A 142,947-nucleotide genomic window follows, 5' to 3' on the forward strand; every position below is an offset into this window, starting at 1 on the left:
TCGGCCCAACGTTGGCTCGACCTCGGCCCGACGTCGGCTGGACGGCGGATATGCCCGCATGTTCCGACGTCCAGCCGAGGTCCCGCCGACGTCGGGCCGACGCCGGACCGAGATCGTTTGTCGTTGGACCGACACGGGGACGAAGTCGGCATGTTTATTGGGACAACGCGCCAAAAATATCAACCGGCGGCGGGATTCGAGCCCCCCAGTCGCCGACGTCGGCATGTTTACTGAGACACCGCGCCAAAAGCATCAGCCGGCGATGGGACTCGAACCCCGTGTCATTTGAACGCGAAGTTAGTACGCTAACCACTACACCACGCAGCCAGATGGCGAATTTAGTTTGTTTTGTTGGGTTATGCCCTTCCGGTTCATAAAGAGTCCCATTGCTGTTACGTGACACTTATTGGAAAGGGCGACCCCACAAATGGACTCATATAGCCACCCTTAAGGCCGCCGTCCACTGTGCGGAACGCGTGCGGTCCGTACGGAATTTAACCCGCGCGGGGCTGGGGTCTCCAGCCGAACGCGCGGGGCTGGGGGGGGGGGTAAATTTTACCCCCCCCCCCCTGTTATCTCCCGAACTAATGGTCCGATTTGGAAAATTCAAACGCCAATCGAAAGCTCTCATCACGAACTACTAAAAACATGTACTTAATTTAAAGTTTGAGGTCAAGGTCAAGGTCAGGTCAAGGGTACAAATTGCAAGTTTCTACAGTATCGGCCTTGCACCGTAGTTGCCGAAGAATGGAGTCATGGACTGAGACTGATCGCCCAAAACGTGTTCTTAGGCTACCAAGACAATATTCGTTGCATACAATATCATTCAGAGGTCAAGGTCAAGGTCAGGTCAGGTCAAGTCAGGTCACCAAAAAACAAAATATAGAAAAGGGCATGTGCGACACATGTTTTATGGGTCATTTTACTCATAGAATTCAATAGGCACACTCAATAAGTGATATGGACCACCTCTGGATGAATTTCAGGTCGAGGTCAGGTCAAGGTCAGGTCAAGTGAGGTCAAATTTTGAAGTTGGTTGTTAAGGCCTAAAAAGGTATCTATCTGATGCAGTTTTTCACGGCGAATCGAATGGTGCTACTTTTGTTTCCGTACGAGGTCTAGAACTTCCAAAAAAGTCATTTTTCAAAAAAATTGTGTGTCGTGACGTCATAACATTTTGAATAACTCCCACATTTTTGAACCGATTCTTCTAACATTTGGTATGTAGGTGCACATAGACCACTTCTCTGACATATATTCCGGTTTTTTTCGATAGACTAAAAATTTTGGATTTTATAATGATTTTCCCAAAAAAGTCAGTTTTTTGAAAAAAAAAATTAGGCCAAAATCCAAAATTTTCAAAAAACCGAGATAGCCATTTGATAGACAAGGTAAAATTACGTAAAACCTTTTTGTTACGTCTTGATTCCTTTAAAAATGAAGATGTTAGCGGCGTTTGAACTTTTGCCGTTTTTGAGGCGAAAATGGCGAACATGACGTCACTAAAACGTCAATTTCTCAAAAATTTTCCGACGGATTTCGCTCAAATTTTCAGGGAACGTGTCAAATTGATGTAAGAAAAGGTACTGAAAGTTTGGCGGCGCTGCGCGCCGCCGTTTTTGAGATATCGCAAAAATTCGCGAGGGGGGTAAAATTTACCCCCCTCCCAGCCCCGCGCGGGTTAACACAGAACCCTATGGGCGCATCCGGTCCGTACGGAAATCGTGTGCGCTCCGTCCGGACCGCATCCGAACGGCAATCAGCTGTTGATTTTCCGTCAGCTCTCCGCATGCGTTTCGGATGCGGTTGCTACGGAGACGGAAGAGTGATGTCCGACGCGTTGAACTTTTCTGCGGAAAACGCATCCGGAACGTCCGGAACAGACATGGTTTGGGGCCGTATCGGAGGCAAACATTGTGAATTGTACGAAGAATTGGAACTCGATCATCATGAAGTAAGTAAAAATTATTTCCTTAGAATGGCAAGAGTATTCGCTGCTGGTTACTTGCAATATTTTATTTGGTAATAAGTGATAGGAAACATTTATTAGCTCTCCGCATCAGGACCGCATCCGGACCGCATCCGGACCGGATGCGGCCAGCGTGCGGCGACATTCCGGACGGACTCCGGACGGAATTCCGTCGCAGTGGACGGCGGCCTTACACACCTGCACCAACGTTTCCCAAAGAGTCCCTTTGATAAGTGGCACTTTGGCAAAGTGACACTTGCCGACTGGCCTTTCTATATGAACTGGGCCCGGCCCTGGTGAGTTGCCGGGGCTGAGCCTAACCAAAGGATAGGCCGAGCAGCCCCCAAGCACTCACCGCACCCGGCTACGGGCGAGCTCGGGGCGGTGTTTCACGGGACGCTGCTACCACGCTGCTATCAAATTGCGCGAGCTGACGTCACACTTGCGGTAGTGTTGGAGCAATGGGCCTGTTGATGTTTCCATGGAAACCCAATTTGACACGTGTAAAAGCAGCGTGCTGCTATCACCGGTGAAACAGGGCCCGGCTTACGGGCAATCCCAAATGGGATAAAGTTTCCCGTCCAGTCCGGATCAGGGGGTTGCGGCGTGGAGGAAGATTTAAGTTTCCTGAGGATATTTTGGATACAGAAGCTCTTTATGAAACATGAAACATGCATTTTATATTATTTTAACGGTCAAAACAGCGGCCGATGTCGGTCCGACGTCGGCTGGACCTCGGCTGGGCGTCGGTACATGCGGGCATACCCGACATCCAGCCGACGTCGTGCCGAGGTTGGACCGACGTCGGGCCGACGTCGGCATGCCGATGCCGAGATGCCGACGTCATCCCGACGTCGGCCGACGTCGGGCCGACGTCGGCATGTTTACTGGGAAGTTAACCAAATTGCATCATATTGCATATCATTCGATTCGGCTGATCACCAGGAACACAATGACACCATTTTTTAAGCTCCAGCGTCATTATGTGCCAAGTTATTGGCAAAAACGTCATTTGACCTCAGTTGACCTCATTTGACCTAACCCATGGATAAGTACACCAAACAAAGAAGCACCAATGGCCTACCGTTAAGTAGGGGAAAGTGGGGTAAGACGGGCACCTTAACTTTGGAGCCATTTTTCGGCCGGTTAGAAACATCATAGAAACGGGAAAGTGAGTGAAAACCTTGAACTGGTCGAAAGTCATGAGATCACCATTCACCAGAGACAACGGAAAATCAAATTTCGCCGATTTTAACATTTTTCGACAAAGCGGCGCATAAGTCAGGATTCAGAAAGAGATTGATCTACAGCGCCGCAGCAAAGCGCATTCGATACTCGATAGTTCTTTTTATGCTCTTTCTTATTAATCATCTCAGATTTGACCTAAGGTAAATGTTTTAGCCTCAAAATACACGTTTTCGGGGAGGACGTTTGTCTTTAACCCGCGCCCCAGTGCACAGTGGGCGATCCGGCCGGTGTAGCCTCGCGAAACCTATCGGCATTCATAACATCCATGTTTTTGAAGCTAGAACCACAATGTTTAGGAGCAACCTTCTTGAATATCCAATAAGCACATGTTTTAAATAAGGACTATCTCTTTTAGGATTTGCATGCTCTGTGACGAGCTTCCAATTTGCCTAATTGCCGCTCGAATAACGCATGAATACTTTTGAGGGTAGGTCGAAATTTATGACGATATGAGCTGGGTAGGACAATGAAATGTGTGTACCTAAACTTCTGTTTTTTTTTTTTTTTTTTTAGCAGAATTGGACGTGTATTGCAATCCTGAAAGATCTATAGCTTCAACATTTTTGAAGCTATTAGGTAATTTCAAACAAAGTGGAACGTATACATAAGGAATTAAACTAGCAAAATTTGGCAGTTTTTACATATCTTGAAAGTTTTGAATTTATTTTATTTTGCATTAATTTCTTGAAATATAATTTGTGAAAAATGGGTACCCTTCGATTTTCCTCAAATTTAGATATTGTCTTCCACTACACGTAAGGCACACGTGCTGAGAAAATTAGAGTGGGCAAACGATAACTTTGGATGATATAGCAACAAGAAGTGCAACGTACACGCGCAGTGGAAGGGGGCGGATTTCGCCAACCCCATCTGTTTTTCGCCAATAACTCACGCCGTATTTATTATATTGATGTCAAATTTTCAATACCTACCTATCCAGAATCGAATTGCAAATTTTATCGTGCAAGCAATAGGTAAATCGGTCCACAACTTTTCTAGTAATAGAGGTGCAAAATCAAACATCCTGCCGGGGCGGCGTGACGACCGGCGCCAGCCGATACTCGCCACCCACTGGCGGTCCCAGGGGGGGGCCACGGGGGCCATGGCCCCCCCTTTGGTGCTGAAAGGTGGGGCCATACTATCTTTTGGCCCCACCTTTCAAATCGAACAAAAGTCCTAGAAAAGCTTTTTGTATGTTTCATTTTCTTTCTTGAGCCATCAAAGGACGTGAATTTCAGTCATGAGTGGGTTCAGTTTCGCATTCTGTCAATTTGGCGGTCAGCATCGCTGGCACCGGTTCACGAGTATGGCCGGATCTTATATGGAATATCAGCGTGGGTTTACTTGAGGCTCTCGTAGGCCCAGCAATGGCTGGCATGAGACCCTCTTCGGTAGTGGCGGGTGGGCCCTGCCAAATGAGCGTGGCTCTACGACACTAAAGTAAGACCTCATGGGTGGTGCTATGCATCTCAGAAGCCCGGTGGTGACGCCGTATGCCGGCTTGGTTTCTTAAGGATTAGCGTGGGACCTCCGGGGCCTGCATAGAGTTTGCATGAGCTAGTATGTAATCTCAGAGGCCTGTGTGTAATGTGTACACAGTGGCGGTCGCGGGGGGGGGGGCATCAGGGCCATGCCCCCCCCCCAATTAGGCACATAAAGGGGACCATCATATCATTTGCCCCCTCCCACTCAAGCAACCGATGGGCCCCCATAGGTATATGGGGCCCTGGCCCCGATTCGATCGTCATGAGGCTAAAAAATCCCACGCCCAGCTATTAATATAGCTCCCACACCGGTCTTTGAGAGTCCGAAACTGACCTCTGAGGAAACTTCAGTGGCGGTCAAGCGCCCACGTTGACCACTAAGAGCCCACATCGACCTCTTAGGTCCCACATCTGGCCTATGAGGGCCCCTAACAGGCCTCAGGGGTCCCAAACGGCGTCGAGGGTCTCACACCGGTCTCTGGTGGCCTTATTTCTGTCTCTGGTGTCCCAAGACGAAGATTTAGGTGCCAATGAGGGCCTCGCACTGGCTGCTGAAGACCCGATGCCGGCCTCTAAGGGCCTGCATTGGCCTCTGAGGAGGGCCCATCTTGGCCTTTGAGGGCTCTCTGCTGGCCTCTGGGGTCCAACGACGGCTCATGCCGGTCTTTTAAGGGCCCCACGCTGACCTCTGAGGGCCCCATGTTGGCCTGTACTGAGTAAGGACCCATATTAGCCTCTGAGAGCCCAACTCGGTCTCTGATGGTCTCAAACCACTGGCCTTTGCAGTTTGCAGGCCCTGTACTGGTCTCTGAGGGCCCTAAACTGGCCTCTAAGTGAAAACATACATGGGTGGGCTTCTGAAGATCACAGGGCTCACGCAGACTCCTGCACAGCCTTACGTTGGTCCTGATCGAGGTTACTTTACGTCCGGATGGTCCCGCGCAGATTCCCTCCTATTTCGACGTCGGGGCCCCATGAGCCGGTATGGGTCCTGGGGCTGGCAGTGACTGATGAAGTCCTTAGGGCTCAGGGCCAGTCTTTTTAGCAGTAGGACTAGGCAGGTTGAGTGAGCCCCAATAGAGCCGTTGCGAAGCCCCGCAGAAGGCGCGCGGCCCTCAGATGCCAATAATTTTGAAAACCAGGAACCTGTGGGGGTCTCCAGAGGTCGGTCTACCAACTTTCTCCCGCCGCCACACAACTATACCTATTGGTAAATGTCATAGTCTGAAAATGCTCTCTGGGTTTCACATGCTTGTTCAAAGCAAGAGGTATCTGTACTTTTCCGAATTGTTTTACGAGTATAGTGGTAAGGTCATGCATCCGCGTGCCCGACCTTCCAGCATATGCTACACCGATCCGTCGTCATGGTGCACCGTGCAGTGGCCTGACCGGTGGAAACACCGTGGGACGAGAAATGGAACTGGGCCCGTATTCACGTCGGAATTTTTCGTAAGATTTATCTTACGATCGCTCTTTGTCGTACGATGATTTGGTATTCACGTTGGCATCGCAAACAGTTAAGATTTATCTTACGATCAAAATTTTGGTCGTAGACATTTGTCGTACGATCGATCGTAAGTGCGATTCACGTCGGGACATCTTAAGTCGAATCTTAAGATGATCGTAAGACCTTAATGATGAAGGTATTGTGAAGATACGACTACTCACTGAGCTGTCGTAAGACGTCACCTATGCTTATGAATTGTATATTTAGGTATTGAAATTGCTGTTTATGATTTTTTTTCTTGCGAGCGAGCGCGGAAAAGAGTTTTCAATGTAACGGGAAAATATCAGTATGAGCGGTACAGCTCGGACCGGCCCGCCCTATAACGCTTTTGAGAAGCTTTTATCTCGGCCACCGCTGGGCCGATTGAACCGCGGTCTTTTTTGTTTGGTAGCCCCATCCCTCCTACCTCGTAATTGACTACTCTTGATGCACCTGGGTGATCGCCGTGTCATGTGGCTCTTGCGAAGCCAAGGGTGTCAACTCAGAACCCAAAGTCGTTCTGCTGAATGTACGTTTTTGAGAGGATTATGTCTGTGTAAGCACAGGATCGATTTACTAGGAAATATGTTTGTAGGGTATTTTCATCCATTTTGCCGAGGACACGACTTTTCTCGATGCATGTGGGTGACCAACCATGGCTGCACGTGCCACGTGCATAATAAAGAGATGTCATGTTTGTGTCAATTACAATAACTATGCAATTATCGTGCTCATAGCGCTGAAACTTGGCATGTGGGTAGGCACTCATCGGGCAATGCATTTTCATGTGTCACGTTAGGGGTACTACTGCACGTGCGCACGTGCAGTGGTCACTGGTCGCTCCTAGATCTCGGGAACGGCTGGACCAATTGCGCTCAAAATTGGCACACCGGTAGGGACCGCTTAGTAGCGTGCCGGGCAAAAGTCGTTTGGGACCCCGTTTGCACGTGCGCACGTGCAGGAGGCCGCTTCCATATATAGAAAACGGCGAGGCCGATTGCGCCCAAATTTGGTACACCTTTAGGAACCGCTTAAGAGGGTGCCGAGCAAATGTCATTTGTGACTCCGGTTGCACGTGCGCGCGTGCAGCAGGCCGCTTCCGGGTCTCGAGGACGGCTAGGCCGATTGCGCTTAAAGTTGGTACGCCTTTAGGAATCGCTCAGGAGGTTGTCGAGCAAAAGTCAATTGTGACCCTGTTCGCACTTCGCACTTGCGCACGCGCAAGAGGCCGCTTCCGGATCTCGAGAACGGCTGGGCCGATTGCGCTTAAATTTGGTACACCTTTAGGAATCGCTTAGGAGGGTGCCGAGCAAAAGTCAATTGTGACGCAATTGGCACGTGCGCACGCGCAAAATTGCACATGCGCTCAAATTTGGTGCACCATTAGGGACCGACTAGTAGGATGGTTCGTGCTTAAAAGGACCCTCCCACCTTCAAAAAAGTTAATGAACTGGCATAGAAGTAGTGTTGCATGGTACCTGGAGATTGAGCAAAAATGAATATCTACCACATTTCATTGAACAATATTAAAGGAAATAGCTCACTTTTAACATGGGGTTTTGAACTGGAATAGCAGTTTCGAATATCAGGTCAAAGTAAAAATTATCGACATTTTTGCTAGTTCACAAGTTAGGCTCTGACCGCCGGACCGCCAGTCCGATCAGGCTCATTTTTGGTTTACGCACTCCTTGACGGATGCCTTAGATACCCTGAGGGTACCGAACTTTTACTTCGAATTTTTAAGGTCAAGGCCAGGTCATCCTAGGTCACGAAAATTGTATATCATGTATCGGTCACGTGACGCATGTTTTATGGTCCATTTTACTCGTAGATTTCGAAAATAGTGTCGTCTGTGTCATTTGAGGTCATTGGCAGCTGAATTTACCGGAGGTCAGGTCACTTTCAGGTCAGAAAAGGTCAAATTTTTAAGAATGAAATTTTTCAACAAAAAGGTGCCTATCAGATGCAGTTTGAGCTCAAGAACACGATGGTGCCATTTATATTGCTGTAAGACGTCAAAAACGTACTGAAAAATGGATTTGAAAAAAACATAACATTGTAAAATTTTGACAATAATGCGAATAATTTGGCTATTTTTGAAGACATTGGGCTAAAACTTGCAAATGTAGTTCATCAGTGTGTGTTCTACCACATATATTCCGGTTTTTGCGAAAAGTCAAAAACTTTTTGAAAAATCTGTAATTGTAAATACATATTTTTCAAAATTTTCAAAATTTCGAAAATTCGAGATAGCAGTTCGATAGCTACGTGTATTTGTAGTTCACTCATGCAAAGAAAATGGATCTAGCTCTAAAACTGAGCTCTTGAGAGCGTTTGCCGTAATTCAGTATTTTGCATGAAAATCGGCCGACATGACGTCACTCTGACGTCATTTCCGGCCAAACTGTAGTAGCTAGAAAGTTGAAATTTTACCACAAGGTGTCAAATTGATGCCTCTGAAGGTACCGCAAGTTTCGTGTTGATCCGTCAAACGGTTTAGAAAATATTGCTGAAAAACGGGAGGGGGGCTCTGTAGAGCCCCCCCCCCCAGTCATGCGCGGGTTAAGCATTTAGACCAGGTCGGGTCAGGTCAGGTCAGGTCAACCGGTAGGGGTCGTGACGGGTATTAGTAGTACCTGTCATCCGCCTCTGACAGCTTCGTAACATATTACGAAGGCACCAAAACTACTTCGTTAATGTTCAGATGGTTGCTAAATTCGAATTCAGCTCCAAAAACTAGCCTAGGAACATGTAAAACTCGAACAAGTGAACCGAGGTCACCAACGGTCAATGACCTGACCTTCAGGTGATCTTGACACCCACCCTAATGCATGGGAGCAACATCAAATCACATGTTTGAACGTTTGAAACCACGAAAAGATTGCAAACGCGCGGCTAATGCGAGCCGACATACGCCGAATCGCGATTCCGGCCAAACATGGTCTCGGAAAAAAAGTCACAGGTCAAAGGTCATTTGGGTCAGGGTCATGAAATTTTCACGGTAGGTGTAAAATTGATCAATGCGAGGGCACTGAAAGTTTCGTCGCGATCGGCCGCTTTTTACGCGAGTTATTCCCGATAAACCTTATGGGGGTTGCATCAACCCTGTGCCGGCGAGGGTTAAAATGCATGTTTTATCGATTTATTCTTCATATGATCATTTGTAATATAATAATATAGTTTCCATAATACCTAATGGTAAAATAATTTCCATATTAACTTTAAAGCATACTAAATCTGTGGTACTTTTATAATGTTAAGAATAGCTCACTAATAAATGTTTGAATATATTTCGTTTGCTGTATCATTTGACGGAGGATCCATTTTCTATGTCGTCCCGGAATATGCTGCTAAAATCAAATCTTCGGAACTGCTACGACATCTTAAGTTGGATCGTAGGATGAATCCTAGGACTTTTGACATGAATACCAAATTATCTTAAGATTGTCAACGTGAATTAGAAGTATCCTAAACATCCAGACTGATCGTACGATAAAAAGTTAAGATGGTCAACATGAATACCAAATCGATCGTACGATGAAAACTGATCGTAAGATGTCGACGTGAATGTCGACGTGAATATGTAATGCATGTTGTTCGACGTAAGATGTCGACGTGAATACGGGTATCTGTACTTTTCCGAATTGTTTTACGAGTATAGTGGTAAGGTCATGCATCCGCGTGCCCGACCTTCCAGCATATGCTACACCGATCCGTCGTCATGGTGCACCGTGCAGTGGCCTGACCGGTGGAAACACCGTGGGACGAGAAATGGAACTGGTGATTTTGCCTTACATTGAGCTTAAAGATATCACGCAAGGATGAGATGGATGAAGCATAAGTAATGCCAACCACGCGGCGCCTCGTGGACGTAAAAAATTAGCCGATCACTCCCCCCCCCCCCCCCCCCTCCGGTGACGGATAAATGTTATGTCCCGCGAGTGTGACTTTGGCCCCCCCTTTTGCTAGCGGCTGCGACCGCCAGTGTCGCCACCTGAATGGTTGACAGCACTTATCGAACGAGTCCTGATCTTACCATGCTTTCATCGGAATCGACCTGAGTATTCTTATTCTGTATGTGAGAATGTCATGTGAATGCTTTTGCGTGAATGTTTTTATCTTGGTTTTTCAATGTGTTCTGACTCGTGCTTAAGAATAGCCCTATGGCCTAGGCCATGATTTCAGGGATGAGCACACGATGTAAATAAATAAATAAATAAATAAAATACTGTGCAATGAGATTTTTCCGTAATATAGGCATGGATAAGATAATAATGAATATACTGAAAGACTCTTAGCCGCTCGCTCGTAATAAAGCAGCGAATACTTCTGATATATACGTCACGTGCTCAGCGCATACCGACGTAATTCTGTCACGCGCCTACGATTTTACAGCTCGTCTGAGTAGTGGTGGTGACGTCTATATACAGCAATAAAGTTTTACATATTTCCTTTCAAGTGCATCATTATCATTTAATTTAGGTTATTCAAACGAAAATTATAGCTATGTAACATTAGAATATTTCAAGAAACTCGTCGTCCCAAAAACGTGAGTACTCAAAAATTTTGAAAGTCATCCTTTCGTTGATTCTTTAATATTATTCAACCAAGGCTTATTCAATATTCATATAAAACGAAGTGAAGGCCATGTGGTATACCTACTTGCAACTTATCCCAAGTTATTTTATTAACCCGCGCCGGGCCGGTGCTCTGAGATTCCGCGCCGGGCCGGGGGTGTCTGAACACCCCCCCCCCCCTTCTAACTCGGCTCCTGGGCCACGTAGCGACACGCTGTAAGCGGCAATCGAAAGAACGTCCAAACTAAGGACGAAAACACTTCGGTCATTTTTATGGGTCAGGTCAAAGGTCAGGTCACCAGAGGTCACCAAAGGTTTTCAACATTTTGGAAACTGCCAACGGCTATCTCGGGAACCGATAGAGCTACAGCGCCACGGAAAAGCGCATTCGATAGCCATTTTACAGACCTTTCTGGCTAATAATCTCATATTTGACCTCAGGTCAACGGTTTAGCCTCTAGAGGGCAAAAACTCCAAAAATAGCCGTTTTTACGAAAAGTGGTTTTTCGCCAATAACTTTTGACTCAAAAGAGTCATGACATTACTTTTGCCAGCATCGTGTTCCTCTCGTCGAGGCGCGTCGAATGAACTATAATTTGACCTTAAAAGATCAACTTGAAAATTTGACCTCAGGTCAAGGTCATGACCTGACCGGAAAAGGTCATGTTGCATATCAGTCGATCTGCAACGTCGAGCCGAACACATATAAGGCGTATTCAGCGCTCTAGCACGCCTCTATCAGAAGTTATTAGCGAAAAACTGTTAGATTCTGTTCGTGACCTGAGATGACCTCGGGGACATAACGAGGGGTCACAGTTGCTATTTTCCGGTTCAGTGTGTCAATTTTACCTACATCTCGATGTTTGAGTGTCTAGAATAGCGTTCGTGCAAAACAGACGCTTTTCAATTTTCTCCCATTGACTTATAATGGAGAGGCCGCAAAATTGACCTGACCTTAGGTCACCGATATCAAAATTCCGAGATATAAATTTTATAGATAATGCTGTTCTAATCAATCGCTGAAAGTTTCAAGGCAATCGATCAATCGGTGTAGCTAGGGCGAGCATTCTTATTTTTTTCTGAGGTGAGGTCACTTGGCGTGACTTGGTGACCTGACCTAAGGCGACCTGGGTCTGAAATTTTCACAACATGTGCGGAAAAGATGCATAAAGTAGGTACAAAGTAGGTAAAGTAGGCAGACATTATCAAATCGGTAGCACTAGCATGGGTGGTAAAATGAAGCTCTTAACCCGCGCCGGGCCGGGGGTGTGTGTTTGAACACCCCCCCCCCCCCCTGTGGTTTTTCGCAGATATCTCAAAAACGGCGGCGCGGAGCGCCGCCATTTTTTGGCACAGCTGTTTGTTCATCTAATCCGCACATGTTGTGAAAATTTCAGACCCAGGTCACCTTAGGTCAGGTCACCAGGTCACGCCAAGTGACCTCACCTCAGAAAAAATAAGAATGCTCGTCATAGCTACACCGATTGATCGATTGCCTTGAAACTTTCAGCGATTGATTAGAGCAACATCATCTCGGAATGTATATCTCGGAATTTTGATATCGGTGACCTAAGGTCAGGTCAATTTTGCGACCTCTCCATTATAAGTCAATGGGAGAAAATTGAAAAGAGTCTGTTTTGCACGAACGCTATTCTAGACACTCTCAAACATCGAGATGTAGGTAAAATGGACACACTGAACCGGAAAATGGCAACTGTGACCCCTCGTTATGTCCCCGAGGTCATCTCAGGTCACGAACAGAATCCAACAGTTTTTCGCTAATAACTTCTGATAGAGACGTGCTAGAGCGCTGAAAACGCCTTAGATGTGTTCGGCTCGACGTTGCGGATCGACTGATATGCAACATGACCTTTTCCGGTCAGGTCATGACCTTGACCTGAGGTCAAATTTTCAAGTTGACCTTTCAAGGTCAAATTACAGTTCATTCGACGCGTCTCGACGAGAGGAACACGATGCTGGCAAAAGTAATGTCATGGCTCTTTTGAGTCAAAAGTTATTTACCGAAAAAACGTTTTTCGTAAAAACGGCTATTTTTGGAGTTTTTGCCCTCTGGAGGCTAAACCGTTGACCTGAGGTCAAATCGAAGAACATCACTCAGCAAGGTCTGTAAAAGGGCTATCGAATGCGCTTTTCCGCGGCGCTGTAGCTCTATCGGTTCCCGAGATAGCCGTTGGCAGTTTCCAAAATGTTGAAATAGTGAACATTTGACCTTTGGTGACCTCTGGTGACCTGACCTTTGACCTGACCCAAAAATGATCGAAGTGTTTCCGTCATTATTTTTTACGCTCTTTCGAATGCCGCTTACCGCGTGTCACTACGTGGCCCAGGAGCCGAATTAGACGGGGGGGGTGTTCAGACACCCCCCCCCCCCGTTCCCCGGCCCGGCGCGGAAGTCGTGGAGCACCGAAATACCTATGTATAGCAGATATCGCCACTCGCCACCAAACTTTCAGGCCCTCCCTGGGCACCAATTTTACACCTAATGTGACCAAAAATTTCCAGAGCCTTCGGTAGTTTGGCTACAAATGATACTGCTTCAATTGATAATGGTACACTGTTATGCAGACATGCGTTTCTGTTTCCAGATGATGCGCTGTACTGTTCAGTTGGAGTGCTGTGCACGACAGCGCTAATACCTACGAACCGACTCGCATCGGACTGGCTATCTGGCAATCAGGCCCAGCACCACTGCTGCAACATGGCGGTGAGTCTGAGTCGGACTGGCACTGCAGGCACCTTCCACGTGCCCACATGCCCTTCTACTGCAGCGCATAGCGCCCCTCGGTTATGGGGGAGAGAGGGACACATTCGTGCAAAAAAAAGATAAATCCATTGATCTCTTCTTTGGTTGGTGCAATGACAAAATTGTTGATTGTAGTATGGAAAAGACCTATTGCAAATATTTTCCTCTTAAAAGTTATCCTATGAAATTATCGCTTCCAGTAGAAAAAAATGACTTTTAATAACTCTGAACGTTTGCACGAACCTGCCCCAGGTATGGGGCACATTCGTGCAAGGGGTGGGGCACTTTCGTGCGCCCTGCAAAGTTCGAACAATTACCGGGCATTACCAGAAATTTACCAACAAAAATTGACAGGGGGTCATTTCACTTGATTCCTTTCGACAAGAATGCATTGCACAACAAATGTAGAAAGAATGGGCTGGCCAACAAGAATGTGCCAACTGCCGACCATCGGCCCACGCGACCTTACCAAGGTCGCGTGAATTATGTACTTGTCACGACGTCGCAAGCAGTCGAGACTGAGTCAAGCGAGCGTCATAAGTGAAACCTACTACAGATAAAGTCATAAATCGCGAAAACGAAAAAAATATGCACAAATGTGCCCCTAGGCAATGCGTGCACGATCCTTCCCCACCACGTTATTTGTAAAATATAATAAAAAGAAATGTGTTGAAAAATGAAACTTTTTCAATAAACAAGTTTGAAGCAGTTCCGTGAATAGAGTGAGCTTCTTCGCCCCCAATTTTGAAAAGCTGAGCCACATTTCCGAGTCAGGATCACGAAAATGGATGTTATGAGAAAAGTTTGGAAAGCGCACGAACATTACAACTTTGCGTGTTTATCAAACATGACAGCAGGTACAGTGTTGTCTTCTACAGTACACGAGGGGCGGCAATGATAGGCATATTTTCATAATTTACCTTGGTCTCGTGCAGTCACTCGTTTTCAGATAAACTGCTGAAAACGAAATGTCCCATGCTCGAAAGTGCCCCACTCTCCCCTACACCTTTCCATTGAGCCTTGTCGAACCGGAAGCTGAGTCGGTTGGACCGTGGACGTACTAAACTATCCACCCATACATACCGGGTGGCCCAGAAAAAAACGTTCCCAACTTTAAATCAATATTTCTCAGAAAGTGATAAAGATACAACATTGAAACTTCGAATAGTCAATGCGGCACACATTTTCAGTAAATGGTGTGATTTTCATGGTGTTCGGTAAATTACTGTTTAAACGGTTTGTGTTTCAAGCATGTCATGTAAAAATTACTTTTTTGCTCCGATGTTTACTAAAAAATGTGAGTGAACGGGTCACTTTCACCCCGCGGCACCGCGACCTAGAGCCATGACTTCTGCAGCTAGTCTCATTGATGGTTCGGGTCTCAAGATGACACATTCCCTCAGGCAACCATGATGGCTCTGTGCCAGTGGCATCGGAAGAAGTTTCCAGTTTTCTAGCCATCTTGTGGCTCAAATGCTTTCCTGGCTGACATTCCCGGGAAAAGGTAGCTTTCAACCAGTTTTTTTTTGTTGTCATCTGCTGGCAATGTTGTTTTTTCATAAGCTATTCTGTGGTCTTCTGGCACAGGAACCAGTCTGCTTTAGTTTGTTTTCCTTATCCGGTCGGTTTACTGTTTGATCTACTGGAAGGAGGGTAATCAGCAGTAATCCATGCACCGTGCCACTCCTGCTCGAAACATGATTTGGTTTTGAAACGAATGGCATCCATGAGCATCATTTTGGCTCAGTATTTGAATATTTGGCACATAACTAAGTGAGACAACAAAATTAAAATAAGAACCAGTTTCTGTTGGTTTCATTCACGTGCTCTATTTTTTGTTCTTTTTTATAACATGGGACGTCCAACCCAATCATCACTATCGTTTGACATCGGCAAAAAAAGCAAAAACGTCTTGCTTAATTCAACTCAAGATTGCCAGCTTGAAAATGATGGTATAGTGTTATAATTTGGCATACCAATGCACAAAGAAATGACGCAAACCTGATGAAAATTTTGGCTCGTTATTTGTACTCAAACTTGATATATAGGCCTCCAAAGTTCGGAACGTTTTTTCTGGGCCACCCGGTATACCTGCAGCCTGCTCAAGAAAGTCTACAGGGTGTCTGGAGATTAGTTGCCCCTCCATCAGCTCGCCGCCATAATTAATAAACAAAGAGCCCCCGGGTCATGGTTTCTTTAGCGATTTATCCCCTGCCCTGTCCTACCCATTCCCTCATTCGCTTTGGCATCCCATATATCAAGATGTCTAGCGTGTGTTAAGCCACACCTTTCACAGGTTCCTCTAAAGTCCGTTTTCTGTGGGAGCTGGTTCAATCTTGCTGAGCTCCTCCTTCACGATTCCCCATAGGTTTTCGATTGGGATTAGGACAGAGGATTCGATTTGACTCCCTACATCATTCCAGTCTTCACCATGACTTAAACGCGATGACGCTTTGTCAAAGAGTTTCTATCATAGTAGACAACACGTTCAGGTGCGAGTTACGCCTGCCAAACATTGCCCCTGGCGCCTTCGCAAGTGTCACGGTCAGGTGAGCGGGTTAGGTCATGTGACTTACGGACGGCTCTGGATAGCCTGAGGCACGGTCTTTGCAAATTTTTAACAGTTCTTAACAAATATACGACACTCCATAGTCGCAGCCTGGATTCATCCCAGATTCGGGACATCTCCGATCAAGCTACAACTCGCACACAATGTAGGTCCTGACATGCCCAATCCACAGTCCGAGTCATTTGGTGGCACTCCCAGCCGTTTGACCTACAGAGGTCAACAAAGGTCGCGTGGCCCAAATATGCACAGCAGATTGTGGCCCACCCAGTACAGCTAGAGCGCTAAAAATGGCACCAATCGACTCGCCAGCATCTAATCTTACTTTCCCAATACCCATTTGACCTCTCAAGGTCATGCGATGACCTAAGGTCATTTGTGGGCTATGTCGAAAATACACTTGCACAGCAGTTCGCGAGTAGAGCGATTGACCGAATCCCAAATCAAAGCACATCATCGGGTATCATACCGGGTAGCCCAGAAAAAAACGTTCCGAACTTTGGAGGCCTATGTATATCTCAAATTTGAGTGCAACTAACGAGCCAAAATTTTCATCACGTTTGCGTCACTTCTTTGCGCATTGGTATGCCAAATTATAACACTGTACCATCATTTTCAAGCCAACAATCTTATAGGAAGTATCATTAGAATATATGACCTTCTCCTCGGAAAATGACCAAATGAATGAAAATGATTATTTATTGATGAATTGATGATATTTCGGTCACAGACCTTCGTCTTTTAGACGAAGGTCTGTGACCGAAATATCATCAATTCATCAATAAATAATCATTTTCATTCATTTGGTCATTTTCCGAGAAGGTCATATATTCTTGTAGAGGAACACAGCTGTTCAGTTTGCCACTCTATTTCAGAATGCCGCGCGGGCCGGCTGACCCGCGCAGACGATGACACAGCGGTACAGTCTAACAGACAGGCGCACGCACACCGCGCCCTGCGCACGCGCAGCCGCCGCGCGGCCCCGCGCACGCGCAGTCGTCGCATGGACCACGCCCAATTACCGTACATTACTTTCCCACGTAAAAGTTTGGTTTGTTCCGCACACGAACCGGATAGCGACGCGCGAGCTCACTGCGGTTGCCCGTAGAAACAGACGCGTCATCGGGCCGCGACAATGGCGCCGGCGCCGTCCGCTGAGATTGCGACAGCGGCACTCGGCCAGATAGCGGCGATGACGGAACGGCAGCGCCCGAGACCTCGCGCTGAGTCGGCTCAGCAGACGACCCAGCAGCAACACCAGCCAGCTCGCCAAACGACCCAGCAGGCGGCTCGGCAGACGACCCAACGGCAGCACCAGGTGCCGGCGGCCGAACGAGCGCCGCGGCGGGCGGCCGTTGAACAGCGTCGGCGGCAGCCGGTAGCCAGCCAGAGTGAGCTCCCTCAGCGCCGCCGCCAGATGTCACCTCTCCGCTCCGGCTCAGGTCAGGTAGCTGACGATATCCTGTGGACAGGGGTCGGCGTCTCAGTTCATCGACCTGGAGATCGATCTCTTTTGGCTCTCGTCCTCTTTCACGAAGTTGATCGATGTGACGTCTCCAGCATCTCCCGTCTTCTAATCGTACCACATACGACACCGGTCCATCGATCGCACAGATAAAGCCGGGTACCCAAGGACGACCCACTGAGAAATTTCTTGCATAAACCTGGTCATCTATGTCAAAAGTGCGAAGCGTACGCTTACCGTCATGGTTTTGTTTTTGGCTCACTTGACCTTTGACCACCGTCGCCCGGATGCTCGGCCGTAGAAGGTCCAGCTTACTCCGCAGCCTCCTGCCAAGCATCAGCTCTGCGGGCGGAACACCAGTTGTTGACTGAGGGACAATGTGTTGATGAAGGAGCCAATTTGCGAGACACAGATCCCATTGTCCCCCGCCAGAGCGCTGCAGCGCCAGCTTCACTTCTCTCACCATCCTCTCTGCCAAACCGTTCCCCTGACTGTGTCCTGGTTCTATCGTTTTGTGCTCTACGCCGTTCCCACGCAAAAACTCTTGGAACTCCTCAGAAGTAAATGCTGTCGCATTGTCTGACACGAGAACATCAGGAAGGCCCCAGCGTGAAAACATTTTTCTCAATTGAACAATGGTGGTCCTCGAGCCAATACTGTGACACAGTTCAGCCTCTACCCATTTTGAGTGAGCGTCCACCACAACCAATACGTATCGTCCTCTTACCGGCTCAGCGTAATCAATGTGAATCCTGGACCACGGGCGGTCCGGCCAGGGCCACATACTCAGCGGTGCGCGGTCCGGTGCTGGGCGGCTCTCCTGGCATGGCTGGCAGCTCCGCACGACTTCCTCGATGGCGGCATCGATGCCCGGCCACCAGACGTAGCCTCGTGCCAGCGCCTTCATGCGCCTCATCCCGGGGTGGGCAGCATGTAGCTCGGCCAGTACCTCGCCTTGTGCCCTCTCTGGAATGATGACACGGTGTCCCCACATGAGGACGCCTGCGGTGACTGACAGCTCCAGTTTCCTGTCGGTAAATGATTTTGGCACATCGTCACCTTCACACCAATCACCATACTGCACACTCTGCAGCACTCTGCTCAACGTCCGATCCGTAGCTGTGAGTCGGGCTATCTTTTTTGCGTCGATTACGCGACTGTCCACCATCAAGACCAGCTCTTCCGGTTCACCTGATTTGCCTAAAGGTAACGGAAGACGGGACAGAGCGTCGGCATTTCCCATGCGATCAGTCGGTCTGTGCTCAACGCTGTAACTGTATGTCGACAGCTTCAGCGCCCACCGTCTGATCCTAGCAGAGGTCATGGTCGGTAAGTCCTGATGTTCTCCGAACAGTCGTAACAGCGGCTTGTGATCTGTTACCAGCTTAAAACGGTTCCCGAGCAGATAGTTGTGAAATTTGCACACGCCGAACACAATGGCTAGAGCTTCTCTGTCAATCTGTGCATATCTGCGCTCAGACTCTGTCAGAGTACGCGATACATACCCCAAAGGCCTCTCTGATCCGTCAGCCTCTCGATGCGCCAGCACCGCGCCGATGCCGACGGGAGAGGCGTCACAGACCAAGACGAGCTGCTGGCCACTCCTGTAGTGCGCCAGAAATGAGTCCGACGTCAGGGCGTTCCGCGCCCACTGGAAGCTCTTCTCCTGCTCGGTACCCCAGCGCCATCTGGAATCTTTCCGGAGGAGCTCGTACAACGGGGCCAACTTGTCAGCACGGGAGGGCAGATACTTTGCGTAGTAGGTCACCATTCCGAGAAAACTTAGCAGCTCCTTGACACTTTTAGGAACTGGAGCATCCCTGATAGCTCTCACTTTGGCTGGCGTCGGTCTGATGCCATTCCTGTCGATCAGATGCCCCAAATACTCCACGTTTTGCATCATGAACTGACACTTGGATGCACGTACCTTCAGTCCAGCTTCTTGCAAGCGGCGGAGGACCTCGTCCAGCGTCTTCAGGTGCTCTTCAGTGGACCTACTGCTCACCAAAATGTCATCGAGGTACACGGCAACAGATGGCATGCCGCTCAACACCTTTTCAATCTCTCGTTGGAATATCCCTGGCCCAGCTGATATTCCAAATGGTAAGCGAGTGTAGGACATGGGCCCTTTAGCCGTACTTATCGTCAAAACATCCATCGAATCTTTATGAATGGGAATCTGGTTGTAAGCTTGTGCCAGATCAATCTTCGAGAAAATCACTCCTCCCGCTAACTGAGCAAAAAGATCCTCAACGAGCGGCAAGGGATACTGATCCAGTTTGACGGCACGGTTGGCAGTGAGTTTGAAGTTGGCACATACCCTGATCTCACCAGACTTTTTCAGCACTGGAACCAGTGGTGCAGCCCACTGGCTGTGCTGCACCGGCACCAGGATGCCCGCCTTGACGTCCTTGTCGATCTGCTCTTCCACCTTTTCCCTGTAGACGTACGGCAGGGATCTGGGTCTGAAAAATCTGGGGGGCACAGAACGGTCCACCTCTAGCTTCACCTCGACCCCTTTTAACTCCCAGAGACCCGGCTCGAACACTTGACGGTACTTTCCCTTCAGCTGATCGATGGCCGAGTTGAAGACCGCCTTGACCTCGCACCAGTTGATTCGGATAGCCTCCAACCAGTCTCTGCCCAAGAGACTGGATCTGCTGCCTTTCACCACGATCACCTTCATACCAGGGTATGTCATACCATTGTGCTCGACAGACGTACAAAATTCCCCGAGCACAGGAATGGGCTGATGTGTATATGCTCGTAGCTGAACCCTACACTCTTTCAGCCTAGGCTTGCAGTTCAACATGCTGAAGGTATTCTCTCCAATGAGAGTGTACCTAGAGCCTGTGTCGATCTCCATTGTCACATCAGTCTGTTGCAGTTTAACATCACACGTGAACGGAAGTGAGCCACCCACCTGTCTGACGTCAGCAGTGCCGGTGTCAGTGGATCGACGGATCTGGCCGACTGCTTCTTCGGCTTCCACCCAGCTCTCCCAGTCCTCTTCATCGCCGGAGCCGGTGACATTGTTGGCCGACTGACGGCGCCTCCCAGAAGTGGCCGACTTCCGTGGGCGGCGCCTGCACGCTCTCTGAATGTGGCCGAACTGGCCACAGTTTCGGCACTTGAAGTTACGGAATCTGCATATATCTGGACTGTGATTCGCACGATTGCAACGCCAGCAAGGCTCTGTGTTCGCCTGCGCTGCAGCAGCATGGACAGTGGCGTGGCCCGTGCCCCCGGACTGACCTGCGATGACCTGAGCGTCCTTACTCGACATCTCGAGCGACAGGCTGACTTGCTGAGCTCTGGAGAAGTCCAGCTGGGGCTCAGCCAAGAGGTGCCTCTGGATGCGCTCGTCAGCGATGCCGCACACCAGCTGCTCCATCAGCCGATCCTCCAGTGTGCCTCCAAACTCGCAGTGCTCTGCTGCCTTGCGGAGCTCGGCGATAAAGTCTGCAACAGGTTGAGACGGATCACGATGGCACTGGCTAAATCGAAATCTGCTCAATATTTTCGATGGCTTGGGGTCTTTGTGAGCTCTCATCACTTCTAACAGCTCTTCAAACGATTTATCATGCAGTGCAGCCGGTGATACTAAGCTGCGAAACAATGTATACGCCTTCTTCCCACAAGCAGTCAATAAACGAGCTCTCTTGACGGTACCATCAGTGATTTCCTTACTTTCCAAGAGGAACACAAAACGTTCCTCCCACTCACACCATGAATCCGTATCGGGATTAAATGGTTCGATCTCACCCATTTTGCTGCAGCAGAAGTCTCGGTGCCCAACGGGTTCAATACCAGAGCCGTCCGCGGCGACCGGGACCACGCCTTGTCCAGCACCCGTCCTTTGGCTGTCCGTTTTCCTCGTCGCCAGTTGTAGAGGAACACAGCTGTTCAGTTTGCCACTCTATTTCAGAATGCCGCGCGGGCCGGCTGACCCGCGCAGACGATGACACAGCGGTACAGTCTAACAGACAGGCGCACGCACACCGCGCCCTGCGCACGCGCAGCCGCCGCGCGGCCCCGCGCACGCGCAGTCGTCGCATGGACCACGCCCAATTACCGTACATTTAACCGGACCACGCCCAATTACCGTACGCGCAGTCGTCGCATGGACCACGCCCAATTACCGTACAATTCTAATGATACTTCCTACATTTATCATGCTCCTCGCAGCAGCTCTCAACGATATACGAAACCAACAATCTTATGTTGAATTAAGTAAGACGTTTTTGCTTTTTTTGCCGATGTTGAACGGTAGTGATGATTGGCTTAGACCTACCATGTCAGAAAAAGAAAAGAAAAATAGAACATGTTAATTAATGAAACCAGCACGTGTGTTATCATTTTAAATATTTTTGTCCCACTTATGTACCAAATATTCAAATACTGAGCCAAAATGTTGTTAATGGATGCCATTCGTTTTAACACTAAGTCCTGTTTCGAGCAGAAAGAGTGGCACGGTGCATGGGTTACTGCTGATCGCCTTCTCTTCAAGAAGATCAAAGAGTAAATCGACCGAATAAGGAAAAAAAGCTAGAGGGAATGTGTCACCCTGAAGCCTGAACCATCAATGAGACTAGTTGCCAGTAGCAGTCATGGCTGCAGGCCGTGGTGCCGAGATGGAAGTGGCCCGTTCACTCACATTTTTTAGTAAACATCTGAGCAAAAAAGTAATTTTTACATAGCATGCTAGAAACACAAACCGTTCAAAAAGTAATTGACCGAATAACATAAAAATCATCCCATTTACTGAGCATATATGCCGCATTGACTATTGCAAGTTTCAATGTTGTGTCTTTATCGCTTTCTGAGAAATATTGATTTAAAGTTGGGAACGTTTTTTCTGGGCCACCCGGTATAGGCCGTAGTAATTTTCCTTAGAAACCGCTTCTCGATATGTGACCCGTTTGACCTCAGCAGGGCAAAATGTACAAATAAACGACGCTCAATACGTCGCAGCCCGGATTCAACCCAGATTCGGGACACCTCCGATCAAGCTGAAACTCGCACACAGTATAGTTCCTGACATGCCTAATACACAGTCCGAGTCATTCGGTGGCGCTCCCAGCCGTTTGACCTACAGAGGTCAGCAAAGGTCACGTGGCCCAAATTTGCACAGCAGATTGTGGCCCACCCAGTAGAGCTAGAGCGCTAAAAATGGCACCAATCGACTCGCCAGCATCTAATCTTACTTTCCCAATACCCATTTGACCTCTCAAGGTCATGCGGTGACCTAAGGTCATTTGTGGGCTATGTCGAAAATACAGGGTGTCTCATAAGTTCGTTCTCACATTATATTTGCATGTGAAACAGAGTACATTGCGTCTTGATATATTTGTGATCCCTCAATGTGCTCCCCATTTAATAGGCAAACACATGAACACATGCTGTGGCATGCCAACCGGCATGTTTGGCTGCATAGCAGGCTTAAAGTTAATCCAGACTGACTTGACATGCGTCGTGAGCTCCTCGAGGCTGGAGGGGCATTCCACGTCAAGTGAGACAAAAAATGGCCATTTTGAACCTCACCTCCTCCGATTTTTGCAAAACTTTGGGAAACTACTCATCTATATGTGAAAAGAAAGGAGACATGTTTTTGTCAAGATATGACGTCACGTTTCCGAGATACACGTCATTAAACATTGACTTAGGCAAGGCACATTATCATCTTTAAAGCGTCATAACCATTGAAGTTTTAGACATATCACCATGAGACAAAGTGTGAAATGGAGGGAATAGATCAGGCTTTAATTTGAGGATAACAATATTGACGTAATTACCTAATTAATGAACTAAATTAAAATTCAAAAAATAAATTTTGATTTTTCTGAAAAATGGGTACCCTTCGATTTTGCTTATTTTTACATATTTTATTCTCCCATACATTAGTTACAACATATAAAAAAAAAATACAGAATGGGCCGACGTCTACGTAACTGTTTTTTGGACTTCGTAATGTCTGGCACTCGCGTGTTTCGTTTTAGCAACCAAGGAGATGCGCTACCCGGAGATACTTCTTTCTACCCAAAACCAAATTAAACCTAGCCTGACCTGACGTGACCTGACCTAATCTAACACGCGTAAATATGTACACCCCTCACGGCAGTTGCCGACTGGCCAAATGCTACTTAGATACGAACATAAGCCCTCACGACATTTGCCGGCTGGCCAGATGCTACTTAAAAAACGAATGCGTGTTAAAACACTTGAGGCTGACTGGCCACGAGCCAGCCACCTTTAGATTACGAGGTGGCTACACTCGGCACACTAACTACTAAGCCACGAAGATAGCTGGTCATCGCGGAGATGTAAGCCATTTTTTTAATGATGCAATTGGGCATTCTCCGGGCAGCGCCTCTCTTTGGTTGCAAAAAGGAAATACGCCTGACTCCCAGCGCTAGGGGAGAAAGGCCCGGTTTAGCCAAAAAAGGTATAAAAAACGGAATTGAATTGTAGTTGGGGCGGTGGGGAACTTAATCGTGTGCCAATTTCATGGCCCTAGATCAATATCTTCAAGATCAAATAAGGTTAGGGGAAGTTGGGGCAATGCCGGAGTTGGGGCAAAGCCGAAATTCGAGATATTTCTAAAACCGTACGACATGGATGCCACGTCTCAGTGATGCTCTGAAGCTTAAGTGACTACAATTATCGCATATTTGTTACGAGTTGTCATTTGGAATACTTCGGCTGTGAGGGCGCCAAAAGCGTTTTCAAGGTACGTTTCCATTGTACTACATGCGCCTTTGAAGCTGCATTTCTTACTCATTATGCTACCGTTTGTCTGGCCAATTCGGTCAAGTAATCTTCAGCATGTCTTTGCATAAGTGTGCTGCCTATTTGAAATTTATACAGCACGTTTAAAAGTTATGGGCCTGCAAATGAAAGTATGGCTGGCTGGGGTAATGCCGAAAACGTGCAATTACGCACGTTAAAGCACGCTACGTGGACTTTACTGCTGTAGAATAGCAACGCGTATTTTTAGTCAAACAAATTACACTTTCAGCCGGCACAACGGCCTAGCATTTTTTACTATATCACACAATTATAACTTCCAGTGTGCACCAAGCGTCCTCAAGCTCTTAAAACGCGTGTCAGCTTTCGGATAAAGTTTGAGATAAATTGGCAAAACATCAATGTCAGCATTCCTCGTAGATCATTTATCCCATTTTCGGCTTTCCCGGCAGTCCGGGGCAACGCCGAAAAAGTCACTTCTTTGATATTTTTAGTTTGTGCGCTTAACGGTATGCGAATTCATCAAATGCGCCTGGTATGTTTGAAAGACAAAAGACTGGCCTCTCGAATGACGCCAACAAGAATAGCTTATGTTGTCTACCTTGCGTGCTACGGGCGTCAGAAAAAAAGTATTCGGCGTTCCCCCAACTTCCCCTAATCGTGATGAAATTTGCTATAGTGACTATTTTGCGTTTATACGCCCATAGTTCTAAGAGTTACTGGCCGATTTTCCTATTTCTTCATTTATACGACATTTGTAGTGTTATGAGAATCTCTAGTTAATCTAACCATAAATTTGGCACTTAGTGCCTGCTGAGAGTAAGATGTCGCCGGCAAAGGCGGGGATCGGCCGACGTGGGAAACGTTTCAGTCACAGATTGTGTTTGCAGTTTGCACCCTGTCCCTAATAATTCAATTCTTACCAGTTGATTTCGTATTTATTTTACCATTAGATTGCCTGTACATTTTTAAGCCTTCACACAAAATTTGACACGAATCGATCATAATCAGCGGTAAGAAGCGCAGTGCAAAGATGGAACCGTCCCGCGCCGGCACAGTCTACCATTCAGGCGGCAACGGCCGGCGCCGGCCGCCGCGCCGCTCCGGCAAGATGTTTGACTTTACACCGCTATTACTAGAAAAGTTGTGGAGCGATTTACCTGTTGCTTGCACGGGAGGATTTGCAATTCAATTCTGGACAGATGCTGAGAGTTTGACGTCAATATAATAATTATGGCGTGAGTTATTGGCGAAAAATAGGTGGGGTTGGCGAAATCCGCCCCTTCCATCGCCGTGCTACGTTGCACTACTTGTTGCTATATCATCCAAAGTTATCGTTGGCCCACTCTAATTTTCTCAGCACGTATGCCTTTCGTGTAGTGGATGACAATATCTAAATTTGAGCAAAATCGAAGGCTACCCATTTTTCACAAATTAGATTTTAAGAAAATAATTCAAAATAAAATAAATTCAAAATCACCAACAAATGTTAAAATTGCCAAATTTAACTAGCATAACTCCTTATGTACACGTTTCAGTATGTTTGAAATTAATAGCTTCGAAAATGTTCAAGCTATAGATCTTTCAAGATTGCAATACACGTCCAATCCTGCTAAAAAAGCAGAAGTTTAGCGGCTTGTATCTCTGTAGCCCGAGGGCATATGACAAAATCCTTTGACCCTCAGAGGTTTCACTCAATAGCCAACAAGTATGGCTGGGGGGATCCATGTGATCGCAAGGCACCTCGCAGTTGCGATCAAACGTAAGTTGAATCGGAACAGATATTGGAGGGATCCATCACATCGTAGTCTAAGTAGATACGCAAGTTGTATCGCAAATGGTGAAGATACGAACTAACTTTACGAATCTTCTCGGTCGATCGGAAGGCCGATCGTAGCGAAGCTTTACCTCTTTCTCAAGAGAAAAATATAAGAAATTTTCAAAATTTTCACAAAACCGAAATATATGTTAAACCATAGACCACTATATAGACCACTATATATAGATATATAGTGGTCTATGGTTAAACAAATATGGTTGATGAACACGTGTGCAAAATTTGAAGTCGATTTCTTCAAAAATGGCTGCGCTAGAGCGTTTTAAATTTACACGTTGAAAACGGTCACTTTCATATCATTTTTGTAATTATTATTTTTTTTTCAATTTTGAAATTTAAAAAGTGTTTTGGGCAATTTTCCGCGTTAATTGCGAAAATCTGACCAAAACATGTATCGCACCATCAATGATCCGATACGCCATCAGAGGCCGCGCCGCGGACAGGTGGGCGCGGCGATACCTAGGCCGCGTGGGGGTTACACTGGTGTTCGGGAAGGGCTATGTCAACGCGAGGCAGGCCGCGGGGGAGCCGGTTGCGGCGCCGGTCCGTATTTGTCGGCGCCTAGCAGTGCAGCGGTGCGTTTATGGCGGAGGGAGGGGAAGCGGTGTAGTGTCGGCAAGGCCGCACACAGGAGAGGCACACGGGCCTCCCCCCCCCCCCCATTCGAGTTGGGGCCCCTAATCTTTAGACCGCCGAAGACCATGTAAAATCAACTGAAATAATGATTAAAAAGACCGGGAGGGCCCATCTCGTTCCCCAGCAGGCCCATACGAGTCCATAAATGCCCAGTAGCGCAGCCAGGGGTATTGTGGTGAAATTTCAATGGCCCTCAAAAGACCTCAAAGGGCCTACAGATGGGGTCACCGGGTCCTCAGATGGTCTCGAAGGGCCCTCGGTTAGCGTCAAATGGCCCTCATCTGGTGTCAAAGGGCCCTCAGATGGCCAAATGAAGGGCCACAAGATGGCCTCAAAGGGCCCTCAGATGGGTTCAAAGGGCTCTCAGCCAACGTTAAACCTACCTCAGAAGACCTTAAAGGGCGTCAAAGGGCCCTAAACCTGCGTCCGAGGGCCCTGAGCTCGCGTCAAACGACCCTCCGAAGGCCTTAAAGAGTCCTTAGCTTGTGTCAGAGGGCCCCCAGCTGGTGTCAGTGAGCCCTCCTCAGCTGGCGCCAAAAGTCCATCTGAAGGCCTCAAACGGTCGTCAGCTGGAGTACAACGGTCCTCAGATGCCGTCACGCGGCCCTCAAAAGCCCCAAGGAGCCCTTATAAGGTCTCAAAGGGCCCTCATTTGGCCTCAAAAGGCCCTCCGCTAGCGTTAACCGGACTTCAGAAGGCCTTAAAGGGCCCTTATCTGGTGTCAGAGGGCCCCCAGCTAGTGTCAGAGGGCCCCCGACCCTCAGTTGGCGCAAAATGGCCATCAGAAGGCCTCAAACGGTCCGTAACTGGAGTCCAACCGCAACGGTCCTCAGGTGGCGTCAAGCGGCCCTCAAAAAGCCTCAAAGGCCGCTTAGAAGGCAGCAAAGGGTCCTCATATGACCCCAAAGGTTCCTCTGCTGGCGTCAAACGGACCTCAGAAGGTCTCAAAGGGCGTCAAAGGGCCCTGAGCTCGTGTCAAATATAAAAGCGCCCTTAGCTGGTGTCAGGAGGCCCCCATTTGGTGTCAGCGTGCCCTCAGCTGGTGTCAGAGAGCCCTCAGTTGGCATCTACTGGCCATCAGAAGGCCCCAAACGGTCCTCAGATGGCGTCCTACGGTCCTCAGCTGACGTTAAGAGGCCCTCAAAAAGGCCTCAAAGACACCTCGGCTGCTGAATAGGCCCTTAGCCTCAAAGGAAACTCAAGAGACGTTAAACGGCCCTAAAAAGGCTTGAAAGGGCCCTCTGCTGGTGGCAAAGGGCTCGCATATGACATCAATAACAGCTTTGTCAAAAACGGACCTGAGAGACCTTGCCGGTCCCTGGTTATAAGGGACTCCTGTCTCATGCAGTAACCTGAGTGGCCCACGTTTACTGAGTGGCCCCTGGTTATTGAAGGAGTCCCTGGTTACTGGAAGGACCCCTGGTTATCAGAGGGTTCCCTGGTCACCTGGTGGGTCCATAGAGATCTTATAATATAGAGATGCCCAGGTACTAAAAAACCTAACGTTTCTTGGGCGTTTTCTAAGCAAGAAATTACGCTCTTTGAATATCGTGAATTGTGTCTGTACCCTCTTCTAAAAAGAAAATGAATGATTATTATACGTATTTCTTCATTCTATGAAGTGTAGAAATAAAGGATCACATTAGTCCACTTTAAACGTTTTTTTTTTGTTGCAATAATTTCTTATGTTCTCGGACACGTTGGAAACATCCCATGGGATATATATTGGAATGGAAGTTGACGTTGGGATAGCATTGAAGTATCGCTGTATTTTCCAAAGTTAGTTATTTGATTTATAAATTCGGCTCCCGGTACTGGGGTGTATTAAGAGATATCATTGGTTGTGCGGTGAGGTCATCATGAATATTTTAATGTCGATTTTTTGTCAACTTTTTTACACCGTATTATTAGTTCTTCAGTGATGGGTTAATAAGTGTTGTGTTGAAGGATGCGTTGAACAGTCGCCGAACAGCTTCCACAAATTTCTAAGTCTTGAGCAGGCAATGGACGGAAGTGCTCGGAAAACCTGCAGTGGCTTCCAACGGATTGTGACAGGGCCGTGATAAGAACGTATGGTCCCAGCGTTCGATTATTGAAATGTGCAGTGCCAAGAAAAACGGCGTACTTCATTGACCATGCAAGGATGCAAGATGACCAAACATTCTTGGAAGATGACCACACTTATGCCCTACCAGACTATACAGTACTGAAAAGAAGAAATGACGTTTTAGTCGATGCAATTTTTTTAGTCGATTTTTAGTCGATTTTTTTAGTCGATGCGTTTTAGTCGACAATACAGAGCCAAATTTGCAGAGATGTTTGCCATTGTCGCTCTGTAGCTGAATGCATTGATTGTATCGAGACAAACATATGTTTTTTTTTCTGCAAAACTCCGTCACAAAGATTGCTAATATTTTTACTTTATTGAAGCTGCTTTCAAGACGGGAATCTGGCACATATTTGGTGTAGATTTGGCAAATTAGGTTCATTGTAGCCGTTTTCACGACGGAATAGCGGGTACCTAATATACACCTGTTTGGTCCTTTGATACCTGAGGAACAGGAATTTTAGTAGTTCTTTATAGTAGGTTTTCCACCTTTCGAATGAGTGGCCCGATACTTTGCTGTTTTTCTACTAAATATTACAATAATTAATTTTATTTAAGGACTTACCACTCACGTACACCTATGAAGCGTAAGCGCGTTCATGAAATTCTCAAATCTATATAGTGCTAGTACAATGATTACCTACAGTGAGTCGCAGTGGTCGGCAGGTCCTCCGGGGTCGTGCCCCCTTTTCGGGCGCCAGGCAGGGCCATTACCCCCACCTACCAGACCGCATTGCATACACAACCAAGTTTACTGAAATGTCATACCTTTCCGTGACACTAGTGGCAGCGGAACACCTTTAATGAAGGGAGGCTGCACTGCCGACTTTTGGTCGCATCTTTCCATGCAGCGCCAATAGGGAATTGCAAGTTGCAACGCCAATGTCAAATACCAAAATCAAAGGGGGCACGGTGCCCCGGTGCCCCCCCCCCCGTTCCGCCACCTATGCGTGACACTTTGGGTATTTAGGGTATTATTATGTAAAAAGCGTCGGACCACGACAAAATTGTACCCTCGTGCCGATCATGTTTTTATCTGCCATAACACACTCCATATATTGCACACAAATAACCGTTGGCTTGTTAGTTGTTTCTTGAGTTCATGGTAGGTCATACAATCTCAATTCTAGAAACTACAGCGGGTCCCTATCTTCTCCACAACTGTCATTGACCTATTGAAAGTCTTAACACGCGCACCGACGGGGGGCGGATATCCGCCCCCCCCCCTGAGGTTTTTCGCGGATAGCGGAAAAACCGCGGCGCGTAGCGCCGCGAAATTTGGTACGACTATTCTCTCATCAATTTTACACATGGTGTGCAAGTTTGAACCTCCTAACTTTAAGGTCAGGTCACCAGGTCACTTTGAATGACCCAACATCAAGCCACTTTTTTGCAACTTTGTCACCGTGCCAGAGCTACAGTAGATGTCGGAGGCCTTTGAAAATCGCAAGATGTTATTAGGTCATTAGTAGCTACAATTTGTTTATCTCGGAATTTGGATATCGATGACCTAAGGTCAGGTCAATTTCTCGACCTCCCCATTATAAGTCAATGGGGGAGAAATCAACTCCCTGTTTTTACCACTAAAACGGGTCGGAATGGCCCCATATACCATACATGACTTCATATACGATCAACCTTCACTACCTTGAGGTCAGTTTTGCTGTTGGGCAGCTGTAAGGTCATGTGACGTCATCAAAGTTCACCAAAGTTTTTTTTTGCCAATAACTCCGTACAGGAACAAGATACAGCCGCGCGGATGGTCTCATTGTGTTCAGCTCGTCAAGACGCATCGAATGATATACACGATGACCTCGAGGTCACGTGACCTGAGGTCAACCTTTGACCTTGACCTTTCGAGGTCAAGGTCAAGGTCTGTGTGTAGGTCAAGGTCTGTGCAAGGTTTCGAGGTCAAGGTCTGTGTGTAGGTATACTGATGTGTGCACCGAGTGTTTATGTGTCCATATTACATGAAATCATGATTTGAGAAGCTGTTACCAAAAATGCAGTCAAAAAACTTCACGAAAAGTAAATTTAGCTTGCCTAAAACGCAATTATTTTAGATGACCTAGGTTGACCTTGACCCTGACCTTGACATCTGTACATCGTCGAACAACATGAGCATGATAGATTGGAGGTAAGAATGGCAAAAAAAGGCCGAAATCAAGGTGTGAAAAGCTCACAAGGCCCATAGCCAACGCAAGATGCTGAGAATTGGCCATTTGGGCCATGACATGACCTGAAAAACAAGGTCATATCTCCGAAACAAAAAACCACAGAAACTTGAAATTTTCAGTTGACATCAAGAAAGGATGGAGGAGCAGCTATACGAAAAATCAGCCTTCAAGCTCTAAAAATGTTGAGTGCAGAGCAGAAAAACTACTTGGGGGGGGGGGGGTGGCAACCACCCCCCATGTGCGGGCGAGGGTTAACCCTCGCCCGTATTGGTGTTTTTTCCAGCCGCGAACGTATAAGGGGGTCCGTTGGACCCCCCCTTGCCGTTTCGCCCCTGATCGAGCTAGAGCTTCGCGGAAAAAAAACGAGCGTGTTGCCCGTGACGAGAGGAAGCCGATGATACCTAATTTTAAGGTCCTAGGTCATTGGTTGACCTTGCAGGTCAGGTCAATCACGAAAACGGCTATTTACACCATATTACTTTTGAAAACATTTTCTTGCGACACTTCGGTCATCTATGCCTAGTGCCTTAATAACCAAGATGTCATCCGTAAGAGAGCAAATAGTAAATGAATATATTAAAAAAGACAATTATATAACAGCTGTCCGTTATTGTCTATAACGACTTCTTCAGCGGTTAAAAAACGCTGTAGAAGTTTTTTAGACGAAACCGGTCCTGTTTTATATATAATTGTCTCTTTTAATATATTTATTTACATACTATACTTGCTCTCTACTATAGGCAGTACAGGTACACTCGTCCAATATATCTGCATGATGTCATCAATCTATGTTTTTGCTTTCTTCCCGAAGCAGTCTGTGTTTAAGAGCCTCACGAGCTACCTGCGCTCAAAAAAGTTACTTAAAAAACGCCCAAGAAACGACACGAAATTGAGTGTTTTAACATTGTATGGGCATCTCTATATTATAAGATCTCTATGGGTGGGTCCCTGATCAATTGAAACCTCCCGATCATCTGAGCGCCCTCTGATTGCCTTGGTCTTGGCGTTGGCGTACAGTTTAAAGTCGTCGGCACACTGCGGCCTCCTCTTTCTCAACAAGTCCCTCTATTTCTTCTGCAGCGTAATTTAACCGCAATTTTGTAGTCAACTCAGGCACTCGATTTTGTCATTTTAGTCCGCACCGTTTCATCCGTATGATATGTGACATTCCCCGATTCCGACGCAAGCCTACCGTTTCCAAGGCTCGAATGCTGCGTGACGTTAACGTTGCCGATTACCATCTTGACCTTATGTCTTGCGACTGGAGCCACGTCTACTCGTCTGTTTGTGTAATTGACAAGTGGAATGGCCTTGCCAATACCGTACGATGTGCCCTTGATCGTCATGCTCCCGTCCGTGAGATCAAAATCAGAAACCCCTCCGCGCCGCCCCTGTCAGCAGCCACCCGTGACCTGATGGCCCGGCGGGCTGCGACGCTCGCCGCCCGTGGGCGCAGCTCGGATGAATACCGGGCCGCCAACCGAGCGGTACGGGCGGCTGTGCGGGCCGATGTGAGATGCGATATCGAGGGGAGGATCGCTGCGGACGGGCCGGCGTCAGTGTGGCGAAACTTACGCCAAGTAATGAAGGGTAAGCGCGATACGCAGACGGTCTGTCCCCGCGTTAGTCCTGACGCGCTGAACCAATACTTCGTCAATGTCGGTTCAAATGTTGCTGCAGAGCTACAATCTGATGTGAACGACACTCCTGTACACTTACCTGTACGACTGCCGCGTGTCGGAGCATGTGGTTTTGCTGTCCACCCTATAAGTCTCGGATTCTTACGACGTGTTGTTTTTGGTATGCGAAATTCTTCCGCGTGTGGTTCTGACGGACTTTGTATTAGAGTTTTTAAGATGTCCTTTAGCGACATAGGACCTGTTCTTTTGCATGTCGTCAACACCTGTCTTAGCCTTAGCGATATCCCGTCCACCTGGAAACATGCCCGGATCCATCCAATCCTGAAATCCGGTGATCCTGACAATCCCTCCAACTACCGTCCTATTTCCATCCTCCCCGTCATTGCCAAGGTGGTTGAGAAGGTGGTCCAGCGCCAACTTCAACATTACCTCTCCACCAACTGCCTTCTATCTCCCACGCAGCACGGCTTCCGACCTTACCACTCAACTGAGTCAGCCCTTATCCAGATATCCGACAGAGCACTTGCTGGCATTGATCAGGGCCACATATCACTTCTTTGTTTGGTTGACCTTAGCAAAGCCTTTGATGTCATTCCTCATTCAAAATTGCTCGAAAAGTTGGAGCTGTACGGCATTGAAACAGTATGGTTTCGAAATTACCTTTCCGGCCACACTCAAAGCGTCTCTATCTCAGCATCACTGAGCTCTTCTACTTTAGATATCAATCAGGGAGTTTTTCAAGGTTCGTCTCTCGGGCCTTTATTGTTCAGCATTTTCGTCAACGACCTTAGCTTGTACGCAGCGGACGCTTTTATCATTCAATATGCCGATGACACCCAACTTTTAATTTCAGGACCAAAATCCTCACTATCTGATTTGACTTCCAAGCTTGAGACTTCACTGCAGTCACTTGACGCTTATTTCCACGCAAACGGCCTCAAAGTAAACGAAAAGAAGTTTGAACTTCTCTGCATCGGATCACGACAAAATTTACGCGACATTCCTCAGTTCACGGTATCGTTTCGCCAAACTCTCATAGAACCATGTTTAGAGGCCAAAAACCTGGGAGTCACCTTCGACCGTTTTCTTACCTGGGACGCGCATGTCTCAAAACTGTCGCAAAAGTGTTTTGGTATCCTAACCGGTCTCTCCCACATCCGCCACTACCTGCCTACCGCCATCCTCCCAATCCTGGTATCAGCCCTTGTCCTGTCCCATGTCCGTTACTGCCTTTCTGTCTACGGGAACGGGTCTGCAAAGAACCTCACAGTCCTCAACAAAATTCTTAACTTTGCAGCCCGTGTGATCTCCGGCAAAAAGAAATTCGACCACATCTCATCTGTCCGCGCATCCCTTGGCTTGCTCGATCCCTCTGTCATGGTCCAAGCCCATACACTAACCCTTTTACACAAAATGCGACGAACTGGTGAGCCTCTGTCTCTTGCTGCCCAGTTTGTCACCAATGCCGAACGTGTCGACCACAGCCGCAGTACGCGGCAGGATCACCTACTCAGCCTTCCCAACATTCGTGGTTCGGCCACCGGGAAGAGGCAGTTTGCATACCGCGCAGCCGCCGGGTACAACGCTTTACCTAGAGAGTTTTTGGACATGTCTGCTGCGCAGTTTAGCCGCAAACTCTTACAACATTTATTAGAGGTGACATAGTGTGCTGTCCGAGCAGGAGGGTCGTATCCGGCAATGATGTCTTTTTTTATTGGTGTGCGTGACGTTTGCTTGTGTTTTATTTCTCATCATTGCATGTCCAATATGTTTTGACTCTGACTCGAGAATAGCCCTTGGACCTCGGTCTGGTAAAGGGATGAGTTAACGCCGTAAATACATACATACATACATACAGCGAGGGCGATTTCGTCAAAATACTCCTCCATCGCGAAGCCTCGTGCGCAGACGCAGTCTTCGGGGCGCTCGCTGCGCCAACTCTTGACGCCAACTGACGGGCTCCAAATGGAACAGATGGACTCCGAAACGAACGTGGGAATGCCGACACATGATCCCTCCAAATTTACAGAGGAGGAGATGTCCCTGACAGCCCATTTGCAATAGGGGTCACTTTTACACTATAGACGTATGGGGAATTCGACCTTATCGACATGGTACTACGAGGTCAGCTGATCTGCTTGGCATTTAAATCGTAGTAAAACTGGCATTTAAACGCTGCGAAACAACTTACGTACAACGTAGCTCCGATTTGCCGCTCTTTCTTTTTCATCCCTCCGATTTTCTTCCGATCAAGAGAAGTTTCGTACCGAGAGAAGTTTCGCAGCCACGTCCGATATAACTTACGATAGCACGGATCCCCCCAGCCCAAGTTTGAACAAAATCGCAGAGGTGGCCGATTTTGGCTGTCCCGGTTGACATGGAATGCCCCTGGAACAGCGCTACGCTTCGACGAGCCTAATTTTCAGCATAACCAACAAATTTTTATGAAATTTTGATCCGATGAGGTGCCTGGCATGTGGTCTTGCCACAAACGCCTGTCACAGTCTCCTTGCACCGCTTTTAAGCTTTGCTTGACCTGTGCACTGATGCACTGTCTTGCCTGAAGATGGGCCTACGACCTCTCGGATGCCATTTTCTCCTCTATAAATGTGTTCATACTCGCGTTTTGAGTTCAGCTTGAGGGTTGAAACTCCTCCCAGATGTTCTTAGAAAAGCATTATGCTTCCCAAAGCTGTTTCTGGGACACCAATCGCAACCTGGTCAGCGTCTGGACGCCTATAACCCCACAATACCGTGACCTTGGCCTTTCGCATAGGAACATAACGGGACGAAACGGAGGCCTCCTCCTTCGCCCTTATGGGGTTGTTTTCGGGTTTGGACGGGTGTTTCATCTCGAACGTGGACTAGTTAGTCCAGATGACCTGGTTGATGTCCTCAGCCCTTTAGTTTTTTTAGCCTCAGGCATAACGAAACTCATGTTTGGCCATTTTACGAGTAAGACGTTTTTGACTGTTTTGAGCCCTCCGGTAAGCAAAGCTGAAGTCACCTTGAGTTATGTACCCCGAAAGAACACTCTTAGACAGCTGGTAATCCATCCTGAAAAGTCTGCTTACCAACTTTCTTACCCTTTGACCTTTTTGATGGCCACTTTGGCGCCACACAGTTTTGGCCACATGGCTCACTCCTGAGGGCTGACTGGAAAGAGGATAAACTTGCAGTGATTGACTCCCGACAAATCATCGGTGTCACTTGTTGACTGTGCGTCCAGTTAGCGATGGACATTGGCTGCAGACTGGTAGGCCTCAATCACCTTCAATCGTCGCGAATGGTCACGTGCTGACTAAATACCGAGACGTACCCGTATTGGAGACCTCTATGTTGCGGCGTTAACCGTCTGTGTAGGAAACGGGCTCTCTAGCAAAAATTATTTTGTCTTCAGAAATTAGTTACTGTGGAGCATATTTCTACCAGCCATGGCAACCACGTAAGCCCAGTAACGAACCAATTTCAGCGTGCCTTTAAGCAAGAGAGCCTAAAAACGTAAAATTTAGGTGAGAACGAACTTATGGGACACCCTGTACACTTGCACAACAGTTTTCGAGTAGATGGATTGACCGAATTCCAAATCAAAACACATCATCGAGTAGAACATAGGCTGTAGTAACTTTCCTTAGAAACCGCTTCTCGATATGTGACCCCTTTTGACCTCGGCAGGGCAAAAAGTACAAAAAACGACACTCCATAGTCTATACGTCGCAGCACGGATTCAACCCAGATTCGGGACACCTCCGATCAAGCTGAAACTCGCACACCATGTAGGTCCTGACTCCTGACATGCCCAATCCACAGTCCGAGTCATTCGGTGGCACTCCCAGCCGTTTGACCTACAGAGGTCAGCAAAGGTCACGTGGCCCAAACTTGCACAGCAGATTGTGGCCCACCCAGTAGAGCTAGAGAGCTAAAAATGGCACAAATACCCCATTTGATGGGTATTGGGAAAGTAAGATTAGATGCTGACGAGTCGATTGGTGCCATTTTTAGCGCTCTAGCTGTACTGGGTGGGCCACAATCTGCTGTGCAAATTTGGGCCACGTGACCTTTGCTGACCTGTGTAGGTCAAACGGCTGGGAGTGCCATCGAATGACTCGGACTGTTGATGGGGCATGTCAGACTCAGGACCTACATTGTGTGCGAGTTTCAGCTTGATCGAAGGTGTCCCGAATCCGGGCTGCGACGTATGTAGCCTCGTTTATTTGTACATTTTGCCCTGCCGAGGTCAAACGGGGTCACATATCGAGAAGCGGTTCCTAAGGAAAGTTACTACGGTCTATGGGCTACCCGATGATGTGCTTTGATTTGGAATTCGGTCAATCGCTCTACTTGAGAACTGCTGTGCAAGTGTATTTTCGACATAGCCCACAAATGACCTTAGGTCATCGCATGACCTTGAGAGGTCAAATGGGTATTGGGAAAGTAAGATTAGATGCTGGTGAGTCGATTGGTGCCATTTTTAGCACAAGGGCAATTAAGCGCCATGCACCGCGTGACGAGTACCGGCCAACACGTTACCTCGGAAGCGGATCTAACCGTGGCGTGTTGTGTGTGTGTGTGGGAGGGGGGACACTGCCATAATTTGCAAAGCCGGATCCACGGACAGGGGTTCTGACGATGGGTGATGACCGGCAGCTAACGTTTATAAACGGGAATGGCGGTCGATGGTCGTCACTTAATGACGGAGGTTGTTGATCTGGCAGGTCGGCCGGAAACAATGCCTAAGTCTGCATGTTTTGGTGGTGGTGGTGCTGGGGGGAGGGGGATATCATGCTTTAAAGTTTTAGCAAGCACGTGTCTTAACCCTCGCATGTGTGCGGCGTTTTCCAGCTTCTAATGTGTGTGTGTGGGGGGGGGGGGGGTCGGTTGGCCCCCCCCCTTGCCGTTTGGCCCCTGATCAAGCTAGAGCTTCGCGGAAAAAACGAGCGTGTTGCCCGTGACGAGAGGAAGCCGATGATACCCAATTTTAAGGTCCTAGGTCATTGGTTGACCTTCCAGGTCAGGTCAATGACCCAAAGTCGGGAAAATCGGGACCTATTAGAAAGTCGTTAAGTGTGGCTGCTAAGGGGTTTTTCGGGGTGCTGATCACGAAAATCGTGTTAGTTTTGATCACAGATGATGTCTTTAAGCATTTAGACCACGTCGAGTCAGGTCAGGTCAGGTCAATCAGTAGGCGTCGTGACGGGTATTCGTAGTACGTGTCAACCGCCTCTGACAGCTTCGTAACATGTTACGAAGGCACAAAACTACTTCGTAAATGTTCAAATGGTTGCTAAATTCGAATTCAGCTCCAAAAACCAGCCTAGAAACATGTAAAACTCGAAAAAGTGAACCGAGGTCACCCGAGGTCACCAAAGGTCAATGACCTGACCTGACCTTCAGGTGACCTTGACACCCACCCTAATGCATGGGAGCAACATCAAATCACATGTTTGAACGTTTGAAACCACGAAAAGCTTGCAAATGCGCGGCTAATGCGAGCCGACGTACGCCGAATCGCGATTCCGGCCAAACATGGTCTCGGAAAAGAGGTCACAGGTCAAAGGTCATTTGGGTCAGGGTCATGAAATTTTCAGGGTAGGTGTCAAATTGATCAATGCGAGGGTACTGAAAGTTTCGTCGCGATCGGCCGCTTTTTACGCGAGTTATTCGCGAAAAACCATGGGGGGTCCATCCGACCCCCCTACACATGCGAGGGTTAACCTTAGGACTCCTTTCGGATCCGCCAACACATTGCCTCAACATTCCAGGTGTCAAAGCTCAACATGTCTCTATGTGGTGTTTGCTTCCTACTTACAGATGCACGCATTTAGAAGCATGTCGATTCTGGACATTTTATCACCAAAAATGGTCCAAATATTCAGCAAAAACCCCCTCGGGTGGTTCATAGAATGGTCCTTTGGGTACCAAATCGGTCAGCGAAGGCATTTATATCACGAGAATGGAGCAGAAATCGGGTTGAATGTGGAGACTTCAACGCCAGAAACTGATTTTGATGGAAACTTGTCCATTCAACGACTCACAAGTAAAAGAAAATGCAGGATACTATACGGACGATAAGGAAAATGCTCAACCAGACATAAAATACAAGCCCAAGGCAAAGTTCCCAGACAAAGTCATGGTATGGGCCGCAATCTCAGAACAGGGCACCAGTCGCCCCTATATCGCATATAACAGTGCCATGAATGCTGCACCTTACCAGGAAGAGTGCATTCCACGACTTGACAAGTTTATCGAAGAAAATCACAACAAAGAAGACGTGGTATTTTGGCCAGATCTTGCATCCGCTCACTAAGCAAAAGACGTGCAAGAAGAGCTCAAGAAGCGGAACATCTCCACAGTTCCACGTGCATCCATTCCACCTGCGGCGCCCCAAATCAGACCAGTTGAGACGTTCTGGGCCCTGCTCAAGAAGGAGGCATATAAAGACGGGTGGTACGCGACGTCTGCAGTTGGTATGAAGAGACGCATCCAGGCAAAGATCCGGACCTTCGACAAAAACACCGTCCAACGCCTAATGGGAGGATTTCCGGATTTTTAGATGTGGACCTTTAGGTATGCTTTAAGGACGTCATCGCCATAGGAAATTCCACGCCAGCGTGACCAGTAAGAATTCATAAAGTAGGGTGTCCACGTCAATCTCAGTATCCTTGCTCTTATTTCAGTTTTCACTACAAGATTATCAGGGCTAAAGCTGGGAAAGCGGCGGGGGCACTGACTATTACCCCCAGGGCACCCCCTCTTTCTTCAAGTGGGGGCAATAATACCTAGTGACCCTCCTTCGTGGCCCCTCGGACCCCTATTTCTACATCTTTGAGCAAACTTCTAACTATTATTGTACAAATTTTATGGGGGCACTTCGCTAGTAGTGCCCCCTTTCAAAAAACAAGGGGAACCCGGTGCCCCGGTGCCCCCCCCCCCCGTTCCGCCGCCTATGTCTCGGCAGGCTCTCCCTGATGCCACTTAAACACCGTGGTTTTCACATGCCTACACTTTGCACGATCTCCTAGTGACTCTGTGGTACATGCATCATTTCATATACCGGGTGGCCCAAAAAAAACGTTCCGAACTTTGGAGGCCTATATCTCAAATTCGAGTGCAAATAACGAGCCAAAATTTTCACCAAGTTTGCATCACTTCTTTGCGCATTGGCATGCCAAATTGTAACAATGTACCATCATTTTCAAGCCAGCAATCTTATGTTGAATTAAGTAAGACGTTTTTGCTTTTTTTGCCGATGTTGAACGGAAGTGATGATTGGCTCAGACGTACTATGTTTGAAAAAAAATAGAAAAATAGAACACGTGAATGAAACCAGCACGTATGTTGTTATTTTAAATATTTTTTATCCCACTTAAGTGCCAAATATTCAAATAGGTAATGAGCCAAAATGGTGTTAATGGATGTCATTCGTTTCAACGCTAAGTCCTGTTTCGAGCGGAAGGAGTGGCACGGTGCATGGGTTACTGCTCATCGCCCTCCCTTCAAGATCAAACAGTAAATCGACCGAATAAAGAAAAAAAGCTAGACGGAATGTGTCACCCTGAGGCCTGAACCATCAGTGAGACTAGTTGCCAGTAGCAGTCATGGCTGCAGGCCGTGGTGCCAAGATGGAAGTGGCCCGTTCACTCACATTGTTTAGTAAACATCTGGGCAAAAAAGTATTTTTTACATGGCATGCTAGAAACACGAACCGTTTAAAAAGTAATTGACCGAATAGCATAAAAATCATACCATTCACTGAAAATATATGCCGCATTGACTATTGGAAGTTTCAGTGTTGCATCTTTATCACTTTCTGAGAAATATTGATTCAAAGTTGGGAACGTTTTTTCTGGGCCACCCGGTATAGCTGGCTGTCAGTGGTGCTGTGGACGGTGACGGTCGGACTCGCTGCCCGCGGCAGGACTCGCTGCCCCTGCAGCCGCAGCGGCCCGAGTCGCCGCAGTCGGAGCACAGCCTCGGATCGGCACCCACCGTGTCCGGCGGCGGCTACAGCTACGCCGCCAGCACCGGCTCCGAGCCGGCCTCGGCCGCCACCGGCGGCTCCATCCGCGGCATGAAGGAGGCGCTCCAGCAGAAAAAGGAGGCGCTGGTGGCGCGCAAACGCCAACTGGACGGCGCCGCGCCGCTGCGCGACTCGCACAGTGACGAGGTGAGCAGCGCGCGCGCGGTCAGCCAGGGGTCTGCAGCAGCAGAGCCGCCCAATAGACCGCCCGCTTCCGCGTCTACACCTGGAGCAGCCCGGGTGGCGGGCTCCGGGTTTCACTTTAGCTTCATTTTATCGCTAGCGCGGAACAAAACTGGCACTTCATGAAGGTGAATTCATAGGAGCATTGTTTAAATCCCATTTCAGCTCCTCTTCAGCTAGCATCTGAAGGTTCCGGCAGATGCTGACCAATGATCAGTGACCATGTCACAAACGGAGCTAGTCTTATACGCTGACCTGTGCACTAACCGGCTCTGTTTGGCGCCGCGGGCGCGCTCGGCGTCCGTTGGCAGGCGACCGACGACCCTGCGCGGCTGCATCAGAAGCTGGATGTGCTGCGCGCTCGGCTGGAGGTGCTCAGTCCGATAATCGCCCAGCTGGACGCTGACTACACGGCCACCGCCAAAGAGCTCAGCGACGGGAAGGTGCATAACCGACTCAATATAGGCCGACAACGGCATGAAGACGAAAATGGTTGACTGGCTAATCAAGCTAAAACGCATTCTCAATATTTCATTTTAGCATGTTCCTTCCTCTCCAATACTAAAATGAATTAATATTTCATAATTTAATCAGCCCTCTCTCTCTCTCTCTCTCTCTCCTCTCTCTCTCTCTCTCTCTCTCTCTCTCTCTCTCTCTCTCTCTCTCTCTCTCTCTCTCTCTCTCTCTCTCTCTCTCTCTCTCTCTCTCTCTCTCTCTCTCTCTCTCTCTCTCTCTCTCTCTCTCTCTCTCTCTCTCTCTCTCTCTCTCTCTCTCTCTCTCTCTCTCTCTCTCTCTCTCTCTCTCTCTCTCTCTCTCTCTCTCTCTCTCTCTCTCTCTCTCTCTCTCTCTCTCTCTCTCCCCCTCTCCGGCGCTGCGCCGTGACAGATGACCGCCTCGGAGACCAACATGAAGCTGATGGGGGACATTGCCGATCAGCGCAGCGCCATCGATAGCCTGGAGGCCGAGCGGCACGGCCTGGAGCAGCAGATCGCTCAGCTCGACGCCAGGCGCGACCAGCTGCTGCGCGACGGCTCACACGAGGTCAGTGGGCTCACAGCCGGGGCCGGCCTCAGACGGTCAGCTGGCTCCCAGACCACCTCTGGCCACAAGCTCAAAAGTATGGGCGCAAAAATGACCTTGTAGTGGGCGCCCCAAAGCACCGATAAACAAACAAATAATCGTGGAAGCTCAAACGATGCGATATTCTCCTTATTGGAGGGGAGGACATAGAGAGCTTCAATGAATTTATAATTTAGAGAATTTAGAGCTTGAATGGTATGTCGTTTAATTAATAAGAGCCCACCGTACCTCAGGCCCTCGGTGCTTTGCTGTGCCCTCAATAAGGACCACGGCGATGTGCCGCTGACGACCTGCTCCGCTGACGTGTGCCGCAGAGTGGCGCCCAGGCCCAGGCCCTGAAGGACCAGCGGCGCCCGCTGCAGGCCCGGCTGGCCAGCACGCTGGCAGAACTCGAGCTAAAAAAACTGGACACGTGTGCCATGATGCACGAGGCGGTGGCCGTCATCGAGCACGCCCGCCGGCGCGGCGAGACGATGGTACGGAGGGAGGGCTCATGGGCCGGCGCCGGTGGCGGGTCAGTAGGTACGGCTCGCGCGAGATTAAGCGGTAGGTTTTGATCTTTTACATTTCCGGCTATATCTCAGAAACTGATCGATCTACGATAAAGCCATTTTACACGATCATGGCCGGCTTGTGAACCAACAAGTCGATCGCATCTTCAACACTTAAAAGCATAAGACGACGAAGATATAGCCTGAAGTACACTAAATTTTCTAGGTGCAAAACCTACCGCTAAAACCCGCGAGACCTGTACCTATCACCTGGAAACAGCGGCCACTGAAGGGCCAACTCGTTCTGCAATGTCAAGGCCAATAGACATGACAATGAGATGCGTGCATGCAGTGTTGTACGACACTATAAAAGTTTAGCACCATACACTGTAAAAAAAGTTTAGCATTTGGGGTACTAACGGCTGCTATTCGTAGCACCTTTTAGCGTCAAAAGAACCCTACGACGTATTTACAAAGAAGCATGGTGCTAATACTGTGCTAATGATAGCTAACATTCCCATCAAATATTATAAGTTTAGATCACCTATTCTTCTACTGAGCTTAACGTCTACTTCTGCTAGTACCCAGTCCATCAGTGAGTGCTCTTTCAAGCTGGATTTCTAATTAGAACCATTTTAAGTGTTTTAGAAGTTGGTAATGCTGAATATGGTGCTTACGTTAGTATCACAATAGAACCGGACATGCTTACAGAGGAAACAAATTTGAAATTGGCGCCAAAGAAAGTAGCTAAGCCCTGCTTTACAAATCTCTGGGAGTCTTATCACCAGCCCTTTAGCACGTTTTGACGGCGCAGAGCGATATGCGCATGCGCGTGCCAGCTGTTTCCGGCCACGTGTTGCGCCATTTTAGTGGAGTCCGTTGGTCGTGGTGGGAGTGTGTGCACGTGCTCCGGTATTAGGTATATGAAGTGAAATGAAGTGAAGTGAAGTGCTCCGGGCACATGCCACCGAGTGATAGCTCTGGAATGATAGCTTAAATCAGCATTATCGGTGGAATCCGTCGTGCGTGGCATGGGAGTGCGTGCCCCTGCTCCGGGAGGCAGTGAGGTGGAGGGAAGTGCAGTGCAGCAGTGCAGTGAAGTGAAGTGAAGTGCTCCGGGGCCGGGTGGTACATGAGCATTTGCCACCGACACATGCCACCGACACCGACGTTGATCGACTTTGGTGAGTCTGACACGTTGTATCTTTTGACATTATCTTATATTGTTTAAGTGCTTCATATTCCGACTTTGCCAAATCGCGCTTCTTGGTCTGAAGGAAAGTTGTGTTGTTTGCGAAAATAGCTCCCAACAGAAAAAAAAAATCTTGGAACTGATCCAGTTTTTTTTTTTGCTCCAGGCATGGGGCCTGGTCAGTTCTTCCGTCGACCACCACTTACAATGGAGGACAACTACGACAACAACACGGGGTCTCCGGTTCCGTCTATCACTAAACGCCGTCTGGTCGTGGATGAGGTCGAACTTATGGCCATGAACGGAACGTCGGTTCAACGACCCCCCCCCCCCCCCACCGCCTCCCCCAATCGATCTCGCGTTAATCGTCGGTCACTGTGAGTGTGCAGGTATATGAGCGACCTTTCGTTATTTCCCGTGCGTTTGTTTGTGTATATATTTACATTTGTTTTTCATGCAGATGATATGAAGTGCTAATAAATGTTCCATTATTATTTTTTAATTTTATAATGTGTTGGATGCTTGAAAGATGCACTTACACGGGAATATTGCAGAATGCAAAGCACAATCATTGAGACTTGTAGTTATCACTTATCTAGGATATAACCTTTTTTGCACGTCTTTTCGGCCTTACACAATTTCCTTTTTGGTAATTGTTCAGTCCTTTTTGCAGTAACTAGTGAAAGTATGTGCTGCTAAAGAAAGCAGTTTTTGCGAACTTTTCATGCACACTGTAAAAAAAGTTTAGCATTTGGGGTACTAACGGCTGCTATTCGTAGCACCTTTTAGCGTCAAAAGAACCCTACGACGTATTTACAAAGAAGCATGGTGCTAATACTGTGCTAATGATAGCTAACATTCCCATCAAATATTATAAGTTTAGATCACCTATTCTTCTACTGAGCTTAATGTCTACTTCTGCTAGTACCCAGTCCATCAGTGAGTGCTCTTTCAAGCTGGATTTCTAATTAGAACCATTTTAAGTGTTTTAGAAGTTGGTAATGCTGAATATGGTGCTTACGTTAGTATCACAATAGAACCGGACATGCTTACAGAGGAAACAAATTTGAAATTGGCGCCAAAGAAAGTAGCTAAGCCCTTCTTTACAAATCCCTGGGAGTCTTATCACCAGCCCTTTAGCACGTTTTGACGGCGCAGAGCGATATGCGCATGCGCGTGCCAGCTGTTTCCGGCCACGTGTTGCGCCATTTTAGTGGAGTCCGTTGGTCGTGGTGGGAGTGTGTGCACGTGCTCCGGTAAATGAAGTGAAATGAAGTGAAGTGAAGTGCTCCGGGCACATGCCACCGAGTGATAGCTCTGGAATGATGGCTTAAATCAGCTATTATCGGTGGAATCCGTCGTGCGTGGCATGGGAGTGCGTGCCCCTGCTCCGGGAGGCAGTGAGGTGGAGAGACGTGCAGTGCAGCAGTGCAGTGAAGTGAAGTGAAGTGCTCCGGGGCCGGGTGGTACTTGAGCATTTGCCACCGACACATGCCACCGACACCGACGTTGATCGACTTTGGTGAGTCTGACACGTTGTATCTTTTGACATTATCTTATATTGTTTAAGTGCTTCATATTCCGACTTTGGCAAATCGCGCTTCTTGGTCTGAAGGAAAGTTGTGTTGTTTGCGAAAATAGCTCCCAACAGAAAAAAAAAATCTTGGAACTGATCCAGTTTTTTTTTTTGCTCCAGGCATGGGGCCTGGTCAGTTCTTCCGTCGACTATCACTTACAATGGAGGACAACTACGACAACAACACGAGGTCTCCGGTTCCGTCTATCACTAAACGCCGTCTGGTCGTGGATGAGGTCGAACTTATGGCCATGAACGGAACGTCGGTTCAACGACCCCCCCCCCCCCCCCCCCCGCCTCCCCCAGTCGATCTCGCGTTAATCGTCGGTCACTGCGAGTGTGCAGGTATATGAGCGACCTTTCGTTATTTCCCGTGCGTTTGTTTGTGTATATATTTACATTTGTTTTTCATGCAGATGATATGAAGTGCTAATAAATGTTCCATTATTATTTTTTAATTTTATAATGTGTTGGATGCTTGAAAGATGCACTTACACGGGGAATATTGCAGAATGCAAAACACAATCATTGAGACTTGTAGTTATCACTTATCTAGGATATAACCTTTTTTGCACGTCTTTTCGGCCTTACACAATTTCCTTTTTGGTAATTGATTAGTCCTTTTTGCAGTAACTAGTGAAAGTATGTGCTGCTAAAGAAAGCAGTTTTTGCGAACTTTTCATGCAGCAGCTTTAACTAGTATAGATATTCTACTTTCAGCCCCAATGCTTTCGTTAGCATTATTCTACTTGTCGTGGGGTAACAATAGCGCTAAAACGGTTCATATGTGAGTACGGAAGGTACTAACTGCATGCTATTCTTAGCACCTTTTAAAGTTTAGCACCGCTAGGGTACTGAAAATTGGTCTAGCAGGTGTAGGGTACTACATTTAGTACACGGGTGCTAAACAAATATGGGTACTTATATTAGCACCTTGATACTAAACTAGATCTCAGTTAAGTACGAATAAAATGCTTAGCTTAGCACCGCTAGGGTACTGAAAATTAGTCAATTGAAAAGTACCTCTATGGTGCTAAACTTTTTTTACAGTGCAGCAGCTTTAACTAGTATAGATATTCTACTTTCAGCCCCAATGCTTTCGTTAGCATTATTCTACTTGTCGTGGGGTAACAATAGCGCTAAAACGGTTCATATGTGAGTACGGAAGGTACTAACTGCATGCTATTCTTAGCACCTTTTAAAGTTTAGCACCGCTAGGGTACTGAAAATTGGTCTAGCAGGTGTAGGGTACTACATTTAGTACACGGGTGCTAAACAAATATGGGTACTTATATTAGCACCTTGATACTAAACTAGATCTCAGTTAAGTACGAATAAAATGCTTAGCTTAGCACCGCTAGGGTACTGAAAATTAGTCAATTGAAAAGTACCTCTATGGTGCTAAACTTTTTTTACAGTGTAGAGGTACTTTTCAATTGACTAATTTTCAGTACCCTAGCGGTGCTAAACTAAGCATTTTATGCGTACTTAACTGAGATCTAGTTTAGTATCAAGGTGCTAATATAAGTACCCATATTTGTTTAGCACCCGTGTACTAAATGTAGTACCCTACACCTGCTAGACCAATTTTCAGTACCCTAGCGGTGCTAAACTTTAAAAGGTGCTAATAATAGCATGCAGTTAGTACCTTCCGTACTCACATATGAACCGTTTTAGCGCTGTTGTTACCTCACGACAAGTAGAATAATGCTAACGAAAGCATTGGGGCTGAAAGTAGAATATCTATACTAGTTAAAGCTGCTGCATGAAAAGTTCGCAAAAACTGCTTTCTTTAGCAGCACATAGGTACTTTCACTAGTTACTGCAAAAAGGACTAATCAATTACCAAAAAGGAAATTGTGTAAGACCGAAAAAACGTGCAAAAAAGGTTATATCCTAGATAAGTGATAACTGCATACAAGTCTCAATGATTGTGTTTTGCATTCTGCAATATTCCCGTGTAAGTGCATCTTTCAAGCATCCAACACATTATAAAATTAAAAAATAATAATGGAACATTTATTAACACTTCATATCATCTGCATGAAAAACAAATGTAAATATATACACAAACAAACGCACGGGAAATAACGAAAGGTCGCTCATATACCTGCACACTCGCAGTGACCGACGATTAACGCGAGATCGACTGGGGGAGGCGGGGGGGGGGTCGTTGAACCGACGTTCCGTTCATGGCCATAAGTTCGACCTCATCCACGACCAGACGGCGTTTAGTGATAGACGGAACCGGAGACCCCGTGTTGTTGTCGTAGTTGTCCTCCATTGTAAGTGGTAGTCGACGGAAGAACTGACCAGGCCCCATGCCTGGAGCAAAAAAAAAAAAAACTGGATCAGTTCCAAGATTTTTTTTCTGTTGGGAGCTATTTTCGCAAACACAACTTTCCTTCAGACCAAGAAGCGCGATTTGCCAAATTAGTTGGAATATGAAGCACTTAAACAATATAAGATAATGTCAAAAGATGCAACGTGTCAGACTCACCAAAGTCGATCAACGTCGGTGTCGGTGGCATGTGTCGGTGGCAAATGCTCATGTACCACCCGGCCCCGGAGCACTTCACTTCACTTCACTGCCCTCCACCTCACTGCCTCCCGGAGCAGGGGCACGCACTCCCATGCCACGCACGACGGATTCCACCAATAATAGCTGATTTAAGCTATCATTCCAGAGCTATCACTCGGTGGCATGTGCCCGGAGCACTTCACTTCACTTCATTTCACTTCATATACCGGAGCACGTGCACACACTCCCACCACGACCAACGGACTCCACTAAATTGGCGCAACACGTGGCCGGAAACAGCTGGCACGCGCATGCGCATATCGCTCTGCGCCGTCAAAACGTGCTAAAGGGCTGGTGATAAGACTCCCAGAGATTTGTAAAGCAGGGCTTAGCTACTTTCTTTGGCGCCAATTTCAAATTTGTTTCCTCTGTAAGCATGTCCGGTTCTATTGTGATGCTAACGTAAGCACCATATTCAGCATTACCAACTTCTAAAACACTTAAAATGGTTCTAATTAGAAATCCAGCTTGAAAGAGCACTCACTGATGGACTGGGTACTAGCAGAAGTAGACGTTAAGCTCAGTAGAAGAATAGGTGATTACGAGTGAGCGAGCGCAGCGAGCGAAGCGAAGTCTTTTCAATACCAGTAAAACGCCTTTTGGGCGAAGAACGAGCGAGCGAGATAGTGAGCCCTGCACGTGCGGAAGGGCGAGAGGGTGCTTCCAACGGGCTTGCGCAAAGCACCCTTCTAACCGGTCGCTAGCGGTGTGCCAAATTTGAACGCAATCGGCCCAGCCGTTCCTGAGATCTGGAAGCAGCATTCTGCACGTGCGCACGTGCAAACGGGGTCCAAAATGACTTTTGCACGGCACCCTACTAACTGGTCCCCAACCGTGTACCAAATTTGAGCGCAATCGGCCCAGCCGTTCTCGAGATCTGGAAACGCCCCCTGCACGTGCGCACGTGCAGTAGCACCCTAACCCCAACACATGGGAATGCATTGCCTGGTGGGTGCCTACCTGTATGCCAAGTTTCAGCGAAATCGCCCCAGTAATTACCGAGCTACTGAAATGGGAACAAATTTGGCACCTCTTATTGTTGTATTTTGCACGTGCACTGGGGGTGACCCACATGCATCGAGAGTATCCTATTTTGGGTAGAAGTGATGCTGCTACCCTACAAAAATTACCGCAAGTCAATCGCCCAAGCGGCTGCTGAGATATGAGCCTCTCAAAATCACTACTTTTGCAAAACAGCTTGAACACCCTTGACTTTTCACGTGGCACGTGCCACGACGGTCACTGAGATGTATCAAAAGTAGTCAATTACGGGGTAGAAGGGATGGGGCTACCCAACAAAAAAGACCGCAGGCCAATCGGTCCAGCGGTTGCTGAGATATAAGCCTCTCAAAAGCGTTACAGGCCGGGCCGGGCCGGGCCGGGCCGGGCCGGGCCGGGCCGCTCATACTGAGATTTTTCCGTTATATTGAAAAGACTCACTTCGCTCGCTGCGCTCGCTCGCTCGTAATAACGGAAAAATCTCAGTATGAGCGGCCCGGCCCGGCCCGGCCCGGCCCGGCCTGTAACGCTTTTGAGAGGCTTATATCTCAGCAACCGCTGGACCGATTGGCATGCGGTCTTTTTTGCTGGGTAGCCCCATCCCTTCTACCCCGTAATTGACTACTTTTGATACATCTCAGTGACCGTCGTGGCACGTGCCACGTGAAAAGTCAAGGGTGTTCAAGCAGTTTTGCAAAAGTAGTTATTTTCAGAGGCCCATATCTCAGCAGCGGCTAGAGCGATTGTCTTGCGGTCATTTTTATAGGGTAGCTGCATCCTTTCTACCAAAGGTCGGATACTCTTCATCTATGTGAGTGACCCCCACTGCACGTGCAAAATACAACAATAAGAGGTGCCAAATTTGTTCCCATTTCAGTAACTCGGTAATTACTGGGGCGATTTCGGTGAAACTTGGCATACAGGTAGGCACCCACCAGGCAATGCATTCCCATGTGTTGCGGTTAGGGTGCTACTGCACGTGCGCACGTGCAGGGGGCGTTTCCAGATCTCGAGAACGGCTGGGCCGATTGCGCTCAAATTTGGTACACGGTTGGGGACCGGTTAGTAGGGTGCCGTGCAAAAGTCATTTTGGACCCCGTTTGCACGTGCGCACGTGCAGAATGCCGCTTCCAGATCTCAGGAACGGCTGGTCTAAACTTATTACGAGCGAGCGAGCGCAGCGAGCGAAGTGAGTCTTTTCAATATAACGGAAAAATCTCAGTATGAGCGGCCCGGCCCGGCCTGTAACGCTTTTGAGAGGCTTATATCTCAGCAACCGCTGGACCGATTGGCCTCCGGTCTTCTTTGTTGGGTAGCCCCATCCCTTCTACCCCGTAATTGACTACTTTTGATACATCTCAGTGACCGTCGTGGCACGTGCCACGTGAAAAGTCAAGGGTGTTCAAGCTGTTTTGCAAAAGTAGTGATTTTGAGAGGCTCATATCTCAGCAGCCGCTTGGGCGATTGACTTGCGGTAATTTTTGTAGGGTAGCAGCATCCCTTCTACCCAAAATAGTATACTCTCGATGCATGTGGGTCACCCCCAGTGCACGTGCAAAATACAACAATAAGAGGTGCCAAATTTGTTCCCATTTCAGTAACTCGGTAATTACTGGGGCGATTTCGCTGAAACTTGGCATACAGGTATGGCACCTACCAGGCAATGCATTCCCATGTGTTGCGGTTAGGGTGCTACTGCACGTGCGCACGTGCAGGGGGTGTTTCCAGATCTCGAGAACGGCTGGGCCGATTGCGCTCAAATTTGGTACACGGTTGGGGACCAGTTGGTAGGGTGCCGTGCAAAAGTCATTTTGGACCCCGTTTGCACGTGCGCACGTGCAGAATGCCGCTGATCTCAGGAACGGCTGGGCCGATTGCGTTCAAATTTAGCACACCGCTAGCGACCGGTTAGAAGGGTGCTTTGCGCAAGCCCGTTGGAAGCACCCTCTCGCCCTTCTGCACGTGCAGGGCTCACTATCTCGCTCGCTCGTTCTTCGCCCAAAAGGCGTTTTACTGGTAATATTTGATGGGAATGTTAGCTATCATTAGCACAGTATTAGCACCATGCTTCTTTGTAAATACGTCGTAGGGTTCTTTTGACGCTAAAAGGTGCTACGAATAGCAGCCGTTAGTACCCCAAATGCTAAACTTTTTTTACAGTGTAGTGTGGCAATAGACGCAATCCTTGCCGCCGTGAGCCATGCCAGGTCGGCGCGGTGCGCTAACGGTGTCTGTGTCTGCGCCATGCCGTGCGCCTGCAGCTGGACGCGGCGCCCGGCTACGTCTCCGACCAGGGCACGTCGTCCGGCTACGCCTCCGAGGTGCCCGCCCGGCCGCCGTTCGCCTGCGAGAGCCACGACCCCATGGCGCCGTGGTCGAGCGGCGGCGGCGGCGGAGTCGGCGGCGGCGGCGGCGGAGTCGGCGGCGGCGGCGGAGTGGGCGAGGTCGGCGGCGGCGGAGTGGGCGGCGGCGGCGGCGGCGGCGGCGGCGGCGGAGTGGGCGAGGTCGGCGGCGGCGGCGGCGGCGGCTTCCCTGCCCGGGGAGCTGGTGGCGCCCCCGCCGGCAGCGACACCAGCGACGGAGCCTACGCACGGCCTCTGTCGGCTACCTCGTCTCCGTCCGACCACGACGTCATTCTGCCATGGAACATGCGGGCAAGTACCTGCATCCAGCCCATGGGAGATGGAGATGGCACAGGGAACCCGCTGGAATAGTCAGCATAAACATGTCTTTAGTCTGGACCAGTGTAGAAAATTATGCTGGGGCCCGTCAGATTACAGACTTACATAATTTTGCTTTTCAATATTCTTTTTTAACATTGTTTCGCTATGTGTCGTATTTTAAGTACATTTTATCAGTGGTTTGAACTGACAAGGTAGGACAGTCAACCAGGAAATCATTCCAAACGTAGGTAAATGGCCAAACTGAGCCGCTTGGTGGCGCTGCCGGTTGTAACAAATCTCGCACTGGTGAACAGACGACCGACCCATAGAATACCTATATTACTATCGGGTGACTGGAGCGGCGTCCGGTGTGGTCCGAGTGCTGGGACGATGAGTGACCCCTGCCCCGCTGCCCCCGACAGCCGGCGGCCAACTATTACTTCCTGCCACCGGGCGGCGGCGGCGGAGGGGCCACACCGCCCACCCCCGGTCCGGGCGGTGGCGGCGCAGGCGCAGGCGTCGTGCCACCCGCCGTCGGCCCGGCCGGCGCGCCGGGCTCCTCTCCAGGCGGCGGCGGCGGCGGCGGCGGCGGGCAGAACATGCACGCCTTTGACGACGCGCCCTATGACGGCCCTACGCCCTACACGAGCACCAGTCTGCGACGGGTCTTCGAGGCCGGCACACCGCACCCAGTAAGCGGCGACAACCGCAATGAGCTGTGACTGCCGACTTGCAGGCGCGCCGCCGGCACCGAGAGGGCCGCACGACAATGTTACTTGCCGACTTAGGTGTCTTATTTACGCATTTGTATACAGAACTGAAGCAAAAAGTACCTGAGCTTATTATGAGGTAAATATCGCCGCCAATTCGGAACTACAGGGTGTCCCAGAATTACCCGAACATTTATTTTCTGGCTAAAAATACGATTGCGCTCGACTCTAATGATATACAAGCATCATACTTTTATAAGATATCCCTTAGCTATCGAGATTGGGGACTGTGTGCTTTTGGTAACCGGTAACGACTCGAGTCAATTATTATCCAGTGTCAAGTATAGGTAAGAGTAGTCCTTTTCCGTTTTCAGCTTATGTAAGCCACTAATAGGCAACCATGGTGAATCAACTCCCGTTCTCAACTTTGTAAACGGACTTTCGGCATGGCTTTTGCTGGAAAGCTTCAGCAGCTCATCTGCAAGCAGTTAGGATTGAGCAAAGCGCACTTATATCAGCTAACGAAGCCAGAGAGAGCAAGAGATAAACCTGCTTGACAGGCTTGGGCTCGGCCAAAAAGGGCCATGCACCAGGTGTCAAACGGGTGGTTGCTTGTCATGGACAACAAACGTCACTGATCTAGCTCAAAACTAGTTAAACGATAGATCAGGATTATCTACAAAACATCAGTCTACTTTGCACCACTATCTTCGACACAATTTTGGATTTGGGGTCCTTCGCCTGAAAAATATGCGAAAACTACGGGAAAAGTAGCGCAAATCACTACAATTCATCCCAAAAACAACATATACAACAAAAAAGTATATTGAAGCACACTTTATGGTCTAACGAAGGTATTCTGTCATTTGAGCCGCCCGGAAAAGGCTTGTGTGAACGTCAGATGGCTACAACGCCCCAACAGCAGAGACGGCCAGGCACCCGTCGAAAATCAAATTGTGAGACATTTTGAGCCACCGTGCCCTCATTCGGCTTGATATGATGGCCCAAAGACAACCGTTAGCACAGAGTACTACTGCGGTAATATTCGACCAGTACAAAAACTGGATGCCATGAACCAAATGGCCATGAACGGGTTTGTTTTGGAAACCAAATCTGTTGGAAACCAAAGGTCGCGCCATGATCAGACATGGAGCTTCTCCACTTCAGATGTAAAAAACGGGGCACTAAGTGGTAAAGGCAGAAATTTTTGTTTTGGGGGATTATGTCTTATGGCCTGGAAACACTTTGATGTTAAGTTTATCTTATATGATCGGATTATCCTCCGGCAAGAGGTCAAAGAAAACAGGCCTACACCCAGTTTCGGGAGACCCGTAAAACAACTGAGACCAGCAATGGCTGGCATTTTCCATCATTGTCGGCTGATCTCGTAACAAGCGTATTTATTGCATGTGCTATTTCACAGCCACCCTAGTTGACTATATAGGACGATAAAAAGAAAAAGCGCAATCATATTTGCTTTATTTTATACGCTAATTAATAATGTTCGGGTAATTCTGGGACACCCTGTATATTTAGTTATGGATTCATTATAAAAATAATACTAACCACTGTTTAACTTTTCATACAAACACATAATTTTGTACATTGTACATACAAGTCAGTCGTTTGAGGTCTACGGCATCAAATGCAGAAATACAATCAAACCCGGCCTAAATGTTTCAAGTAAATTTACAAATTTACAGGGTAAATTTACCATTAAATTTTTACTTAAGAATTTACATTGAAAATAAATTTACATTGTCTAGATACATATAGAAACAATTAACTTAATGAATACACATCCAGTACATAATCGCCCCCTGTATGTGCAATATCGATATTGTGTTAATACAGGATGTAACAACTTTTGTGTTTCATATGAAGCTGCGCTTCAGCGGCCAGCGCCGGTAAATCCTTTCCAATAAACACATCAGTCTCAGCAAACCGCCGTCAAATATAGCAATATCGGGGAACGACAGCACGGCGTTCGATGAGAATGCATCGGATAATGTATTCGCTGCATCAAGCACAATACTTTTACCAATGTGTAACAGTACTTTTAGTACCCTTGCTTTACCTACGTGTATCGCAAGAGACCAGTTTACATAGAGTTTGTCATCGAACCTTTGTCGATTTATCATTTGATTGCTATAAATAGAATACCCTGATATTAAAAAGCACTTGTAAAACACCAGGCGTCTATCACAGCATGCAGCTGATGCGTCACAGTGCTGTATAGCTTATTATTCTAGAAAATGCTAATAGCGCTCCCAGCTACTAATGATGTTGTGGCCGCTGTTGCGGCAGCGGGTGTCCGGCCTGCATTTGTTATTGCGGTGGTCGAGCGGCGCCGCGCAGCGTGCAGCAGGTAGTGACCGATGTCGGTGTCCGGCTGCCGCCAGTCGTCGGGCTACGAGAGCTCGCAGACGACCACGTCGGACGAGCCGGCCAGCTCTGATCACGGCACCGAGGTGGGCCCGCCATCGGCCACCAGCTCGGAGCCCTCCGAGACGGCAATGGTACACAGCCAGCCGCCGCCAACCGCACACAAACGACCGTTTGCGCCATGCGCATGCTGCTCCACTCTTGGTGATCAGCCTATCTAAATCCAATTAAAGATCGTCTTTTGAAAACAGATCATTGTTTGAGGCCTGAATCGTCAATAAATTTGTTTGTGTAAAGGGTGCAAGAGTGGCTTTCTGTCGATTTATCTTGAAGCGTGTTGTTTATGTATGCTGATCATTCGCGAAAGCCTATCTTAAATGAAAATGGTAGTAGGCGCATTGTCAAGACCAGTATTGTGCGAAGTGGTCAATGGGATTACAACTCATCCCCATTTTTCAGATGGGAGCTGAAGACTTGAGATCGAATACTGCTTTCCAGCGATACGACCAAGAACTCGATGCAGCCATGGTACCAAAGCCGCTTGGTGTCAGCGGACCGACTCGCCACTCTGACGACTATGATGCATACATTCCATACATTCCCAACACCAGATGTCCGCCACGAGTCTATAAGAAGTTCATCGCTTATAGCTCGTAGGCCGGGCGTGTCAAGCAGGCTAACGAAAATTTCAGTACTTAAAAATTACAGCAGCAGATTTTAAACATATTGTTTTCTTCTGATAAATAATGCACCATTATCAACGGTTCGTCCAGATGCCAAGTATACCCACCCACAGTTGATATGATAATTGCAAGCAGTCTGCAACGTGACGCCAATTTTGCGCCCGCGGCCATTGGACCCGTCGCAAATCCCCGCCGAGTCTCACATGGGCCTACATACACGTGCACCACAATCGCATCGTCTGCCGTTCAAGCAACGTTCGTAAGGAAAGGTTCGTAATTTACCTCCAAATTTAAACTTAAATTATAAACTAAGAATTAAAGCATTCCCTTTTTGCCTAACAACGACATCAGGACTTTTCATGCAGATGTTGCCAGAAAAGACATAGCAAAAATTGTGTAGTATTCGCGATACTTCAAGCCGTAAGCTGTAAAAGGTTCGTAAATTTGACGTCCGTAAAGCAATGTGAATCGTAATAAATTTAATCACCCCCCCCCCCCCCCAATAGAGACCACCAAACGTCCATCACATTTGAAAAATAGCCGCTGGAAAGTCAGTTTCAAAGTGGGCCGAGAACGAGAGGTCAGGTCATCGCCGTTTTCAACTTTGGCTTCATGATGGATCAGGAGCTACACAATCCAGCTAAGGTGTTGGCAGGCTTCGATATCCTCTGATGAAAAGCCATCCGTCTAAGCCGTCCGAAACGTACATACCAAGTCCTGTTTAAAACTACACTTCTTTGTGAACGGTATGATAAATCAAAACCCTAAGTACCACACTCACAATGACACATCTTTAACAACGGTAACTGCTGCGGGCGATCGCTCGCTGTACATTGTGTGCCTTCTGATGAATATGTAAAAGCAACATCTGTGCGAAACTGCCGTTCAAAAAGGGAATCGAACCGTTTCTTTACGAACGTTTCTTTTACGAACCTTTCGAGGCAAAAGATAGCCTACCACGCAAGGCACATGAACAATAGGTATGCAAGCCATAATGCCATAAAGCCTATTGTCTTTTTTAAGTTCGATCCTCACTGTAAACATCGGCTTGAATATCGCATGAGAATTGCGAGATAAATTACTTAGAAACCCCGCTAGCGCACATAGGATTCAACGGTTGAATAGCATTGTCAAAATGATTTTACCTGACTCCTATTTGCCCAATTCACATGAAAAATTCGCCGGTTATTATAGTCCCAAAGCGATTTATAACTGGTCGGGGACTTGAAGTCCTTAACCCTCGCCGGCCGAGGGGGGGGGGCGGGTGCCGCCCCCCCCCCCCATAGGGTTTTTTCACGATAGCTCCGAACACGCTGGCGATAGAGAGCTGAAACTTGGCATACCTGACCTTTGATCCAAGCCGGATCTTTTGACACCAACCGCATTTTTGGGTCAGGTCAGGTCACTGACCTATGACGTCATAAGTGAACCTCTGCACGGTCTTCAGATGTCGCAACTTCGCAACGCCCTCACTGCCAGAGGAGATGTCACAGGGAAATGAAACTTGCAGGATCTAGTATCCATTATGAGTCCCACAACTTGTATATCTCGGATTTTTCCTAAAGGTCATATGAGGTCAGGTCATTTTCGTGACCTCACCATTATAAGTCAATGGGGAAAAATGAAAAGTGCTATTCTGGCGCCGGGAACGATCTCCAACTATCTCAAGCACACAGAATCGTGATTTGATGCACTCCTTGCAAGGTTAGATGCGTCACTTTTGCAATGTTGACCTTGCGTGACGTCATTTATGACGTCATCAAGGTCATATTAGTTTTTCGTCAATAACTCTTGATCAAATTGAGCTAGCGAGTCGGAAAAGCCACCAATGGACTCAGGAAGACCTGCCGAATCGAATGATATGCGACATGACCTCTTTCGACCAACTTCGTGACCTGGGGGTGCTGACCTGACCTTGACCTGAGGTCAACACCCCAAGTTGACCTGACCCGAACAAAAAGTATATCGTTCGACGCGCCTGAGCGAGACGAACACGATGCTGCCAAAATCGGCGCTCTGCGGCCGTTTTTTGCGAAGTTATTTACCAAAAACTGAACCGTACCTTGGGGCACTTGACCTGACCTCAGAGGTCACCGGTTGACCTAGGACCTTAAAATCGGGTACCAATCTCTGCGTCTCGTAACGGCGCACACGCTCGTTTTTTCCGCGACGCGCTAGCTCCACCAGGGGCGAAACGGCGAGGGGGGGTCGTACCCGCCCCCCCCCCCCCCTCGGCCGGCGCGTATGTAGAAAACCAATAGGTCCGGCGAGGGTTAACCCGGCGGCCGCTGGGACGTCGCACCACCCACGAGCCCTGGGGGGAGGGGGAGGGGGTAACTTGTTGCTTCCCCCATTTTACTTCTCCGGTGATACCGTCGCAATGCGTGGAGCTAGAGAAACGAAACTTTGCACATGTATTTCTGATTGCGTAGCCGTAGTAGTGTCAAAATTTGGTGTCAATTTCATTTGAAATGACGTCACAGTGACGTCAGAAGTCTAATTATAGAGGACCGTTTCTGAGTTTCCGATAGTTTCCGATAGAACCTAGTTTTCAACCGAGCACTGAGCACGAACTTGCTGAAAATGCACTTAGGTGTGTCCAGTGTCAGGACGGCAGCAGGTGCTCTTAAGTTTATTTACCGTTCGTGTCATGCTCAGTGATATCAGAAACGGTCCATATCGGAAAACGACAAAAGTTTATGACGTTACTGTGACCTCATCTCACATCTTAAGTGCTACCACCTTTGAACTCCTCAAATATGGCCTAGGTATTTATTTGATGCCATGCCAAGTAACAAATTCATATCTTATCAGGTTTCGGAACACCACAGCAAACGTATAGGGAAGGGGGGGGGGGTAACTTTATACCCCCTTCCCCCAAGTAGCTCGTGGTGGGGCTCGTGTAGCTCAATATCGTGGGTTAATCGTGGCAAGGCGTTTAGCGCTTCGGTGTCCTGACTGCGTTGAAAACATTTTCACAATATCATTCCTCTCTTACTATATACAGTGTGCGCTAACCCTTTCCTCGGCCATTTTATCAGCAAGTCTCGTGCTATGTTAAAAAAAGCTTACAATGAGGGTCGAGCTTAAAAAACGAATGATGTCTTTTACATTATTTGAACGTGAGGCAATCCTAACTTCTTTTCCATATGAAGAAAGGTATGCATTATGCATTAACCCGCGCCCCATTGGGGGGGGGGGTATTCATAGCCCCTCCCGTTTTTCTGCAATAACTTCCAAACCGCTTGACGTATCGACGCCAAACATTCAGTACCTTCGGCTGCATTAATTTGACATCTTGCGTCAAAATTTGAACTTCGTATCTGTCATAGGTCGGCCGGAAACGACGTTAGAGTGGCGTCATGTTCGGCCGATTTCGACGCAAAACATTGAACCACGGCAATCGCTCCCAAGAGCTCAGTTTTTAAGCTAGATCTTAGGTATGTCTTTGCATTAGAGGGCTCAGAATAGACTGCGCTATATACTGCTGTCTCATATTTTCAAAATTGTGAAAATTGTGAAAATTATGAATAATGAAATTCAAAATTTATATTTTAATATTTATTTCAAAAACTTTTTGACTTTTCGAAAAAACGGAATACCTATATGTGATAGAACACATGCTTATATGACTTACTATAGCAAGTGTGAGCTAAATATCTTCAAAAATGGCCAAATTATACGCATTATTGCAAAAAATATAACTATCATACATTTTTTTCAAATCAATTTTTCAGTACGTTTTTGACATCGTAAACCAATGTAAATAGCACCATCGTGTTCCTGAGCTCAAACCGCATCCAATAGACACCTTTTTTGCTGAAAAAAATTAACTTCAAAATTTGACCTTTTTTGATCTGTGACCTGACCTAAGCTAAATTCAACTCAAAATGACCTCAAATGACACAAACGACATCAAATTCGAAATCTTTGGCCTAAATGGACCATAAAACATGTGTCACGTGACAGACGCATGATAAATTATTTTCGTGACCTGTGATGACCTGACCCTGACCTGAAAATCAAAGTACAAGTTAGGTTCCCTCAGGGTATCTAAAGCATCTGTTCACGAGTGTTTAAACAAAAAATGAGCCTGATCTGAATTGTAAGACGGCGGCCAGAGCCCAAAATGTGAACAAGCCAAAATGCTAATAATTTTTACTTTGACCTGACCTGTGACGTCATCGGTTACCTTGAGGTCAATGAAATTAGGTTTCGCGCGGCAGTTTTTCCGGGGCTATCAGAGCCGTATGAATTTTGACGATCGGCCCAGTAGTTTCGGAGTTGGAAGGGGGGCTATGAAGAGCCCCCCCCCCCCCGAGTAGGGTGCGTTATACGCAGACCCCAGTGGGCCAAACATGGTCCCTGAAAGTAGGTCACAGGTCAAAGGTCATTTGTATCAGGGTCATAAAATTTTCAGAGTAAGTGTAAGATTAATCAATGCGAGGGTACTGAAAGTTTCGTTGCGATCGGCCGCTTTTTACGCGTTATTCGCAAAAAAAAAACGTTAGGAGGGTTGCATCAACCCCCCTGTGCCGGCGAGGGTTAAAGGAAGACTGCCACCTTCAAAAAGTTTTCTCAGATCGGCCTATGATTTATTCCCTGGACAAAACAAAATTTTAGAATTCACCTGACAAAGTATCATCACGTGAATCGCGAAAAAAATGTCGATTATCATACAATTATCAATCGGTTAATGTCTAGCGACAATGTTTACACATCACTAGACTTCAAGGTCATAAGATTATTACATTTTATTTGAAAAAGTAAGGTATTTTATGATTTACTAATATATGATTTCATAAGAAATTGGCCATGTTTAATTTATTTTGCATTTAAGTTCGTAAAACATTTTTAAAAATCATGGCTCATTTGGAATGGGTCTGGCCCATGTTAAACCCCATTTCCCACACTTTTTTGGAAAAAATGAACTACTGAATATATAAGTTTAACTTTTATTTTGACACTCCAAAATTCTTCTCTGATCTCGAAACAATCAAAGTTTTGACATATATTTACCAAAAGATAAGAAAATTCGTGTTTCAAAGTTATCGATAAACAGTAGAGATGTCGGTTTTCTTGGACTAAAAAAATGGCATCAAACTGAACTTTGGTCTCCGATTTCTCGCAAACGGGTTCGAATTTCGGAAAACCGACTTCAGTCTGGGACATAGGTGGCTCAGCTCTAGTGAAAACCGTTTTGTGGAAAAAAAGGTGGCAGTCTACCTTACTGGTAGACTGCCACCTTTTACACACAGATGGGCAAGGGTTGGATCAGATTAGGTCAACTGTAGTCAAAAACGTTTTTGCTTATAACTTGACACACAGTTAACATAGAGCTCCAATAAACGGTGTCGTGTTCACTGTTCCTCTCAATCAGCCGAGTCGAATGATACGCGACACGAAACGCTTCTAATTAGCTTAGGAGCACGCCGGACGGGGGTTAGCATATGCATACCTCTCCCATGATAAAAATCATGGTTAACAAAACTTACAGACATTGGACTATAATTATCCGCTATGGATACTTACCTACAGCAGCTTTAGCTTTTCTATCGTTCGCACAAAACGTCTAGCTACTTTGAGACCAGCTCCGGCTCCTGAAGCGGCCAGCGCGATCCACTGGATCAGAGTGGGTGGTGCAGAGCCCACTGACGCCGCGGCCCGTGCGTTCTCAGCTGGGCGCCGAGGATCTGCGCTCGTCGTCGGCCTTTGGGCGCGCCTTCGGCCGGCCGGAGCCGGGCTCTGCGGCTGCGCCCGGCGCCCGGCAGGGCGTTTCCGACAGCGCCATTCCGCTGGTGTACGCCACCAACCTGGGCTGGCAGGCCGTCAGCCCAGCGCACTGGAACACGGGCGACCAGACGCCGCCCACGCCGGCCGCCGAGGAGAGTCTCCAGCACTCCGCCTACGCCAGACGGTCAAAAAACGCGCAACGGGCCGCGCCCGCTCCCCGTGAGCTCGGAGCGTGGCCCGCGCGCAGAACACAGTCCGGCGGCAGCGACAGCGCCGACATCGCGTACATGAGCGGCCTCAGCTACCCAGCCGACGCGCCGCTCCACTGGCCCGGCTCCACAGCCACGCCGGGCACGGCCGGCGGCCAGTCGCCACCGCCGGCCACCGGCTACACGCAGGGTCTGAGGTGGGACACGGCGGCCGACTGGCCGGCCAGCCGCACCACGCCCAGCCGCTCGCGGGACCAGCTCGACTCGCCCGGGCCCGCCTCCGAGGAGCGTATCCGTGGCGTGGCGCAGCAGATGATGGCGCGTGTGCCGCAGTCTCGGCCGTCCTCTGGCCAGGCGCTGTTCGGTGCCGGCTACACGCGCGGGCCGCTCCACTGGCCGCCGTCGCCGCCGACTCCGCTGGCCGGCGACACGGTCACCGTGGACGCAGAGCGGCGCACGGTGGTGGTGCGCCACGGCGCGCCGCCGCAGCAGCCCGGCTACACGTCCGGCCTGGCCTGGACGGGACCCACCGACTGGCCGGGCAGCAGCTGCGCCACGCCGGCGCCGCCCTCGCGGGAGACGCTGGTACGCGCCCAGTCTCGGCCCGGCTCCTCGGTAGCCGCCCCGCCGGCCGAGCACTCCTCATCCGAGACGCTCGTCCAGACCCAGGAGGACGGCAGCCCGCGACGCGACGTCAATCTGCCCTGGAACGTTCGGGTGAGTGGCGGCCCACCGCTAACTATCTCCCACCAGCAACAGATGGTGGACCATTGCTATAGCTATTGTTAGCCAAGGGCCCGATGCGTGTGACTTGCATAAACTGCATTCCCTTGCCCTTTCTAATTCACGAATGGCGCGGGATAGTTGTGTTCGCTATTCAGCAGTTACTAAGAGTACTGAGTGATGTGCCAGAGTCGGGGACCACATAACGCTAACACGTGAACGTCGTGTCGTTGTCAGCCGGCATCCAACTACACGGCGCCGACCGGCGACAGCACAGCGACACCGCTGTACGAGCCGCGGCCGGACTCTGCCGACTACGACGGTCCGACGCCCTACACGGCCGCCAGTCTGCAGCGCATCTTCGACGAGGGCATCGCGTACGAGGCGTCCAGCATCTACTACACACCGCCGCAGGAGTGCTGCTCCAAGGAGGACTACTACACGCCCTTCCAGTCGGCCAACGAGATGTTGGGAGACAGCAGCGCCTCCGAACACGAAGCCGAGTCAGACCACGAGCAAACGGTGCGTGTGCTCGAGCCAGGCTTCTCGCCAGAGGCCGACGAGCCCTACTCCAAGACACCGAGCGGGCACAGCCTGACGGACGACAGCCGGCCGGCCTCCGCCTACTGCGAGCGAGAGCAGTTCCCGACGCGCTCAGCGCGACTCATGAGCCGCTACGAAGGCGTGCAGCCGTGTCTGCCACGCGAGGCGCTGCAGAGGACGGCGGACGCCTGCTCCGAGCCCTTCTCATCGCCACGCGACGGAGATCCGGAGCGCGCCGCCGAGTTTGGCTACGAGCCGGCGCAGGGTGAGTATGGCTACCAGCGGTACCCGCAGGGCTACGAGCCTCCGCAGATGTGGTACGGGCACGACCGCGCCTCACTGCCCTCGGAGGCCGGCTCGGAGGGCGTGGCCGGCACATACGCCACATCCGACTACGCTCAGTCACACGCCGAGTCCGAGTATCCGACCAGCGCGTCGGAAGGCTCCGAACTGGCGTCACTGGCACCGCGCGACGGCGATGACCCTAGCTTCGACGGTCCCAGTCCAGATACTGCGCGAACATTGGCTAGCATCTTTGAGGCGGGCACCGGCAGAGCCGCCAGCGACGACGGTGAAGGCGGTGGAGGGGGATCCGACGGTCAGGACGGCTTTTCACCGGAGGGCTACGAGCCGGCGCAGGGCGAGTATGGCTACCAGCGGTATCCGCAGGGCTACGAGCCTCCGCAGATGTGGTACGGGCACGACCGCGCCTCACTGCCAGGACAGGCTCCTTCCGGACCACCAGCCTCCGGCGGCGAGACTGCGGAGAGTTTCGGTCACACAGTCCCTGAGGATGGTGAAGATTATGAATCTGTGAGCCCGGACACCAAGAAGACACTGGCGAGACTATTCCAGGAGGAGACTCCGTACCCAGTGGAGGCTGAAGGGTCTGACGGGGGAGGCGGAGCGGATGGCGGGCCACCAGGGCCAGGAGACGGCGGTGACGAGCCATACGAGCCGGCGCAGGGCGAGTACGGCTATCAGAGGTATCCGCAGGGCTACGAGCCTCCGCAGATGTGGTACGGGCACGACCGCGCTTCGCTGCCAGATCAAGGCATATCGCAACAGCCTAAAACTGATATCAGTCAAACGACCCCGTTGTCGCAAGACGCCACTGACTTCGATTACATCAGTCCAGACACTACTAAAACATTGGCTGAAATACTGGAGCACGGCGCTCTCTCAGTGGAGGGTGGCGATAAACCCAGGCCCGACTCTGAGCCTTACGAGCCGGCGCAAGGCGAGTACGGCTACCAGCGGTACCCGCAGGGCTACGAGCCTCCGCAGATGTGGTACGGGCACGACCGCGCCTCACTGCCAGGGCAGGCTCCTGCCGACGCGGCGGATTTCAGCGGGTCGGCTACAGAACCGATCGAAAACCAGACGTCCGTCAAGGATGAGGACTATGAATCCGTCAGTCCAGACACAAAGAAAACGCTGGCGAGGATATTTCAGGACGAGACTCCTTACCCAGTCAAGACAGATGAGTTCGATTCGGGTACTGGAAGTGGTGCAGATGGCAGTCCACCAGGGGCCGGCCAAGGTGGTGACGAGCCATACGAGCCGGCGCAGGGCGAGTATGGCTACCAGCGGTATCCGCAGGGTTACGAGCCTCCGCAAATGTGGTATGGGCACGACCGCGCCTCGCTGCCGGGGCAGGAAGCCGCAGAGCCAACTCCCGCTGCTGAGCCAGCACCTGCTACAAGCGGTGCTGCTGAAGAAGACTTTGACGCCATCCAGCCAGACACCACCAAAACGCTGGCCAAGATATTCGACGAAGGAACGCCGAGTGGCGGAACGACGGCGGCAGGGGGGCCGGTGGAAGTGGTGGCCGAGGACTTGGCGGCCACTTGCCAGGACGACCTCAGCAGATGGTCAGAGACATCCATCGGTTCGGCTGAGACGCCGCCGGCCTCACGCAGCATGGAGTACATCCCCGCGTCGGGGATGTACGGCTTCCAGCCACTGTTGGGACCGCCAAGCCGTGGCTCACTGGAGCACATGCCGCCTTCAGACGGTACTTACACGCAGAACCTGTGCGTGTGGCAGTGTCCTGACAACTGGCCTCCAACGCCGTCCACACCGCGTTCCAGAGAGGATATTACCGAGGGATCGCCGGCACAGCCCACCACCGACCTTATGGAAAAGTACATGGAAGGAATACGCTGGGACAGGCCCGACAAAGACTGGCCCCAAACTCCCGACACGCCCAGCTCGAGGGAGGATTTGCCATCACTGCAATACACCCACGGTCTGCGGTGGGATCACGTGAAGGACGCTCCCGTGCCCACACCTCCAACGCCTGGCTCTCAGGAGAGACTACCGCAAGCCGACGTCCGTCAAGCCAGCGACGAGAACTTCGACCTTGTCAGTCCGGATACCACGAGGACCATGGCCGCATTGTTCGAGGAGGGCATTCCGTATATGACGCACCAGGAGCCGAAACAGGTCGCCGATGGCGAAGGTTACGAGCCGGCACAAGGAGAGTACGGCTACCAGCGGTATCCGCAGGGCTACGAGCCTCCGCAGATGTGGTACGGGCACGACCGCGCCTCGCTGGCCTCTTTGCGCAGCTCGCAGGACTTGGGAAGTCAGGCGGTGTCGTCGGCTGACCCATCACCGGCCATCACCCCGCGCCCGACCGTCGGCTACGAGCCTGCTCAGGGCATCTACGGTTTCCAGAGAGTGTTTGCCGATGTGGCAGGTGCGGCCTCGCCGGCCCCAGCGGCCGCCGCCGAGTCGGCCGAAAACTTCGACGGCCCGAGTCCGGACACGAGCCGCAGCCTGGAGCGCATTTTCGAGGCCGCCACGGGCACGGTGGGCGAGCAGCGGCCACTGACGCCGTCGCCCAACCTGCCGGCCTTCCTGGAGAAGCTGACGAGCAGCTCGGAGTCGGAGGACAGCGCCAGCCGGCGGCGCGGACGGACCTCCGACTCGGTGCCGGCTGTGCGCGTGCCCCGCAACCGGTTCTACTCGATGGAGGAGATGTGCACAACGGCCCCGAGCCAGCCGAATCTGTCGCTCACGTCGGCGAGCTCCCACGGCCGCGCCACGCCGCGACCTGGCGACCAGCAGTGCTACCTTCCCTGGACGCACCGGGTGAGTAACAACTTCACTTACATGAACTAATGCCACTTAACGCGTCACAACCGGCCAAATACTTGCTCAAATACTGATCCCATGTATATTGTAGACACATGCTGGAAGGCGCCAGTGCCAGAATATGAGTCTCACTTTGGTCAGTTCTATTTACATCCAACAGCTATGCCTTCAAAACGATTGCTGGTCTTTTTAGCACACAGTTGAAATCTTATGTAGTAAGACTCTTACATGATTGTGTTTACTGTAAGATGCATTTTGAGGTCAGTCATGTTACATGTAACAGTGGCGTGGTGTTTTCAGGCGTCCGTTCCATACAGAGAGCCGCGGGGAGCTCAGTTTGTCGAAGATTACCAGGAGCCGCCGCTGGTTGACATGGACGATCAGGTGCGCTTATAAATATAGCTTTAAAAGATGTTGTAGCTAGGATCACATAACTTTCAAATATCACTGTCACTATCACTTATATTGTGTTTCTTATTGCGTAACAGATCGCTGATGGTAATATTCTGCCGTCCAAAGGCAAAAACGATAACGTTAGGTCAGAGATCATTACGTCAGGCCAAAGGTCACCCGAGCGTAATAGTATTGGCCTTTGCATGGCAATATTGTTTATGAAACAGCAATGTATTGTGTAATACAGTTTAAGTCCAGTATATCGGTTGAGCCAAGTCAGGCACCTTCGATTAGATACTAAAGGTTTAGCGTTGGTCGTTGCAGATCAGTGTGCCCACGCCGACGTCTGCCCACTCGCGCCGGTCGGGCTCGGAGAAAACCGAATCGGAGAAAGAACCTCCCTCCGAGGTGAGACATCGATCAGATCATGTCCAATGAACGTACGGACCTAGCTATACGCACTTACGTGTTTAAGCTGAACTCAAGCGCTCCACGTGGTTATTTCATCGACTGGGATGCAAATGATTCTTACTCAGAAATATTGCAGAACAACTTAATATTTATCTACAGCTGTCACGTAGTGCATCTATTTCATCTTCTATTGCCTTCATGAGACAGATCATTTAAGCATCTAAAATCTTCGATACTTCTTATATCGATGCCGTTTTGGTTTTGCAGCCTCGCGCCGACTACTTCACACCGATGGGTTCCAAGACCGAGCCGCCTCCCGAAGACTACCAACCGGTCAGTGTCAGCCAAATCATACAAATCCATCTGTGCAGTGTGCAGGAAAGAGGTCATGGAAATTTAACTCTGTCAGTTAACGCTTGCTTTCACGGGTAGGTACTTTTGCTTGTGTTAACATTGACTGACTTTGATGAGAAATGTTTCATATTAAAGTCCCATGAAGAAATCAAGTAGTATGCCCCGCTTATTGACCTGGCTCCATTATACAAGTTCAAGATGTTACCGTTCAATTCGCAATGCGCTTTTGGCAATAACCCAAGACTGTTATTGTCTTTCGACAGGCATCTTCTCTTGCAACAGAATCGAAGTCTGTTGAATCGGCTCACAATGATATTGAGGTAAACACGGGAAAGGGGAGGTTGCTTAACCCTCGCCCGTATAGGGGGGGGGGGGGGGGGTCGAACGGACCCCCCCCCCCTCTGTTTTTCGCGAATAACTCGCGTAAAAATCGGCCGATCGCGACGAAACTTTCAGTACCCTCGCGTTAATCAATTTTACACCTACCCTGAAAATTTCATGACCCTGACCCTAATGACCTTTGACCTGTGACCTACTTTTCGAGACCATGTTTGGCCGGAATCGCGATTCGGCGTATGTCGGCTCGCATTAGCCGCGCGTTAGCAGTCTTTTCGTGGTTTCAAGCGTTCAAACATGGGATATGATGTTGCTCCCATGCATTAGGGTGGGTGTCGAGGTCACCGGAAGGTCAGGTCAGGTCATTGACCTTTGATGACCTCGGTTCACTTTTTCGAGTTTTACATGTTTCTAGGCTAGTTGTTGGAGCTGAATTCGAATTTAGCAATCATTTGAACATTTACGAAGCAGTTTTGGTGCCTTAGATGTGTTTAGCTCGACGATACGGATCGACTGATATGCAACATGACCCTTTCCGGTCAGGTCATGACCTTGACCTGAGGTCAAATTTTCAAGTTGATCTTTCAAGGCCAAGTTATAGTTCATTCGATGCGTCTTGACGAGAGGAACACGATGCCGGTAAAAGTAAGCTCGTACAAGGCTTGGGTCAAAAGTTATTGCAGAAAAACTGATTCCGAAAAAAATCGGCTATTTTTGCAGTTTTTGCCCCCTGCAGGCAAAACCGTTGACGTTAGGTCAAATCTGAGAAAATTACTCAGAAAGGGCGTTAATAGGGCTATCGAATGCGCTTTTCCGCGGCGCTGTAGCTCTATTGGTTCCCGAGTTATGCGTTGGCTTCTTGAAAAATGTCGACATTCGACCTGGAAATCGGCGAAATTTTGCCTTCAATGACCTCTGGTGACCTGACCTTTGACCTGACCAAGAAATTGACCGAAGTGATTTCCTCATTATTTTTTACGCTCTTTCGAACGCCGCCTTCCGCGTATCGCTACGTGGCCCAGGAGCCGAGTTAGAAAGGGGGGTGTTCAAACACCCCCCCCCCCCCAGCAGGGCGTGGAAATCCAGGACCCCCAGCCGGGCGCGGGTTAACGCTGGGTGGCCGGCGGCTGCAGCTGGGTGTGGGCTCGGTTAACGCTGGGTGGCCGGCGGCTGCAGCTGGGTGTGGGCTCGGTTAACGCTGGGTGGCCGGCGGCGGCAGCTGGGTGTGGGCTCGGTTAACGCTGGGTGGCCGGCGGCGCGGCGCGCCCCCAGGACCTGCTGCAGCGGCTGCGCTCGCTCGAGTCGCGCCTCCACCTGGTCGAGGACGAGTCGCAGAGCAAGGACCGCCAGATCCAGGACCTGCTGTCGCGGCTGGAGGACCTGGTCAGCTCGGCCGGAGCCGACGACCAGGGCGACCTGACCCAACGGCTGCAGGTCAGACCGCGGTGACGCACAAAGGAGGGCAGCTCCGACCACATCTCGTCGGTGGGAGCCGTCAGCCGGGGGTGCGCGGGCGGATTTACTGCCGCTTGCTGCGAATTTCGCGTGTATAGCGAATTATGGAATGAGCTGCTTTTATGAATGCTTGTCATCACGGTGTAGCGATAAAGCTGACGGATATTGTTTTACACAGACGGCGTCTGAAACTGTCTCAAAACTCGAGCAGACGGAAAGCCACCTGGGTAAAGAGTTGGAGAACGCGAAGAAGGAGATTGACAGCTACATTACACAGCTGGAGGTACGTGTTCGCGTCCCTCCTGAACGCATGTGCTCTATAGTCATCCTCCTAATAACTAACCCCGCGTTCGGAGTCTCTCGGACGATGAAGATTCTACGTCGTCCGGCCAATCACGTTCCATAACCGCAGCCAAGCCCTCGCTGACCTTGAACGGGATTGGCCTTGCGACGTACAGGGTGGAAAGTAATTACGCGAACATGTATTTTCTTACAATTTCGCCCGTCAGTGGAGATTTTGTATGAGCGCGGGCTGTTATGGACCATGACTGGTCGTGTTTGTTGTCGCCTCATCTAACAAAAGTGACCTTACTTTGAAAAATGACTTGGAAGGTCTACAACACCTCTCGGCTTCAAGTGGTGCTGACGCCATACGCTGCTCAAGACCAAAATGGGCAAAGAGCTCAATTTGAAGTTGCCAGGGAAAGCGTTTGTGATTATTTTGGCTGGATTGGTGCGGAAGGGACTCGGAACGGTCTCGGCACCAGCATTACTCAATTACACCTTTGGTTGAAGCATAATAAAACTTAGGAGGACTTAAAAATCAAAGCCGTTGGCGGCAGTAAAACCTCGGCGAATTCAGGCGCCGAATGGGTGGTCACCATTTCCGCGACCAAACGACAACAGTCGACCCGAAAACAGGCGAAATGGCTTACTTTGGCCGGGTACCCGATCTAAGATATCACGATTCATACATAAATCCGTGAAAATTCGAAAATCAAGCCGTACAAACAATCGAGATGGCCAAAATTCATGAATTAACAGCAGGATTGTCATTTTAAGCTTTCTAAAGACCGCCAAACCTGAACAGAGGAGGACAGGCAGCTGGCTTTGTGGTTGGGTGAGACATCTTCGAAGCTATTTCATCCGTCAAACCTGCAGAACAACGCATTGGGGGCTGCTGATGCGTCCGACGTCCCGCCCGTCCCAACATTCAAACATCCGGCAAAGGAACACACATCAGCGTGTTATGAGCGCCCGGATGGTGTCAGAATTGCATGTAGTGACCAACAAGGCCACCAAAAATAAAGTATACAACTAGTGGAACATCCTTCCAGACGAGTCTCTTTATCTAATCCATCAATGCACCAAAAGGGGCAAAATGATTGAGCGCACTTTTGTGCCCGACGCAAAGAAACTCTTCTTCATGATTGATAAAGTCCTTCCTCTCACGGCCAAAAAGACGCAAGACTGGTGCTTTGAGAACCCGTTCTTCTTCTGGGCATATATGTAATGGTCAATCTGGGAATAGCCCAGACCTCAATTTGATCAAAAATATCCAGGCGACTCTTCAGGAGAGCGTCTAAGAGCTGCTAGTAGCCACCAACATCGATTGCCTCACCAGACAGCTCCAGGAGGCGTGGACTAAGCTTTGGCCAACAGTGCTTGACATGCTCATTTCAATTATGCCTGAACGCCTTTGTCAGTGTATCGCACATAAAAAGGAATATATGAAAAGATGAAATTTTCATGTCACCGCCGCTTTTTCCATTGCTATAAGACGAAAAAGTATGTTCGCGTAATTACTTTCCACCCTGTAGGATCTTTGTCGTCCGAGAGACTCCGAACGCGGGGTAAATCGATGTGCACTCCATCGCAATCGTTGTGACACTCCAAGTGCTGACCAGTGGATGTTTGTCGTGCCACTCTGGGGCTGTCGGCTCAAGGCGGCCGTGCTGTGCGGGCCGTGCGGTCTCTGGCTGACGGGTCGGCGCGGCGTGCCGCAGTCGTTCCAGAGCCGGTCGGCCGAGATGGAGCAGCGGCTGGTCGAGTCGCAGCGGATGCAGGCGGCTGGCGACCAGCAGTTGCAGCAGCTGGCGCAGCAGTGCGGCCAGCTGACGGCCGAGCGGGACCAGCTGGCCCGACAGCTGGAGGAGAGCCGCGCCGCGGTGGCCGAGAAGGAGGCACGGGTCGAGGAGCTGATGCTCCGCCTGCAGGAGTACAGGTCGGCACCTCACCTCCCACACACTAATGATGCCACTTACAGATAACTGGGAAACCGATACCAACTACCAACCAAATCCATGGAAATAGAATATCGGCATGCATTGGTAAGGGATATGACTCCATCTACTATTTCCAGTGAGCGGGTTGCGCAGCTCGAGAAGGATATGAAGAGTGACGAGCGCCCCGCAGACCAGTCGGACGTCAACGCCGAAAACGCCTACCTGAAAGGACGAGTGGCCGAACTCGAGAGTCTCACACACGACGAGAAACATTGGAAAGAACAGGTAGGTACCTCAGTTCAGCCTATGCCAGCACACCGTTCCCGAATCTGTACACCTGATTGAAAAAGACGCCACTGGTCAAAGAATCGTCTATCCCTTTCATCAATGAGCTGTGGCCAGGCCGACCCATCATCATTTGGCCGGCGCCGTCTGAGTGGCTGAGTGTCCTTTCCCCTGACAGGCGCACGAGGCGGGCGAGCGGGCGCGCGCCATGGAGCGGGCGCTGGACCAGCTGAGCTCCGAGAAGCGGACCGAGCAGGAGCGCCGGCGCGAGGTGGAGGCGCAGCTGGTGCAGATGGTGCGCCGCACCTCGGTGGCGCGGCCCGCCGACGACACGCCGCTCGCCTCCACCGCCGAGGAGAGCAGCGCCGACGAGCTGCTCGACCCGCAGCTGTGCCGACGGCTGCAGCAGCTGCTCACCAAGCTGCACACCGAGGGACTGCAGGTCAGCCGTCCCAGCGGCTCCACCGACCTCGCCTAGCGGTCCGAGCAGCTTGTTTGCACGAGGACGCACGAGTTTGGTGAAGCCATAAGCTTCTTGATTTCCCCAGTGTCCAGTCGTTTAGGAAATCTAACGATTTCATCTAACGACATTCAAAGTCAATGTTAACTCAGTCATTAACGGAATGTATGTAGTTTTTCATCCCCCTATCACTGTTCTCTTGATAGACAGTGCCAGACGAGTTGAGCATGACGAGTGTCCTCTGTCGCCGGTACGGGCCCGATATGATTGTGTGCATGTGCTGCACGCCAGGCGCTGAGTCTGATGGAGCTGCGCTTCGTCAAGGCGTACGCGTCTCCGAGCCAGCTGACGCCACGCTCTCAGGCGTCCGACTCGGCTGTGGAGGTGTCCGACATGGAGACGGCCACGCTGCGCCGGGCCGTGGCGCGCCTCGTCAGCGAGCTCAAACGGAAACAGGACAGCCTCAACGACAAAGGTCTGTCCGTGGGAGAACCGCCGGCTCCTATACGCTCATGGTACTGGAACGTCCAGTTTTGGTGCGGGGAGTGTTGTGAGTAAACACGAGGCGTCACTGCTGGGGTGAACTGTGGTTGCCCGAAGGCTAGCGGCTAGCTCTCTTGCCGCAGTGTTGTTTGTGGTTTGTTCTGTGAATGGTGACGTGCTGATCTCTCCCTTACACGTGTTTTCTTCCCGCCGGAGCAGTGTCCAAGCTGTCCAGTGACCTGAAGGAAGAGCTATCTCAGGTGCGGGAGATGCAGACCTCGCTAGATGGAGAGCATAAGTCGAAGCTGGCGCTGACCGGTCGGCTGAGTGAGCAGCGCGGCGCGCTCTCGGCCATGGAGACGGACCTGGCGCAGGCGCTGTCGGAGCTGCGCAAGGGCGACGAGCGGCTCGACCAGACGCGCTCCAGTCTGGACTCGCAGTTGCACGAGTTCGCCGCCGCCAAGACGGCCACCCAGCAGCTGGTGGACCGGGAGGATAAGATCATGCAGGTCAGTGGCAGTGCCGCTCGGTGCCGAAGGAATGACTCCACTGAGCACCCAGACTGCGGCGAACGCTAACCGTACTGATCCATAGAAATGTGCTAGAAGTAGATGGGTGTGTGTACGCGACATATCTACAGTTCTGTTATGATATGGACGCACCTTCGTTTGCCCTGTGTCCAGGAGCTGATACGTACGACGGACACGGGCTGTCAGGACCTACAGCGGGTCCAGGCGTGTCTGGCCAAACTGGACGGCGCCGGGGAGCGCGTGAGCGAACTGTGCGCCAAGCGCAGCGGCCGCGGCGCCGTCCAGAGACTGGCCGAGCAGCTGGGCGCCGAGCAGCAGCGCTGCCGGGACATGCTGGCCTGTGTCGAGTGCGAGCGGGGCCGGGCGGCCCAGCTCAGCCAGGAGCTGGACCAGGGCCGGGGCCAGGCAGAGTCCGGCGGACGCAGCGCCCAGCAGCTGGAGCAGCGCGTCACCGAACAGGAGCAGCAGGCCGAGAAACTAGAGACACAGGTGGGCCGTGGGTCTGTGGGCACTGGACAGTCGTCTTTACCTGGGTCTGTAGCGGGGCAGAATGCACTCATTTACTATTATCACAGATCCGCGCGTAGCCCACTCTCCGCTGGTTCGGACCCGCAACAGACAGCAGATCTGTTCCCCAGGTTGATGAAGCCTGCGCTGAAGTGCGCACGACTGCCGCCGAGCGCGTCAAGCCGCTTCAGGGGAAGCTGAAGAGGCTGCAGCAGGAGCTGCGGCAGGTTCAGGCGGCTCACAAGACGGCAGCCGAGGACGTACAGAGGCCGGCCGCCGACCATGGCCGGGCGGTGGCCGAGCTCAGCCGAACTGCCGCTCAGCTGCTCACGGCGGTCAGTGACGAACGGCGACCCGAATTTCCACGAACCCAGAGCACAGTCACAAACGGCCTGAATCCCAACAAACCAGCAGCACCGTTACGAATGGCGCCCCCAGTCCCATAGAGCCTGCAACACCAGTTCAAAACGGCACTCAGAACGCCAACGAATGCATTCAGCATACCCATCCTCCTTTGGTGGACTTCCCATCAGCGAGCATCAGGCATTATCCTAAATTTTGCTGCCTAGGATGGTGTTAACAGCACGTGCAGTATGCTCAAATAACAGCCCGAAGCTGGTAGTTGGGCCTGCTCGCCGACAACCAGCCGCTGTTTCTGTCCCGCAGGTGGCCGCCGTGGTCGACATCAACACGGAGGCGGAGCGGACGCGGACGCGGCTGCTGCAGCTGGCTGCAGAGCTCGCCGGCCGAGACGACGAGCCGTCGCCAGCTCCGGCGCCGGCTCCCAGCCCGGTCCCGGCCGACGCTGCCGTGGAGTCGGCCGTCGACGACGCCATCCTGGCGCGCTACAAGGAGCAACTGGAGTCGGAGCGCGCTCAGTGGGGCCGCGAGCGGTCGCTGCTGCAGTCTCACATTGACCAGCTGGACGCCGAGCTGGAGCGACTGCGGCTGGCGGCGCGGCCGGCGCCCGTCTCCACGCAGGGCGAGGGCGACGACGGCCGCGTCCAGGAAGCGTACAGCCGCTACATGCGCGCCGAGAGCTACCGGCGCGCGCTCTGCTGGCAGAAACGCTACCTGATGATCCTGCTCGGCGGCTACCAGGAGACGGAGACGCTGACGCTGGAGAAGATGGTGCAGCTGACGGGCGGCTGCTTCCTGCCAGACTACCGGCGCCTGCTCAAACCCGTGCGCAAGTTCCGCGCCGCCGCCTGGGCCGTGGTGGCCATGCTGCGCATGCAGCGACTGGTCCACCGGTGGACAGCAGGTCAGTCGGATCGCCAGACCGACACTGACAACAGCAGTTTCCTGGATCCTCAGCCCAACGAGTCCACCGTTTTAGATTTACAGTAACTTGTTATTGTATACCTCTTCGTAAGTAATAGCTGTAGCATACCACACATAGATAATTTTGAATCAACTGCTTCCTTATTCAGTATGAGTCAAGCCGGAGTACAGCACTTAACCCTATTAGTGGCAGGGGGGGTTGTTTTCATCCACCCCTCAGGTTTTTCGGGAATATCTCCGAAACCGCTGAAGCTACGATGCTGAAATTTTCTGACTTTTCCTAAAACTAAATTGGGCACATTCCCTGAAAATTTCAAGTTCATAACTTTACCAAGGGCGGCTCCAGAGCACTGGGAATTGGGGGGTCCTATTCGTGAAGCGAGTCATTTGGGCGATGATCACGATGCTGATGTATTATAACTGTATGCACCAGTTTTATCATGTGATAACATATACAAAGTTATTGTGCATCCTCTTTTGACACGTTTTTGCTATAATAGGCGGATCCAGGCGTCCAAAAAGGGGGGTTATGTTTTACCTCCCAACATAGGTGCCCTGACACCGCCTATGCATGACCAATACAATTGTAGTCGTTCTCTCATAAGAAAATTGTAACATAACAAGACCATTACCACCCTTTTTAGAAACAGTACCAACAAAAACCTTATTTGCTATACTTTTTGTGTACCCCCAATCTCAATGATCTGTATCCGCCTATGATTTTTGAAAATGCATATTTTTAGGATCCATGTGAATTCCTGGTTCATTCTTTATCGATCGGCAAAAGTTGCGTTAAGATTGGTTCAGAAACCTGGCCGTGATAAGCAGTCTAAAATGTATCTGCAATTTGCCCGTTTTTACCCCCCTCAACCCCCCTTTTGACATTTTCTTAATTTTTTTTTTTTAGAAATGTAGATCACGTTGAGCGAAGTCGAATGCCGTTTGAATTTTGAAAATCGGCCCGTTAGATCTCGAGATATCAAGGGGGGGTCGTAAACAGCCCCCCCTGCCACTAATAGGGGTAGCCAGGAGCCTGCCACTAATAGGGTTAATTCATTCATCTCAGACAAGCCCGCTGCTCAGACGAAGGTTCTGATCATTTCTCTTGCTAGAAGTCGATTTGGTACCGCACGCAGATACAGCTTCTCACGTTTACTTCGAGTTGACCGTGACTCGGTGTGCATGAGATGTAGTTGATCACCGCAAAATAAATTTAGGAACGACCTCATGGTTAGCAGACACTATCCAAAGAGTCATAAACTGCAATTGACTCCACCGACATACTTCACCTTCAGACCGATAGGTTATCAAAGGAGTTCAAGTACCTACCAGTCTGGGATATACCAGAAACCCATCAGTAATTGGTTGCTTCCCCTACCATAAGTCAGAGTAATTTCAGTAACATTCCGTGGTTTGACTGGCTGTGTCGTTGCAGGACGGCGGGCGACCGGAGCCCGCAGGCCCTGTCGGCGTCAGAGACAGCGTACCAACAGTAGGACGAGATCGCAGGGCAGCCGGTCCACCAGCCGACCTCGGGCCCAGCCGGCCCCGCAGAAACCAGCGGCAGCGCCCAAACCCAAACATAAGGCGGCGCCTGCTCGGCCCAAACCAGTGGCACTTGCTCTCCAGCACAAGCATACACTGCCGCAGCCACCGACGAAGCCCAAAGCACGCAGTCCGTCGCCGAGGCGCGCTGCCCATGGGCCATCGCCGCAGCGAGCAGCACGATCGCACTCACCAAAGGCAGCTGCGCGCAGCCCTTCACCGAAGAGCAAGATCGAGCCCACCTCGTCCAAGGGCGCCATGAAGAAGTCGCCGGCGCCGGCGCGCGGTAGCGAGCCGACCAAGAAGGCCCGCTCGGCAGTAGAGTTCGACGTCAGTGACGGGGAGGGAGAGGAAGAGGCGGAGGAGGAGGAGGAGGTGACGCCCCGCCAGGAGGACGTGCCCGGCAGCAGTCTGGGTGAGCTGCTCGACCGGCTCGACGAGGACATTGACGAGGTGCTGGACATGGGCGAGGCCGAGGACGAGGACGGCGCGGAGACGCCGCGCACCTTCAGCCGCAGCAGCGCCGTGCTGCTGGACGAGGGCCTGTGCGAGCAGCTGTCGCTGACGCCCACGCTGCCGCTCTCCATCACCTCGCTCACCTCCTCGGACGAGTCGGAGCTGACGCGCTTCTTCACCGACTACGGCACCCACCCGCTGCCAGACATGGAGATGGAGTGCGGCACCACCGGCTCCATGCCCAACCTGGCCGCACTCGATGTCAGGTAAATCGGCCACCCGACGCTTCAGTGGAATCAATACTTAGGCGGCCAATTATAGGTGTACCTAAATTATTAACCTTACAATGTTTTACGAACCACATTTTGTCTTAGGATTGGTTGTAAATCAACGATCAATCCTAAGACGAACCGTGGCCCGGAAGGGGCTTGTTTACGGTTCCCTCCGTTTTTGGCGAATACCTACTCGTATAAAGGCGATACCTAGCACGAGGTGTTTTGCGACGCGTCATGATATATCTTGCTCGCACGTATGTATCGTAAAAATTTCACATTTAGGTCATTTAAGGTCATGTCACCAGGCCACGTCAAGTGACCTTACCCCAATAAAAGTGAATGCTAGCCATAACTACGCAGACTCAACGAATTCTTTTAAAATTCACTGCATTTTTTAGCGTTAGAGGATGTTTGAAAGTAATGCCCTTGGTCTTGAAATTTGTGAGAAATCACTTTCAACCTCTCCATTTTAACCCTCGCCCGCACATGCCATTTTCCCATCCTAGAACGCACATGGGGGGGGGGGCTGCCAGCCCCCCTCGCGCCATTTCGTTCCTGTTGGAGATAGAGCTTAGCGGTAAAGAACAAAAAAAAAAATTGGGAAGAGACAAATCCAATGATGCCCAGTTTTACCTTCTCAGGTCAGTCATTGACCTTCCAGGTCAGGTCAAACAAAAAAAAAATGTTGCTGTTTTGGGTCACCGTTGGATATCAAGTGCCCTGCTTATAATATACCGATGACGATGCTGTTTTCTGGTGCCAAGCCAGCTAGAACCTCTTTGTCACACTACCCGACCAGGTTTTTGCTGCTGAGGTCATTTCAGGTCAAGTTAGGTCAAGGTCAATTATATGTGTGTGTATACTGATGTGTGCACCGATTGTTTTTGTGTCCATATTACAGGAAATCATGATCTGAGAAGCTTTTACCAAAAATGCAGTCAAAAAAACTAAAAAAAAGCAAATTCAGCTTGCCCAAAACACAATTATCTTAGATGACCTAGGTTGACCTTGACCCTGACCTTGACACCTGTACATCGTCGAACATGTTTCATGATAGGTGGGAGGTAAGACTGGCAAAAAAAGGCCGAAATCAAGGTGTCAAAAGCTCACAAGGCCCATGGCAAACGCAAGATGTTGAGAATTGGCCATTTGGGTCATGACATAGCCTGAAAAACAAGGTCATATCTCCGAAACCAAAAATCACAGAAACTTGACATTTTCAGTGGACATCAAGAAAGGTTAGAGGAGCAGCTATACGAAAAATCAGTCTTCTAGCTCTAAAAATGTTGAGTGCAGAGCAGAAAGACTACCTGGGGGGTGGTGGCAACCCCCCCCCCCCCCATGTGCGGGCGAGAGTTAAGTCAATGGGACAAAATTAAACTTTGAAATTAAGTTAGATCTTTAAACTTACCTTCAATGTTAAAATATACTTCATTCGACGAATCCTGTAGAGAGAGGCACGATACCGGTAAAATCATTATCGCAAATGTGTCAAAAGCTCTAGCACCGACATTTTTCCACAGAAATCTCAACCTCGTAGGCCTTTACCCTCTACAGGCCAAATCACTGACCTGAGGTCACATCTCAGTACAAAATAGCAAAAGAGCTTGAAATAAAAATGCAGAACAATTTCCCACATGTGCTAAGCCTTCACGAGCTACGAGCCAAGTTGTCCAAAAACATCTAAGTCATTACAATTTGAACTTGATGACAGTGTTCGCCATGGGCCGGGCCAGTCCAATGGGCCATGGGCTGGGCTGGGCTACGGACTAGGCTGGGCCCTCATATATGAAGGATCGATGGGCTGTGGATGGATGGGCTGGGCCAAGAACTGTTGAGCGGAGTCAGGGGTTCGCAACTGAGACAAAAACTATAACCATGTAGATTGTACATATAGCTTATTACTGTGCAAGACTCAAAAATGAGAAAATAAAGTAGGTACGCATGAAATGTGCATTGTGCATGCTGCTCGAAACAGATTGTTTCTTTGCTACCTTTGGATACTTGTGTGGTGTCAGCAATTTTTAATCCAATAATTTTTTACGGGCTGGGCCGGGCCAGGGGCGGCGGATTCGGGTGGGCAGGGGGGGGCAGCTGCCCCCCCTGGCAAACTCGTGGGGGCAAAGGTATCTTTTTGCCCCCCCCCCATAATTTGTGACAAAGCTTAGACAAGAAACCATATACCTGATTATTCTGTTCGATCATCTGAAAATTTAACCAGATGCCCATATACTTTATCATACGTTGCCTTTCTTAAATGGCAAGCGTTCACGTTCAATTGAAGTTTTCCGCTCTTCAACCTAGTTTTGGAGGCATTATAAGCGTCAACGTGACGCAGTGGCAACCCAGGCCTTCAGTGACCGCTTACAGGGGCGACGGATACGGGATGGCAGAGGAGGCATCGGGCTAAGAAACTTTTGGAGGAGGGGCAAACGTATATTCTTGCCCCTCCATGATTTGTGCCCTAAACATGAGCAAAATTTCCATAACCTGATATTGCAGCTATGCGCTCCTACAGTTTGTCCAACGGTGCCTTTTGAATATGTGTAAATGCTAACCATTTCCGCTTTATATAATTTTGTTTTTGTCTTTTCAGATTCGATTTATAGATGTGTGCAAGTGACGCAACTCATACCTTCAGTGGTCGTTTGCCTCTATTTTGTGCCTACATAAATGCCAAATCGCAAGCGAGTGGAGACTGAAGGGCTAGTCATTCGCTTGCGGGTAGTTAGGACTGATGAGCGCTCATAATAAGCCACTCCCCCGATTTTTTCGAGCGCAACAGTTTCCAGCGCATAAAATGGTAAACGCAGAGGTCGTACACATTGACGACATTGACCAATGCACGGTATGGTATGACACCCAAAGGCCAGTCATCAGAGATCTGCTTTGGGCATTCGGAGGCTTGTGTGGGGCCAGTGTAAAAACTGGATGTTCACAGTTCAGTATTCGCTTTATTTCAGTTTTCACTATTAAAAAAGTAAAAATTAATGTTCGAAACTTTTCAGGGTTAGGGCACTGATCATTAGTGGGCCCCCCTCTGTCTAAAGGCTGACTATAGAATAAAGAGCATCAAACACGAACAGTAGCGGCGGAACACCTTCAATTAAGGGAGGGGGGGGGGGCTGCCGACTTTTGGTCCCATTCTTTCCATGCAACGCCCATAGGGCCAACGTTAAAATTCCAAAATCAAAGGGGGGCACGGTGCCCCGGTGCCCTCCCCGTTCCGCCGCCTATGAACACGAAAGCAAAATCTGAGGCATTTTGGAAAAATGAGTATGCCCCGCAGCGTCCGATAACTACCACCTTCCAGTGGGTCAAGCCAACGGGGCCCAAGTCTACAATGGCACTAAACGATAGCACTAACCTTGTCTCACTTTTTGTTGAAGTCTGTTCCGAATAGTTTCGGCCACAGACTGGCTGCACTGAGGTCGTTTGGTATGTGCAACTGTAATTAAAGCCACCTGAGGCACCCTAACACCAGGCTGAAGCTGGGTTGGAAATGCTTCGTCTTTGCAGATATCACTGGCCGCTGATTCTCGAGTGCCTAAATCGGTAGATGTCGTGGCAAAATTTGGTGTGATAATTTGGACCTTACCGCAGTCAGCGCACCCTAAAGCCCTGATAAAGAAACGCCCCACCCAGAGCTTCTGGATCCTCGTTCCAGTCCACCGTTCCTTCACCCTAGCCCGCCGCTCCCTCGCCTCAGCCCTCCGTTCCCAACTTGACGAGCGTTTGGGCCTTAGTTAAGCCTTGCTGTAGGCTAACTGTATCAACCCATCGAGACAGCCCGTCTCGGTGAGCTTAGTTGGCGAACTACTGCCTTGGGGAGGGTTTCTGGCGGATTGCTGTCCCAATAGGTTTAGATGCGACCGACTGTCTCTGAACGTTTCAGCGGTCTCCTCCCGCTGTGAGCTAGTTTCGGTTGATACCTATCTGTCTCAGAAATAATTTTTAAAGGAAGGTTAAACGGAAACCGAACGGAAAATGAACAGAGGAAATGGTAACGAGTTACCTCATTGAAGAATAGCGCTCGCCTACCTGAAGAGGTTTGGAACCGTTCTTCAACATCTAATAGGGGAGACCCGGGAGGTATGGGCCCCCTGGAGGTATGGGCCATCGCAGTTTTGAAGAAGTGTTGCGTATTTTTACACATTTGACCGTGTAAACTGGTAGCAGCCATTCCGTTATACAACCCACGTGATTTTCAAAATCCTCCTCAGTCTTCTTTGGCGATGAGCGGTGATAAAGCGTTTTTGCCCTCTTCGAGTAAAATACTGTACATACAGAAAATTCGTGATAAATTTGAAACAGACTCGTTTTATGATGTCAGACCAATGCTAACATTAAGTTTAAAGCATGCAAATTAAGACTGGATAGACAATTTGAAGCTTTCTTGCAAGAGTATGGGCTGAGATGCTATGCAAATTCTGGCGTCCTAACCGGGAGGTTCGGGCCACCCACCCCCGTTGATCCTAAATCAATAAAAAGATGCTTTCATTGAGTGTCATCTTCAATAAGTTTTATTTTTGTCGCGCAAGGTTAAAAATTTAACTTCAAATTTCATTCGAACAGAAAAATATTATTTATTTTATTTCATGGTGAATGATAGAGTTTACCAAAATACATTGTGCCCAAGCGACCTCAATGAAGTAAGCTGTTGGCTGCTTATGCGGTTCCTGGGCTCTAAGAGAGATCAAGGTAGATACCAGCTACGAGTATTGTTCTCATTGTCGAGAAAAGAATATGAAACATGGCACCGGCCCATACCTCCCGGGCCATGGCCCATACCTCCCGGTGTATTTTGATTGAGTCGAAAAAGCACATCATTTATTGAAAGTTATCTCGAGACAAAATAGTTGATCCCAGATGCCTAATATCAGGCACACTTTGCAGGCGAAAGGCAATTTCACGTGCTAAGAGTGAAAAACCGGGTCTAGCCACTGCCCACTGGAAGAAAATTGCGTTTTCACAAAACCGGCCCATACCTCCCGGGTCTCCCCTATGCGATCGGGTTATGGCACAACTTTTCCCATTGGAGCTTTTTTTCTAACACAGCAATACGAAAAGCGTTACATCGTCCACTGGCGGATCCAGGGAGCGGGCATTTAAAGCAAATATTTTCTCTCCCCCCCCCCTGGCCCCTGCATCGCCCGAAATAGACAAAACGTACCTTATGTTTCCTAATAATAACACTTTTATCAGGATTTGTTTTTGCTTTATACCGTTCAGCAGTAGATCCGTAAGGAATCGAAATCCGAGGAGTTTTTGGATTTTGGACACTTTTTTTGGGGGTATGTCCCCTACAGCGTCGAAAACGCCTTTCTGGATCCGCCTATGACATCATCTCGACTGGGATCTTGCCCCCCCCCCCCACGCCAAAATCGAATCCGCCGCCACTGGGCCGGGCTGGGCCTTGACGCTTTTACCATGAATGGGCTCGGGCTGGGCCGGGCTGTGAACCCAAGGGCCTGGGCTGGGATGGACTGGGATTTTGCGGCCCGTGGCGAACACTACTTGATGACCGCTGGTCACCTGTCCTTCGACCTGACCTAAAAATGATCGAAGCACATTTTCCATGGTATTTGAGGCACTTTTCAATACTAGTAACTACCTACAAATTTACGTACCGAGTCTAAGAGGCACAGTAAGAGGGACATCAAACCCTCAGCCTATGGTTTTGTTACGATCGGACCAACCGGTCTCGCGGCATGGCCGTGACGCGAAATAACTAAAACAGGTTTGCCTGATGATGATAAACAATACCTGGTAATACTGTTCAGCCGTTGTTTTCTGTAACTGCGCACCAACCTTTTGCACACTGCAATATAGCTGTTTGCCTTCTCCAAGGAAAAGTTCCTTCTCCTTGATCCCGTTACCTGACCGATCGGCCACCGATGTTCGTTTCAGGAGCGTCACGACAGTGAGCGACATTGAGTCTGACGAGCTGGAGCTGTACCTGGCGCAGTTCGACTCGCTGCTGTTGCGGCACGGCTGCTCGCCGAGACTCTCCGACTCGTGCACCTCCCAGTCGTCCCGACGGCGGCGCTGAGCGACGCTCCTCCGACACGACAGCCGACCAGACGACGACGGCGAGCGATGCGTGGTTGTCTCGTGTTTGTTCGGACGTCCATCGAAATGTTTGTGATTTATTGCGATGGTGCTTACGGAGCGCCGCGAGTCCTACGTTCCTTTCTCCGGTGTAACGTCCAATGCAGATTATCCAAAATTGTAGGTGGCTTGAAAGTAGACGCGCAAAACGAACACAAGCGTACGTCTATTTATAAATGTCCTTTGTCTGAGACAATATCGCTCGCAATACGAAGCAGCAAGTTAGATGAAAACATGACCTTGTGATCAAAATATATTTTAAGTGAAGAAGCAACACGGGTTTTGGCAACGTTCTGCGAAAATTGCTTCAATGCATTTGTTGCATCAGCTCTAAGTCTCATCCTTTGGCAAATGAAAGTAAAATGTCCTAACTCTAAAGAACGTTTCCACTCAGCCTAACGTCTCGTTCTTATTTCTAGGTAGCCGAAAATAGCTCCAAAGTTACAGTGGCCGTCTTACTCCACTTTCCCCTGGCTTCTTTTGAAGCCGAAAATATCGACAAAAAAGAAACAGAGTTTCGGAGTCGTGGCAGCATTACTCCTATTCCGATTCCGACTGCGACTCCGGCCTCAGGACCGTCCCTGACTTCGACTTCGACTTACTCCAAAACTATGAAAAACGTTTAACTGGTACGACATATATTATAACTCAACAAACCGCTGTCAAATTAACTCATAATAAAATCAGTTTCAAATCACCAACAAAACCCGGAGCCGGACGTACGGCTCTCGCGAGAGCGGTAGGTTTTGCACTTTTACATTTCCGGTTATATCTCGGAAACTAATCGTTCTACGATGAAGCCATTTTACACTATCATGGCCGGCTTGTGAACCAACAAGTCGATCGCATCTTCAACACTTAACCCTCGCCCGCACATGGGGGGGGGGGGTTGCCACCCCCCCCCCCCCCAGGTAGTCTTTCTGCTCTGCACTCAACATTTTTAGAGCTAGAAGGCTGATTTTTCGTATAGCTGCTCCTCTATCCTTTCTTGATGTCCACTGGAAATTTCAAGTTTCTGTGGTTTTTAGTTTCGGAGATATGACCTCGTTTTTCAGGTCATGTCATGACCCAAATGGCCAATTCTCAACATCTTGCGTTGGCTATGGGCCTTGGGAGCTTTTGACACCTTGATTTCGGCCTTTTTTGCCAGTCTCACCTCCCACCTATCATGGAACACGTTCGACGATGTACAGATGTCAAGGTCAAGGTCAACGTCAACCTAGGTCATCTAAGATAATTGCGTTTTAGGCAAGCGGAATTTACTTTTTGTGAAGTTTTTTGACTGCATTTTTGGTAAAAGCTTCTCAGATCATGATTTCATGTAATATGGACACATAAACAATCGGTGCACACATCAGTATACACACAGACACACACAGACATACAAACACATATAATACTTTGTGGTTTTGTGAATATTTCTAAAACGAATTTTTGGAGGGGGGACACGATCGGTTCTATGCGACAAGTGACCACACATGCCCAGCCACGGGTCCGCTTACTCCCTCCCCACATCACCCCCTCCCCACACCACACTCCAGCCCGCCTCATACACCGAGCCGAGCCAAATCGGCAGGTCTCAACCCTTACCCTCTGGCCTCTACCAGGCGATCCGAGTCGGTGTCATACAGCGTGGGTAGGCTGTGCCGTTTCACTCTCGGGTCATGCGGCACAGCCTACCGGTACCAGGCGGCTGCTGCCAATGCTGAGCCATAGGAACCCGGTGGATACCTAAAGAGTATAGTGGACCATCAGCCTGTACCCGACTGTACCTTCTACCGTTATCTCTGCTTGTACCAATCATACATTATACCTATATGTACAGTGAATAAGGTTGGTGAAACCGGAACTTTGTGTGTCTATGAATATATTTGATTTCTACTAAATGGCTAAATGGGTTAATCAAATAAAGAATTCAAAGCGTTTGCCCCTTCATATAAATGTTATGCATGGAGCACAGACATTATCGATTATTCTGCTACAAAATAAAACTTCAATTTTCTTACATAAATGAACATTTATGCTTCACACGTCTACGCATTCATAGAATAAATGTGCATACGCATACCCAGTACATGTTCATCACAAATTAGGTACTGTCGTCTAACTGGGCTGCAGTGTTGATGACGCCGCCTTTGGTCTGAGCAGCAGAGCGGTCCGCGATCAGTATTCCCGTTGTCTCCACGTCTGCCACGGTCTCGGGCATCGGTCTGCCGGCCGTCTCGGGCAGCAGCAGCGCCGCCAGGCTGGCCACCAGCGCCACGGCACCGAACACGGCCGACGGCGCCAGCTCGTGCACATCGCTCACCAGGTCCACCACGAACGGAGACACGGCGCCGCCCACCCGGACCGCCATCTGACTGACGCCCAGCGCCAGGCCACGCTGCTGAGTGGGCATGTACTCAGACAGGTACGAACTCCGCATCGTAAACGCACATGATACACCAAACCTGCCAAGCAGGCCCAGCACAAGCCACAGGGTGGCGTCCTTCTTGACAAACACCACAAACATGGTCACCGTCGTTAGGGAGAGGAAAAACGTGTAGCAGCGACGGCGACCAAAGAAGTTGAGCATGGGAAAAATGAAGTTGGACGGTAGCTCCACAACACCCGAGAGCACTGCAGCAAGATGAGGACTTGAGCTCAGCTGAGCCATGTCGAATGAAATGCCAAAGTACGCACTTGATATAGCAAAACCAATGTAGGCACTGGCTAGGGTGTAAGTGCGCATGCGTGGCGTTCTCACCAGGTCCAGAGCGCGCTCCAGTGCGGACCTTTCGCCGTCGCCCTTCAGTGCCGCTTCACGAGCCAGCAGTCCCCGCCGCGCGTCCTCCATCATCTTGAGCACCTGGTCGTCGGGCGGCATCTTTCGGCGGTTCCAGCGCGCACCCTGACGCAGCACCTCGCACGCCTCTTCAAGGCGGCCCTGGACCAGCAGCCAACGCGGCGACTCGGGCATCAGCCAGAAGTTGGGCAGGAACAGCACACACGGAACGGCAAACGCCAGCTGCAGCAACCAGCGCGTGCGGATGCCGTACGATGCCGCCGCCACCAGCATAATTCCACATGAGAATGGAGCATACGTGACGGTGGTTAGCGTCGCCCGATGCTTGCAGCCGCCCAGCTCTGTCACTAGCACGTACTGGCTGGCGATCATGCTGGCCATGGCAAACCCCGTCAGACATCGGACCACGGCAAAACTGATGTAGTCGCTCACCAGTGCTGCAGAGAAGGAACAGGCGATTACGAGAAGCATCGAGGGCAGGAAGACGGTCCGGCGACCGAACCGGTCCGTAAGTTGTCCACCGATCACCGAGCCTGCCATACCTCCGATCATCATCCACGACTGCAGCATGGAGAGCAGCGGCTTCCTCGCGCACACCAGATTCCACTCGGTCACCACTGTCGACTCGTACACGGACTTGTCGAACGCCCAGCGCGTGCACGAGGAGCTGTTATCGCCGAGAGGGTGACACCGTGGCGCTTCCTCTGGAAGATCTGCAAAAGTGGTGTTGACGTCGAACCCGTCGGCACATTTATACTTCGGCGTTGCGCCTACAAAGATCATCGACAGTGAGAATGAGGGGAAGATGAGCCACATGACGGACATGTAGCTGACCAGGAGCACCTGCCAGCGTCCGGTGCCGCAGCACCGCTCCAAGACATCCTCGAACAGAACTGAGTTGTCACTCCGCTGCAGCCCATTCTCGTCGGACTGCTGCTCGGCGCTCACGGCGTGCGCTGACATTGTGTCTGGTCTTCTCCGGCAGTTCCGCTCGCACGGCCCTCTCGTTCGTCGGTATAGGTGCACACCAGTCCGCTCTACGCACCCTGCCGCCGCGGCCGCTGTGCGCCCACTGCCGCCGCCGGCAGAGCGGCCACTCGGCCCCGCGTCAGCTGCAACGGCAAATGTTGCCAGACTGAGCGGCCGCGTCGTCCACCTAACACGGCATCGCCAAAACTGGTATCGCCGCAATGAATCAGCACTGTTTGGCGTTGCGGAGCTAGGATTTAAGGTAGACAGAGGTAAAGCTCTAAGGCAGCGTAATCATGATTTGCACTTCTGGTGTAAACATTCTTCACTAGAAAGCTTTCTCGTTCCTGGTAAGTTTGCGGTATGACACTCGCCTCACCAACAACTATTTACCGTTGCTAGCGGACTAAGCCCGAGGTGAATAGGGGGGGGGGGGGGCAGGCACTGATACTTATTTCTTTGCTTGAAATAGCATACAACAATAATATGCGGGAACACCAAGCAAATGCACAGCTGTAGAGTGTGGGTGTAAACGAAAAGCCCAGTTTTCAAGGATTTTATGACCACGAATGTTCGTTTTTGTACGCTCCCGTTCAGCGTGACTTTTTCCAATGCTGATGGAAAATGAGACTTTCTTTTCTTCAAACCAGAAAGTTACATCAAAGTAGGTAGCTACATAAAAAAGTGTGTTCTGGGTAGTAGTCACATTATACCTACCTATCTTTAACCCGCACCGGGCCAGAGGTGTTTTTGAACACCCCCCCCCCCCCTGTGGTTTTTCGGAGATATCTCGAAAATTGGCACACCTGTTCAGCATAGGCGGCGGAACGGGGAGGGCTCCGGGGCACCGTGCCCCCCTTTGATTTTGGCATTTTAACATTAGCCCTATGGGCGTTCCATGGAAAGAATGGGACCAAAAGTCGGCAGTGCCCCCCCCCCCCCCCTTAATTGAGGGTGTTCCGCCGCTACTGCTGTTCAGGCATCTTTTCTACACATGTTGTGAAAATTTCAGACCCAGGGCTCTCAAGGTCAGGTCACCAGGCCACGTCAAGTGACCTCACCTCAGAAAAAGTTGCAATCCTCGTCATAGCTACACCGACTGAACGATCGCCTTGAAACTTTCAGCGATTAATAAGAATAACAGTATGTACAAAATTAGATCTCGGAAGTTTGATATCAGTGACCTAAGGTCATGTCAATTTTGCGACTTCTCCAATATAAGTCAATGAATGGGAGAAAATTGAAATGCGCCTATTCTGGATGAATGGTGCTCAAAACCCTCTCAAACATCAGTTCATAGGTAAACATGACACACTGAATCGGAAAAATGCACCTGTGACCCCTCTATGTGCCCCTGCGGTCATCTCAGGTCATTAACGGTCACCAGCAGTTTTTTTTTTTTTTGCTATAACTTTTGATAAGGACGTGCTAGAGCGATGAAAACATGTCAGATGTATTCAGCTCGACATACGGATCGACTGATATGCAACATGGCCCTTTTCGGTCAGGTCATAACATTGACCTGAGTTCAAATTTTCAAAATGACCTTTCAAGGTAAAAAATAGCTCTTTCGACGAGTCTCGACAAGAGGAACACGATGCTGCCAACAGTAATGTCGTGGCACTGTTGTGTCAAAAGTTATTGCCGAAAAACAGTTTTCCTGAAAACTGCTATTTTACAGTTTTTGCCCTCTAGAGACTAAACCGTTGACCTGAGGTCAAATCTGAGAACAATAGTCAGAACTCAGAAAGGTCTGTAAAAGGGCTATCGAATGCACTTTTCCGCGGCGCTGTAGCTCATATTTGGTTCCGGAGTTAGCCGTTGGCGGTTTCCAAAATTGTTGAAATGGACTACATTTGACTTTTGATGACCTCTGGCGACCTGACCTTTGACCTGACCAAAAAAATGACCGAAGTGTTACCGTCATTAATTTCGACGCTCTTTCGAATGCCGCTTACCGCGTGTCGCTACGTGGCCCAGGAGCCGAGTTAAACGGGGGGAAGGAGGTGTTCAGATACCCCTCCCCCGGCCCGGCGCGGAAGTCGCGGAGCACCGGCCCGGCGCGGGTTAACAACTGCCTTGATTAGTGTGTAAATAAACGTATGACAAACAATTACCTATCTCAAAGTGTATGTGGGTTCTGGTCGTGGGCAGCGAAAAAAGCAATTCCAAGCGCATTCTTCAAACATGTCACATGCAGTGGCGGATCCAGGGGGGGGGGCAAAATGGGCATTTGCCCCCCCCCCAAACGGCATAATTTTAACATTACGCCTATGGACGATGCATGGAAAGAATCGATAAATTGTTATGGTTTGCCCCCCCCCCCCCCCAAACCTCTGAGCTGGATCCGCCTCTGGTCACATGAAGACGAAACACGAAAATTGGAATGATTATTCTAGGTCCTCTGTGACTATATATTACTGAACGGTTCTGGGAATATATACCAGTAAAACGCCTTTTGGGCGAAGAACGAGCGAGCGAGATAGTGAGTCCTGCACGTGCCGAAGGGCGAGAGGGTACTTCCAACGGGCTTGTGCAAAGCACCCTTCTAACCGGTCGCTAGCGGTGTGCCAAATTTGAACACAATCGGCCCAGCCGTTCCTGAGATCTGGAAGCGGCATTCTGCACGTGCGCACGTGCAAACGGGGTCCAAAATGACTTTTACACGGCACCCTACTAACCGGTCCCCAAACGTGTACCAAATTTGAGCGCAATCGGCCCAGCCGTTCTCGAGATCTGAAAACGTCCCCTCCACGTGCGCACGTACAGTAGCACCCTAACCGCAACACATGGGAATGCATTGCCTGGTGGGTGCATACCTATATGCCAAGTTTCAGCGAAATCGCCCCAGTAATTACCGAGTTACTGAAATAGAAACAAATTTGGCACCTCTTCTTTTTGTATTTTGCACGTGCAGTGGGGGTCACTCACATAGATCAAGAGTATCCGACCTTTGGTAGAAGGGATGCAGCTACCCTATGAAAATTACCGCAAGACAATCGCTCAAGCCGCTGCTGAGATATGGGCCTCTCAAAATCACTACTTTTGCAAAACTGCTTGAACACCCTTGACTTTTCGCGAGGCACGTGCCACGACGGCCACTAAGATGTATCAAAAGTAATCAATTACGGGGTAGAAGGGATGGGGCTACCCAGCAAAAAAAAGACCGCAGGCCAATCGGTCCAGAGGTTGCTGAGATATAAGCCTCTCAAAAGCGTTACAGGCCGGGCCGGGCCGGGCCGGGCCGCTCATACTGAGATTTTTCCGTTATATTGAAAAGACTTCGCTTCGCTCGCTGCGCTCGCTCGCTCGCTCGTAATCACTTGCTCTGGAAGAAAAATGGAAACCTCGGTCTTCAAAAAATTTCCGGCACTCGGCTACGCCTTGTGCCTACAATCTTTTTTTAAAGACCTCGGTTTCCATTTTTTTTTTCTTTCCCAGAGCCGTTCAGTACTCGAGGGCAGCGCTTTTCGAGGAGCGCTGCGGCCCGGAGGTTGGGACTTTAAATTGTGAAAAAACGCCCGCCCGCCGCAAAACGCAAACACCGCAAAACGCGCAAAACGCACGCCCGAAACGCCAACGCAAACGTCGCAAAAAAAGAAACAAACAAATTAATGGCCGCCCGGAGCAAACCGGCAAAAAAACGCAAAACGCCGAAAAAATAAAACCGCCCGCATCGTACGCACGCTAACCGCCATCCGAAAAGCATAAAAAGCGCCCAACCGCCGCCAACCGCAAAAAAATTGTACACAGCAAACGACGCAAAAAAAGAAAACCGCCCGCATCGCTCACCCGCGCGCCGCCAAACATTAACACCGCAAAACGCATAAAACGCCCGCCCGCCGCAAAACGCCCGCCGCAAAACGCCAACACCGCAAAACGCACGCCCGAAACGCCAGCGCAAACGTCGCAAAAAAAAAACAAATAAACGCCCGCCCGCCGCAAACCGCAAAAACCGCAAAAACGCCGCAAAAAAAAATAAACCGCCCGCATCGCACGCACGCTAACCACCAACCGAAAACGCCTAATTTAGGGTACTACTGCACGTGCGCACGTGCAGGGGGCGCTTCCAGATCTCGAAAACGGCTGGGCCGATTGCGCTCAAATTTGGTACACGGCTGGGGACCGGTTAGTAGGGTGCCGTGCAAAAGTCAGTTTGGACCCCGTTTGCACGTGCGCACGTGCAGAATGCCGCTTCCAGATCTCAGGAACGGCTGGGCCGGTTGCGTTCAAATTTGGCACACCGCTAGCGTCTAGCGACCGGTTAGAAGGGTGCTTTGCACAAGCTCCATTGGAAGTACCCTCTCGCCCTTCCGCACGTGCAGGGCTCACTATCTCGCTCGCTCGTTCTTCGCCCAACAGGCGTTTTACTGGTTGTTTATACAGTGCAGGAAGGATCACGTGCAATGTTGCCTGCACGGCTAGGATAATGCTGAAGGGATATCTCTGCGTATAGGAAAAATATTTGGTACTACGTACTACGATGAAATATTTTCTAAGATATGACGAGGAATTGACATCGCACTGAAGCGGAAGTAACATTACTACGCGGAAGTAACATTACCTGATGGTAATGTTACTTCCGCGTAGCATTTGCTTTCCTGAGACGAGGGAGAAACGCCATGGGCATCTACACAATAAGATTCAAGCCAAGGCCACGGGAGGGACTACTAGTGAACTACCCCATTTCCAACACATACAAGTGCTTAACAGCTATCCAAAAGGACCCTAAGCTTAACCGGGCGTCATGACAGTCTGAGATGCCCTAACGCTATAATAAAAAGGCCCACACCAAGTTTCAGGAATATGCGATGCTACGGTTGCCTCTGCCCTTCGCGTAACCAAAATAGATTAGCTGGTTACAAAGATTGGGGTTAAAACTACTTAAAATGATTCTATTTCTTCGACAAGTGAGCCCCGACATGCAGGTAAGGTACACAGGACTGAGCGGACCACCCAAAACCATGGAAGTTTTGGACTACGAGGACACTGCTTCTATCACGTCTCTGAGTAATAATAGCCCACCAGTGAGGCTACATATGTTCACAGTCAAGTCACGCAGCCGCCGTGCACGAGGCCATTTACCGGCCACCCGTCGCCCGCCACCGTGCACCGTGCAGAAAGGAATGCAGCTCACGTGCGGCGCGACCCGTTGACCTTGACGTCACCCGCCCGCTCCGACGCCGTTGATCAGCGTAGTACCGTCTCACTCAGTCCGACACAGCTGGCGGCACGTGGACGACAACAGAGCAGACAGTGGTAGTGATTCACACCAGAGACTGAGCAGCGCCATCACAATATGTCGCCGCGCGCCGTGAGCGCCGAGCAGCAGTCCGACGAGAATGGGCTGCAGCGGAGTGACGACTCCGTTCTGTTCGAGGATGTCTTGGAGCGGTGCTGCGGCACCGGACGCTGGCAGGTGCTTCTGGTCAGCTACATGTCCGTCATGTGGCTCATCTTCCCGTCGTTTACATTGTCGATGATCTTTGTAGGCGCAACGCCGAAGCATAAATGTGTCGACGGGTTCGACGTCAACGCCACGTTTGCAGATCTTCCAGAGGAAGCGCCACGGTGTCACCCTCTCGGCGATAACAGCTCCTCATGCACGCGCTGGGCGTTTGACAAGTCCGTGTACGAGTCGACAGTGGTGACCGAGTGGAATCTGGTGTGCGCGAGGAAGCCGCTGCTCTCCATGCTGCAGTCGTGGATGATGATCGGCGCCATTGTTGGGTCCGTGGTCGGCGGGCAACTGTCGGACCGGTTTGGTCGCCGGCCGGTCTTCCTGCCATCGATGCTTTTCGTAATCGCCTGTTCCTTCTCTGCAGCACTGGTGAGCGACTACATCAGTTTTGCCGTGGTCCGATGTCTGACGGGGTTTGCCATGGCTAGCATGATCGCCAGCCAGTACGTGCTGGTGACAGAGCTGGGCGGCTGCAAGCATCGTGCTGCCCTGACAACCGTCACGTACTTACCGTATGCCTTTGGAATCATGCTAGTGGCGGCCGCATCGTACGGCATCCGCACGCGCTGGCTGCTGCAGCTGGCGTTTGCCGTTCCGTGTGTGCTGTTCCTGCCCAACTTCTGGCTGATGCCCGAGTCACCGCGTTGGCTGCTGGTCCAGCGCCGCCTTGAAGAGGCGTGCGAGGTGCTGCGTCAGGGTGCGCACTGGAACCGCCGAAAGATGCCGCCCGACGACCAGGTGCTCAAGATGATGGAGGACGCGCGGCGGGGACTGCTGGCTCGTGAAGCGGCACTGAAGGGCGACGGCGAAAGGCCCGCACTGGAGCGCGCCCTTGACCTGGTGAGAACGCCACGCATGCGCACTTACACCCTAGCCAGTGCCTATATCAGCTTTGCAATATCGGGATCGTATTACGGCATCTCGTTCGACATGACGCAGCTTAGCAGTAGTCCGCACTTGGCCGGCGCCCTCTCTGGGCTGGTTGAGGTCCCCGCATACCTGATTTACCCGATGCTCAACCATTTCGGTCGCTGTCGCTGTTACGTGTTTTTCCTATTCTCGACGACAGTGGCCATGTTTCTCCTGTTTGTCAAGAACGATGCCACACTATGGCTTGTGCTAGGTCTGGTTGGCAAACTAAGCATCTCATCGGCATTTAGTATGCGAAATTCGTACCTGTCTGAGTACATGCCCACTCAGCAGCGTGGCCTGGCGCTGGGCGTCAGTCAGATGGCGGTCCGGGTGGGCGGCGCCGTGTCTCCGTTCGTGGTGGACCTGGTGAGCGATGTGCACGAGCTGGCGCCGTCGGCCGTGTTCGGCGCCGTGGTGCTGGTGGCCAGCCTGGCGGCGCTGCTGCTGCCCGAGACGGCCGGACGGCCGCTGCCGGAGACCGTGGCGGACGTGGAGACAACCGGACGACCTATCGCTACGGCGGCAGCAGGAGGGCCGGGTCGCGGCCCGGCACCTGCCGCGGGCAGCGAGAAACCGCCTCCCGGCCGGCCGAAGCACAACGACACAGAGACCGGCGCCCAGGCTGCTGAGGCAATCGCTGCAACGCAGCGGCTCCAAGGATCCACCAACAGTGCCCTGAGTCTGAACGACGAATAATGGCATTATCTACAGAACGACTTCATACTGCATGCAGTGTAATGGAGGCCTGTCATAAGGGTAGCCAAATTTGGAAAATTCGAGTTCAAACAGCGCAGTCTATAGAGAGAGGTGATTTAGAGTGGCAATCAGTTGGTGTTTACTGTTAATAGTTTGTAAAACGATGACGTGGCAATGTCGAATATCGATGCCGTTGCAACACACGTCATGGGTAGTCGTGTCGCCCTACCTCTTGTCATCGTCTTTATGGGGACCGTGGAAGAGGATTTCGACAGCAGTCTTACAGGAACCCGAGTTCTACACGAGGTATACTGACGACATACTCGGAGTGTGGATCCATAGTCCTGCTAGTCTTCGATAATATTTCCGCCACGTCCATAGCGCACACCCATCGTTCAAATTCACCATCGAATCGACAGAGCAGACATCATCGCCACGTCCATAGCGCACACCCATCGATCAAATTCACCATCGAATCGACAGAGCAGACATCATAAATGCCCTTCTTGGATACCAGCATCACAGTCGAGTCCACGGGCAAGCACACCACTGCGCTATACATCAAGCCCACGTCGGCTGGAACCATCCTCCACGCCGACTCAGCACACTTGTGGAAGACCAAGCGAGCTGTGATGGACTCCCAAATATGACGTGCCATCTCCACTCTCCAGTGACAACAGCATCGGCAGACGTATCGAACAACATAAAAAAAGACTTGTGCTTGAACAACGAATACAGCATGCCAGGCGAACCATTAGCAGAGTCATCCATTGCTGCCAGACCTCAAGACCGAGAAGACGAGGAACGCCGGTAACACGGCTGGTTCTACCATTCATCGATGACCAGCTGGCCCCAACCGTACAAACCATCGAACACAAGAGTGGACAACAGAACCTTGGAGTGACCTGGATCAAAAGACCAACAAAAACCAGCTGGTACGCTCGGGCCGGAAACCACCTCCGTGTCCTGGTGGCTCACGCTGCCACTCGCGGGCTACAGGATTACTAGGGCAGGTGCCACAGTCTCGGAGTGGTATACCAACTTACCTGTATGTGAACGTTATGAAACCGGAGCCACATCGGCGATACTGTAAGTGACGTGCGACTGCGCTACAACGGACAGGACTGGACGCAAAGCAAACATCGCACGGGCTCTCTGCGGGGCGACCGCATCAAACCGTGACCAAAACCCAACATATCGCGGAAAAAAAAAATTTCAGACATGAAACATCAGCAGAGACAGAAAAATAGCCGAGTCGTTATGGATAAGAACAAACCTTCCAGCACTCAACACCAACATCGCATCCTGGGCAGTTGGCTGTGATTAGTTAGTGTGAATTGTTAGTTTAATGCGTGATATGTTGATGGAATAGTTCCATGACCGATTACTTTTATGGCAATTGAGATGTTGATTGATGCGTTATTAAATGCCGATGGTTGAATGGATCATTGAATGGATGATTGCATGGTCGATTAAATTGATGAGATAATGATTGATTGAATGGTTGATTGAATTGATGACTGAATGGAAGGGGCTTAAACAGGTGATTGAGCAACTGTAGGTATGAATGGCTAAGTGGTTGGCTAGACGAGACACAAGATAGTTATTCTGATTGTTATCTAGATATAGTCCGTAAATGCTTCGTTGGATAATTATATTGTTTGTAATTAGATAGCTTGATAGCAATTTGGTGGTTTATGAGTGACCTCATACCTATAGGTGTCTATGTGAACGATTTCATGTATTTCTTTTTAATTTTAGTCATGCGTTAGTTTGAAAGGCCGTGTTAGGTATACCTATGGAGCGAGAGTTGGTGGGATCAGTTAATACTTAATTCAGCGTTTTGTCATGTGTGACAATCAGTGTGTATTTGTAATGTGTGTGTCTTGTGTTGTCAATTTTTGAATTGATGACGGGATGTTGGCGAAATATATCCATCCATTTTAGGCTAAGTTAAGACTATTGAAGATAGTGCCATATATACAGTTACTTCTCCACGCTTACTCAATCTTATTAACCCTAGAACGCCTAGGGGGGGGGGGTTGTATCAACCCCCCCCCCCTGAGGTTTTTTCGAAGTGCACGCTAAACGGCTTGTCGTAGCGGGCTGAAATTTTCAATACCCTCTGGGGCAACCTTTGCGCATCTTTTGCCGAAAAAAAATTGATCGGGTCATGTCAGGTCACGGAGTTATGACGTCATAAGAGGTACAGCCTCCGGCCGACAGTTACCAAACGTGTGCGCCGAATCCCTAGGTTTTCTGCCGGTGATACCCACATTGTTTGATGGATCATGATGAAACTTCCCATGCATGTTGGGGCAAGCATTGGTTATCGTGTGGTGTAAGAAAATTGACCGGGTCAGGTCAGGTCACGGAGTTATGACGTCATAAGAGGAACAGCGTCCGGTACTATTTTTGAAAAGCGCCCGAACCACTATTTTGCTAATTCTTGTCACCTCAATGGGAATATGCAGCAATATTAGCTTCTATAAGGAGCAAATGGACCTTCCGAATCCAAAAATACAATCAGATTTCAAAAATTTAAATTTTGATTTTTCGAATTTCGGCCGCCGACTGTGACCTTGCCGACTTCCGGCGCTCCCAACGCGCCATTTTTAGAGCTAGGGAAACGAAATACATACCAAACGATAGAAAATTGATCAAGGAACACGATAGTGAAGGTTTCAAGTCGATATCTCCCACCGTTTTGCCGCAATCGCCGCGGAAAGTTGAAAAAAGTCTATTTTTCCGAAAATCTGACCTTTGACCGGTCAAAAGTAGGTCAAATGTTGACCTAGGACCAAAAAATATACCACCAATCGCGAGATCTCGTTGAGAGCAATCCGTTGTTTTTTTCCGCTAAGCTCTACGACCTTCCGTTTCGAAACGCCAGGGGGGGGTCGTAACAACCCCCCCCCTGGTCGTTCGTGTTATGAGAAATGGCCTGGTCGTGCGAGGGTTAACCTGCGCATGACTGGGGTATTTTCCATAACGCGAGTGCCTGGGGGGCTCTCCAGAGCCCCCCCCCCCCCTCTTATCTCCGAAACTACTAGGCTGATCGTCAAAATTCAAACGGCGTTTAATAGCCCTGGAAAAACTGTCGAACGAAACCTATTTTCATTGACCTCGAGGTCACCGATGACGTCAAAGGTCAGGTCAAAGTAAAAATCATCGGCATTTTTGCTTATTCACAATTCAGGCTCTGGCCGCCGGCTGACAAATCCGATCAGGCTCATTTTTGGTTTACGCACTCCTTCATATATGCCCTAGATACCCTGAGGGTACCGAACTTTTACTTCGAATTTTTCACGTCAAGGCCAGGTCATCCTAGGTCACGAAAATTGTACATCATGTAGGGGAAGTTGGGGCAATGCCGGAGTTGGGGCAAAGCCGAAATTCGAGATATTTCGAAAACCGTAAGACATGGATGCCACCTGTCAGTGATGCTCTGAAGCTTAAGTGACTACAATTATCGCATGTTTGTTACGAGTCGTCATTCGGAATACTTCGGCTGTGAGGGCGCCAGCTGAGCGTTTTCAAGGTACGCGTTCCTTGTACTACATGCGCCTTTGAAGCTGCATTTCTTACTCATTATGCTACCGTTTGTCTGGCCAATTCGGTCAAGTAATCTTCAGCATGTCTTTGCATAAGTGTGCTGCCTGTTTGAAATTTATACGGCACGTTGAAAAGTTATGGGCCTGCAAATGAAAGTATGGCTGGCTGGGGTAATGCCGAAAACGTGCAATTACGCACGTTAAAGCACGCTACGTGGACTTTACTGCTGTAGAATAGCAACGCGAATTTTTAGTCACACAAATTACACTTTCAACCGACACAACGGCCTGTTACCTATACTATAAGGAATTATTTACCTGGCATTTTCTTATCATATCACACAATTATAACTTCCAGTGTGCACCAAGCGTCCCTCTTAAAACGCGTGTCAGCTTTGATAAATTCTGGATAAAGTTTGAGATAAAGTGGCAAAACATCAATGTCGGCATTCCCCGTAGATCATTTCTCCCATTTTCGGCTTTCCCCGCAGTCCGGGGCAACGCCGAAAAAGTCACTTCTTTGATATTTTTAGTTTGTGCGCTTAACGGTATGCGAATTCATCAAATGCGCCTGGTATGTTTGAAAGGCAAAAGACTGGCCTCTCGAATGACGCCAACAAGAATAGCTTATGTTGTCTACCTTGCGTGCTACGGGCGTCAGAAAAAAAGTATTCGGCGTTCCCCCAACTTCCCCTATCGGTCACGTGACGCATGTTTTATGGTCCATTTTACTCGTAGATTTCCAAAATGATGTCGCCTGTGTTATTTGAGGTCATTTTCAGCTGAATTTACCGTAGGTCAAGTCACTTTCAGGTCAGAAAAGGTCAAATTTTGAAAATGAAATTTTTCAACAAAAAAGTGCCTCTCAGATGCAGTTTGAGCTCAAGAACACGATAGTGCCATTTAAATTGCTGTACGATCTCAAAAACGTTCCAAAAAATGGCTTTGAAAAATATATTATTGTAAAATTTTGACAATAATGCTAATAACTTGGCTATTTTTTAAGATATTGGGCTAAAACTTGCTACAGTAGTTCATAAGTGTGTGCTCTATTACATATATTCTGGCTTTTGCGAAAAATCAAAAACTTTTTGAAAAAAATCAAAAAATATATTTTTTTTAATTGTAAAAACATATTTTTCAAAATTTTCAAAATTTTGAAAATTCGAGATAGCAGTTTGATAGCCATGGGTATTTGTAGCCCACTGATTAAAAAAAATGGATCTAGCTTTGAAACTAAGCTCTTGAGAGCGTTTGCCGTAATTCAATATTTTGCATCAAAATCGGCCGACATGACGTAACCCTATGCGGCGACTCGGGCATCAGCCAGAGACTCGGGCATCAGCCAGCGACTCGGGCATCAGCCAGCGACTCGGGCATCAGCCAGCGACTCGGGCATCAGCCAGAAGTTTGAGAGATCGAGAACGAAGCAAGATAGCGACAAGCGCTAAATGGCATGGGGTACCTACCTAGGTGTAAACCACCGCTAATTGCTTCGTAATAGGTACGTTGCATAGGCATCCTTCGCCAAAGCTACTTCTCAAATGGCCACATGAGTGTTCAATTCGAAATGAGTCCAAAAACTACCCAGAAAAGTCGTAACGCTCAAATAAGTCACCCAAGGCCATCAAAGTTCAATGACCTAGACCTGACCTTCAAACGACCTTGAAACCCCACCATATCGCATGGGACATATAGGCACCATTTCATACCTATTTGGCACGTATCACAATCACAATCACGATCACAATCACAAAAAGTCTGAAAACGCACGAATAATATGTGGCTGGCATGCGCCGAATCGCAATGCCGACCTGACAGGGTCACGAGAAACAGGTCACAGGTCGAAGGTTAGGATATAGATCAGGGTCAGGAAAAATTTAAGGTAAGTATTTAAAATCAAATAACTATAGAGGATACCGCAAGCTTCGTCGACACCGTTCGCTCTTTCCACGCCGTATTCGCAAAAAAAAGAGGGGTCCATCCGACCCCATCCCACTATAAGTGCGAGGGAATGTTGATGACACGTGACCGACCTGTCCTCAGTCCTTAGATGACCCGTACCTATGAAACAAATATTGGCATTGCGTGTTGTGAGTACCTTCAGTGGAGCTTGCTACTTCCTGCAAGTTCAATCCTCTACAGTCTACGAGTACGAGGGCAATGCGACTTTGCGATATTTAGGTATGGGTCGTGCAGGGGTTAACACTTGACGTCATAGGTCAGTGACCCAGACCCGACCTGAAAATCTAGTTGATGTCGCAAGATTCCACTTGAATCAAACGTCAGGCCTCACTGTCGCCTCAGCCAGCCACCTCCTCGGCTATGCCACCTATAAAACTATATCGCTAGCACCAGGGGCGGATCCAGAAAATCTCCAAGGGAGGGGCCATTAGAAACCAGGAGGCCCCCCCCCCATAATCCCACCTGTTGGAGGCCCCATCTTCCCACTTGTTGGCCCCCCCCCCAAAAAAAAAACTGCGTCTATTGAGCTTATCTAGCTGTTCAGGCAACATCTCAACATCTGTGTAGGCTTGGAGGCCCTCTGTGCAGGTTAGGAGGCCCTGTAAAAGTGGTCATCTCTGTGAGTATAAGAGACCTCCAAGTTATGAAAAGCTTTACCAATCTTCTAACAAAGAAGTCTTCTCAGCTAGTCTTCTAAGAAATAACTAAGTGGGTAGGTTAAAAAAAAACTCATCGGATTTCGGCCACTTTATTTTCAGGAGGCCCCCTTTTCAGCTTTTTAACTTTTTAACTTTTTATTTTATTTTTGAAAAAAATCGGCCAAGGGGGGGGGCCATGGCCCCCATGGCCCCCCCCCCCTTGTATCCGCGCCTGGCTAGCACGCTCCGAGCAGCCGCGAGAAGGCCGTGAAAAGGCACCAGCCCGACACGTGACTGACCAAGTGGCGGTATCACCCCCTCCATACCACCCCCCCTCCCCGAGGCCCTCGGCTGGGGAGTGATTCCGGAAGAAGTTACGTGGTAATGGATAGGTACATACGGTTACGCGGGCTTCCCGCCCCCAAACTGATCAAGCTGCAGCGCCAGCAATCGACTTCGAACCGACGCTCGAGTTCCAGTCCGCTGCCGACGCGTGCTGCGCGGACATTTGGTTGGATGGGCCATGAGAGCTCACCTGATTGTAGTTTGGTTGGCGTCACGCGCCCCGCGCCGCTCTGCCCTTTACTCCGAGCTGATGACGGGGCGCCTCAATCAGTTGCAGACCGACCGGCACCGTCCGATGACTAATCTTGAAATCCAGCATCAAAAGGACATGGCCCAGGAAAAATGGTAAAAATGGTCAGGTTGGGTTCAGGTAGATAAGGTTGAGTTTAGGACCAAACAGTCTTACTACTGGATTTCAATAACCTATACGCGCGCGGAGATGGCGGGAGCGCGGACGCGCGGTTCCTGCCCCTGCGGCAGCCGTTACGATAGCGTATAGACCGCGCATTACACAGCACAGGCGTATCAGTATACCACACCACATCCACTGCGATACATTCCACACACATCTCTCGGACATACCTACGCACCCCGGCTCACCATCTCCAACCAGTGTGTGTGTGTTTTTATATACCTTGTCTCCAACATTCCGCGGCTCACAGTTCGCTCACAACGCAGGACGACAGGGCGCCTGGGGCGATTTGATCAAGGTTCGTGAAATTCACACGTGATTTTTACACGTAGAAGGCCATGAAGGGGGAGAACTTCCAAATGTCACGTGACTAATATGCCCTCCGGCGCCCTGTTTTCACCGGCGTCCCAACAGCACGCAAGCAAATAAAGCGTCAAGGATAGCCCAAATAGCGGTATTTCTGCAAATACCAAACAGCTGCCAAATATTGATTTTAACGGTTTTTGATATTTAACTTATTCCATTTGCTTCTTTTAGCATGACATAAATATATTTTGTTTTAGTTGAAAAAAATTAATGTTCATAATGTTGCAGTTAACTATATTTGTGCTTATTTAACCCGCGCCGCACGGTTCGTGGGAAAGTCATTTCATCCACAAAAGAAACGAAATATACCATTTTTAAAGCCATAGGCGCGGGAGTCGGGGGGGACAATGGGGGCAGCTTGCCCCCCCCCCCCCCCAGCTCTGGGGCCGTGGGGGCGATGCCCCACAGCTTTGAGACGGAATACCACACTTTTTTGCAAATGTTTTCTTTTTTGTTGAAAAAGCCAAGGGATGAAAAATAAGTGGCCTAAAACCGGTGAGAAAACTAGATTTGGGGGTACACTAGGTTGATCTCTATTATAGTGTGCCCCTTCCCCTCCCCCCCCCGTCTGAACGTAGTTCCCGCGCCCCTCTTGAAAGCTGACGGTGAGCTGATTCTAAAAATGTGTTTTTAACAAAATCGTTCGATGGCCTTTTTCAAAAATTGCGTTTTGGTAAAAACTTGATAATTTTTATTGAACAAGCTGTCCAGGACATGCTTAACCCTCGCCCGTATTGGTGTTTTTCCAGCCGCGAACGTATAAGGGGGGGGGGGGTCCGTTGGACCCCCACCCCTTGCCGTTTCGCCCCTGATCGAGCTAGAGCTTCGCGGAAAAAACGAGCGTGTTGCCCGTGACGAGAGGAAGCCGATGATACCCAATTTTAAGGTCCTAGGTCATTGGTTGACATTGCAGGTCAGGTCAATGACCCCAAAGGCGGGAAAATCGGGACCTGTTAGAACGTCGTAAAGTGTGGCTGCTATGGGGTTTTTCGGGGTGCTGATCACGAATATCATGTTAGTTTTGATCACAGATGTCTTCATGTATTTAGGCCAGGTCGGGTCAGGTCAGGTCAGGTCAACCAGTAAGGGTATTCGTAGTAGGTGGCAACCGCCTCTGACAGCTTCGTAACATGTTACGAAGGCACTAAAACTACTTCATAAATGTTTATATGGTTGCTAAATTCGAATTCAGCTCCAAAAACTGGCCTAGAAACATGTAAAACTCGAAAAAGTGAAGCGAGGTCATCAAAGGTCAATGACCTGACCTGACCTTCAGGTGACCTTGACACCCACCCTAATGCATGGGGGCAACATCATATCACACGTTTGAACGCTTGAAACCACGAAAAGACTGCAAACGCGCGGCTAATGCGAGCCGACATACGCCGAATCGCGATTCCAGCCAAACATGGTCTCGAAAAGTAGGTCACAGGTCAAAGGTCATTTGGGTCAGGGTCATGAAATTTTCAGGGTAGGTGTGAAATTGATGAACGCGAGGGTACTGAAAGTTTCGTCGCGATCGGCCGCTTTTTACGCGAGTTATTCGCGAAAAACCATGGAAGGGGGTCCGTTCGACCCCCCCCCCCCCTATACGGGCGAGGGTTAACATCATAGGCATGTTTTTTCGTTTTCCAGTGAAAGCTGAATGCCAAAAGAACAATATGAAACGAAAAATATTATCAGATATTAATTTGCGTCTCTCACAGCTGGCAACAAGGCGCAATCACACAGCTCAGTGTCATGATGGATGCAAGGATAGTCACCGAGTTCTATGGGCTATCGAATGATGTGCTTTAGTTCGCGATTATAAATGCCCGGTAGGTAAGACAAGAACTGCTGTCTAAAAAGTTAATTGTATTCAAAACGGGCTTCGCTGAGGAAACTAAATATTATAACCAAATATTTCGGCTTTATTGATCAGCCTTGTTCACTGGTTTTGTTTCACTGGATCAATAAAGCCGAAATATTTGATTATAATATTTAGTTTCCTCAACGAAGCCCGTTTTGAAAACAATTAACATTTTAGACCTGAGGAAAAGAATAATGACGCTTCGGCAACAAGAACTGCTATTAACTTGTTTGTGGTGAAGCTAAAATGTGTAGGGTTCACTCCGCAGATCCTCAACACTAATCTGGACGGCACTCAATCTCAGAGCAAATCAGCCTCTACCAGTGCGAGGTCACCGCTAGTCTCCGGGAGGACACAGGAGGGTTTACACTCCGGGTGCCCCCGGCTTCGGACCGTACACGGTGCCCACTCCCCAGCCCTGATTCGACCCGGGTTAGACCACTTGGTCATATAGAAATCAGCACACCGCAGAACATGACCGATAGCGAGCGAACATAAAATGCCCCCACAAAAGAACACGACTTTAAGCTAGGTAATGTCGATTAAGATTCCGTAAGTGTCGATTAGATATCGGCGACTATGAATCCGACTCAGACTTGGGGCAGAACTGTCCGCCGCGGCTCGACTTTGCAGCCCTGATACTGGGCATCATACGTCCGCCGTCTGCCGTCATCGTCATGCCCATTGATAATTATATCCAGGCATCCTTTCATCTGCCCGCCATTCTTTTGGCGCATAATATAACATTTTTTCAGTGCTGAGAGAGAGAGGACCGGGTCCAACGGTTCTGTGCGCTGGCCGCGCACGAGACAAACCAGTCACAATCGGCCTGCATATTATTCGCTATACACGCTGCAGACGGCAGTACAGAGATCGGGCCGGCGTGTCCTCCGCTGCCGCTGGCCCCGAGCGGCGGCGCTAGCCCGGCACGGCCAGCGAGCGGCCCAGCCCCGCGACCCCGCCGGTCACCAGCGGCGCTGGCGGCCCCACGGCCCACAGCGCTCAAACCGGACTGCGGCCCACAGCGCTCACACCGGCCCCACGGCCCACAGCGCTCCACACCGGACTACAGCCCACAGCGCTCACACGCCGCCAGTCGCACCAAACACCCGCCCGTATAAAAACACACGGTAATCGCTCTCACTCCACATCCGAGCTCACAAACACAAATAAAAACTTCTCGCAGGTCGGCAGCGCCGTTACGCTGTCGGAGCCGCGGCGACCTGGGCACACCACGAACGGTATATCATGGCCGGTCCTGGTAGAGCCGAGCCCGCCACCCGGCCGGCGGCCGGCGGCGACAGCCCCGGCGGCCGTCACTGTCCACGGCGCGGGGCACCAGTCGAGTGTCTGTCGCACCGCCCCGGACCGCGCCGGAGCGCTGGACCGGGCCAGCAGCCGAGAGTCGGCCCGTCTATCACACCGTCCCCGCACAGGGCCGGAGCACCGGCCCTCACCGGTCCGGCGGCGGTCCTCACCGGTCCTCCCGCCGCCCTCACTGGTCCTCCAGGTAGAGCACGTCGTCGTCCTCGTCCTCCTCGTCCTCGTCCGTGTCGAAGTCGATGCTGGGCGTGGCCGAGTCGCCGCGCTCCGAGGTGGACGTGCCGCTGTCAGGGCCGGCGCGCGCCTGCAGCGAGCCGGCCAGCTCCGAGGGCAGCTCCGAGTCGACGCCGTCTCGCGCCAGCTCTGCCGTCACACGACCACACACGCTCATAACCGACCGCTCTGAATATTTGGGTTTGGGGGCGACGCAAAAATAAAGGACTGTGGTGCTTACCGACATAAGCAGTTGTTTATAAGTTTCTTATGATACGGGCATGACAAGTATGTAGCATGTTTAAAAAATTAGGCCATGAACTTGGCATAAGTTGAAGTTTCAAATGACAATTAAAGTCGTATATTCACCTAAAAAATGATGCGCAGTTGCCGAAGATAAAATACGTGGCAATGTTCCACATGATCGGCGAAAATTAATCAAAGCTTGCTACATAAGGCTGATTTTGTAAAAATTAATCCGTTTTGTGTCACTTTGCCCTATCAAAGAAAATTCTTCACTACTCCACTAGATGTCTGATAAATATGAAAACGGCATTTGGAAGTCGAATGATCTGAAGAAAAAATCCAGTGTAGAAACGGATCTTGCGAAATTTTGGCAGATGTTTGATCTCGGCAAGAAAGAGCGCAAAACCGTGTGTGATGAAGCGGTTTATGGTGCACGGTGGGGATCCCGGCGAGGCGGCCCGCTTCCAGCTGCAGTGGTGTGGGGGGGAGGGAGGGGGGCTGCTCTCTGTAGCGGGACAGGGGCGGGAAGGGTGGTAACGTTCCCCTGCAGGGATAGGTGGGTCGGTCCGTTCCCTGCAGGGGTATGAAGGGCGGCTCGCTCCCTGCAGTGATGTGAACAGCGGCCCGCTCCCTGCAGGGGACGGGGGCGAGAATTACAGTCCGGCGGCGGCGTCCACTCACGGTCTATGTAGGGCGCCAGCGCCGGCGGCACCATGGCCTTGGCCTTCTCGACGTCCTCGTCTCGACAGGTGCCGTTCTCCAGTCCTGTGAGGGCACGGCACGGGTGTGAGCGCGGCGCTGTCCTATCGCGGCGCTACAGACGCCTATCGCGCCGCCGGCGGGGGCCCGACACCGACCACACGGCCGGAGGAGTCCGACACCGATTGTACGGCCAGGGCAAGAGGCCAGGGGAGCGGCAGGCGATCACCTTTGCTGGGATCGCTGTCCTACATGACTGGACTCGCTGTCCAAAACGGCTGAAGTTCCGATAAATTCGTAAATAAGTTCCATGGCAGGCCCATCCCCTAGCCTAGCGCCCCGTGGTCCAGCGACCAGTGATCACTCACCTAACGCCAGACCATCCTCTACATTCACCCCGGTCCAAAGTGACCACTCACCTACCGCCAGGCCCATCCCCTACATTTCCTCCGGTCCAAAGTGACCACTCACCTAACGCCAGACCCATCCTCTTGAGGACTTCGATGTCGTCGTGAATCTCGAACGTGTCATCAAAGTTGAACAGGTATTCCATTCTGTGCAGAAATGAAAAAGATGTCAGTGATCACGTTTTGAGAGGGATATAGAAAAAGACTAAGGGCGATATATAGGTACTTACTAAGAATGCAAAGCAATCAGACGGAATGGCAACGTCAAGTCATTTCATTTAAGCACCCAACAGCAGCGGGCGTATTTCCCGCTGCACCGGCCCGGACTGGTTAGTGGTGGCGCCACCGGCCCCGTGTCGGCTCACTTGTCGTTGGATATGCTGCAGTCGATGACCGTCTTTTTGTTGGTGTTGACGATGATGAAGGGTAGCTGGACGGTGGAGTTGGGCGGCGGCGGGCCGCCCTCCTCCTCGGCCTGGCGGCGGGCAAACACAGCGGGTTACACACGAGACTGGGTCAGACATAACACACCGGGTCAGATACAATACACCGGGTCACCGCCGGGTCGGACACAACACACCGGGTCGGACACAACACACCGGGTCAGACACAACACACCGGGTCAGACACAACACACCGGGTCAGACACAACACACCGGGTCAGACACAACACACCGGGTAACCGCCGGGTCAGACACACCGGGTCAGACACAACACACCGGGTTACCGCCGGGTCAGACACAACACACCGGGTCAGACACAACACACCGGGTCAGACACAACACACCGGGTCAGACACAACACACCGGGTTACCGCCGGGTCAGACACAACACACCGGGTCAGACACAACACACCAGGTCACCGCCGGGTCAGACACACCGGGTCAGACACCGGGTCACAATAACATACCAGAACGGCAGCTGAGACCGATCGTCGCGGGACACCGACAGGGAACAGTCACAGTAACATCACTTCAAAGGCTGTCTGATTGACACACAGGGTGTACCGAGTCTCCCGAGCCATGCCCTAGCGGCTGTCTGCCTCCCCAGCTCCCCTCTCCCGGCTGCCCCTCCCCCTTTCTCACCCGACCACCCACCTTGCGGTTCCTCTCCACCAGATTTTTGAAGGCGATCTGCTGCAGAAGCAGGTCCTTCAGCTGCTGCGTCTTCAGGTTGATGCGCTGCATCCTCTGCACCTTCTCGCGCTCCAGGTTCTTACACTCCTGCCGAGGGAAGCTGCCGTCAGCTGCACCCCGCATACGAGTGAGACGTGTAACTGACACAGGACACATCTTACACTCCTGCCGGGGGAAGCTGCCGTCAACACCCGCACACGAGTGAGATATGTAACTGACACAGGCACACACCGCGTGCTGCTCAGGCCATAGTACCGCCAGATGGCGCAGGCGCAAAGATTAGACGTAGATTGGGAGCACAGAGTGGACCCGAAACACTGTCCAGCTGACTGCGTCCAGCGCGAGACTCGGCAGTGAGCAGTGAACGGCCGGAAAACGTCCACTGCGAGACTCAGCAGTGAATGGCCGGAGAATGTCCACAGCGAGACTCGGTAGTGGGCTGAGAACGGCCAGAGAATGTCCACCGCGAGACTCGGCACTCAGCGGGTGGAGCTGAGAATGGCCGGAGAATGTCCACAGCGGGGCTGCGGGGTTGATGGATTTACGGCGACTCCGACTCCGACTCCGGCTTTCAAAAACCAATTCCGACTCCGACTCAGACTCCGGGCAGAAATGTCGACTCCGATCGACTCCAACTCCCGACTCCGACTCCGCACACATGGCAGGGCTGCGGAGTCGACAGACTTTCGGTGACTACGACTCCGACTCCGGCTGGGGTTTCCAATATCGACTCCGACTCCGACTCCGACTCCGGTCACAACTGTCGACTCCGACCGACTCCGACTCCGACTCCAACTCCGACTCCGCAGCCCTGGTCCACAGCGAGACTCGGCACTCAGCGGGTGGAGCTGAGAACGGCAGGCAGAGAGCGCTGGTTCCAACCACTCCGGCCCGCTCCATAAATGATGATCGTTACAAGGATAGGGACTTACGATACAGGATGTTATACCAGACAGATGGAACTGTTTAACTGATCACTAAATTCACCAGTCTGATCGACATTTAATGATCAAGATCATTAAATAACGTTAGCGATGCAGCGTGAGAAGCTCTGCTGACTACTGTTCTTGCCCACCTGGCTAACAAAAACACACAATAAATGGAGTGTTTGAAAACGAAACACACAGCCGCCGGTGACGGCGAGCTGGTCGCGCGCGGCCCACCTGCAGCGAGTTGGTCGGCAGGCCGAGCCACTTTATCTCCTTGCGCTCCTTGCTGATGATGTTCATGGCCATGAGCACGTTGAGCGCGTCGTAGACGCGGCGTCGGATATTTTTCTGGTCGCAGTGCTGTTCGGAGGGCGACTCGCAACGGCCGCTCGTCTCCGTCAGCTCGGCCACCAGCTCGTCCGCCACCTGGGGGCACCGCCGTCCGGTCAGCAGACGGTCAGTTCAGCACGCAACGGCCCGCCACCTGTGGGCGCTTAGTGGTTACAGGCAGCCCAGCCGCCACCTGCGGGTTGTAGCAACACTCGCCATCAGCTCAGCCCGCGACCTCGCCCCTGCCACCAATAATACAGCTCACCACAGACCATTTTATGATCAGGCAGGACACAGCCGAGTTCCAAGTGACCAACTGCAAAGTACTAGTTATTAGCCGCCGCCCGCACCGTGCCCGCCGTCCCGTCACGGCCCGCCTCCCCCGGCTCCCTGGCCGCGCAGCTCACCTCGTTATAACTGGTGATGCCCTTGGCTCGCACTTTTTCGCAGACCTTCATCGAAAAGTGTCGCAGTCCTTTGCTGGCCTTCTCTGTCCGTCTCCGCTTACTGCGAGGGAGGGAGGGAGGGAGGGGCGGTGTCAGGGCAGGGGCGGAGATAGGGCAGACTAGTGCTGAGTAACTGGGACTGAGTCAGAGGAGGGGCAGCGTCAGGACAGAGGGCGGAGTCAGGAGAGGGCGGAGTCAGGACAGAGGGCTGAGTCAGGGGAGGGGCAGCGTCAGGACAGGGGGCGTAGTCAGGACAGAGGGCATAATCAGGACAGAGGGCTGAGTCAGTGCAGGGGAGAGTCAGGACAGAGGGCGGCGCCCGTAGTATTCAACATTCCGACTCGGACGCCACGGCCAGCACAACAGCCACTCCACGACCTAATGCCGGTCGGCCAGTCCCAGCCCCAGCTCAGGGCCAGCCCCGTCCCTCACTCACCTCGTCCTTTCCCAGTCCTCGTCTCCTATAACTTTCCCCTTCCCATACTTACCCCTACTATCCTCGTCCCTGTCACTCTATCTCCAATTATCCCTCCTCCTTCTCCCCTCGCCCCTCCCACTCACCCGTCCCCGTCTCTCCGTCTCCCACTCCCCCTCCGTCCTCCACCATCCCCTCTCACCCGTCTGGCCAGAGGTCGGGGTCGGCCGGGTGCCGCTTCCTGGCGCCGCTGTGGTCCAGGATCGGCGAGAGGAAGGCGGCGCGCCCGCCGGCGCCCGCCGCCGGCCGGCCCGGCGGCGACGGCGGCTCAGCGCGCACCAGCAGAGAGGCGGGCGGCAGCGGAGCCAGCTCCGGTGACGGCGACGACTCGTCCAGATCCACCAGCTCCGGCTCCGGATCCGGCCGGGCCCGCGGCGCCGGCCGCGGCTCGGCGGGCGCCGCGCCGACGCCGGCCGGCGGTCCGGACGGCAGCACGCGCCGCTTCGGTGTGCCGTTCCGCCGGGCAGTGAACAGGGTGCGCCGCTGGGCAGACGCAGAAGGACGTCAGACGGCCAAGAAGCGGCTCAAAGGGCTCACAGGCGGCTCAGAGGGCTCAAAGACATCAAACAGACGACGCACAGACAGAGCACAGACGGCTCAGAGGGGTCACAGACGTCAAACGGCCCACAGACGGCGCGCAGACAGTGCACAGACTCACAGACGGCCCAAAGACGGAGCGCAGACGTCGAGACAGCTCACAAACGGCTCGCAGAGGGCTCACAGAGGTCTCATACGCGACTCACAAGCGGCGCAGAGACGGTTCATAGACTCACAAACGGCTCACAGGCGGAGCACAGTCGGCTCACAGACGGTTCACAGGCGGCGCAGAGACGGTTCACAGGCAGCTCACAGACGGTTCACAGGCAGCTCACAGACGGTTCATACACGGTCCACAGACCGATGGAACTACAGACGTAACAGCCTGGCGTGAACATCCACAGGCACATGACACGCTGACTAAGTTACAGGCCGCGCGGGCGCTGACCGCGTGTCGGGCGTGTCCGTTATATACTGACCAGAGGCGAGCTGCCCGTCTGCAGTTGCTGCGCCTGCTGCGCCGATATGGTGACGATCTGAGCGCCTGTAACACGGGCACGGCGTCAGGCGCGGCGGGGGGGGGGGGCAGCGCAGCCGCGAGGTGAGAGCTCGGGGCCCGGCGCGCAGCAACACACACCATGGGACATATTCTACGCAGCGCCGAATGCTAGACCTGTTGCACAGAATGAAAAAGACAGAATGAAGTCTACAGACAGTCAATAAATCCGTCCATACTAAATCACGATGAGCTAATTCTATTGCAGTGGTCACTGTTACCGCCGCCTATCGGAGTGTTCCCGCTGCCTGTCCGAGAGAGCACCGGACTGTGGCGGCCGGTGCCAGGCGCTGAGTCCCCGCGGGCGGCTGGTCTCGACAGACCCACCCCGCTGTCCCGGCGCGTGGCACGGCCTACTTACCGGGAGTAATGACGGGCCGCGAGGCGCGGGCAACCACCGACGACTGAAACACAGGCGCACAGAGTCAGAGGGACTGAAACATACACAGTCACACTGAAACACAGACATACAGAGTCAAATGGACGACCGAAACACAGACAGACACACAGAGTCCAGACAGACTGAAACACAAACACCCACAGTCAGACAGGACGCGAGGTGCCGACGACGGGGAGGGTTCCTCGTCCTCACCCCTCAACTGGACTGTCCCGGAGTGTTCCCATTCCCTGCCTCGGACTGTCAGGGTTCCCAGCCCTCCCTACCCCGGACTGCCCCGGAGGGCTCCCATCCCAGCCCTCGCTGCCCCGGACTGCCCCGGAGGGCTCCCGACCTGGCCGGACGGCTGCAGCTGCACCCGGCGCACCACGTGCGCCGCCTGTCCGGCCGGCGCCGCCGTCTTGATGATGGCGCGCACCACCTGCGGCGCGGGCGCGGCGCCCCCGGCCGGCGCGGGCGCCGCCGCAGAGGTCACCACAGAGCCGCCGGCCGCCGCCGGCTTGGTCGGCGTGGCCTGCAGCACTCGGATCATCTGAGAAACGCCTGCGGTGCCCCACAGACGGACAGGTCAGAGACAGAGGTCAGGGACACGGGTCAGAGACAGAGGTCAGGGAAACGGGTCAGAGACACAGACACGGAGGTCAGGCGGGAAGAGGAGAGAGGGAGAGAGAGAGAGGGAGAGAGAGAGAGAGAGAGAGAGAGAGAGAGAGAGAGAGAGAGAGAGAGAGAGAGAGAGAGAGAGAGAGAGAGAGAGAGGTCAAAGATAAGGAGGTCACAGATAAGGACTCAGGAGGTCAAAGACAGTCCAGGGGTTGAAATAAGAGAAAGATAGGACGAAGACAGAGAGGTCAGGCAAAAGTTAGCGAGGCCACGAGTACGACACAAGGCGCGAAGGCATGGGCTCATTAATGATGCAATGATCGATTCATAAACCAGCTTCACGGAGCGACGTTACAAATTCACCGTCGAAAAATGGCGCTGTCCCGTCTAAGGGCGGGTCTATGAGTATTGCAGCAGTGCGGCTGGCCGGCCCAGTGAGGACGGCTGGCCGGTCTGGGGAGGGTGGCTGGGCCGGCGGTGTGGTTACCGTTCTGGTCCTGTATCCAGAGCGTTCCGAACTGTTGGCCGGCAGCAGTGGCCGCCGCGCTGGCCGGCGGGCCGCCACCACCGGACATGACCGAGAGACTGACTGGGACGCTTACACGGGCCGCTCACTGGACGACATCGCGGTCCCACCTGCGGGGGAGGGGTCACACGAGAGTCAGTCGCCGCTGAACTGTCATCTGTCAAAAGAATCAGTTGCCGCCGGGCTGTTACCTATCTGCCAAACAGGCCACTCGGTCATAATTACTTTATTTCATACAGCGGAGTTGTAATTTTGTGAACATATCCAAACGATGCGCTTGTGATACCTATGTGTGCAGAATACCAAGAAAACAAACTTAAAAAAGACATAACAAGCGCTTTTATAATGGGTAAATCTTTCCGCCCCGTCCTGTATGCAATATGCATTTCATAAAAGTTTGATCTTAACCCGCGCCCTGCTGGGGGGGGGTGTTTGAACACCCCCCCTTGTGGTTTTTCGCGAATATCTCAAAAACGGCGGCGCGGAGCGCCGCCGTTTTTGGTACACCTTACCATACATCAATTCTACACATGTTGTGAAAATTTCAGACCAAGGTCATCCAAGGTCAGGTCACCAGGTCACTTGAAGTGACCTCACCTCATAAAAACTTTCAATGTCTGTCATAGCTACACCGAGTGACCGATCGCTTTGAAACTTTCAGCGATTGCTAAGAGCAATAGCATGTACAAAATGTATATCTCAGAATTTTGATATCGATGACCTAAGGTCAATTTTGCGACCTCCCCATTATAAGTCAATGGGAGAAAATTGAAATGCGCCTCTTTTGGATGAAAGACATTATAAACACTCCCAAACACCGAATTACAAGTGGTTTAGACACACTGAACTTGAAAATGGTGTCCGTGACCCTTGTTTATGCCCTGAGGTCATCTTAGGTCACGAATGGTATCTAACAGTTTTTCGCAAATAACCTTTGATAGAGGCATGCTAGAGCGATGAAAACGCCTTAGATGTGTTCAGCTCGACGATACGGATCGACTGATATGCAACATGACCCTTTCCGGTCAGGTCATGACCTTGACCTGAGGTCAAATTTTCAAGTTGACCTTTCAAGGTCAATTCATAGTTCATTCGATGCGTCTTGACGAGAGGAACACGATGCCGGTAAAAGTAAGCTCGTACAAGGCTTGGGTCAAAAGTTATTGCAGAAAAACTGTTTTCGAAAAAATCGGCTATTTTTGCAGTTTTTGCCCCCTGCAGGCAAAACCGTTGACGTTAGGTCAAATCTGAGAGAATTACTCAGAAAGGGCGTTAATAGGGCTATCGAATGCGCTTTTCCGCGGCGCTGTAGCTCTATTGGTTCCCGAGTTATGCGTTGGCTTCTTGGAAATTTTCGACATTCGACCTGGAAATCGGCGAAATTTTGCCTTCAATGACCTCTGGTGACCTGACCTTTGACCTGACCAAAAAATTGACCGAAGTGATTTCGTCATTATTTTTTACGGTCTTTCGAACGCCGCCTTCCGCGTATCGCTACGTGGCCCAGGAGCCGAGTTACAAGGGGGGGGTGTTCAAACACCCCCCCCCCCCAGCAGGGCGTGGAAATCCAGGACCCCCAGCAGGGCGCGGGTTAACCCTCGCCGGCCAAGGGAGAGGTGCTGGTGCCCCCTCCCCCACCCCTGGATATTTTTTCCCGATTCAGATTTTTTTCGATTCAGAATTCAGAGCACGTCGGCGATAGAGAGCTGAAAGTTAGCATTACTAACCCTTAGCCAGATCTTTTGACACCAATCGCATTTTCGGGTCAGGTTAGGTCAATGACCTATAATATCGTAAGTGAACCTCTGCACGGTCCTCAGATGCCGCAGCTTCGCAACGCCCTCGGTGCCAGAGGAACCTTCACAAGGAGATGAAACTTAGAGGCCTTCCAAGGCGTCATAACTTGTATATTTCGGATTTTTTTTCCCCTGAGGCTAAGGGTCACCTGATTCAATTCAGTAACGTGACCGCACCACTACAAGTCATGGAGGAATATGAAATACGTTATTTTGGCGCCGAAAATGATCTAAGGCTAAATCAAGCAGAAGGAGTAGTGATTTCATACTCTGCCAGGTCTAATGTACCATGTTTGCAATGTTGACCCTACGTGACGTCAAGATGATGTCATATAGCGACGTCGTATATGACGTGACTAAAAATTAAAAACTATGATGTACACATATTTTTTCGTCGATAACTCCAGATCAAATTCAGCTAGTACGCCGGAAAAGCCACCCATGGGCTCAGGAAGACCGGCCAAATTAAATGATATGTGGTATGAGTGCTGGAAATGAGGCCTCTCTCTGGCCCCGGCATTTATTCTTCGAGTGGGTTAACCCCGTCTAGCACTTAGCCGTTCGGGACCCATCAGAGCCACGGTTGTTTTCGCCGGTCAGCCCATTCGAGATACAAAGTTGATAGTCACACGAACTTTATATGGGGCCGGGGCGCCCTCTGAATACACGACTTCGAAATTAATTGATTCTACCAAATCTTTTTTTTCATCTATATACATACATTTAACAGAAACTCCGGACTAAGCTGGTTTGGCTGGCCCTAAATAACCTTCGTGACTCATGGAACTATTAACTTTGCATCTCGACTGGGGTGAACGGAGAAAACAACCGCGAACCTAAGTGGGTCCCGAAAGGCATAACACACACACACACACACACACACACACACACACACACACACACACACACACACACACACACACACACACACACACACACACACACACACACACACACACAACGAATTTTATTACAAACATAAATGGACAGAAATAAAAATAAGATGAACATGCAATTGGCGCAAAAGTGCCTTAGCACTTGATTCATGGCGCCTTTTGCTTAATCAGCATTTTGATTTCGTACACTTTTTACCTTATTATCTATGTGTTTGCTTACTTATTCTTGTTACTTATTCATTTATTGACTACTTGTTGACCGCCGCTCGTGTAGGTGTGGTTACTTTTACCCGCTCAGTAATAAAGATGGATCAGCAGCCGGCAGCAGCAGTGCCAGGGGTTCCCAGAACTACAGACGAGGGTGTACATGATGTCATTAAAAACGTTTAGTTGACGTAATATAATTTTGGACCTGTTGTGCTAATGTCAGGAGTTGTTCGTGGTCGTTGGTTGTACCGTGTAGGAGGAGATTCAGTTTATATGAGTCTGGTTTGAGGGCGAAGTCTTCACAACAATGGACTGGGTTAACCCAACCGGAGAAGAAAATGCTGGGACGACAAAGAGACCACATTTCCAACACTGCAGTTACGTGCCGTCTTTATAACGGAGCGAGCGAAGAGAGCGTAGTCTTTCCTTAGATTGACAGAAAATTTTCTGAGTATGAGCGGCCGGCCGGCCCGCCGTGGTCACGGTTTTGAGAGGCTTATATCTCAGCAACCACTTGACCGATTTGCATGTGGTAATTTTTGTAGGGCATGCAGTAATTTTTAGTTTGAGTCAGTCTGAGTCGATCTGAATCGGTTCGAGTCGGTCGATTGAGCTTGACAAGTATGATCATTCTAGGGAAACATTTCTGCTATGGAAAGCATCTGGAATGCCTCGGGATGGTCCCATCTATCAGGCACACATTCAAGCTAAGCTTGAATGTAAAAGAGCGATACGCTTCATCAAAAGGTATGAAAACGAATTACGACAAGAGTCTTTGGCTTCAAAATTTGTTGATAAGGATGTTAAGAGTTTTTGGAAGGAAGTAAGCAATGTCAAAGGAGCAAAGATTCCGAGACCAAATACAATTAATGACGTATCTGGTGAAGCTAACATTGCTTCTTTATGGCAAACACATTTTAAGGATCTGCTTAACTCCGTGCCAGATAGCATGACAGACAAAGATAACGTATGGAATACAGAAGAGGATAATGAAATAGTACCTGTTACTGTTGAGGAGGTCAGGCATGCTTTGTTCGAGCTGAAAAAGGGTAAGGCAGGTGGTCCCGATCAAATATCTCCTGAGCATCTCCTACATGCTTCACATAGGCTTGTGACATTACTATGCTTGTGTTTCAATGCTTTCCTTCTTCATGGTTTCCTCCCAAGGTCTTTGATGACGGTGAGCATTGTTCCAATAGTAAAGAACAAAGCTGCTTCAATCACGGAAATGAATAATTATAGACCTGTGGCAACCCCTAATATGGTGAGTAAGCTTTTCGAGGTAGTACTGCAAAAACGACTTGAGAATTATTTGTTGACACAGGACAACCAGTTTGGCTTTAAAAAGAACCTTGGTACAGACCAATGCATTTACACTTTGAAAGAGATAGTTGAAAAGTATAAGTCAATGAATAGCATTGTCCATCTGTGTTTTCTTGATGCAAGCAAGGCGTTTGACCGTGTTAATCATAAAATTCTCTTTCAGAGGCTTTCAGAGAGAGGTGTTCCTTATGTGTACCTAAGATTGCTTGCGTTCTGGTACCAAGAGCAGGAAATGGTCATTAAATGGGGATCCACTTTTTCAGAAAAGTTTAAAGTGTCCAATGGTGTCCGGCAGGGAGGTATCTTGTCACCTCCCCTTTTCAACGTGTTTATAGATGAGCTGTCTAGCAGATTAAATGAAATGGGCATAGGTTGTCTTATAGGTCGGAAATTGGTCAATCACCTGATGTATGCTGATGATGTGGTGCTAATCTCTCCATCAAGTGCAGGGATGCAAAAACTGTTGAATGTGTGCCATGAATTTGGTATGGCAAATGATGTTGTGTATAATAGTTCAAAAAGTGTTGCAATGTCATGTAGATCAAAGGGGATGAGGAATGTCAAAATACCTGATTTTATGTTAGGACCCATGCCGTTAGTATGTGTTGATAAAGTTAAATATCTTGGGCATATCATAGAGGAAGACATGACTGATGATCTAGATATTGCCAATCAGAACAAAGGTTTATTTGTCAGAGGGAATATGATCATAAGGATGTTTCACATGTGTACTGTAGATGTCAAACTGAAACTATTTGAGACTTACTGTTCATCGATGTACTGTGCACACCTGTGGTGGAACTATAGGAAGGCAACTATGAATCGACTCATTGTGAGCTATCACAACCTTCTTAAACGACTTATCGGGTTATCGAAATTTGAGAGTACGAGTATGACATGTGCATATTTTAGAGTGCTGAATTGTGAAAGCGTGTTCAGGAAACTTATTTATAAGTTTCTGAGAAGACTTGAACAAAGCCCCAATAGCATCATTGAAGCAATCAATTCAGGGGATCTCCGTTTCAGATCAAAACTGAGACGCTTTTGGCTCAGTAAGCTCTATTGTCATGCTGTGCTACATTGAATGTGCATCGACTGGGAGTGTGCCTTAATCGATGTTTGTTGCTCATCCATCATCCATCTGGTACATCCATCATCAACTCATAGCAATGGACTGTTAGTCTGAAATACAAATCTATCTATCTATCTATCTATCTATCTATCTTGAGTCTGCCTGAGTCGGTTTGAGTCTGCCCGAGTTGTTCCGAGTCTGTCCGAGTCGATCAGAATAGATTTAAGTTGGTGAGTCGGTCTGAGTCGTTTGAGTCATTCTGAGTCGTTCTGAGTCGATCTGAATCAGTTTGTGTCAGTCGAGTCAGTTTGAGTCTGCCTGAGTTGGTCTGAGTCTATCTGAGTCTCAGTCGATACTGATAGCGTGGTACGTTATCTTCTCTTCCAGTGACGTCACAGCATGCTTCGGCCTGGCACAGCGGCCTGATACAGGAAACCTTAACCTTGAACGAAAACACTACCAGTGACGCCAGGGTTACCAATACCGATTATTTTAACTGGGACCAAAGTGTCTGCTATAATGCTTCATTGCTTTATTCAACCACTGACATAGAAAATACAGTTCACATCGGCAGAATGCTTATTTTAGGCCTGAAACTGGTCTATGATCAAAGTCACCCCGGGCTGCAGGCATCATTGTCACCCTCATTTATGGAACTGAATTTCACTGAAAAACATTCACCAGTTTTTGAGATATGACTTTTACTTTTGTTTACTTTTTGGGGCCTCCACTGTTCCTGACGTAATTCGGAAGCAATAATTCTGTTTCTTCAAAAAGTGGCAGATGTTGCATGTAAAGCAGCATAGACTGCCCGGGCACCATGGCAACAGTTTTTTTTTAGCAATTGATAGATCAAAATATAGATTTAAAATTGCTCGACCTGCGCTGACATCACAAATTCTAAGGGGACGTTCAAATGCAGCCCCTTAGAATCATAAAACTGCAACTTCGAAATTAAATATCTCCGAATTAAAGCGTTTCTCGATGCTGTCGATTGGTCGAATCTGAATCCATTCCAGTCGGGGAAACTGTGGTCAAATCTTCCATTTTTAGAAAGCCTTCCATTTTTGGAAGGATTTTCTATATATGGGTACGCACCTTCCAAAAATGGGTACGCTGACGACGTCATCGTACCCAAATATAGAAAATGTTGCGCATATGTTGGAACTTACCGATTTCCGCCGAACATGAGGCAAATACGACTATCGCCCCTGGTCGCTTTCTATTCGCCATAGTGAAGTGTCCATAATCTAGCGTGGATGCCTAAATCCTAGCGTGGATGTATTTTAGGTAATTTTTCAAAGTAATGAGTCGTGGAAAATTGACAAAAATTTACCGACAAACGATGGTTTTATAAGACTTTATCAAACATTTTGTAAGCAAAAAGCATCAAAAACGAAAAGTAAATATCCTTAAAAGTACTTTAGTGACGGGCCATGCTTGTTCGATACCGCCGACTTTATTTACAGTGCGGAATTGTCTGGACAGAGTGCGGCGGCTTCGGGAGTGTAGTGGCGAGTAAAACTTGTATTTGTTGCCGTTTTCTGCATTTATTAGCATATTGTGTGGTTGATTTCAATTTTTTAAGGCTTTTGCCAAACATTTGGGTGGAGGTCTCGTCATTTTTCAATGTTTTTTCCGGAATATGGGACGAATTAAATAGGCGTTGCTGCGCCGTTTTTCGTGTTACTTTCTATCGAAGGAGCATGAATCTTCAATTTATATGAGGAATAGTAAGTTTAATTTAAACCATTTTTTGTCAGGGCTATAGCTGTGTTCCTCCTGGTTGATTATTGACCAGCTGTTTTCTCTTCTGAATTTCTATGTGTCCTCTAGAAGTAGAAAAAGAGAGCAGTGCGCCAGGACACCATGCTATTATATCACTATGTACATTGACATAGCATGCCTGTATTACCAACACTAGCACTGCTGCTTCTCCTTATATCAATGATCATAAATGGCAAAATCAACTATTAATGTTACACATTTAAAAAGGCCGTAACTTAAATCAAAGAATGTGAATCACAGTTGGGAACACTGAGATTAGACCTTCCAATTTTGGAAGCCTTCCATTTTTGGAAAATGCATACCCATTTATGGAAGGTCCTTCCAAAAATGGAAGGCTTCCAAAAATAGAAGATTTGACCACAGTTTCCCCCACTGATTCCAAGCCGCACCAAGTCCTTGACCAAGTCAAAGTCAACATTGACATACGCTGGGCACGCTCTGCCATGCCACACATATCAACATATGTGAAAAAGTTCAAAGCACAGCAGCTTACGCATATCTCAATTGAGATACACTCGCACACAGCATTCCAAGTTGCAAACAGGCCCATGTCGTCCCCTATCTCTCTGCGTGTCCACTAACACTAATGACGTCACGCATGTGGGCGGAGCTATGGGCGGAGCCTAACGCACGCGGCAGTCCAAGTCGCCATATTTGAATTTATATTTTAATAGAATCTTGCCGATATTTTGGGTGAAGTCAATTTATATGGATAGCTTGGTGACAGTTTAGCTATACGAATAATAATTTATTATGGATGTGCGTATATTCAGCTTGGAATTGCAATTAAAGTTCCGCACCGCATAGATTCGAACTCGGGACCTTTGGAATACTGCGCGGGCACGCTAACCACTACACTACCGCGACCGCGCGGCGGCCGGCGGCAGGGAGGCTGCGGAGACATGGGGGACATTTTACGCTTTTGTGAAAAAAGCAAAAGATTTAGCGAAAAACACGTAATAGATAACTTGCAGAAAATTGTCTGTTCTTTCAGATAAGACACTTAGGTTTGATATATCTTGTGCAGACTTCATTCTACAGTGCTTCGAAAATCGCTCATTTACATGGGAATTGAACGGGGCTTCGAGACTTGACTCCAAATGACGTCACGAGCTGACGTCACGAAAAGGTAGAATCGCCGGACGACCCTACCTGGTATATAGGGCCTTGGTTGCAAACTTCCAGAAAAGTGCGCCTAGAAACCCAGAAATCAGTTTGAAACATCAATTACCACTTCGAAATCGTCCGCGAAAATATCCAAACAACAGCATCGACAATCATGACGCAGCCGATGCAAAGCGCGAAATTTGACGCAGTTATTTGCGCATGTTCAAGGTGGCTGAAATAGGTAGTGTCTAAAAAGCAGACAAGATTAGCAGACAAGCCCATGCTCAGTAATGACTAAACTGATTTTGATAAATCTTACACCATTCAATAGCAGGGGCACTCTACGATATATCTTTCCCCTTTTTTGCCAATTTTACAGTCTCATCTCTCGGATTTTGACGAGAATTGGTCTATGGGGTAATCAGGGGCTCTGAATTCTCCTGTAAAGGCCGCCGTCCACTATGCGGAACGCTTGCGGTCCGTATGGAATTTAAAGTGACCATCCCACCTTAACATTAGTTTTGAGTTGAGATAGCCAAATTGGTGGCCATGGCCTGAAAATACCGGTTTGGGCACTCACAACATCGAAAAATGCTTTAATTCGGAGATATGGAATTTCAAACTTGCAGTTTTCGGATTCTAAGGGGCTAATGCATTGGTATGCCCCCTTAGAATTTGTGACGTCAGCGCAGATCTAACGATTTTTAAATCTTTTACTAAAACGTTTGGTAGCACGCGGTGGTATATGCTGCTTTGCGCGCAACAAATGCCGCACTTTCAAATAAAGTCGCTAGGAACAGCGGAGATCCCAAAAAGTAAACAAAAGTAAAAGTCTAATATCTTGAAAACCGGTGAATATTTTTCGATGAAATTTGGTAGATATTGGTTTTTGCTCTTTCTGAGCCGAGCGACATCACTTTCATGCCATTTCATTAACTTTTTTGAAGGTGGGAGGGTCCCTTTAAACCCGGCGGCCACTGGGCCTCCGCTCCGCGCCACCCGCCGACCGCTGGGGGGGGGCATATATTTGCCCCTCCCCTTTACTTCTGCGACGATATCCACTGGCGGATCCAGACTTGCGCTTTGGGAGGGGGGGGGCAACTCATGCAAGGAACCAAGCCCCAAATCCTGGGGCTTGCGCTAGGGTACCCAGTGGCGGATCCAGGGGGGGCAAAATGGGCATTTGCCCCCCCCCCCAAACGGCATAATTTTAACATTACGCCTATGGACGATGCATGGAAAGAATCGATAAATTGTTATGGTTTGCCCCCCCTTCCCCCCCCCAAAAAAAAAACTGAGCTGGATCCGCCTCTGAGGGTAGGTACCCCCAAATCCTGTTTTCTCAAGTCAGATTTAGGCCACTTATTTTTCGTCACAGCCCTGAAACGATAATTTTCTCAACTAAAAAAAAAAAGATAGGTATAGAAATGGAGCCGACATACGCCGAATCACGATTCCGGCCAAACATGGTCTCAAACATGGCCAAACATAGTCTCGAGAAATAGGCCACAGGTCAAAGGTTTCTTGGGTCAGGGTCATGCAATTTTCAGACTTCGTCAACATGAGGGTAGGGGAGAGCGGGGCCAGTTGAAACACGGGGTCAGATGAAACATGGCTTTATTTTCAACAGTAGGTATGCAACATATGGCGTTGCCGACACCACTGCGCATCCGCGCTCGACCACTTCCTTTGTCAACGGCGTTTGGGCGGCAAACGGACGGTAATTTTGATTTGACACTTGTTTTTGTGTTTTTGAGGGGCGTTTGGGAGAAATCGTTCTTATGAATATTTTGTGATATCTCATATATCTTTGTTTGCTGAAAGAAAAAACTCCTGGCTCCGGAATAACACCTTATTTGGCCCTTCATTCAGCATGACGCCGTCCCTCCAGCTCGTTTGACATGTGCTTTACGGCGCGTGCGAGATGGCGGGAGCGGATGGGGTCAATTGAAACGCTTCTCTGAGGGTCAGTTGAAACAGGGCCACAGGCCGTTTCAATGGACCCCGGTGACCTTTGCAATGGTTATTGTTCAGGGGCTGTAAACATTAAAGGAAATAGTCCACATTTGAAATGAGCTTTTAAACTGAAATAGTAGTTTAATAGAGGTCAATGTTTGACCCCTTTTTCTCCAGCCTTTTGCTTGAAAGCACACTATAGCCTGAGATATTTCTCATTTTTCTCATCCGCCCATTTTACCATAGTCTATGTACTTTATGTCACCTTTTATGAGGAACTTTGCACTTTTAGCTTTCCAACGACCTATTGAATGTAGCATTTGGAAAAGTAAACCGGACAAAATATCTCCTTAAGAAAGTGGCCTCAAAGAGGAAAACATCCCATTGTTAAGGATAGGTGCAATTGACCCCATGGGCTGGTTCAATTGACCCTCGCATCGGGGTCATTTGAAACGGGCGTAGAGCTGTTTTATAAGCATGCGTTTGGCAGCAAAATATGTTTGAAACATAATTTTACATATCTTAAAATAAAGCCAAAAGAGCATAGTTTTTCATGGCATTGTGCATTTTTCGATATGACAACTAGATCTCGCTGTGCATGTCAATATATAAAAAGTGGTTCAACTGGCCCCGCTCTCCCCTACATAAACCCTTGCCGGCACAGGCCATTTTGCGTCCTTCGACGGCACAAGGGGGGTTGGTACAAACTACGACCCCCCTCCCCCCTCGCGTTTGGCCCCTGATCGAGCTAGAGCTTCGCGGAAAAAACGGGCATGCTGCCCGTCACGAGACGAAGCCGATAATATCCAATTTTAAGGTCCTAGCTCATCGGGTGACCTTCCATGTCAGGTCAATGACCCGAAAACCGGGAAAATCGGGCCCTGTTAGAAAGTCGTAAAGTGTGGCTGCTATGTGGTTTTCCGGGGTGCTGATCACGAATATCGTGTTAGTTTTGATCAGAGATGATGTCTTGAAGCATTTAGACCAGGTCGGGTGAGGGTTAGGTCAGGTCAGGTCAACCGGTAGGAGTTGTGACGGGTACCTATTCGTAATACGTGTCAACCGCCTCTGACAGCTTCGTAACATGTTACGAAGGCACCAAAACTACTTCGTAAATGTTCAAATGGTTGCTAAATTCGAATTCAGCTCCAAAAAAAAAACTAGCCTAGAAACATGTAAAACTTGAAAAAGTGAACCGAGGTCACCCGAGGTCACCAAAGGTCAATGACCTGACCTGACCTTCAGGTGACCTTGACACCCACCCTAATGCATGGGAGCAACATCAAATCACATGTTTGAACGTTTGAAACCACGAAAAGCTTGCAAACGCGCCGCTATGCGAGCCGACATACGCCGAATCGCGATTCCGGCCAAACATGGTCTCGGAAAAGAGGTCACAGGTCAAAGGTCCTTTGGGTCAGGGTCATGAAATTTTCAGGATAGGTGTAAAATTGAGCAATGCGAGGTTACAGAAAGTTTCGTCGCGATCAGCCGCTATTTACGCGAGTTATTTGCGAAAAATCTTAGGGGGTTGCATCAACCCCCCCCGTGCCGGCGAGGGTTGAAATGGGGTAGCATTGGCTTCCTCTCGTGACGGGCAACACGCTCGCTTTTTCCGCGAAGCTCTAGCTCCATCGGGGGCCAAACGCGAGGTGGGGCCGTACCAACCCCCCTTGTGCCGTCGAAGGACTCAAAATGGCCTGTGCCGGCGAGGGCTAAAAGTTTATGGCGCCCCTCTAGAGCACCCGGGCCCGGCGCCCCTCTGAAGCTCACAGCTGCCCCAATCGGCCCCATCCAAGATCGATGGCGTCCCTCTAAAGCACCCGCATTCTCCGGCGCCCCTCTGAAAATCACATTCGCCCCATCCGAGACAACACCCCTTGATATTACAGTCGCCCCACCCAAGCTCAAGGCGTCCGGCGCCCTGCTGAAGGCAACAGTGGCCCGAGTGGTCCCATCAATGCCCAATGGCGCCCCCTCAACAGTCAAATCGTTTCTCAATTCTCATACACAATTGTTCCACCTGGTAAGCGGGTATGCTGGGCCGCAGTGCCCGCGTGCCATGCGGGTCAGTATACCACGCAGGCGTCTGCCGTCCGGAGACAGAGCTTACACAACTGTCCCTAGATGGCGCGCGCTGAGCGCCTGAACTGATACTGCGCCACATTACTTCCCGGCGGGCAGTCTCGAGCCCTGCGTTCGGACGTGCCGATTTTCGCGTATAATTTTCCCGCCTCACGAATACGGCCGTTGGAACAAGCCCGGACCTCCCGAGTGTCCTTGCGTTTCGCGATGCCCGAACTGCTGTTTTCGTGAGGAATTCCTCATCGGCGAAATTACACGCGAAAACGGCACGCCCGGACGCAGGCAGTCATCCATTCGCTGTAAGAACCAAGAGTAAAGGGCAAAACTAACCGGAAAATGTTGACGCTGACTTCATTGACCTGAGCACCTGACCTGAGATCGCTTAGACTTGGACATTTTCAGGATAGGTAATACTGTAGGTATGTGTCAAAAGGATGCCGTCAATGTACATACAGGTCTCGCGGGTTTAACCCTATTAGTGGCAGGCTCCTAGCTACCTCTATTAGTGGCAGGGGGGGGGCTGTTTACGACCCCCCTTGATATCTCGAGATCTAAAGGGCCGATTTTCAAAATTCAAACGGCATTCGATTTCGCTCAACGAGATCTACATTTCTAAAAAAAAAAATTAAAAATGTCAATAGGGGGTAGAGGGGGGTAAAAACGGGCAAATTGCAGATACATTTTAGACTGTTTATCACGGCCGGTTTCTGAACCAATCTTAACGCAACTTTTGCCGATCGATAGAGAATGAACCAGGAATTCACATGGATCCTAAAAATATGCATTTTCAAAAATCATAGGCGGATACAGATCATTGAGATTGGGGGTACACAAAAAGTATAGTAAATAAGGTTTTTGTTGGTACTGTTTCTAAAAAGGGTGGCAATGGTCTTGTTATGTTACAATTTTCTTATGAGAGAACGACTAAAATTGTATTGGTCATGCATAGGCGGTGTCAGGGCACCTATGTTGGGAGGTAAAAAATAACCCCCCTTTTGGACGCCTGGATCCGCCTATTATAGCAAAAACGTGTCAAAAGAGGATGCACAATAACTTTGTATATGTTATCACATGATACCTTTCATTCACTGTTCGTAAAACTGGTGCAGCATCGTGATCTTCGCCCAAATGACTCGCTTCACGAATAGGACCCCCCAATTCCCAGTGCTCTGGAGCCGCCCCTGGTAAAGTTATGAACTTGAAATTTTCAGGGAATGTGCCCAATTTAGTTTTAGGAAAAGTCAGAAAATTTCAGCATCGTAGCTTCAGCGGTTTCGGAGATATTCCCGAAAAACCTGAGGGGTGGATAAAAACAACCCCCTGCCACTAATAGGGTAGGTTTTTCCGGCTATATCTTTTCGTCTTCAGCTTTGTAGGCTTGAAGATGTGACCGATTTATTCGTATAGCTCCCTACCATGATCATGGAAAAAGGTTTGATCGTATGCCGGCTAGTTTCGGAGAAATTGAAAGAAAACCTCAAAATCCGCCGTTTGGGGCATTCTGACCGCGGCTTAACCCTGCAGTCGCCTATGACTACAGTGGCGCCACCCAACGGGTAGGACGCTAAGACACAGAGGCATGAATGAATCCGGCGCGTGGTGAACGGTGGATAGAGGCGGGACTCGGCAGAGGCTATCACTGCGGCCCACGCAGGGCGTCCTTGGACAGCGGACGAGCCTTCGGGCGGTGAGGTCAGAGGTCACGACAACCAGGCGCTGTTTAGCGTGAAGGGAGGGGAGGCGCTCGCCTCAGTCAGCCTCGCCTCAGCCAACTCAGTCGGTTTGGTGGCAGTGGTGGTGCTGGGGGGGGGGGGGGGCAGGCGGGAGGGGCTAGAACGAACGGGATAAAATAGGTACAGCGGGTAATGGGTAATGTGCAAGGCATGTCTTGGCACCTCTCTTGAAAATAGAAAATTAGAACAATGTTCAGCATAACTTGTGTGAATGACAGCGATTTCTTGGCAATGTTTTATTTACAACATAATCTCACGCGCAATGCTGACGCGTAAGCTGAACACTTTATTTCTGCACTGCACGGTGAACCCCGGCCTGATCCGAGCCGTAGGTATACGGCCGGTCGAAAGATGATACGATCGCACGGCAGTGGGCACGCGTCTCATGTCGACGGACACCACACAACGCTGAGATGGGTGACACATGTCGACTGACATCACGTCGCTGAGATGGGTGACACATGTCGACAGCGGACCGACCTCACATCGCTGAAATGGGCGACACATGTCGACAAATGTCATCGCCCACCCAACGCTGAGATGGGCGACACATGTCGACAAACGTCCAACCCAACACTGGGATCAGCACCAAAGGTCGACATCCAACACAACGCTGGGATAGGCGCCGACCACTCGCCGAGAGCACTGGCGGATCCATGGGGGCAGGCATTTGGGGCATTTATCCCTCCCGCAGCGTCCATTATTGATAAAATAATATCTCTGTAGCATATACAAATTAGCCACTTATTGGGAAGGATTTGCTTTGAATTATATTGCGGCTAAAGCAATACCAAAATCAACTTTTTTAATCAGAGAGCCTTTATGAAGAGCCTCCCTCCCAGCGTCAAATGCCCCCCTCCTGGATTCGCCAATGGCAGGGAGTCACACTGAGGCAGTGTGCCGTCGCTGGGCTATCGTCCTCAGTCCGGACACTGCCGAGACTCCATGCGTCTGTGTCTGCTGAGCGCGCCACGTTGACTGCACTTTCACCGATATTTGGGCTGTGCACTGTCTATTTCCGAAAGGTCAGTAGATTCTATCAATTATTCAAGAACTGTTTGAAAATACAGATTCATTCACAACGAAAGACAACAAAGTTGATACGTTAACGATACGTCAACGATAAAATATTAATAAATTGTCTTATAAAGCATGCTCTTGTTCACATTCAAGTAAACACTGTTTACTCTGGGAGTGACGAGATGGAATTTAACCCGCGCCCTGGTGTGGGTCTGAGCCACCTTCGCCCTGGTGGGGGGGGCCAAAATGACCCCCCCCGTCTAACTCGAAAACGAAGAGGGCTAGGAAGACGCGGAAAAAAGCAAACGAAAGCCCATAACAAGTACGTTCGAAAGTATTTCGGTCATTTTTTCGCTAAGGTCAATATTGAGGTCGCTAGAGGTCATCATAGGTCAAATTTCAGTGTTTTCGGTGTTGCCGGACATATTCCGCTGTAGCTCGGAAACTAGAAGAGCTAGAGAGCCGCGGAAAAAAGCAATCGATAGCTCTTTTCAAGCTCTTTCGCCAAGGTTCGTCAGATTTGACCTCAGCTCAACGGTTTGGCCTACAGAGGTCATGCAAGGTCAACTTGGCAAATTTCGTTGAAAATGTTTTTAACTATAGCATGCATTCACGAGAAAATAGAGAAACGATTCATGCACCATCGTGCTTGGCTCGTCGAGACGCGTCGAATGATATATAGTTTGACCTCGAAAGGTCATTTTGAAAATTTGACCTCAGGTCAAGGTCATGACCTTACCGAAATAGGTCATGCTGCATATCATTCGATCCGCATTGACGAGACAAACACGATAAACGTCGAACGGAGTCTCTATCTCTATTCAATAACAAGTAAGTGCAGAAAAACCGCTGGTGACCTCTGGTGACCAGGGAGATGACCTAGCGTGACCTCAGCGAGGTCACAAGCAAATGGTTTCACATGGGCTGTGATTTGCTGACCCAAGACACTTCAATAACGAAATATAGGAACAATCACGCCCGATTTAGCTGAAAAACAACTACTTTTCGATTCTCCCATTGACTTATAATGGGGAGCAGCGATGACCTGACCTGACCTTAGGTCACATTTATAAAAAATCCGAGATAGCCATTTTGTAGAGCTGGGTGACATCTTCAAGTACTGTAAATTTTACATCGATCGGATAAAAGCTGTGCCTTTGAGAGAGCTTTGAACTTTTTTAGAGGTGGTGTCAGTTTTGGTGACCTTGTGACCTGACCTGACCTGACCCGAACCCCCCAAAAAAGGACATGATGTAAAAATGTTGAATAAACAGCTATGCAAAGTTTCAGGGCGCTAACTCAAGTGGTTTCTGAGTTATCGCTGAAAAACCACAGGGGGGGGCCAAAATGGCCCCCCCCCCACCAGGGCGAAGGTTAACAGTTTTCCCGCAGCAGTCCGTATGCGGGCAGTTTTCCTGTGCGCGCCGAGTTAACATATATCGCTCGTCCTCACCAAATCGCAGCTTGTCGTCGTGTCGATCGCAGCACACTGTCACAAGACTACAACACGAGGTCAGACTGGAGCGCACGGTTACAATGACACGACGGCTCCCGGCGCGCGCGCACACAATGTCACAACATTAACACGAGTTGGCTCTGAGGACCGCTGCCGGGCGGAGGATGGAGACACACCCGCCGCCGCACCCTGGCGGTGTGTACCGCACGAGCGCTGCGATCACCTGCGGTCGTCCCGGTCCCCGCCGGGTTCGAGTGGTGCAGCTCTGTCCTCAGACTATGCCGAGGACAGAGCCGTGTCATGCGGGTCAGTATACCGCGCAGGCGTCTGTCGTCCGGACACAGAGCTTACACAACTGTCACTAGATAGCGCGCGCGTCGAGCGCCTGAACGGATACTGCGCCGCAGTACTTCGTGTCGGGCAGCCCAGCCGGCCGCCGCTGCTGTGAAGTCATTCGGAGTACAGCGCCCACCCGGCCCCGAGGGCCGCTATCCCGGCTGACCGGCCGGCCCGCCACCGCCCTTGCTGTCGGCTGGAGGGGGCCGCCACCGCCCTGGCTGTCGGCTGGAGGGGCCCGCCGCCGCCCTGGCTGTCGCCCGGGGCGGCCCGCCGCCGCCGCCCCGCCTCCTCAGAGTGTGGTGGATAGGTGGGCGAGCGACTGCAGCGTGGCCGGGTCGGCCGAGCACGCGTCCAGAAACTCGTCCATCGTCACCACGCCGTCGTTGTTCAGGTCCAGCCTCTGAAAGCATTTACTCGAGTTAGCCAGCAGATCAGACATCTCTTTCAGGTCAGCCTCTGAAAGCATTCACCCGAGTCAGCCAGTAGAGCAGACAGCCACTGGGCTGTCTGCTCTACTGGGCCTCCGCCACTGGGCCACTGGGCCTCCGCTCTACTGGGCCACTGGGCCTCCGCTCCGCGCCACCCGCCGACCGCTGGGGGGGGCATATATTTGCCCCTCCCCTTTACTTCTGCGACGATATCCACTGGCGGATCCAGACTTGCGCTTTGGGAGGGGGGGGGGCAACTCATGCAAGGAACCAAGCCCCAAATCCTGGGGCTTGCGCTAGGGTACCCAGTGGCGGATCCAGGGGGGGCAAAATGGGCATTTGCCCCCCCCCCCCCCCAAACGGCATAATTTTAACATTACGCCTATGGACGATGCATGGAAAGAATCGATAAATTGTTATGGTTTGCCCCCCCTTCCCCCCCCCAAAAAAAAAAAAACTGAGCTGGATCCGCCTCTGAGGGTAGGTACCCCCAAATCCTGTTTTCTCAAGTCAGATTTAGGCCACTTATTTTTCGTCACAGCCCTGAAACGATAATTTTCTCAACTAAAAAAAAAAGATAGGTATAGAAATGGAGCCGACATACGCCGAATCACGATTCCGGCCAAACATGGTCTCAAACATGGCCAAACATAGTCTCGAGAAATAGGCCACAGGTCAAAGGTTTCTTGGGTCAGGGTCATGCAATTTTCAGACTTCGTCAACATGAGGGTAGGGGAGAGCGGGGCCAGTTGAAACACGGGGTCAGATGAAACATGGCTTTATTTTCAACAGTAGGTATGCAACATATGGCGTTGCCGACACCACTGCGCATCCGCGCTCGACCACTTCCTTTGTCAACGGCGTTTGGGCGGCAAACGGACGGTAATTTTGATTTGACACTTGTTTTTGTGTTTTTGAGGGGCGTTTGGGAGAAATCGTTCTTATGAATATTTTGTGATATCTCATATATCTTTGTTTGCTGAAAGAAAAAACTCCTGGCTCCGGAATAACACCTTATTTGGCCCTTCATTCAGCATGACGCCGTCCCTCCAGCTCGTTTGACATGTGCTTTACGGCGCGTGCGAGATGGCGGGAGCGGATGGGGTCAATTGAAACGCTTCTCTGAGGGTCAGTTGAAACAGGGCCACAGGCCGTTTCAATGGACCCCGGTGACCTTTGCAATGGTTATTGTTCAGGGGCTGTAAACATTAAAGGAAATAGTCCACATTTGAAATGAGCTTTTAAACTGAAATAGTAGTTTAATAGAGGTCAATGTTTGACCCCTTTTTCTCCAGCCTTTTGCTTGAAAGCACACTATAGCCTGAGATATTTCTCATTTTTCTCATCCGCCCATTTTACCATAGTCTATGTACTTTATGTCACCTTTTATGAGGAACTTTGCACTTTTAGCTTTCCAACGACCTATTGAATGTAGCATTTGGAAAAGTAAACCGGACAAAATATCTCCTTAAGAAAGTGGCCTCAAAGAGGAAAACATCCCATTGTTAAGGATAGGTGCAATTGACCCCATGGGCTGGTTCAATTGACCCTCGCATCGGGGTCATTTGAAACGGGCGTAGAGCTGTTTTATAAGCATGCGTTTGGCAGCAAAATATGTTTGAAACATAATTTTACATATCTTAAAATAAAGCCAAAAGAGCATAGTTTTTCATGGCATTGTGCATTTTTCGATATGACAACTAGATCTCGCTGTGCATGTCAATATATAAAAAGTGGTTCAACTGGCCCCGCTCTCCCCTACATAAACCCTTGCCGGCACAGGCCATTTTGCGTCCTTCGACGGCACAAGGGGGGTTGGTACAAACTACGACCCCCCTCCCCCCTCGCGTTTGGCCCCTGATCGAGCTAGAGCTTCGCGGAAAAAACGGGCATGCTGCCCGTCACGAGACGAAGCCGATAATATCCAATTTTAAGGTCCTAGCTCATCGGGTGACCTTCCATGTCAGGTCAATGACCCGAAAACCGGGAAAATCGGGCCCTGTTAGAAAGTCGTAAAGTGTGGCTGCTATGTGGTTTTCCGGGGTGCTGATCACGAATATCGTGTTAGTTTTGATCAGAGATGATGTCTTGAAGCATTTAGACCAGGTCGGGTGAGGGTTAGGTCAGGTCAGGTCAACCGGTAGGAGTTGTGACGGGTACCTATTCGTAATACGTGTCAACCGCCTCTGACAGCTTCGTAACATGTTACGAAGGCACCAAAACTACTTCGTAAATGTTCAAATGGTTGCTAAATTCGAATTCAGCTCCAAAAAAAAAAACTAGCCTAGAAACATGTAAAACTTGAAAAAGTGAACCGAGGTCACCCGAGGTCACCAAAGGTCAATGACCTGACCTGACCTTCAGGTGACCTTGACACCCACCCTAATGCATGGGAGCAACATCAAATCACATGTTTGAACGTTTGAAACCACGAAAAGCTTGCAAACGCGCCGCTATGCGAGCCGACATACGCCGAATCGCGATTCCGGCCAAACATGGTCTCGGAAAAGAGGTCACAGGTCAAAGGTCCTTTGGGTCAGGGTCATGAAATTTTCAGGATAGGTGTAAAATTGAGCAATGCGAGGTTACAGAAAGTTTCGTCGCGATCAGCCGCTATTTACGCGAGTTATTTGCGAAAAATCTTAGGGGGTTGCATCAACCCCCCCCCGTGCCGGCGAGGGTTGAAATGGGGTAGCATTGGCTTCCTCTCGTGACGGGCAACACGCTCGCTTTTTCCGCGAAGCTCTAGCTCCATCGGGGGCCAAACGCGAGGTGGGGCCGTACCAACCCCCCTTGTGCCGTCGAAGGACTCAAAATGGCCTGTGCCGGCGAGGGCTAAAAGTTTATGGCGCCCCTCTAGAGCACCCGGGCCCGGCGCCCCTCTGAAGCTCACAGCTGCCCCAATCGGCCCCATCCAAGATCGATGGCGTCCCTCTAAAGCACCCGCATTCTCCGGCGCCCCTCTGAAAATCACATTCGCCCCATCCGAGACACCACCCCTTGATATTACAGTCGCCCCACCCAAGCTCAAGGCGTCCGGCGCCCTGCTGAAGGCAACAGTGGCCCGAGTGGTCCCATCAATGCCCAATGGCGCCCCCTCAACAGTCAAATCGTTTCTCAATTCTCATACACAATTGTTCCACCTGGTAAGCGGGTATGCTGGGCCGCAGTGCCCGCGTGCCATGCGGGTCAGTATACCACGCAGGCGTCTGCCGTCCGGAGACAGAGCTTACACAACTGTCCCTAGATGGCGCGCGCTGAGCGCCTGAACTGATACTGCGCCACATTACTTCCCGGCGGGCAGTCTCGAGCCCTGCGTTCGGACGTGCCGATTTTCGCGTATAATTTTCCCGCCTCACGAATACGGCCGTTGGAACAAGCCCGGACCTCCCGAGTGTCCTTGCGTTTCGCGATGCCCGAACTGCTGTTTTCGTGAGGAATTCCTCATCGGCGAAATTACACGCGAAAACGGCACGCCCGGACGCAGGCAGTCATCCATTCGCTGTAAGAACCAAGAGTAAAGGGCAAAACTAACCGGAAAATGTTGACGCTGACTTCATTGACCTGAGCACCTGACCTGAGATCGCTTAGACTTGGACATTTTCAGGATAGGTAATACTGTAGGTATGTGTCAAAAGGATGCCGTCAATGTACATACAGGTCTCGCGGGTTTAACCCTATTAGTGGCAGGCTCCTAGCTACCTCTATTAGTGGCAGGGGGGGGGGCTGTTTACGACCCCCCTTGATATCTCGAGATCTAAAGGGCCGATTTTCAAAATTCAAACGGCATTCGATTTCGCTCAACGAGATCTACATTTCTAAAAAAAAAAATTAAAAATGTCAATAGGGGGTAGAGGGGGGTAAAAACGGGCAAATTGCAGATACATTTTAGACTGTTTATCACGGCCGGTTTCTGAACCAATCTTAACGCAACTTTTGCCGATCGATAGAGAATGAACCAGGAATTCACATGGATCCTAAAAATATGCATTTTCAAAAATCATAGGCGGATACAGATCATTGAGATTGGGGGTACACAAAAAGTATAGTAAATAAGGTTTTTGTTGGTACTGTTTCTAAAAAGGGTGGCAATGGTCTTGTTATGTTACAATTTTCTTATGAGAGAACGACTAAAATTGTATTGGTCATGCATAGGCGGTGTCAGGGCACCTATGTTGGGAGGTAAAAAATAACCCCCCTTTTGGACGCCTGGATCCGCCTATTATAGCAAAAACGTGTCAAAAGAGGATGCACAATAACTTTGTATATGTTATCACATGATACCTTTCATTCACTGTTCGTAAAACTGGTGCAGCATCGTGATCTTCGCCCAAATGACTCGCTTCACGAATAGGACCCCCCAATTCCCAGTGCTCTGGAGCCGCCCCTGGTAAAGTTATGAACTTGAAATTTTCAGGGAATGTGCCCAATTTAGTTTTAGGAAAAGTCAGAAAATTTCAGCATCGTAGCTTCAGCGGTTTCGGAGATATTCCCGAAAAACCTGAGGGGTGGATAAAAACAACCCCCTGCCACTAATAGGGTAGGTTTTTCCGGCTATATCTTTTCGTCTTCAGCTTTGTAGGCTTGAAGATGTGACCGATTTATTCGTATAGCTCCCTACCATGATCATGGAAAAAGGTTTGATCGTATGCCGGCTAGTTTCGGAGAAATTGAAAGAAAACCTCAAAATCCGCCGTTTGGGGCATTCTGACCGCGGCTTAACCCTGCAGTCGCCTATGACTACAGTGGCGCCACCCAACGGGTAGGACGCTAAGACACAGAGGCATGAATGAATCCGGCGCGTGGTGAACGGTGGATAGAGGCGGGACTCGGCAGAGGCTATCACTGCGGCCCACGCAGGGCGTCCTTGGACAGCGGACGAGCCTTCGGGCGGTGAGGTCAGAGGTCACGACAACCAGGCGCTGTTTAGCGTGAAGGGAGGGGAGGCGCTCGCCTCAGTCAGCCTCGCCTCAGCCAACTCAGTCGGTTTGGTGGCAGTGGTGGTGCTGGGGGGGGGGGGGGCAGGCGGGAGGGGCTAGAACGAACGGGATAAAATAGGTACAGCGGGTAATGGGTAATGTGCAAGGCATGTCTTGGCACCTCTCTTGAAAATAGAAAATTAGAACAATGTTCAGCATAACTTGTGTGAATGACAGCGATTTCTTGGCAATGTTTTATTTACAACATAATCTCACGCGCAATGCTGACGCGTAAGCTGAACACTTTATTTCTGCACTGCACGGTGAACCCCGGCCTGATCCGAGCCGTAGGTATACGGCCGGTCGAAAGATGATACGATCGCACGGCAGTGGGCACGCGTCTCATGTCGACGGACACCACACAACGCTGAGATGGGTGACACATGTCGACTGACATCACGTCGCTGAGATGGGTGACACATGTCGACAGCGGACCGACCTCACATCGCTGAAATGGGCGACACATGTCGACAAATGTCATCGCCCACCCAACGCTGAGATGGGCGACACATGTCGACAAACGTCCAACCCAACACTGGGATCAGCACCAAAGGTCGACATCCAACACAACGCTGGGATAGGCGCCGACCACTCGCCGAGAGCACTGGCGGATCCATGGGGGCAGGCATTTGGGGCATTTATCCCTCCCGCAGCGTCCATTATTGATAAAATAATATCTCTGTAGCATATACAAATTAGCCACTTATTGGGAAGGATTTGCTTTGAATTATATTGCGGCTAAAGCAATACCAAAATCAACTTTTTTAATCAGAGAGCCTTTATGAAGAGCCTCCCTCCCAGCGTCAAATGCCCCCCTCCTGGATTCGCCAATGGCAGGGAGTCACACTGAGGCAGTGTGCCGTCGCTGGGCTATCGTCCTCAGTCCGGACACTGCCGAGACTCCATGCGTCTGTGTCTGCTGAGCGCGCCACGTTGACTGCACTTTCACCGATATTTGGGCTGTGCACTGTCTATTTCCGAAAGGTCAGTAGATTCTATCAATTATTCAAGAACTGTTTGAAAATACAGATTCATTCACAACGAAAGACAACAAAGTTGATACGTTAACGATACGTCAACGATAAAATATTAATAAATTGTCTTATAAAGCATGCTCTTGTTCACATTCAAGTAAACACTGTTTACTCTGGGAGTGACGAGATGGAATTTAACAGTTTTCCCGCAGCAGTCCGTATGCGGGCAGTTTTCCTGTGCGCGCCGAGTTAACATATATCGCTCGTCCTCACCAAATCGCAGCTTGTCGTCGTGTCGATCGCAGCACACTGTCACAAGACTACAACACGAGGTCAGACTGGAGCGCACGGTTACAATGACACGACGGCTCCCGGCGCGCGCGCACACAATGTCACAACATTAACACGAGTTGGCTCTGAGGACCGCTGCCGGGCGGAGGATGGAGACACACCCGCCGCCGCACCCTGGCGGTGTGTACCGCACGAGCGCTGCGATCACCTGCGGTCGTCCCGGTCCCCGCCGGGTTCGAGTGGTGCAGCTCTGTCCTCAGACTATGCCGAGGACAGAGCCGTGTCATGCGGGTCAGTATACCGCGCAGGCGTCTGTCGTCCGGACACAGAGCTTACACAACTGTCACTAGATAGCGCGCGCGTCGAGCGCCTGAACGGATACTGCGCCGCAGTACTTCGTGTCGGGCAGCCCAGCCGGCCGCCGCTGCTGTGAAGTCATTCGGAGTACAGCGCCCACCCGGCCCCGAGGGCCGCTATCCCGGCTGACCGGCCGGCCCGCCACCGCCCTTGCTGTCGGCTGGAGGGGGCCGCCACCGCCCTGGCTGTCGGCTGGAGGGGCCCGCCGCCGCCCTGGCTGTCGCCCGGGGCGGCCCGCCGCCGCCGCCCCGCCTCCTCAGAGTGTGGTGGATAGGTGGGCGAGCGACTGCAGCGTGGCCGGGTCGGCCGAGCACGCGTCCAGAAACTCGTCCATCGTCACCACGCCGTCGTTGTTCAGGTCCAGCCTCTGAAAGCATTTACTCGAGTTAGCCAGCAGATCAGACATCTCTTTCAGGTCAGCCTCTGAAAGCATTCACCCGAGTCAGCCAGTAGAGCAGACAGTTCTTTCAGGTCAGCTTCTGAAAACATTCAGTCGTATTAGCTCAGTAGATCATACAATACCGACCATAATCAGCAAAAAGCCCTTTGTCTCATTTTGGTCCGCCTTTTATTTGGTCATTTCAGGATAATTGTTTAAGGTTTGCATCTAGAAATATGAAATTAAAAACAGTATTTTATATTAGACGGGGCACATTTGCGAACTTGTTTAGAATGTGTTTCTCTCTTCTTCACTTTTTACCTATGCACTATAGCTAACATGTGGCATGAAACCCATTTATTCCTAAAACCTACAGTTCCCTACATGTTTATCGTATATGATACAACAAATCATACATGCGAGTCGGACAGATGCATCTCGAGCTCACTTAACAATACACTTTTATTGCATTCTGCTTGTCAGATACACGAGAAACGTGAAATAAAACACCCTCCATATCGTCGGCAAGGGTCGCAAACACGTCAGAAAATACGGCTGTAGCTGGCTAGCAACTGATCAGTGAGTTTTATTTGTTGCAATTCGATGCAGCACATTTGGCTAAAGCATGTGTAGGTGTGCACATTCAGCGATTCTTAACCCTCGCCGGCCGAGGGGGGGGGGGGCGGGTGCCGCCCCCCCCATAGGGTTTTTTCGCGATAGCTCCGAACACGCTGGCGATAGAGAGCTGAAACTTGGCATACCTGACCTTTGATCCAAGCCGCATCTTTTGACACCAACCATATTTTTGGGTCAGGTCAGGTCACTGACCTATGACGTCATAAGTGAACCTCTGCACGGTCTTCAGATGTCGCAACTTCGCAACGCCCTCACTGCCAGAGGAGATGTCACAGGGAAATGAAACTTGCAGGATCTAGTATCCATTATGAGTCCCACAACTTGTATATCTCGGATTTTTCCTAAAGGTCATATGAGGTCAGGTCATTTTCGTGACCTCACCATTATAAGTCAATGGGGAAAAATGAAAACTGCTATTCTGGCGCCGGGAACGATCTCCAACTATCTCAAGCACACAGAATCGTGATTTGATGCACTCCTTGCAAGGTTAGATGCGTCACTTTTGCAATGTTGACCTTGCGTGACGTCATTTATGACGTCATCAAGGTCATATTAGTTTTTCGTCAATAACTCTTGATCAAATTGAGCTAGCGAGTCGGGAAAGTCACCAATGGACTCAGGAAGACCTGCCGAATCGAATGATATGCGACATGACCTCTTTCGACCAACTTCGTGACCTGGGGGTGCTGACCTGACCTTGACCTGAGGTCAACACCCCAAGTTGACCTGACCCGGACAAAAAGTATATCATTCGACGCGCCCAAGCGAGACAAACACGATGCTGCCAAAATCGGCGCTCTGCGGCCGTTTTTTGCGAAGTTATTCACCAAAAACTAAACCGTACCTTGGGGCACTTGACCTGACCTCAGAGGTCACCGGTTGACCTAGGACCTTAAAATCGGGTACCAATCTCTGCGTCTCGTAACGGCGCACACGCTCGTTTTTTCCGCGACGCGCTAGCTCCACCAGGGGCGAAACGGCGAGGGGGGGTCGTACCCGCCCCCCCCCCCCCTCGGCCGGCGCGTATGTAGAAAACCAATAGGTCCGGCGAGGGTTAAATGTAGAGGTGTCAACCATGCCTGTCGCCAGAGTCAGAGTAAAAACGTGGGACAGCGTATTCATAATTAACCCGGCAGGCGGTGGGCCTCCCGGCCACCTTCCTCGCGGTGGGGGGGGGGGGCATTTTTTGCCCCCCTCCCCCCGTATCTCCGAAACTACTGAACGGATCCAGAAAATTCAAACGGCGTTCGATAGCCCTGTCAAATTTGTCGAACCGAATTTCGTTGACCTCGGGGTCACCGATCAGGGACGTATCCAAGGGGGGGGGGCGACGGGGGCGGTCGCCCCCCCCCCCCCCGGGCCCTGCCGGGCCCCAAAAGCGGGCCCGGCAGGGCCCGCTAGGCAGCCCGAAAGCGGGCCCGAAGGGCCCGCTTTTGGGCCTAGCCAGGGACAGTTTGGGGCCGGCAGGGCCAAAAAGCGAAAGGGCCTGTTCAGAAGGATATGGCCGTGTCTTCAGGCTTGAGGAAGGGCCCCTGGGGCCCTGCCGGGCCACAAACGGGTCCGTAACTGGGCCCTTCGGTCCCACTTTTGGGCAGAGCCCAAAAGTGCCCAAAAGTGCCAATTTGGAGCCCGGCAGGGCCCCAAAAGCGGAAGGACCCGTTCAGAAGGATATGGCCGTGTCTTCAGGCTTGAGGAAGGGCCCCTTTAGCCCTGCCGGGCCCAAACCTTATCAGTTTTGGACCCCAAATCCTTATCGGGCCCGAAGGTCCCACTTTTGAGCTAATTGGCCCTGGAAAAGTTATGGAAACCGGATCCGAAAAAAAAATCTTCCGGGGCCAGTCACTGGGACATCTTTGCCTGTCTGGGCCCTAGAAGTGGAAGGGCCCGCTGAGAAGATCTTGTCCAGGCTTTCGGGTCCAAAAAAGGGCCCCGTGGGCCCATACGGGACGGGCCCCAAAAGCGGACCGGGCCAAGCCAATGAAAACCTGGGACCCAGGATGTCTCAAAAAAGCGGAAAAGTCCGCGCACAGAAGGCCTTGAACCAGGCTTTTGAGCTTGAGTAATGGGCCCTTGACCTCGGCAATGTACAGGTCTCGCGAGATTAAGCGGTAGGTTTTGCACTTTATGGCCGGCTTGCTACCCAACAAGTCGATCGCATCTTCAACACTTAAAAGCTTAAGACGACGAAGATATAGCCTGAAGAGTGAAGTACACTAAATTTTCTAGGTACAAAACCTACCGCTAAAACCCGCGAGACCTGTACCTAGTACCTACCAAGAAAACGGGCCCAGATATGCGCTTCCGGGCCTGCAGTCTCAGGAACAGCTTGTCCCGGCTGGGCCCCAAAAACGGAAGGGCCCGCTGAGAAGGCCTTGCCAAGGCCATCGGGTCCGAGGAGCAGGCAACAGCCGATGAAGGGCCCCTTTCGACTGACCCGACGTGGGACTGCTCCTGTTCTCCAAACAAAATCAGCTCCATAGTTCACAGAGCATTCTGTACAGAACGTAGTCTCAAATTCGCATGTTTTTTATTTGAGCTGCTCATTGAACTGATTTCATAGTTGAACTGACAAGAATGAGTAATATGTTAGCGTGAGCAACACAACACAATGGATGAATGGGTGAACAATGCAGCCCAAATCCCCCCCGGCCGGGGAGCCGGGAGGTATACCCCAGCTCTCCCCGGGCCGGGGCGTTTGGCCCGTTAGCCCCGTCCCGGCTTGGCCAGACGGGCCACGCAAATGCAACAATGCGTGAAGGAAGGTGTTAAAGGAAAAGGGCCACCTTCGTGAAATATGAAGATATCGTTGTTTTTCATTTTGACATTATTATTTTTCATTTTCTTTTTAAAACTGGTGCCAGAAGTGCACAATTCGCGAAAAAGTATTTAAAACTATTTAACATATTGGTACTATGTTGATACTCTCTACGGCACCTACTGTATGATGGCATAGCGATGACGTCACACTCAAGCCAATCAGCGTTCAGAAGACAGACTCGTCGGATTGTGTCAGATAAGCTGATTGGTTAAAGCTGAGCTGGTTGGAGCTGATTGGTAAAAAACCAAAGCCTCGCCGCGGGTGGCTGTATTGTCGGATAAGAACGCATTCCTTGGATAAGGACGCATTCCTGGCGTATTTTCTTTTAAAATTGCCGATAACTACGAATGGAGGCCGAAATCGGCCGTAAGAAGGAAGACAGATAGGTTTTCGGACACGGGCTACAAGATGGCTATCTCAGTTTCAATCCCCATGTTAAAGGTGGCCCTTTTCCTTTAACTGTTTATGTTTGTGTATAGGACCAAATATGTTTTAACCCGCGACCTGGTGGGGGGGGGGGCTATTTTTTGCCCCCCTCTAGACTTTTCGATATATCTCCAGAACCGCTGCGCCGATCGTCACCAAACTTTCAGTACCCTCCCGGACATTAATTTTACACATTGTGACCAAAAATTTTTCCAAAGGCTATGATTGGTTGGCCGGAAATGACGTCAGAGTGACGTCATGTTCTGCCGTTTTCGACCAAAAAAAGGGTTTCGTGGGAAGAGCTGTCAGGCCTATAGCTTTGCAAATACAGAAAAATGATAATGACATAAAAGCTGTAAAATTGACAGGGCTACAAAACTGCCATCTCGGATTTTTCAAATGTTTGGATTTTGACCCCCAAAAATCAAAAAATAACTTTTTTGAATATAATCATCGAAAAATCCAAAAAGTTTTTTGAATTTCGCAAAAACCGGAATATATGTGATAGTCCTTACCGCCTTCCATCCACATACCAAATTTTAGATTGATACCTCTTTTTTTGGCGAAGTTACAGCGAAAAAACTGTTCAAAATTGATGACGTCAAATTTTCAAACTCAATTTTTAGCAATTCTAGACCCCGTAGCGCAAAACAAAGACCACCATTAGACTCCCCGTGACGAGCTGCATCGAATCAATACCCATTTAATGCAAAACTATCAACTTTAAAATTTGACCTTTTTTGGTCTGACCTTGACCTGAGCTTGACCTGAACTTCACCAGAAAGTGACCTAAGCCATACCTGATAGTCTTATAACCAACACCATTGAGTTGGAAATGAAAAATTGGCCATAAAACATGCATCACACAACCTTAGTAAAGTTGGGCTCATGTGACCTGACCTGTGACCCTTGGTGACCTGACCTGTGACCTGACCTGGTATTGTCAGTGACCTCTAATAGCAACATATCTACTAGGCAACTGACGCCCTATCGCTGATTCTCGACAAAATGCGTTTTCTTCGGTGTTATAACGCATTCCCTAGATGACCCGTGAACGGTGAAACATGTCATCTTTGACCTGACCTGTGACGTCATCGGTGACCCCGAGGTCAATTAAATTTGGTTTCTCTAGACAAATTTGACAGGCCTTTCGAACGCCGTTTGAATTTTGCGGATCCGTCCAATAGTTTCGGAGATACGAGGGGGGGGGGCAAAAAATAGCCCCCCCCCCCCACCAGGTCGCGTTATAAACAGACCCCACCAGGGCGCGGGTTAATGGTGCTGTGCCCCATGGTGTTATGAGGCAGAGGAATATAGGTACAATGTTATAAATATATGGAAATGAGTCTGAAAAGCATCGTCTGCCAATGTTAGTGGGGTGCAAAGAGGTAATACAAGATTAATAGGTAACTCATGTTATGTTAACCCGCGCCGTGCTTGTGGCCTGAGTTTTCCTTGTTGTGCTGGGGAGGGGGGGGGGGGTCACGCTCCCATCTAACTTGGCTCCTGGGCCACGTAGTGACACGCAGTAAGCGACAATCGAAAAAGCGTAAAAAATAATGTCAGAAATGCCTCAATCATTTTTAAGGTCAGGTCAAAGCGGTCTTTAGGCAAAAAATTCCGGCATGCGGCTATTTTTCTGTTGGTAAAACTGGCCTCTGGTATACAAAAAATTGGATATGGCGAATTCTATCGTAAATTCACTGTTTTTTTACATTCTCAATTTTTCACACCAGGATAGACGGTCTCTGTGGGGCCCCTTTGAGCTGACCCACGGGCCCCTTCTTGGCTGTCGCCCCTCCCTGAGCGAAATCCTGGATACGTGCCTGTCACCGATGACGTCACAGGTCAGGTCAAAGATAAAATGTTTCACCATTCACGGGTCTTCTAGGGAAAGCGCTATAACACCGAGTAAAACACTTTTTTTTCGAAAATCAGCGATAAAGCGTCAGTTGTCTAGCACATTTGTTGCTATTAGAGGTCACTGGTCATACCAGGTCAGGTCACAGATCAGGTCACCAAGGGTCACCACATGAACCCAACTTTACTAAGGTTGTGCGATGCATGTTTTATGGCCAGTTTTTCATTTCCAACTCAATGGTATTGGTTATAAGACCATCAGGTACGGTTTAGGTCACTTTCTGGTGGAGGTCAAGTCAAGGTCAGGTCAAGGTTAGGTCAAAAAAGGTCAAATTTCAAAGTTGTTAGTGTTGCATAAAATACGTATTGATTCGATGCAGCTCGTCACGGGGAGTCTAATGGTGGTCTTTATTGTGCGCTGCGAGGTCTAGAATTGCTAAAAAATTGAGTTGAAAATTTGAAGTCATCAACTTTGAACAGTTTTTTCGCTATAACTTGGCCAAAAAAGAGGTATCGATCTCAAATTTGGTATGTAGATAGAAGGCGGTAGGGACTATCACATATCTTCCGTTTTTTCGAAATTCATTTTTTTTTTCGGCTATTATATTCGAAAAATCTATTTTTTGATTTTGAGGGTCAAAATCCAAAAGTTCCAAAAATCCGAGATAGCGGTTTTGTAGCCCTCTTGATTCTTAACCTTTTATGTCTGAAACATTTTTCTATATCTCTAAAGCTGTAGGTCTGACAGTTCTTCCCGCGAAACCTTTTTTGGGTCGAAAATGGCAGAAATGACGTCACTCTGACGTCTTTTGCGACCAACCTATCATAGCCTTTGGAAAATTTTTGGTCACAATGTTTGGCGAAGGATTCCGATATAAGTTTTGATTTTGCATTGAAGAATAAATATTAGTCAAAAGCGATCGTAACAGTGAACATATCAGTAACATCAGGCATTAATGCGCGCATCTTTTTATCTGGAATTTGGTATAGGTGACAAATCGACATCGACAAAAAGAGTGCAAACTTTGACATCAACATCAATCATCTCTACAACGGTCTTGACCATACACTCAAACATGGAGCACATCTTCGAACTCCCCAGAAGCCATCCTTTGGTTTCTAGGCAGTTTTGTTCAATTTTGTGAGTCCTGCTATCTTCCTGAACATACGAGTACTTACCTGAAGCTTGAAATCACTACACAAAGACTGGTTTTGACCTTCGGTCTTTGATCTCTGACCTTGTGCCTAAACTAAGCTTAGGTCAAACCCTTTTAGGTTTGTAAGAGTCGTCGCATTGCAACCTTTCGCTAGGTGGTGCTTTTCTTTTCGTAACTTTCCGGAGTTTGAGAGGCAGGTAGTGAAAACCACGCCACTAGCCACGCTGATCGACGTTACCCCCGGGCCGGCCATCTTTAGTTTATAAATACGTTTGAGCGTTATAAACAATAGTATTCAGCGCCAGAGAGTGTTCTTTGACGGTAGCTCTGACCTGGAAGGCCTGGTCGACTTTGCTGGAGACGACCGAGTCCTCCTGCAGCATGGTCAGGCTGACGCCGCCCAGCA

At 49.9% G+C, this 142,947-nt stretch overlaps 6 protein-coding genes across 12 annotated transcripts in view; 2 read left to right on the forward strand and 4 right to left on the reverse strand.

Moving 5' to 3' along the window:
- The first annotated feature begins 10,578 nt into the window (after positions 1-10,578).
- On the forward strand, positions 10,579-82,949 carry LOC122382929. 3 transcript variants are annotated; one of them, XM_043369030.1, is made up of 30 exons: positions 10,592-10,736; positions 13,371-13,489; positions 40,622-40,870; positions 41,218-41,349; positions 41,792-41,947; positions 42,301-42,462; positions 51,087-51,214; positions 51,332-51,479; positions 51,911-52,180; positions 54,601-54,717; positions 55,043-55,111; positions 60,945-61,925; positions 62,169-62,739; positions 63,115-65,573; positions 65,877-65,960; positions 66,294-66,377; positions 66,648-66,713; positions 66,998-67,054; positions 68,343-68,504; positions 68,704-68,808; positions 70,532-70,749; positions 70,888-71,035; positions 71,214-71,477; positions 71,787-71,970; positions 72,198-72,487; positions 72,662-72,997; positions 73,147-73,350; positions 73,682-74,279; positions 75,735-76,566; positions 82,486-82,949. In XM_043369030.1, exons 2-30 carry the CDS (start codon positions 13,484-13,486, stop codon positions 82,625-82,627), a joined length of 9,222 nt encoding a protein of 3,073 aa, XP_043224965.1. In that variant the 5' UTR covers positions 10,592-10,736; positions 13,371-13,483; the 3' UTR covers positions 82,628-82,949. The 3 variants fall into 3 exon arrangements, with proteins under 3 accessions (XP_043224876.1, XP_043224965.1, XP_043225049.1); XM_043368941.1 differs by having other exon boundaries at positions 10,579-10,736; positions 62,169-65,573; XM_043369114.1 differs by lacking the exons at positions 10,592-10,736; positions 13,371-13,489; positions 40,622-40,870; ... (6 more) ...; positions 54,601-54,717; positions 55,043-55,111 and adding an exon at positions 55,113-55,535 and having other exon boundaries at positions 62,169-65,573.
- On the reverse strand, positions 16,937-21,632 carry LOC122383081 (uncharacterized protein K02A2.6-like). Of its 4 annotated transcripts, XR_006256801.1 has the most exons (3): positions 18,287-21,251; positions 17,797-17,901; positions 16,937-17,556 (listed from the first exon to the last, which is right to left on the reverse strand). XR_006256801.1 is itself a non-coding variant. In XM_043369233.1 (2 exons), exons 1-2 carry the CDS (start codon positions 21,326-21,328, stop codon positions 17,123-17,125), a joined length of 3,903 nt encoding a protein of 1,300 aa, XP_043225168.1. In that variant the 5' UTR covers positions 21,329-21,632; the 3' UTR covers positions 16,937-17,122. The 4 variants fall into 4 exon arrangements, 3 of the variants coding, with proteins under 3 accessions (XP_043225168.1, XP_043225370.1, XP_043225249.1); XM_043369233.1 differs by adding an exon at positions 21,325-21,632 and having other exon boundaries at positions 16,937-21,021; XM_043369435.1 differs by lacking the exon at positions 17,797-17,901 and having other exon boundaries at positions 20,483-21,251.
- Positions 82,950-84,593: 1,644 nt separating the features above from the next.
- On the reverse strand, positions 84,594-86,517 carry LOC122383266 (solute carrier family 22 member 7-like). Its single transcript, XM_043369563.1, has one exon. It carries the CDS (start codon positions 86,432-86,434, stop codon positions 84,776-84,778), a length of 1,659 nt encoding a protein of 552 aa, XP_043225498.1. The 5' UTR covers positions 86,435-86,517; the 3' UTR covers positions 84,594-84,775.
- A 5,222-nt stretch (positions 86,518-91,739) lies between these two features.
- LOC122391293 (solute carrier family 22 member 7-like) lies at positions 91,740-93,728 on the forward strand. Its single transcript, XM_043385120.1, has one exon. The coding sequence runs from the start codon at positions 91,740-91,742 to the stop codon at positions 93,507-93,509; it is 1,770 nt and encodes a 589-aa protein (XP_043241055.1). The 3' UTR covers positions 93,510-93,728.
- Positions 93,729-103,456: 9,728 nt separating this feature from the next.
- LOC122383332 (transcription factor Dp-1-like) lies at positions 103,457-119,856 on the reverse strand. 2 transcript variants are annotated; one of them, XM_043369756.1, is made up of 13 exons: positions 119,772-119,856; positions 111,420-111,568; positions 110,667-110,875; positions 110,297-110,339; positions 109,859-109,923; positions 108,985-109,325; positions 108,329-108,428; positions 107,826-108,017; positions 106,624-106,749; positions 105,892-106,001; positions 105,591-105,673; positions 105,102-105,185; positions 103,457-104,324 (listed from the first exon to the last, which is right to left on the reverse strand). In XM_043369756.1, exons 2-13 carry the CDS (start codon positions 111,505-111,507, stop codon positions 104,134-104,136), a joined length of 1,632 nt encoding a protein of 543 aa, XP_043225691.1. In that variant the 5' UTR covers positions 111,508-111,568; positions 119,772-119,856; the 3' UTR covers positions 103,457-104,133. The 2 variants fall into 2 exon arrangements, with proteins under 2 accessions (XP_043225691.1, XP_043225607.1); XM_043369672.1 differs by lacking the exon at positions 119,772-119,856 and adding an exon at positions 119,034-119,082.
- Positions 119,857-135,451: 15,595 nt separating this feature from the next.
- Positions 135,452-142,947, reverse strand: part of LOC122383805 (Kv channel-interacting protein 1-like) — a 14,980-nt gene continuing 7,484 nt past the window's right edge. Inside the window, exons 4-5 of the mRNA XM_043370613.1 lie at positions 142,874-142,947; positions 135,452-135,632 (exon numbers count right to left, since the gene is read on the reverse strand). The exon at positions 142,874-142,947 is cut by the window's right edge and continues 142 nt beyond it. Coding sequence (XP_043226548.1) covers positions 135,522-135,632; positions 142,874-142,947 — 185 coding nt within the window. The 3' untranslated portion in view covers positions 135,452-135,521. The remainder of the gene's footprint in view (positions 135,633-142,873) is intronic.

Source organism: Amphibalanus amphitrite, unplaced genomic scaffold (assembly GCF_019059575.1).
Source record: "Amphibalanus amphitrite isolate SeventyFive unplaced genomic scaffold, NRLGWU_Aamphi_draft 000001F_arrow, whole genome shotgun sequence".
Taxonomy (NCBI): Eukaryota; Metazoa; Arthropoda; class Thecostraca; order Balanomorpha; family Balanidae; genus Amphibalanus; species Amphibalanus amphitrite.

What these genes read in the sequence shown, in the direction of transcription:
- LOC122382929 (XM_043368941.1), top strand. An exon ending in GCCGGCGCGGCGAGACGATG is followed by an intron (nt 42,463 to 51,086) that starts GTACGGAGGGAG and finishes GTGCGCCTGCAG; the next exon opens with CTGGACGCGGCGCCCGGCTA. An exon ending in ACCTGACCCAACGGCTGCAG is followed by an intron (nt 68,505 to 68,703) that starts GTCAGACCGCGG and finishes TGTTTTACACAG; the next exon opens with ACGGCGTCTGAAACTGTCTC.
- LOC122383266 (XM_043369563.1), bottom strand. Translation starts at nt 86,434, where the DNA reads ATGTCAGCGCACGCCGTGAGCGCCGAGCAGCAGTCCGACGAGAATGGG.
- LOC122391293 (XM_043385120.1), top strand. Translation starts at nt 91,740, where the DNA reads ATGTCGCCGCGCGCCGTGAGCGCCGAGCAGCAGTCCGACGAGAATGGG.
- LOC122383332 (XM_043369756.1), bottom strand. Translation starts at nt 111,507, where the DNA reads ATGTCCGGTGGTGGCGGCCCGCCGGCCAGCGCGGCGGCCACTGCTGCC. An exon ending in TGCAGCATATCCAACGACAA is followed by an intron (nt 105,674 to 105,891) that starts GTGAGCCGACAC and finishes ATTTCTGCACAG; the next exon opens with AATGGAATACCTGTTCAACT. An exon ending in GAGGATGGGTCTGGCGTTAG is followed by an intron (nt 105,186 to 105,590) that starts GTGAGTGGTCAC and finishes GTGCCCTCACAG; the next exon opens with GACTGGAGAACGGCACCTGT.